General features: G+C 50.6%; 1 protein-coding gene across 2 annotated transcripts; it reads right to left on the bottom strand.

Annotated features, from left to right (window-relative positions):
- Nucleotides 1-69339: 69339 nt before the first annotated feature.
- Fbln2 (fibulin 2) lies at nucleotides 69340-141297 on the bottom strand. Of its 2 annotated transcripts, XM_020176167.2 has the most exons (18): nucleotides 141191-141297; nucleotides 118079-119389; nucleotides 95668-95779; nucleotides 94241-94370; nucleotides 91514-91694; nucleotides 88838-89047; nucleotides 88152-88265; nucleotides 87876-87977; nucleotides 86074-86214; nucleotides 81978-82112; nucleotides 80620-80757; nucleotides 78758-78901; nucleotides 78541-78669; nucleotides 77943-78068; nucleotides 76155-76271; nucleotides 75519-75647; nucleotides 71022-71145; nucleotides 69341-70127 (listed from the first exon to the last, which is right to left on the bottom strand). In XM_020176167.2, exons 2-18 carry the CDS (start codon nucleotides 119373-119375, stop codon nucleotides 69770-69772), a joined length of 3687 nt encoding a protein of 1228 aa, XP_020031756.2. In that variant the 5' UTR covers nucleotides 119376-119389; nucleotides 141191-141297; the 3' UTR covers nucleotides 69341-69769. The 2 variants fall into 2 exon arrangements, with proteins under 2 accessions (XP_073900664.1, XP_020031756.2); XM_074044563.1 differs by lacking the exon at nucleotides 86074-86214 and having other exon boundaries at nucleotides 69340-70127.
- Nucleotides 141298-144179: the final 2882 nt, after the last annotated feature.

The following is a 144179-nucleotide window of genomic DNA, read 5'->3' as shown; positions in this document are numbered from 1 at the left end:
TGAGTGCAGTCTGCCCTGGGATTGAAAATTATCTTTGAAAAACCCTGGGAGAAAATGTTTGCCAGCTACATGTCAGACAAAGGACTGATAACCAGAATATATAGGGAACTTAAAAAACTAAATTCTCCCAAAACTAATGAACCAATAAAGAAATGGGCAAGTGAACTAAATAGAACTTTCTCAAAAGAAGAAATTCAAATGGCCAAAAACACATGAAAAAATGCTCACCATCTCTAGCAATAAAGGAAATGCAAATTAAAACCACACTAAGATTCCACCTCACCCCTGTTAGAATAGCCATCATCAGCAACACCACGAACAACAGGTGTTGGCGAGGATGCAGGGAAAAAGGAACCCTCTTACACTGTTGGTGGGAATGTAAACTAGTACAACCACTCTGGAAAAAAATGTGGAGGCTACTTAAAAAGCTAGACATTGATCTACCATTTGATCCAGCAATACCACTCTTGGGGATATACCCAAAAGACTGAGACACAGGTTACTCCAGAGGCACCTGAACACCCATGTTTATTGCGGCACTATTCACAATAGCCAAGTTATGGAAACAGCCAAGATGTCCCACTACTGACAAATGGATTAAGAAAATGTGGTATTTATACACAGTGGAATTTATTGCAGCCATGAAGAAGAATGAAATGCTATCATTCACTGATAAATGGATGGAATTGGAGAACATCATCCTGCGTGAGGTTAGCTTGGCCCAAAAGACTGAAAATCGTATGTTCTCCCTCATATGCGGACATTAGATCAAGGGCAAACACAAGGGGATTGGACTTTGATCACATGATAAAGCGAGAGCACACAAGGGAGGTGTGAGGATAGGTAAGACACCTAAAAAACTAGCTAGCATTTGTTGCCCTCAATGCAGAGAAACTAAAGCAGATACCTTAAAAGCAACTGAGGCCAATAGGAGAAGGGGACCAGGAACTAGAGAAAAGGTTAGATCAAGAAGAATTAACCTAGAAGGTAACAAACACGCACAGGAAATCAATGTGAGTCAATGCCCTGTATAGCTATCCTTATCTCAACTAGCAAAAACCCTTGTTCCTTCCTATTATTGCTTATACTCTCTCTTCAACAAAATTAGAGATAAGGGCAAAATAGTTTCTGCTGGGTAGCGAGGGCATGGAGGGAGAGGGAGGGGGGGTGGTAAGGGGAAGAGGGGAAGGGGGAAGAAATGACCCAAACATTGTATGCACATATGAATTAAAAAAAAAAGAAAAAAGAAAAATTCTGCCTCTATAACAGAGCATGCAGATTTCCTTATCATTATTCCTTGTAACTACAGCATAACAGCTATTACACAGCATCTTTCCATGTCATTATTCCCTACACAATACAGTGCGGCAGTTGTTTACACTGAATTTACACTGACTGGGCATGATCCTGATCTAGCGATGATCTGAAGTATGCAGAAGAGTGTATGTAGGTTATAAGGAAATGTCATACCATTTAATACAAAGGACTTGAGCATTTGCAGAGTTTGGTATCCAAGGGGGTCTGCAGCACTGTCTCCATGAATATCAAGGACAATGGTGCATTTCAAATGTCCATAATAATAATAAGTTAAAAGGAGTGTGGGCTCCTGCAGTTCAGGCTGATAACTGAGCCTCATGCTGCTGTGTGTGAAAATTCAATGGCACCCAGTAGGTGCTTGCTCAGCACAACTCCCTCATCCCTCTTCATGGTTCCCAGTATGTGCTTTTTAAGTATTACTCCCCAGTCCCACTTCATGCAGTCATCCATCCACACAACCCCTCAGGTAGGCATTCTTGCCTCCTTTGTGCAAGTGAGGAGCTGAGTCTCACACACACATGACGGCCATAGGACCAGAGCCAGGGCTATGTCTCAGTTTAGTCTAGGGGCCAAAGGCATTCTCATGTCCCATGGAAAGCTGACCCTGAGCCTGCTTTCAGGAGGTCAGAGCTGCACAGGAGTAAGGAGGATAGAACACATACCACAGACTGCTCTACATAACTGCCTTACATAGCTTACCAAATCATGTAATTATAACTACTTACACATTGCCATCTAGTATTATGTCACGCACACAGTACTGTACAATGTTACAATATACAGTAGGCCCTCAAGGTTCCTTCATATGAAGATTCAACCAATCTCAGGTTGAAAATATTTTTTTAAAAACTGCATTTATACTAAGCATGTACACATTTTTGTCTGCTCATTTGTCCTTCAACAATACAACAGAACAATTTACAAGATGGGTGTTAGAGAAAAAGAGGCAAAAACCAGAGGTTTGTGTGATGGAGATGTTAGACTGATGGTCAGGAAGACATCTCTGAGTAGGTGACATCTGAGGTAAGACCCGCTATAGTTTGGATCTAGAATGTTCCCCAAAGGCCCTTGTGTTGAAGGCTTGGTGCTATCGGAAAGTGGAGGGCCTAGTAGGAGGAAGTCAGGTCATGGGGTCCCCTTGAAGGGAACAGTGGGATCCTGGTCTCTTCCTCTCTTTTCCTTCCCAGCCATTAAGTGAACAGGCTTCCTCCACTACATGTTCCCACCATTATGTGCTGTCTCACTACAGGCCCAAAAGCAACTGAACTAACTGACTAGAGATGGAAATAAACCTTTCCTCTTTTTAAGTTGATTATCTTAGGCATTTTGTTACAGTAATTGGAAGCTGACTAACACAAGACCTATGAAAACCTAGAGGGTAAGCATCTCTGGGGAAAGATGAACAGGTGCAGAGGCCCTGCAATTGGACAAGCCCAACATGTACAAGGATCCAAGAGAGGCCAGTGTAGCCACAGCTGAGTGTGGCAAGTAGCAGGAGCTGGGGTGATGAGATGATGGAGCCCATGAGAGCAAAGCCAGGATCCTTGTTTTGTGCCTTCCACTCAAAAAACCCTTCCCTACACCGGGCCTCACATTCTACTATGCTGTCTTCATTCCCGTGGCTACGCAAATGGCACTTTCAGTCCTAAGTGGCAGCCTGAGGAGCATATTAGCCAAATCAGATGGAATTCCTCCACCAGGAGGACAAAGAATCTCATGGGCTTTAAAGGAGTCTAGTTCTCTGTCTCTCACACCCCCATTCAATGTTCAAATTCCCCTAACACTTCCTCCAATGGCACCCAGGTCCTGTGTCCCCACCTGCCATGGTGGAGCTCTCCCTGCCTTCAGGGTAACCTGGGGGAATGAACCTTTTTCTCACACTGAACACACCTGCTCCTCATGATTCCCAAACCCCATCTCCTGAGTCCTGGCTTAGTCCTATGGTCCTTACATAGCATTGTTCCTGCCCACTTTGACTCATCCTTGGTGGCTCAAGAGAAGCATCAGATGAAAATGTTAAGTATGCATGTGGATCACGTTAGTAGAGATCTAATGCTCATAAGGAGGAGGTGACATTTGCAATTAGCCTGGCTGTTCAAACTTTCCTCCAAATTCTGTACTTAGCTCAAGGCCCTACCTGAAACACACCAAATAGGTTCAAAGATGGTGATCAGGAATTGGGGTGGGTGCTGAAGACCCCATCCTGCAAACCGTGCCTGAAGTAGTTAGGGCTGCTCAGCATAAAGCAGAGAAGCCTCCAGAATCCCAGTGCCTGTCTCTAATCAGTATCAGGACAGGAGAACAGGCAAGAGACTGCAAAAAATTCATGTAGGAGATGAAAAGTGGAGGTGAGTGCAATATAGATCAGAAACTGCCATCCAATCCAAAGTGCCCACAGAGGAGGGTACAAGAGAAAATCAGTTCCCACATGCTCTGCATCTAGTCCTGCAAACCCCAGGGCCAGTTGAAGAGACAGGGACAGTGGGGGGAAAATGGAAAGTTAGACCCCCAACCATACAGGAAATGCCAGCAGCTAGTGCCCCATGCTGATTACCACCCTCCTGTCTTGCCCAGGCAGGACACGAGAGCTTGACTCTTTGGAGAAGGTGACAAGGAGAGGCTCAGGACCTGCAGGGACAGCAGACAGGGCATCAGAAAGATGGGTATAGGTTTATGCAGCACAAGGAAAGCCAGACTCTTGTCATTGTCCACACTCCCCACCAACACTAGGGCAACCTCCAAGCAGGAACTGAAAGACATTTCTCTGGGAAAACTACAGAGACTCAGAGAAACCCTCCAGACCTCAGAGTGGGGGCAGGCAGAGCCTATGCGCCATTATCTGGAGCTCTCGTTGTGATTAGGACAAAGATATTCCCACCGAGGCTGCATGTGTGAAACCAAGAATGGAGACGACCCAAGCTATTCCCACACCCCTGCCTGGTCGCAGTCTCTGTGCAACTGTAGCAGAGACAAGAAAGTATTCAAAGAAAGTGAGTCAAGGCAGACTGGCGACATCCTCAACTTCCAGTGTACTGTCTACTACATAGCCTACATACCTGTTCTAACAACCAAAACAAAACCAGAAACAATGGCAAGCACTGGTGAGAGCACAGAAAAACTGGGTCTTTTGTGTACTGCTGATGGAAATGTAAAAAGCCCAGCCACTCTGCCAAAGTTTTTCTTTAAAAACCCCAGCAATCTTACTCGTGGACAAATATTTATCCCAAGAAATGAGAACTTATGCCCACACAAAGACCTGTATATATCCATTCATAGCAGCTGCATTTGTAATAGGCAAAACCTGGAAGCAACAAAATAGCCAATGGTTTGACGTGTCCATCCACACCACGGAATGCTAGTGAGCAACAAAAAGACATTAGTAATGCATGCAACAACATGCAGACGTGATGCTGAGTGAAAACAGAAAATCTCTGCAGGTCACATACTATATGATTCCACTAATGCAACCATGTGAAAATGGCAGAATTATCAGTGTGGAGAACAGATCAGTGGTTGCCAGACACTGGGGTTAAGGGAAGGATTGGACTATAAAGGGTTTGGACAAGTAAAAGCACTTGACAAGATGCTAGACTTAAACCCGAACACAGCGATAATTACATAAAATGCACACTGGCCATAAACCTCCAATTATAAGAAAATTTTTATAAAGCTAAAAATAATTCAAAGCTATAACCCTGTGCTGATTGCAAAAGATACATCTAATGTAAAAGAAAATAAATAGAAAGTTAAGGGTGGAATATGTGCAGAAAACCCTTGAAGACCCAAAGTAAATTGGTCCAGTGCTCTTAATGACAAGCAAAGTAGAAATTAAAGCAAGAGTATTACCGGAAATACAAAATGGTCACCGTGTATCCTTAAAAGATTCAATTTACCAGGAACTATATGGCAACTCTAAATGTCAATTCACCTAATACCATGGCCTCAGAATATATGAAACAAAATCTGTTAGAGCTACATGGAGAAAAGACAAATTCATGATCACATTGGTATACTGTAAAATGTCTGTCTCAGAAATTGTCAGAACAAAAGAGCAGTAAGGATGTATAAGATTTGTTAAACAGACTTGACTTCACAAGAACATTTTACCCACAAGTACAAAATGCTTCTTTTTTTTAAGCATACATGGAGTATTGATAAAAAATTGATCACATTCTAGGCTTAGCAAGTTTTAACACATAACAAAGATTTGAAATCAACCAGAGTGCATTCTCTGAGCAAAATATAATTAAGGTAGAAGTCAATAACTTGGAAAGAAAAGGTAATGATCTCTACCTTAACTGTATTAGAAATCCTCACTTTCTGGAAATTAAGATATGTAGTTCTAAATAACCAAAGGATCAAAGAAATCATGATGAAAATTAGAAAATATACTAACTAAAATATAATGAAAATGCTACATATCAAAATCTTTGAATGAAGTTAATGCAATGATTTAAGATGAGTATAAAATCTTTAGTGTTCAAAAAAAAAAAGAAAGGCTAAAAAGAAATCAGTGAACCATATAGTGAACAAAATAAACCCAAAGAAAGTAAGAGGAGAAAAATAATAAGTGTAAGAAATTAATAGCTCAGGGTATAACTCAGTGGTAGCTCATTTGGTTGGTATGTGTGAGGCCCTGCACTTTTTTTTTGGCAGTACTGGAGTTTGAACTCAGGTCCTCACACTTACTAGGCAGATGCTCTATTGCTTGAGCCATTCTGCCAGCCCTTAAGCACTATACTTCAAAGCGGAAAAAAATGGAAGAAAAAAGGGGGAAATCTAATTAATAAAATAGAAAATGTAACAAAAGGGAACAATTATGCCAAAAATTTATTTTTAAGCCAAGTATGGTGGTGCACATGTGTAATCCCAGCTACTCAGGAGGCAGAGGTAGGAGGATCCTGGTTCAGGGCCAGCCGGGGCAAAGTTACTATGAGACCCTACCCTAAAAATAAACTAAAAGCAAAAAGGACTGGAGGCATGGCTCAAGTTGTAGAGCACTTGCCTAGCAAGCACAAGGCACTGAGTTCAACCTCTAGTCCATAAACACAAAAAAGATAACTAAGTTTGATGTAAAAACTTATCACAAACTTTAGGATTAAGAGTTTGGTAATGACACAAAAATAGAAGAACAGACCAATGGACCAGTATAGAAACTGCTATAGTAACAATTACAGCCATACAAAATCTTTCGAGTGATGACAAATGAGCCTGTGCTGAGTACTGAGAAAGAGAGGCTGTCTTCACAATAGGAGAAAAGGACGCTCTTCTTCACATTACACACAAAGCAAAACAAACTGGAGAATCGGAGATCTAATGATGGGCAAGGTAAACAGCTCCCAGAAGATACAATGAGACAGTGTCTTTGTGAGTTCCACTCCTGCAGTGTGAGGGTCAAGATCTCCATGGACTACTCCCCCAGAGAAAGTGGTCCAAAGTTTTTTAAAAGACACCCATTTAAAATATTTGGAAGTAACCCTAGGTAAAACAAGTATTTAGACAAGAAAACCTCCCCAGGACAGACCACAAGGTAACAGTGACTTGTTTGCTCCCCTCAAGTGATGACAGGGATAACAACTTCTGATCAACCAGACCATACTTTGACCAGGACTAATTAATAATTGTCCATACCTCTCTTCCCCTTCCCCCAGTTCTTTGTCTATTGAAAACCTAAGCTCATATCTGTACCCCATGGCTGGAGATGAAGTGAAGTGCTATTCTCCCATGGCCATATAATAAACCTCCTTTGGCTGCCCTTCACCATTTCTCTTTATTTGGCAGATAGGGTGAGTGACTAGACCTGACATATGGAATCCCAGGAGTCTGGGCCTGTGATCTAAAATTCTGATTTCATGAGGACATACAGCCTGAGAATAAACATTTACTTAAGACAGTGTAGTAAAATGTGGTAAGAACAACAGAAGTCTATAGTGTTTAAATCAAGACCTACTCCATCTCTCCCCAGTCCCAACTTAGAAAGACAGAAACTTTGCTGCATACTGGGACAGTCCAGTCGGGAACACAGGTTTCCTGTCCTCAAGCTTCAGTCAGGGGCAAATCAACATTTCTCATCCTTCCCCCAACTATCTGTCACTGACTCTAAGATCCAGACAAGTTCCTCCAGGTGATAGGGCTCCCTTACTCCATCCAGCCACCACTCATGGCATGGAGGCTCCACTTTGGGCACAAATCTGCAGAAAATACTGAGGCCTGGGTTCCCCTTACCTCAGCTGATGGAGCAAGGATTGCACACCAAGAGAGAGAAGAGAGAACCCCTGCTTTCCCCATACACTGAGGACTCAATTCCTGAATGCTGTCATTCAGAAGTAGTTCACCGTGTCCTACCCCCAGCACCAGAAACAAGTCCTAGAACAGAGAGCTCTTAATCTCTCCCTGAAGAAATAACTTCAATTTCAATCAAGTCTAAAGAAGTTAAAGGCAAGAGCACTTTTTTTTGTTTTGCAAGTACTGGGGTTTAAACTCAGGATCTCACACTTGCTAGGCAGGCACTCCACCACTTAAACCACTCCACCAGCCCTTTTTTGTGCTGGGTACTTTTGAAACAGGGTCTCACAAGCTATTTGTCCAGACTGGCTTCAAACTACAATCCTCCAGATCTCTGCCTCCTGAGTAGCATGAGCCACCAGCGCCCAGCCCAAGAGCACTCTTACAAACATTGCAGGTTGTGGTGAAAGTTAACCAGGAGGAAACTGATGGGATCTTTGAAAATACAGGCTAAACTACAACCAACCTATTTTGTGCAGAAAATCAAGGAAAGAGATAGCTAGAGAGAGTCCCTCATGTGGGTCACAGCAAATCCCAAACACAGACCACAGGAATACTGTGTTCAAAGGAGCCTAGTTTTGATTGGATTCCTTTGTAAGGAAATGTATGCCCTAGGGGACTGTTGAAACAACAGGGCAATAAGCTAGCAATTAATGAAGCTTAACAGCTATATGTGGTTAGAGAAAGATACAATCAAAGACACCCCTGCACAACCCAGAGGAGCAACATCAGAAGGTTCCTGCTGAAGGCCTAGGAGAAACAGACTTCATCAAGATACCAGAGGTGGGTGACAAAACATGCAAACAAGTAAATAGTAATAGCAAGCTCCAAAAGGGAGAGCCAGATCTAGAGTTGGTATAATACAGTATTCATGGTATCTAGTTTCAAAAAAAGAAAAAAAAAACTATTGAGACAGACAGAAGAACAGGAAAGTAAGGCCCACACTTGGAAGGTGGAGAGTAAGCAACAGAAACCAGACACTGATCCAGTGTTGGCTTTAGCATACAATGAGTTCAAAACAGAAACTATAAATGTGTTCAAAGAACTAACGAAATAATCATTTAAAAAGTGAAGATACACTATACACAATGGAATTTTATGCAGCCATGAAGAACGAAATGTTATTTTTTTTTTTAATTTTTTTTTTTTGTTTGTTTGTTTTTTTTTTTCATTTTTCTTTTATTATTCATATGTGCATACAAGGCTTGGTTTATTTCTCCCCCCTGCCCCCACCCCCTCCCTTACCACCCACTCCACCCCTTCCCGCTCCCCCCTCAATACCCAGCAGAAACTATTTTGCCCTTATCTCTAATTTTGTTGTAGAGAGAGTATAAGCAATAATAGGAAGGAACAAGGGGTTTTGCTGGTTGAGATAAGGATAGCTATACAGGGCATTGACTCACATTGATTTCCTGTGCATGGGTGTTACCTTCTAGGTTAATTCTTTTTAATCTAACCTTTTCTCTAGTTCCTGGTCCCCTTTTCCTATTGGCCTCAGTTGCTTTAACATTCGCTGGTAAATGGATAGAATTGGAGAACATCATTCTGAGTGAGGTTAGCCTGGCCCAAAAGACCAAAAATCGTATGTTCTCCCTCATATGTGGACATTAGATCAAGGGCAAACACAATAATGGGATTGGACTTTGAGCACATGATAAAAGCAAGAGCACATGATAAAAGCAAGAGCACACAAGGGAGGGGTGAGGATAGGTAAGACACCTAAAAAATTAGCTAGCATTTGTTGCCCTTAACGCAGACAAACTAAAGCAGATACCTTAAAAGCAACTGAGGCCAATAGGAGAAGGGGACCAGGAACTAGAGAAAAGGTTAGATCAAGAAGAATTAACCTAGAAAGTAACAAACACGCACAGGAAATCAATGTGAGTCAATGCCCTGTATAGCTATCCTTATCTCAACCAGCAAAAACCCTTGTTCCTTCCTATTATTGCTTATACTCTCTCTTCAACAAAATTAGAAATAAGGGCAAAATAGTTTCTGCTAGGTATTGATGGGGTGAGGGGGAGAGTGAGGGGGCGGAGTGGGTGGTAAGGGAGGGGGTGGGGGCAGGCGGGAGAAATGACCTAAGCCTTGTATGCACATATGAATAATAAAAGAAAAAAATAAATAAATAAAAAGTGAAGATACATTATGACAATGCTGTATCAAATAGAGATTATCAATAAACTGACAGAAATCAGAAAAAAAGGAATCCAATGGAAATTGAGAGCTGAAAAGTACAATAATTGAAAATCAAAAATTAAATTAAAAAATCCAAAAAAAGAATTAAAGGGGCTCCCTGATATAGTTGAACTGGCTGAACAAATAGTGAACTTGAAGAGAGATTATGCAACCTGAAAAAAGACGGGAAAAGGAGGAAAAATGAACAGCTTCAGGGAAATGTGGGCATCACTAAGCACAACAGGGTACACATGATCAAAGCATGAGAAAGAGAACAGAGTGAGAAAGGAGCAAAAGAGACACTACAAGAAACTATCAAAACTTACCAGGCACAGTGGTTCACATCTGCAACCCCAGATAGTTGGAAGGCAAGATCAGGATAATTGCAATTCAAAGTCAAGCTAGGAAAAATTTAGTGAGACTCCCATCTCAACCAATAAGCCAGGCATGGTGGAACAACCTATAATCCCAGCTACATGTGAGGCCTAAGAGGATTGTGGTCTGAAGCCAGCCCTGAGCAAAACTGAAATCCTATCCAAAAAATAACTAAAGTAAAGAAAGGCTGGGGTCATGACTCAAGTGGTAGAGCACCTGCCTAGCAAGCACAAGGCCCTTAATTCAAACCCCAAAGTATCATCAAAAACAAAACAAAACAAAACAAAAACCTTACTGAAGAACATTAATATACATACCCAGAAAGACTGATGAGCTCCAGGTTGAATAAACAGAAAGAGATCCACAAACAGACATATCATAGTAAAAAATGCTGAAACCCAAAGAAAAGGAGAAAATCTTGAAAGACCCAGAGAAACTGCTTCTCTTCAGCTTAAGAAAATCCTAGGGATGGGCATGGTGGTACACATCTGCAATCCCAGTTACTGGTCAGTGAAGTACGGAAGGTCAAGTTCAAGGCCAGCCCAAAGGTAGAGATGTGACCCTGCCTCAAAAACAAAATAGAAAGGAATTCCAACAAGATTAATGAGTCTTCTCATCAGAAACAATGACAGTCAGAAGACATGGGATAACACAGTCAACGTGTTCACAGAAAAAACTATCACCTAAAAAATCCTATACCCAGCAAAACTATCTTTCAAAAATGAGGGTGAATTAGAGATAGTACAAGATAAACAAAAACTGAGATCTCTTGTTGCTGGTAGACTCTCCTTACAAGAAATACTAAAGGAGAATATCAGACTGAAAGCAAATGAACCCAGGCAATTATCTGAATCCATATGAAAAAAAAAGCACTGCTGAAAGTAATTGGGTAATTTCAAAAGGCAATATATGTGCACACTTCTTCTCCTTCCTTCCATTAGCTTATTCTTATATAAAGCATTGTGTAGATGGTGCATTATAAACACATAACACAGAAATGTAGTATACTTGTCACTAGCAGCACAAGGGCTGCATAACAGCAAAGCTATATTAGGTTAAGGAAATGACTCAAGAAGTAACTCAAATCCACAGAAACAAATGAAGAGAACCATAAATGACCAGAAAGAAGGTTAACATAATGAAAGCTATGAACATATACTTGCTCTCTACTTATTTTTTTTTTGCTCTTAACTTCTTTAAAAGACATATAAAGTAATAATTATAACAATGTATATTGTTGGGTTTGCAATATTTACAGATATAATAAGTATAATAATTATATCACAAAAGGGAGACAAGGAATACCTAGAAGTAACATTTTAAATTTCTAACTAGAATTAAGTTGTATAAATCTAAAGTGAATTGTGAAATTTAAGCCATATATGGTAAGCTTTAGAACAGCCACTAAGGAAATAATTCAAAAATATTTTAAGGTGATTAAATGTTGGATTACAAACACACACTTAATGAAAAAGAAAGCAGTAAGTAGGAATAGATGAACAGAAAAGACATGAAACATAAAAAATCAAAGAAAGAAAGCTAAAGTAGTATTTTACTTCCTCCTGCTCCTCAAAGAACCAAAACAGGTATATACCTGTATTCTGAGTTGAATGATCATAGGAGAAAACTGGAAATCAGGAGAAAAACAGAGTCCTGGTAAATATTCAAAGCTCTGGGACAACATCATACTAAGAGAAACAAAATATCTCAGTACCTGCCCCAGAGGCTCACAGCCAGGTGATGAGGAGTCTCCCCTACACAGGGTGAGGGTGAAAGAGAGTATCTCAAAAAATCATCAACATAGATGAAGCTCCTAGCTCCTAGAAAAGTTCATCACTCTCAGAAGCTTGCTTCCCACTTAGGCAAAGTAACTTGAAACCTGCAAAGAAGCTGTACTTTAGAAGAGGACCTCACATCATCTCCCAGAAAACACTGGGTGCTGTGGGCAAGAGCCATCTTGACAAGTGAGCTATTGCTTGAGTTTGAGCTGCTCTAGGGATCAGAAACCTCTGTATGTCCTTATCTCAGAGATTCCGCACACGTTCCACTGCACTGGCTCAGGGGTAGATGCCTCAGGAACAAAACATGACTCAGTAGAGTGACTGACTCAAGCCTACTGAGTGCCCTGCACTATAGGGATAGGTGTGGGGAATGAAAGACAATAACTGGGAAATGTGGAAGCCTATCCTCCAAGTCCAGAGGCATGGCCAGTGGTATGCAGACTCAGACCAGTGCTAGGACTGAAAGCAGTCATATAGTTTCTACCACCCTTCCTCCAGCAGAGTTCATGTGCACCTGTCTTTAGCAGGGTGAGGAAAGATCTCCATGGTTCCACTGCTGCCCTTCCCATGGGGCATGCTGGGGCAGTCAAGCAACGATGCACTCCAGCAGTGACCATATCACCTTGGTGGACTACCAAAAGAGGTCCAGAGAAATTTTACCCCCCAACGGCCTCATTCCACTCTGGCTTGCTTCTGTGGGCACCTTAGCTGGAAGAAGGGAGAGAAAAGTCCAGGCCCTCACCCTACCTATGGGCATGCGCAGCCAAGTGAGGCCCTAAGAGGCATTTTTCTAATCTCCAGCCACAACCCACTTCAGCTTCCTCCCTATCAGGAACTATAACTGAAAAGTTGGGGGCATAACAGCCTAACATTGCCCTGTCCCCAAGTGCACATAGCTGGGGGTCCTGAAGCCCCACTCCTGGGTGGGCTCACTCACAGTAAGAGCAGAGAACACCACAACCCCTCCTGCCATCAAAACTAGGTTGTTCTCCCAAAAGACTGTTACTCCAGAGGCACTTGCACATCCATGTTTATTGCAGCACTATTCACAATAGCCAAGTTATGGAAACAGCCAAGATGCCCCACCACTGACGAATGGATTAAGAAAATGTGGTATCTATACACAATGGAATTTTATGCAGCCATGAAGAAGAACGAAATGTTATCATTCGCTGGTAAATGGATGGAATTGGAGAGCATCATTCTGAGTGAGGTTAGCCTGGCTCAAAAGACCAAAAATCGTATGTTCTCCCTCATATGTGGACATTAGATCAAGGGCAAACACAACAAGGGGATTGGACTATGAGCACATGATAAAAGCGAGAGAACACAAGTAAGGGGTGAGGATAGGTGAGACACCTAAAAAACTAGCTAGCATTTGTTGCCCTTAATGCAGAGAAACTAAAGCAGATACCTTAAAGCAACTGAGGCCAATAGGAAAAGGGGAACAGGTACTAGAGAAAAGGTTAGATCAAAAAGAATTAACCTGGAAGGTAACACCCACGCACAGGAAATCAATGTGAGTCAATGCCCTGTATAGCTATCCTTATCTCAACCAGCAAAACCCCTTGTTCCTTCCTATTATTGCTTATACTCTCTCTACAACAAAATTAGAGATAAGAGCAAAATAGTTTCTGCTGGGTATTGAGGGGGGGAGCGGGAGGGGGTGGAGTGGGTGGTAAGGGAGGGGGTGGGGGCAGGGGGGAGAAATGACCCAAGCCTTGTATGCACATATGAATAATAAAAGAAAAATGAAAAAAATAAAATAAAAAAAAATAAATAAAATAAAAGCAACAAAAATCTTAAAAAAAAAAAAACTAGGTTGTTCCAAGGCTCCTTGGCACCTTATATGATCACACACTGCTGACAAGACTAGCTATGAGTGCCACTGAAGGGTATCTGGTTCTTCCCATCACTTTTCCTCATGAAGCACTTGGCTCACAGCACTGTCTGTTCAGAGAGGTGTTTCAGGTCCCTCACCACTACTGGGGCTACCCATGCAAGAGAATCTTGCAAGTAACAGAGCAAACATCAATACTGCCTATAGAGACTCCAATTACCTGCTGATAGCGGCCACCATTACCATTGTAGGCGTATATAGGAGTCAGCACCCCATATACTGCTATCAGCCTGAACTGCTAGGGTGTCCCCACTCTCACATGACCTGTAAGAAAGTGAGTCTCTCCAACTCTGACGTGACATGTACTGTGCCTATATTCACTAATCACAGCCAAAGAAGCCATAGGGAGCGTGCACTTTAGGACCTACCTGAAAATAAAGGTAACATAGTGAAACAAACCAGTACCCCAAGACGCATCTTCACAAGAAAGCTGCCTACCAAGAAACTCATCCCATAAAAGTGGTAGAGACAGCCAATCCACCAGAAAAACAAATTATCACTGTAGGAACACAAGAAATATTGAAAAAAAAAAAACAAGGTGATAGTTCATCTCCAAAATATCATAATTCATTAATAACAGATTTCAAAGAAACTAATGGATAAAATGCCTGATAAAGAACTAAAATGAAGGAATGGAGGTGTGTGACTCATGTTGCAAAGCACTTGCCTAGTAAGTTCAAGGCCCTGAGTTCAAACTCCATTACTGCCAAAAAATTCAAAAAATTATTTTTAAAAGCTCAATGAGATCAAAGAGAATCCAGATAAACAGTGAAATGAAATTAGGAAGACAATGAAGGGTACGAAGGAGAAATTCTGAAGAGAGATAGACTTTGAAAGAGAGCCAAACAAAAACCATGGAAAAGCCCAGTAAGTCAAGGAAAAAAAACCTTAACAACAGAATAGATCACGTGGAAGAAAAACTACTGGAGCTTAAGAACAGGACTTTTGAAATAAAACATTTAGACAGTAAAAAATAGGAAAGAATAAATTCAACAAACAAAATCTTTGAGATGCTATTACATGATCAAATATCTTCATCACTGGAGTATCAGGAAAGGTGAAGAATTAAAGATTATGAATTAAGAAAATCTATTCAATGAAATAACAGAAAAAAAATCTTCCTTTATCTTGGGAAAGACAAGACATCCACGAACTGGAGGATCATAGAGTCCCAAATAGATATGACCAGAAAAGATTTTTCTGAAGGCTGGTGGAGTGTGAGACCCTGAGTTCAAACCCCAGTGGCACAAAAAAAAAAGCTTTTCAACATGATGTATTATAGTTACACTATCAAAGTACAGGACAAAGAAAGAATTTTAAACTGATGAAACAAAGCATCAAATCACATTTATGCGCAGCCTTTGACTAACAACAGGTATTCATCAGAAACCCTACAGGCCAGGAGAGAACGGAACATCTTCCAAGTCCTGAAAGAAAATAACTGCAAACAAGATTACTATACCCAGAAAAGCTATCCCTTGGAAATAAAGGAGCAATAAACACCTTCCAAGATAGCAAAAATTGAGATAATTCATGACTACTAACCTCACAAAATTTGCTTAAGGGAATCCTGTATTCACAAGTGAAAGAAACAACTACCATCATTAAATCATGTGAAAGTACCAATCCCATTAGAAGAGCACACAGAAGGTAAACAGAAAAGAATCAAATGTTACTGATACAGTTAACCATCAAACCACAAAGAAGAGTAAGAGAGGAAGAAAAGATAAATGAATATTACAAAGACCTAGAAGAAAATAGGCAAAATGCCAGGAATGAGTCTTCACCTTTCAATAATAACTGTGAATATACATTAAATTCTCCAATTAAAAGATACAGAGTAGCTGAATGAATAGGAAAACAAAACCCAATAAATGCTGCCACAGAGACTGAAAGTGAAAGGGTGCAAATGATATTCCAAGCAAATGAAATCCAAAATCTAGCAGGGATAGCTACACTTACATCTAACAAGATAGACTTTAAGACAATAATTGTGAGAAGAGACAAAGAAGGTCACTATATAAAGATGAAATGATCAATTCATCAATAAGCTGTAACAATTATAATTCTATATGCACCTAATGTTGGAGTATCCAATTTTATAAAACAAACACTATCTGAACTATAGGGAGAGATAGGCTCATATGATCATAGGGAGGGATTTCAATACCCATCCTCATCAATGTATCAATGAACAGATCATCTAAAGAAAAACTCAATAAAGAAACATCAGAGTTAAACTCTACTATAGATGGACTTGCAGACATTTACAGAATATTTCATTCAACAGCTGAAGAATGGTTCCACTGCTGAAATTTTACCAAATGTTTACAGAATACGACTATTATATAGAATAGAAAAGGAGGAACCCTTCCAAATACTAATTGGCCAGTACTACCTTGCTACCAAAATCTGACAAGGACACAACAAAAAATAAAAATACATACTTATATCCCTGATGAACCCAGGTACAAAATCCTTAATAAAATATGAGCAAATCAAATTCAACAGCTCATCAAGAAGACCACACATGATGATTAGCTTTGCTCCAGGGATACAAAGGCGGTTCAACATACACAAATCAATAAACATCATACTAACAGAATGAAAGATAAAAGTTATGATCTCAATAGATACAGAAAAGGCATTTGATAAAACTCAACACACTTTCATGATAAAAGCCCTGACTATATTGATATAGTGGGTCATATCTCAATATAATAAAAGCTAGCTATGAAAAGCCATAGCCCTTATCATATTGACCAGGGGGAAAAAAAAACATTTCCTCTAAGATCAGGAACAATCTTCTCTTATTCAATACTCAGTGAGACAAGGGAGGGGTGAGGATAGGTAAGACACCTAAAAAATTAGCTAGCATTTGTTGCCCTTAACGCAGAGAAACTAAAGCAGATACCTTAAAGCAACTGAGGCCAATAGGAAAAGGGGACCAGGAACTAGAGAAAAGGTTAGATCAAAAAGAATTAACCTAGAAGGTAACACCCACGCACAGGAAATCAATGTGAGTCAATGCCCTGTATAGCTATCCTTATCTCAACCAGCAAAACCCCTTGTTCCTTCCTATTATTGCTTATACTCTCTCTACAACAAAATTAGAGATAAGGGCAAAATAGTTTCTGCTGGGTATTGAGGGGGGGAGCGGGAGGGGGTGGAGTGGGTGGTAAGGGAGGGGGTGGGGGCAGGGGGGAGAAATGAACCAAGCCTTGTATGCACATATGAATAATAAAAGAAAAATGAAAAAAAAAATACTCAGTGAGAGCAATTAGACAAGACAAAGAATAAAAGGCATTCAAAAAGGAAAAGAGTAAGTTAAACTACCTCTGTTTGCAGAAGGTATGATTCTATACATACAAAAACCTGAGGACTTCACCAAAAGACTATTAGAACTAATGAACAAATTCCATAAAGTAGGAGGATCCAAAATCAGCATATGAAAATCAGAAGCTTTGATGTATACCAACAATAAATTTTCTGAAAAAAAAATCACAAAAACAATCATATTCACAATAGCCATAAAAAAGATGCCTACAGTTAAAAATTGCATAGCATGATGAAAGAAATTCAAGAAGATGCTAAAAGATGAAAAGAACCCCATGTTTATTGGTTAGAAGAATCAACATTGCTTAAACAGCCATACTAACAAAAGCTATCTACAGATTCAGTGCAATCCCCATCAAAGTACCAATGACATTCCTCAAAGAACTAGAACAATACTAAAATTCATATGAAAGCACAAAAGACCCCAAATAGCCAAAGTGATCCGAGTGAACAGTGCAAAGCCAAAGGTGTCAAACACTTGATTTCAAGACATACTGTAGAGCCTTAGTAACCAAAACAGCATGGTATTGGCATGAAACATACACAAAAACTAATGGAATAAAACAGGGATAGCAGAAATAAACCCATGAATCTACAGCTTTGAAACTGCTAGACTAAAACATAGGGGAAATGCTTTAAGATATTGGTACAGACAATGTTTTTTGGATAGGACCCCCCAAAACACAGAAAACAAAAGCAAAATTTGACAACTAGGATTTGCACAGCAAAAGAAATGATCCAAGTACAGAGAGCCTACAGAATGGAAGGAAATATTTGCTAGTTATTCATTTCAAAGAGGAGCCATACTCAGAATATATAAAGAACTCAAGAAACAATTTAAAAACAAGCCATTCAGTTAAAAGTGGGCCATTGGGCTAAATGGACAATTCTCAAAAGAATAATTATAATGACCAATAAATATATGAAAAGAATGCTCAGTATCATTAGCTATCAGAGAAGTACAAATCAAAACTACAATGAGATATCATCTCACCATAGTTAGAATGACTACTACCAAAAATAAAAATAATAATAAATGCTGATGAGGATGTGCAGACAAAGGAACTCACATACACTATTAGTGGGAATGTGAATTAAATTAGCCTCTATGGAGAACAGTATGGAGGCTCCTCAAAACACTAAAAGTAGAACTACCATATGATCCAGCTATCCCACTCCTAGGTATATAACCAAAGGAATGAAACTGGCATACCAAAGAGATACCTGAGGTATATGTGTATCACGGCATCATTCACAATGGCTAAGATATGGGTTCAGCCTAGGTGCCCATTAACAGATGAATGGATAAAGAAGATGTGGTATGTGTACACAAGGGAGTATCATTCAGCCATAAAAATGAGTGATAACCTATCATTTGCAGTGAAGAGGTTGGAAATGGAGGACATTATGCTAAGTGAAATAAGCCAGACACAGAAATACAAGTATTACACATGTGAAAACTTAAAAAAAAAATGAACCAAAAGTAACTTGTGAACCTGAAGCAATAGTGATCACTAGGGATTGCTCAGGGAGTGTGAGTTGAGGGAATCATAGAGGATGAAGGGTGAATGGATATGCTCAATGCATGCATGTACAGGAATATCACCCATTAATATGTACAATAAATACCTGCTAATAAAAACTAAACTTTTAAAAAAGGAAAAAGAAAAATGATATAGATTCAACTACTTCAATAATACCATTAAATGTGACTAGATTAAACAATCCAATCAAAAAGCAGAGTAGTTGTAATCCTAGCTACTAGGGAGGTAGAGATTGGGAAGATTATGGTTCAAGGCCAGCAAAAAAGTCTGTGAGATCCCATCACAATCAGTAAAAAAGCTGGGCATAGTGGCACACTTGTCATCCCAGGTACATGGGAGGCATAAATAGGAGGATCTCATCCAGGCTGGTCCGGGCATGAGAGTGAGACCCTATCAAAAAAATAAACAAAAAGTGCTGGAATTGTGGCTCAAGTACTAGAGCAACTGCCTAGAAAGTACAAGATCCTGAGTTCAATCCCCAGCACTATAACCCACCCCCCCAAAAAAGCAGAGTATCAGAAAGAGAAAAAAAAATCCAACTATAGGCTGTCTACAACATATAGGATAAAGGAGAATGGTGGAAGGGGTGAATTCAACTATGATACATAGTAAGATTTTTTTGTAAATGTCACAGTGTACCCCCAGTATGGCAATAATTTAAAAGAGAAGAAAAATAAATAAAGTGCCTAGGTTAGTGGACTAGATGAGGGATTCCCAAAGTGTGGGCTTACCCCACCGATGGGATGGCAGCACTGCACTATGCACACTAAGGTGCACAGTGGGAAAAGATGTTTCCTGCCCCCATTTTCTCAGGCCTTGTCATTATTCCTATCGAAACTATCAGCTGGGTGTGTTCTGTTTCAACATTTGCAAGATCACATAGAACAGAGAGAGAGAGAAAGCAAATCTTGAGCTCTGGGCCTTAGAAGCAGCAGGACCCCACTGGAGATTAGAAGCCTTACCTGGTTTGGTTCCTGTGTGCTTATTGTCATAGCCAGCTCTGTTTAAAGGAAGGTGTGGTGTGTTGTTTTCACTTAAATTCACTCAGGTAAAAAAGTTGATTTTAAAAATAATAGTAAGTGCAAAAAGCATGCTGTAGGGCAAGGTGTGCTCACTGCATGCCATGAATTGTCTTTAAATTGGGAAAAGACAGCCTATATAATAGCTGTGGCCACGGGGCATGGCCAGGTTGGTGGGAGAAGGGAGGCAGACTCTCCCCAAACTGATTAAACTTTTGATTTTTGAACCATGTGAGCACAGCTCAGATCCAAAGAAAAATTAAATGAAAAATAAATTTAAAATTAAGACAAGCATGAAATAAATTATAGTAATACTAACTCATAAGGCAAAAGCCTCAAAGGTGGCGCCTGATTGACTGAAACTGAGGCGTCACCAAGCTGGATGGGGCTGCCGTCCCCTTTGTGCTGGCTGTGGCAGTGGGCTGGGATTCCTGGGCACTCAGCCCACTCCCCACCCTCCACTGTCAGCCTGGTTCCCAGCAGGTGCCAGCACAGTTGTCAATGCACAATGTCCTGTCTGTTCCCAGGGACAGACCAGGTCAGGCTTGCCCACAGGAGACACTCCCTTTAGACCCTGGGGTCCCCACTTGCCAGCCAAACCCAGATCCTGGACAGAACTCTGGTCTGAAGATAAGAAAATGCCTAGAGTCAATTCAAGGATCCCCATCCAGAGCAGGTTGCCTCTCTCATGGGAGTGTTTTCTCATGTCCACCCCACAAAATGACAACAAACCCTCAACACAGCTCCCCCTATACCAGGCTTGCCCCACAAGCACTTTGTATATATCCACTGTTTCATCTGTACGGCAGCCCAATGAGGGACTTCCATCCTCCTCCTCCTCCCTTCCATTTCTCAGGTAAGCACAGAGGCAGGTTAAACAACTGGTCCTAAAAAGACATATCTGAAAAGGCAGAGTCGGATTTGAACCAGGCCACAGAACCCAGAATCCAGAGTAACTATTGCTCAGTCAGCTAAAGAGCTACAGCTCTAAGAAGGCTTGGGGTCAACCCCTGCTCTAGTTAGAGGCCTGAAGCACAGAGAGGGATCAGACCTGTCCAAAGTCACACAGTCAGGAAATAGAACCCAACCCTGGGTGATGGAATTCCCTGGAAAAGTCTGCCCTGTCCACAGGGATGTCCTTTGTGGACCTATTTCCTTTAGAGAATGTACATGCATACACACACACGCACACCTCTGGGCCTAGTGGGCCACCTTCACACATTCCCTGTCAACTCCACACCACTCCAGCCACTGCCCCTGCCCACATCGCCAGGCCCCACATTATTCCCATCTCACCCAGAACACGTATGTTTTTCTGTTGGAGACATGCCTCTCCACCTGCCACAATCCACAGGCTGGGTGGGAGCAGGATGAGAAAGATCAAAACTGTTATGGTTTGGATCTGGAATGTTCTCTAGGAGCTCAAGTGATGAAGGCTTGGTCCCCAGGGCAGCCATGCTCAGAGGTCGGGCTATGGGGAAGTGATTGGATCATGAAGGCTCTGACTTCATCCACTATAATCCATTGATGGGTTCATAGTTCGATGGGCTTTTGGGAAGTGGTGGGAACTGTAGGAGGTGAGGCATAGTTGGAGGAAGTGTGTCACAGAGGTCATGGCCTTAAAGGGATATCCTTCCCCCGACCCTCCTGTGACACTACACGGGGAACATCTCTGCCCCAGCACATGCTCCCGGCCATGATGTGCTGCCTCACCACAAGCCCAAGTGATGGGGCCAAGTGACGATGGCTAACACCTCTGAAACCATGAGCCAAAAATAAACCTTTCCTTCTTTAAGTTGACTTCTCATCCATTTTGTCAAAATGACAGGAAGCTAACACAGAAACAGAAAGGAAAGAGGATTAAGATAGGAATGTAGTACTAAGAAGACCCTATCAGGTGAAGGGACAGGCTGAGAACCAGAATCAGTTGGATTTCAGTTGGGTCTCACTCAGACCCTCAGTTTCTCCATCTGCAAATGGTGCTCCTAGCATATCCTTTATAGATCTGCTGCCAGAGCCAAACAAGATTTATATGACATGGCCTAGCTCAGTTCTCAACACTCAGTGCTACTATGCATGGTTGCCTCTGTGTTGACTTCTGGAAAATGGGAATAATAGAACCTCCTTCATGAGATCTGTCAGGAGTGAATGAGTTGATAATTTCAAAAAAGTGTGTGATAGGTGCCATGTGAGCTGTGTGACTAAACGTTCATTTTTACACCTGCCATCCTAGGGAGTTTTTGTAGTGCCTCTGTTTCTTCTCAACAAAGCCATATATATGCCCTATACCAAAGGGTTAAATGAGTAAACAAGGAACACAGAAGAGGCTGTGGTCTCCAAAGCTGCATCTCTCCAAGCTGCTTAGAAGCATGCTGAGGCTGTCACCAGACATAACTTGTTATTGTTATATTTTAAGAACTGTCAGCATCATTCTCACTATTGTCATCACAGCCGTCACCACCTCACACTACCATCAGTGGCTTTTCTGTTCATCTCCCTTGTAACTTGGGGAGTACTTTTGAAGGTAGAGGCTGGGGGCCATCTCAGGATGCTCAACTTACAGCAGTGGGATGAGCAGAAAACCAGTCCAAATGAGTAAATGAATGAATGCTCACGTCTCTGGATCTTCCCTCAAAAGGGACACCACTAAATAGGCCAACCTACTGGGATATTCTGGACACTCTTTCAAAGCCAATCTTGGCCCACAGCTATCTTAGGAATGCCTGGATTTTTAATCAAAAAAGTTGGCTGTTATCAAGTCTCTATTGTTAAACAAACTCCACCTCAAAATTCAGTGGCTTCCACCAACAAGGATTTGTTAGGATTTTCTGTTCTGTAAATTGGCAAACAGAAGCAAGTCACTGGCTGTGCCTTCTTGGATTTAGTCATGATGCTCCATTTAGCTAGAAGGTTCCAGAGGCTAGCTGCTGTCTAGAGAACAAGCCCACAGCCCCAAGGATAGGCCAGTCTCCTTACATGCAGGACACTCAGTTCTCCACCATGCCTCCCAATCACAGTTCTTGTATATGGCAGCCTGAGGACAGCATTCCTACATAAAGGTGAGCACTACAAGGTCCTCAAGGCCCAGGCTTGGTAGTCATGCAACAGTCACTTCAGCCACATTCTATTGGCCAAAGGAAGTCATGGCCAAGGGGACACCTGTAAGAAGAGGGGACAAGTCCCACTGCCAGGAGGAAGAATTTGGGCAGGCCATCTTTGCAAATAAACTACCATATTAATTTATTTATTGTTGATTATCATACATATTCTGAGCCAGGCCCAGTGACAAGTGCTAAGGATACAGAGAAATACAATATATGCCTCTACCCACCCTAAAGGAGTTCCCAGGTTATTTGGTAAGAGAAACATAAAAAGATGGTGACAAGTCATTTTAATGAACACCACATTGGAAAGTTCTTCATTCACTCACTCATTCATTCAACAGCTGTTTCTTGATTGGGGTGGACACTGGTGATATAGTGGTGACCTCCTAGATCTCAGAAAAGGCCTCCTAGAACACGGCATTTGAATGGAGCTCTCTAAGACAGGAAGGAGCAAGCCCAAGGATACCTGGGGGAAGGGACCAAACAGGAGACCTTCAAGGGGAGGGAACCCCAAATGCAAAGACCCAAGGGCAGGTTTATTGAGTGGTTTCAAGCACAATCAAGGTCAGAGGGGAGTGAGGGAGGGGAAGCATGGTAGGAGATGATATTAGAACAGGCCCATTAAACTAATGAAAAAAGGTCCTTCCAGACCAGGAAACAGCATGAGTCAAGGGCTTGAGATGGAAAGTGCAGGGCACACTCCAGGCAGACCAGAAGCCCAACTCAGCGGGACTGGAGCTTCAAGGCACATTCACAGAGTCAACAGTGAGGTGAGTAAAGCTGGCTGGGAAAGGCATTGGGAGATGGCCTGGGTCCTGGCCAATCCTGCAGGGAGATTGGGCTGAGGATGGATCAAGAACAGGCTGAGGTCCGCCTTGAGTTGGGCTGCCCTTCCCACAAGCCTCAGCAGCAAGAGCAGAACTGGAGGCTCCTCCTCACCTGACCAGCACATGTACTCCCTTGCCCATCACTACAGCCATGGCTCTGGCCTAGTTTCACAGCAGTGACCAGCACCCAGACTCCTCTGAGGTCACAGGCCTGGTTCTAAGTCACAGTTCCAGCACAGGCTGGCTGGGTGACTAGGAATTACTCATCGTCCCTCACTGGGCTTCAGTGTCCCCATTCCCAAAGTGAACAAGGTTGGGGGATCAGGGCAGTCCTTTCAGTCCACTTGGACCTTAGTTCATACTGCAGAGGTTTGGGAGGAACAGCTTTGGGCTGAGACTCTTTTACAGATGGAGAGAATGAGGAAGAGGGGGCTGGCCAAGGCAAGTGTTCTAAATATGGTAAATGTGTGGAGAGGGAGCATGTGACATGTGCAGTACTTCAACACTCAGACAGGACCACCTAGTCCCTGCAGTTTGGACAGATGGTGATCTCCTGGCAGAGGTTAATGTGATTCCCATTGTCTGGGAGCTGGACCCACCCATCTGTAATAGGATCCCTGACCCTCTGCCTCTTGGCGTGGCCTGAATAGAGCAGCAAAGGCACCTCTACCACCCAATCCGCATGCTCCCAGCAAGGGAAGGAAGGCAAACTGACTAACCTGAAGCAAGCTCAAGGACAAACACTGCCATGTGCTAAGACCTTTGTCTTACATAATCCACCAGGATCATTTCTGTGTCACTTCTTTCCATTGCTATGACAAAATATCTGAGAAAATCAACTTAGGGGGAAAGGTTTATTTTAACTCACAGCTTCAGAGGTTTCAGTCCATGGTTACTTGGCCCTGTTGCTTTTTGGCCTGTGGTGAGGCAGCACGTCATGACAAGAAATAAGTCACAGACAGAGGAAACTGCTTACCCATGACAGTTGAAAATCACAGGACAGGAAGGGGTGGGGTCTCAACACCTCCTTCAAGGGTATGCCCCAGTAACTTAACTTTCTCCCACTAGGCTCCAACTCCTAACGTCTCACCACTTCACAGCAGCACCATAGGGTGGCAACCAAGCCTTTACACATGGCCTTTGGGGGATATTGTGATCCAAATTGTAACAGTTGCTCTTCCCCTTTTATGAGTGGGGAAACTGAGGCTCAGATCACACAGGCAAAAGGAGAAGTTCTAGGACTACACCAAGAAAAATAGGATTCCAAATGCCTAGGAGAACAAATTGCCTTTTGTAGAAATGCCATGTTTACCTAATAATGAAAAAAAAAACCTAGCTTTTTGGGGAGGGGGGAATGTTTTGAGGACAGCAGCAACTCTGTGATGTGCTGTTGTCCCATTTCTCAGGTAAGGAAACAGTTTCCAAGAGGTTTGCTGACTTGGCAGTTGGCAGTGAAGGGAGGGAATCCCAGAAGTGTCTGATTCTAAAGCTCTGCCCATCCCATCTTTCCATCCCTGCCTTGGCTACTACAGACAAGATGCTAACCAGCCCCTTCAATTAGAAGTCTCTGGCTCTTCTGTATGACCCCAGCCTATACCTTGAAGGGCCCTTCTCCTACTCTTCCCCTACAGGCACAGATAGGGAGCAGAAGCAGCTGAAGGCAGAGGGGAGGTTGGGGAGGAGGTGCAGGATCAGTGTCTGAGTCAGGATTTGCTGTTCCCAGCTCTACGTGCCTGGGTCAGGCTCAAGTCCAACCCAAGCACCCAGCAGCCTTGTTCACTTGCCGTACCCATTGGGAAAGCACAGCGCTGACCCAGTACTGCGCATTTGCCCCAGGACAGCACTGCCTAGGCTGCTTTAAGAACCACATTCCAATCAGCCTTCAATACCAGGCAAAACCTGTGCCTAGGCCAGCACAGTGGGGAGACAGGGAAGGCATAGCCAAGGAGTGACGAGGTTTCAGGAAGGCATCCACAACTACACTAAAAGGAGCCTCTAGGAGGGAAGCCAGGCCTAAGGCCAGGGCAGGGCCAGGACATAGGGCCAAAACCAAAACGAGTGATAAGATGGGGAGACAGCACAAACATATGAGGGTGGCCAGTCTCCAAAGGAGTTCTGTCCTGACCCCTACCAGCTGGCCAATCTCCAAAGAGGTTTTGCCCTAAACTTTACCAGCTGGCTACCTGGGAGCAATCCGGCAGCAGTGTGAGGACTGGGAAACCAGATGCCTGGGTTCAAATCCTACCACTTAGCAGCTGTCTGTCCTTGGGCATCGTCCTCTGCCTCAGTTTCCTTTCCACAAAATGGAGCTTAAATGAGGTAAAATGTGGAACAAGAAAAGGCATGTAAGTCCCCTTAAACACATACTAACTGTTGTTATTTATGATAATCTAAATGTGATGATCAAATGAATGGCTTGAGCAGCCAGGCAATGACTGGTGTGGATGGGATGGGCTTAAGACAAGCTTCTCACAGAAATGGGAACCCAGATCCCCAGACTCAGGCAAGAATTACCATCATAAGCTGAGTAATGAGTTCACCCACTCACCAGCTCCAATAATACACAATCAGGCCATCAATGCCCAGGGGAGGCAGCTCTGTTGACATTTGAATATGAAAGGATGAACAACAAAAGAGCCTTCAGGGATTGGGGGCAAAGAGCCAGGGCCTTGTGCAGGCCAGGCTGGGTGCATGAAATGTGAGCATGCACACACAGGGACATGCATACACAGTTATGAATCCATACAAATACAAAGCAAACATGCTGCTTGCATGCGTGTGCATGCATACACACACAACCTGTGCACATATATACACATGCGTACTGTTTCATTTTGCTTCATACTTGTAAAGCAACAGCCCTAAGACAATACTAATGGCATCTCTTGAACACAGCATCTAGACAGCACTCTACCCATAACCTCAGATACTCCAAAAAACTTTTTAAAGACTTTTTTTTATATCTCAAATTTATTTTTTGAGTCCTACTCTCACAGAAATCTAATACCATCAGTTGGATACATGTACCTTTCAACACCAGACTGCAGGATTTTCATTCAGTTCCTTCTGCCTGTAAATCTCCTGTACTATTGTATTAGTCCATTTTCTGTTACTATAACAAGATACCTGAAGTTGGATACTTTATAAAGAAAAAGATTTATTTAGCCCACACTTTTGGAGGCTGAAAGACACTAAGGGAAAAGACAGCATAGGAGATTTGAGGAAAAGAAAGCAAGACAGTGTGACCAGAGAAGACAGACAAGGTGCTAAGAGAGAGGACAAAGAGTTAGAAGACAAGGGAAGACTGGAGAATGCTAAAGGTACGGGGAAAGTTAATAATGGTGCTGTGAGCCTTGAGACCAGCCACGAGTTTTCTTCAGCAGATTAACATAATTTTTAAAGATCATCCAGGTTTGGAGGGGCCAAGATAGGTTGTGTACTAGCAGACTACATTGGTACTGTAACAAAAAGTGCTCAAATCACAGTGGATTAAAGCTACTAAGTCATTTCTCACTCACGTCACCACCAGATGAAGGGTCACCCAGGACTCAGCTCCACACAGTCATTCAGGGACCCAGGCTCCTTCTATTTTGTGCACCTCCATCTACAACCTGTGACCACCAAGGTTGCCTTGCATCATCCAGCAGTAAACACAGAGAACATGGGAAGGATAAAGCCAGGCCTGGGGGTGTTGATGCATTCCTCTGACCACATTCCTTTGGCCATAACTCAACTGCATGACTCCAGCTAACTGTTCAGAACTGTGGATATGGCTCATGCAGTGCCCAGGGAAAAAGGAAGTAGCATGGATGCCCCCATGTAATAGTAGTCTCTGCACAAGTCTGCCTCTTGGGTACCACATATCTTAAGTACCTTCCATTCTACAAAGAGACAAAACTCACCCTCTCTTCAAGGGTCCCACCCAGCTCCTGCATGGTCTGGCAGTCTACAGACTACAGAGGGATGTGTTTGTTGCCCTTTTGCCCTTTCACACACACACAGAGAGAGCCAAAGGGTGACGGTGGAGCAGGGGCAAGAACCTCAGTAAAACTGCTACTCAGAAAGAGACAATGGCAGTCACCCAGCAGTGAGGATCCATGGCACAGTGCCATCTCATGGAGCAGGAGTGTAAGGAGCGCTCCTATACTGGCAACAAGAACTGTCCCCCAGCTCTGCTCTCCTAGAGAATTTCTTGTCCATTTGTGTCTGTGTCTGTGGTTCTGCCCTCTATGGGGTTCTTCCTTGTTAATTGTCCACAGTCACATGTGGTGGTGTGGGATGCTATACCCTCCTTTGAGGCCGGAGTGCTTCCAGAGCCTACTTCCTCATCATAGACAGTTGGGACCCAAGGGGTATTTTAAGCTTCAAAGACTTTTTAGATCAGGATCATTATTTCATTATCAATACAACTCCCTCCACACTCAGGTTTCTGATCTATTTGCCTCCAGTCAATTCTATGAACAAGGGTTCTTTCCTAATCCTGACTGCTAAGCCCCATTTACTTGTTCCTGCTTCCTTACCTCCCTGCCTCTTCCTCTCAACTTAAACATGATGATCTTGAGGCCATGTCATTGAGTGGAGATGTTATATCCTTCATATAACCTTCATTGCAGGCTGAAGTTCTTCCTCAATTATATTTCTTCTGTTTCTGGTCCAGAATTGATTGACTTTCCAAACCCCAAAAACCCTTTCTTTGTTCCCTTTTGTTTCTGCTTCAAACAAGCTCTTACTCTCCTGAGTTTGTCTCTGTCTTGCTGTACCAAATACAGTCAACAGTGTCCATGGCACACTAATCTATTTACCTTCCTATGGCCTCCCTCAGAGCTATAGCCTCAGTGCCTTTCAAGTCATCTCAGGTAACAGTTTTCCCAAGTATTTTGCCATTTCATGGCACGGACTGCAGAATTTCAAATGTTCCACTGTCAGTTTCCACACTGTCACTGTGCACCAATGCACCTGTTACAGATACTCACGACAGCTCTCACTTTAGATCCTCGACTTCTGTATTAGAAAGAGAAAGTGAACTGCTGTAACAAACAGCCCCACATCCCAGCAGCCCATCACTTCAGAGGTCTATTTCCCACTCTTGTCACAGTTGGAGAAGGGTTGCCCAAGAAGCTCAGCTCCCCACAATTCTGACTTCCTTCCATCTTGTGAATGAGCATCCTCACTGTGTGGCTCCCAGGCCACCCTGGAACTGTCCAGCCAGTGAATAGTAGATCACATTGTGTGCAGGAAGAAGATGTCTTTCCAGGACAGACCTAGCAGCTGCAGTCATCACTGCTGCCCACAGTCTGGTGGCAGGAACTCAGCTGCCCTGAGGGATGTTCCTCTGAGAGCATCCACGAAGAATTTCAGATTTGAGGTCTAACCTCAATCCCAACTCCCCCTGCCTCGAGGCCTCCATGCAGGATGTGAAGGTCCCTGCACAACCAACCTCTTGGGTTCTGACCCATGTTTGTCACACTTCTCCTACCCCTGGTAGAAACAACAAGTCCCTGCCTTGTGCCTGCCCTGTTTTCTACAGAGGCCTCTTCCCAACATTCTTCAGAATGAAATAAGGACAGAAATTATCCCATTTCTTAGAAATCCAAGTGCAGGACAGCATCTGACTCATCTCCACATGCCCAGCCTGGCATGGCAGGAGGCCAAGCTCAGAAAAGGCACTGATGGGTCTGTTCAGAAATGAGTGTCAGCTGGTACTTGAGATCCTTGAAACAGGCAGCTGCCCATTTTTACACTTTTTGTCAGCTTGGAAGATGTATTAGACCCTCCTTGTCCCCTGCCTCATGCTCAGGGCCCCATCTTTGCCCTAGCTATGGTTGTGACAACCAGCTATACACTAGTAGAACTCAGGACCTTCTGTGCTCGCCCCAGTGAGGCCTCACAGGAGACACAGCAGACCCCAAACCATGCAGACAGATGGGCAAACCCAAAAGTGCTGAAAGCAATGTTCTACCCATGTGAAATTAACCCATGAGCAATGGGAACACCTCCTCTCTCCATGGAGACAATCCTGAAGCACCCTACACAATCTTCTGAAGGACCTCAGGAGATCCAAGTCCCTATTACCGACAGCAGTGACTGGTTTAATAATCCCCCAACTTGAACTGATTTCCTCCCTTCCCTTCCTCGCCTGCCCCAATCTGCCCCTCCTGGTCTCTGGAATGTGCCCCAAATAAACCACTAGCTCCTAAACCTTTGCCACAGGTGACTCTTGTAGGATGGAAGGCCTGTAAATTTCCCAGAAAACTGGCCTGCTCCAGGAGGATCCCACACCAGAGTCATGTCACTACCACTGCAAAAACTACTGGTTTCCCAGATGCCTTATTGGTTCCAAATGTCTTATTCATCCTGAAGTTCCCTGCTTTGAGCACTGTGGCACATGTACATCATCACACAGGAGAGAAGGATCAGATCCTCAGCTTGACATTCAAGGCTCCAAACCAAGGCTCACTCACACTTTCCTTCATCCCTCCTTGGCGTACCAACTGATACCCTCATGACAATTTCTGTGGTGGGTTGAGTTGTGCCCTGCCCTAAAATTCACACACTGAAGTCCTAACTCTGAGGACCTCAGTCTATATTCAGAGATAGGGTCTTTGCAGATGGTTAAGTTACATGAGGTCAGTAGAACTGACCTAATGTCATTCAACTGCTATCCACTTAAGAGGAAATTTGGACACACACACACACACACACAGGGATAATCATATGAATACACAGGGAGAAGGCAGTCATCCACAAACCCAAGGAGAGAGGACTTCAAAAAAAGCCAAGTATAGGAACACCTTATCTTAGACTGGCAGCCTTTGAAGCTGTGAGGAGTAATTTTCTGCTTCAGGCCCCAGTCTGCTGTTTTGTTATGGCAGCCTGGATATATGAATACAGCCCCTCCACATCTTTGTCTCCAACCTGAGACATGTACCCTGGCAATGCCTCCCTCAGAAAACTATCTCTCACTTGAACCCCTTTTATCTGGCTGTGGAGAAGTGGTTTCACCACTCTTCCACTGTAAAGAGACAACCATGCTCCCTCACAGGAGAATGCAGGGTAACATAAAAATACCTTGCAGTGCTAACAAAGGTCTAATATTTTCAAAACCAAAAGAATCCATCTCAACATCCCTGCTTAGAGGATATTCTGGCTGACTGATGAAGCTGGAGTCTACTTTCCCTGACCACCCTGACCCCATATATCCCAGCCTTATTTAACTTAATCACCTCTCCAAAGATTCTCAGAGCCATCCTGGGGCAGCCTGCAGGGACCCACGCTCAGCCAGGGTCCCAACTCGGTAGCCTCAGCCCTTTCCTCCACCAATGTGTGGCATAATTGAGATCTTTTTATCCAGCGCTGTCAGCTAAGAGACAAGGCGTTCACTGTGTCAGCTGGCCCATTCTGGGAGAATCCAGAAAAATTACCAAATATGCAAATGGAATGCAAATTAGACACTTCTAAGCAGAAAGTGTTTCCTTGGCATCCTTTAAGGGCCTGCTAGCAAACAGAGAAAAATGCCTGTTAGTGGCACAGCAACGGTTGGCATGGAAACAGGGCTCCCAAGGTGCTCAGAAGACTTCAAACCAGCTCGTGAACCAACTATGTTAAGCATCCTCTCTCCACAATCTTGCTCACACTCCAAGTCTCCACTTCAGCAGGAGAGTGCTCCTGACACTGGAAATAAACTTCAGACCCCAAGTGCTGAGTGGAAACTCAAGACATTTGAGCCCCAAGCCTAAGAGCCACAAGGTCCTAGGTTTGCACTGTGGCTCCCTCAAATGCCTGGGTGGGAGACTTGAAGCAGGTCACCAGGTGCCACTGGGGCTTCTTTCCTCCTCTGTGGAATGGCTACATCTTGGGGACACCATCATGAGTATTTACTGAACTAAAGGTACCACCCACCCACACTGCCCCACTCAGCTCTGGACAGAGGCCACCAAGGCCAGGAACCTAGTCCAAGGCCTCTGTTCCATGGAGCTCAGAATAAGGCTTGGCACATAATAAACGCTCAACAAACATTCTGTCCTCCCAGAGGAAATAAGGAACCGCTTTCAGCTTGATCCATATATCTTGTGCACTATTTTTATTTGTGTTCCAGATGAAATAAAACAAGTTAAAGCAAAGCATGAAATCTGAGGATTCCACCTTAAGGGGAAAAAAATTCACCTTTGCAAAAACAAATAGTTGGAGCTGGTGAGCTACTTGGGTGAAATTGCTCCCCTTCCGAGACAAGTCCAAACTCTTCAGCGTTATGAAAACTCGGAGGATTGCTTTGCCACTGAAAATTTATGACCCCCAAATCATTCCTAAAAGACAGCACACATTCCCCACTGAGGGTTTCCTTCTGGTACATCAGCTCCTCTCTTTCAGCAAGTCGAGGGGGCCCGCAACTGCAAGTCAGACACATTCAGGGAACCCCAACTATCTACTCTATGAGGTCTGGAGAACACCAAAAGATGATTCTGCAGGGCCCCCTTCTACTCCCCTAGAATATCCTAGACACCCTCCACCCACCAGCAACACAGGCTGCTCACCGTCCAGGATCTGAGTCATTGCCCTCACATCCCTCTTCATCCCTGAAGATGAGAGACCAGGATGCACTTACACCAAAAGGAAACTACTAGGCTGAGTGGCTCATCCCTGAGTCTTAAAGATGTGGAAGTCAAGGCTCAAGGGGTACAAGGAAGTCTGTCAGTGCGACACAGGGGTAAAGCTGACTTTACTCCATTCTGCTTAAATCCGAGGTCTTGGCTCATTCGCCTAGTAGGTGTTGAAGAAGTGCTGATGTCCAAGGATGAAGCAGGTGGCCAAAAGAAATTGAAGTCTATAGACCCAGACCCAACCTCCCCTAGCACTGGTCTACCCCGGGCCCAGGAAAGTAATCAGTCAGGAGAATATTTTTATCAACCCCAAAAGCCGGGGGAGGATTAGAATAAGTGTTTCCTTTTACATCACAAGTAACTTCAGGGACAGAGAGGTACCCCTGCTCAAGAGCCTCCATGGCTCCCATTGCCATGGTTTGGTTCCTGTGCTTCAGCAACAGGCTACCTCAGACTGGCTACAGCCTGACCAGGTTCCTCTTTGCCTCCCTTCAGCAGTTCCTCTCAGAGCACACCCCCACTCCCTGCAGTGGTCCCTAATTTGCCTGGCCTTGCTGAGCACTAGCCCCTAAATACCATCACCACCCTGTTGTGAGACTTAAAGAGAGTAGCCCACAGAAATGGGGTCCTGAGAGATCAAGAAACTTTCCATGGTCACACAGCTGGAAACTGCCAGAACAAGTGTTCTACTCTAGCACCCTCTGGCCTCCCAGACCAGCAGTCCCCTAGCCCACTGCCTCCATCTAAGAAGCATGGGGATAAGGCTCTGAAGTCTCCTTCTGTCCACACCAAGCTCAGTCAGCCATGATATAACCCATTACTGACAAAATTCAAAGAAGGCCTATTCTGATCCTTCTCCATGGGCTACACACTTTAATCCATTCTGAGTCTCAGAGAAGCTAAGTCACTTGCCCAAGGTCACACAGCAGTTAAGAAGCAGATTTCACACAGATCAGTTCAGATGAGTTAGGAATCACAACTCACGCAACTGTAGGGCCAGGAAGAGCCTATCAATAAAGGGCAGTGGCTGAGGGGGGTGTAGTGGCCACAGAATGTATCCTCCATCTCAAGGGGAGGCAGTTAACAGTGGAATGAATTTGATTCTTCAAAGATGATAGAGAGGCTGGGAGGAAGGAGAAGAGGAAAGCTGATTCCAATTTTTGAACATTAACACCACCCTGCTTCACATAACACAGGTAACAGAGAAAGCACATTTGCAGGTCTGACCGAGGTACCGAGGCAGTCTACATGGAGCTTGGCTTTGGACTCTCCAATAAGTTTCAGAGGGGAAGTTTGCAGTCCTGTTTACAGTGAAGGAAACTGAGGCCCTGAGATGATGGCAGCAGCCCATGCTCCCACAAGCTGTGGCAGGGTCCAAGCCAGCTGGCACTTCAGCCAAAGGCATGAAAAACTCAGCAAACACACTGCCTGAATCCCAGCCCTGAATGCACAAGCTGTGGGGCAGTTTGGGGGAGAGACCAGAGACCAGGACCAGAGGATTCTCTGCAAGGTTGGGAGGTAGACCTGATGTCTCTGGGCCTGAATTTACCTATCTGCAAAATGAGCAAGCAAAAAAAAATTAAAATGAAGATGACTCCTTTGCTAGTGTCTCTTGAAGACAATAAAGGGGTGGTGGGTTTAAACAAGCAAGAATTCCTAGGAACATAAGAAGAGCAGTTCCTCTGTGCTGAGCAGAGCTGACTGGACAGAAGTTGGAACAGATCCCTGGGGTCACAGCCCTCCACACCTGACACATGCTAAGGAGCCCCATCTTGCATGCTCCTCTCAGGGGTTGGTGCTGGGATCACACATTACAAACAAGAAGACTGAGGTTGGGCAACATGTCTAAGTGGCCAGTGGCCTCTCAGGCTGACCTGGGACAGTCCCAGTGGCTCAGAGGGCTCTCACCGCAGCACAGGCTCACTCTCTGCTCCCTTTGAAGTTCAAAGAATGGGCCTCGCCCCTCCAAAGCAGCAGTAAATCAGGCAGGAGAAAGGAAACTGTCCATCCTGGCTGAGTTATGGCAGCTGTGGCGAGACAGCCCTCACCCTTTGGGACTGCCAGACCCAACCTTACTGGCTCCCTCCTGCCCCTTTCTGGACCGCCAGCTTCTCAATCTGCCCGCCAGTCCAGGATCCCAGAGGACCAGGCTAGAGGCCCCTACAGGACCTTTACCCCATCCTCACCCCCTTCCTCCATTCCCATCTCCTCTAGGACAGGCCAGAGGCCCATCTTCACCATCCCTATCAAGGAGTAGGTTCACTTTTGCTTGCATACTTCCTGTGTGAGAAGCTCACTCCCATGCCCAGCCAGCAGACCTGGGCAAAGCTCTACCTTCCATTTGGAGCTTAGGGTTGGCTTCCATGACTCCCCCATCTCCTCTGGATCCTAGGCCCTCCTCTTTCTCCCACCCCAAGACAGCCCTGCAGAAATGACAGGACAAGTTATCTCCTTGGAGGGGTATGCCTCCTTAGGAGGTACTCCATGCCTTTGTGCTACCTAGGGAGGCAAGGGCCCCAATACAGGAGAACTATGGGCTTGCTGGTATAAATTGAAGGATGCATGTGCACATGATGGATTTACACAAAGATGGAATGAGTGGATCTATGTCAAAAGTACACATATTTGGGGAGATAAGCAGTATGTGGCAGTGCAGTGCCTCAGGGCAAGGCCAGAACTGCCCAAGATCATGGGAGAGGAGTGCAGCTGTGGCTATCACGAATATGATGGGTGTGTGGGGAGTGAGTGTGACTGCATGGTGTGTGTTCAGGGGCTGGGCCAAGAGAGGAAGCAAAGATGTGCCAGAGGGAGGAGGCGTAAGTTGGAAGGTTGGAGCCTCCAAGTGAGTGAAAGTGTATGTAGGAGACAAAGGGACAGCATGTAGGTGTGCAGGTGTGTGAAGAGCTATGAGACAGTGTGAAAGTATGTGGGAAAAAATACATGAGTATGTACAGGACAGCTGTGAGAGTTCAGGAGAATAATAAGAGAATGTGTGTAGGTGTGAGTGTGCACGAGTGTGACAGGGGAGTCTGTGAGAGCGTGAGCATGTATGAGTGTGAGTTCTGAGAGTATATGTATGTGTGTGAATTGTATGAGTGTGTAGAGCCATGAGAGTAGTGTGTGAGTTGTGAAAGATTGTGTATGTATAAGACAGAGAATGGGGTCTGAGAGGGCAGATAGCTGTGTACCCCATCCACAGGACATCAGCATGGGGAAGGGGAGGTCACCAGGCAAGAGTAGTGCTTGAGCACATCCCTTGGATGTGACTTCAGGAGAAGTCTCACAGGGGAGACTTCTAGGCCTCAGTTCTAGGCCTCAGGAGTGCATGCACTCCAGTTGGTACCTCTGGGCCTCAGGGCCAACCAGGACCTTGAGGGCTTAGGGAAGGGCCTTCTCCTGACTCTCCAGGGATCCTGGCACCTGGGTCATGGGGTGGCAAAGACGGGGGGCAGTCATGGCTCAGAACTTTTTGGTGGTGTTTTTCTGTTTTTTGAGACAAGGTCTCACTATGTAGCCCAGGCTGTCCTGGAAGTTGTGATCTTCCTGCCTTAGCCTCTTGGGATTACAGGTGTGTACCATAATGTTTAACACAGCTTGGAGTTCTAGGCCTGACTAATAACTGTGGACCGCCCACTGCCCCTGTACCCTGGGCCAGATGCCCAGACACTGTCCTGATCAGATACTCTATGGCTCCTTTATCAACTGCCCTGGATTCTCTCTCCTCTCCCTAAGTTCAGACACAGCTCTCTGTCTCCATGGCAACCACCACCTCCCAGTTGTACCACAAAGTGGCCCCTTCCTGGTCTCCTGGCTCTGTCCATTTTTTCTTTTTTTGTTTTGTTTTGAGACAGGGTCTCCTACATAGCCCAGGCTGACCTCGAACTCATGATCCTCCTGCCTCCATCTCCCAAGTTCTAGGATTATAGGTGTACACCACCAAACCCAGATCTCTCCTGTTGCCCAGTGACATGCTCACATGGCTGCCACAGGTGTGCATGTACACACACACAGGGTGGGGGCAACCTGAAAGATGAGTAAAGTGTGCAGAAGCATGGAGAGGGATAGGGATTTTCTCTGTAGAGTTCTTGGAAGAGGAGACAAGGCTGCCTGAGCCTTCTCACTTGCTCTCCGAGAACTCTGAGAGGCCAGCATAACCTTCACCATCAACAGAGGTGACAAAGACTTCAGGAAGTGAAGCGACTTCCATGGGTTGCACACACCAGGGACCACCACTTGGCTATAACCCTGTCCAGCAACCCAGGTCTGGCTTCTGCCCTGATGAAGTCCATGACCTGTAGGGAGAAGAGCAGAAACCCAGAGGATGACACTCTTGGCAGCCAAGGATCATGGTAGCTGGAAGCCAACAGCGCCACAGCAGGCCCCACTGAGGCAGCATGCAACTGAGCCCTGCCCATAAACACAGTCAACCCACCACCCACACATTTGACATCACAGAAGACCAGATGTTGGGCATGTCCTTCCTTCCCTTTAGTTCTACCTGTTACCACCACCTGTGGTGACCCCAAGAGGCTTCTGTTCCCTTAGCTCCAGGCAGCTTCTACCACAGAGTACAAGGTAGAGAAGGAGGAGGTTACTCCAAGGCTCCTGGTGTCATGGCCTTCTTGCCTGTGTCTCCTAGATCCTCTGTGCTGCACTTATAGCCCTGGGGCCTGATCTGCATGCTCTTGACACCTGGACTATGACTTTACTCTGAAGCTCTTCCAGGTTGATTGTATCTCTGCTTCCTTCTGGGGAAGGACTCTCCATCACACTCACATACCCAGCTCCCAAGCTGCCCTGTCAACTCATATCCTTATCTCCCAAGGCCTTCCATGATGCTCACATTCTCCCAGGCTGACAGAAGTCCAGGGGACTCTCCCTATGAGCACATCCAAGAGCCCTAGAGTGTGGGAGCAGCCCATGTGACAGAAGCAGCAGGAATAGTTGGTTTCAAGCCCAGATCCCCCTTGCCAGCAGTCATTCATTTCCAGATACTGTGAGGGGCCTTACCATCAGCTGATAGCCACACTACTGGGTACCCAAGCATCCTCCAGCACCTGGAAACACTAAGAAGACTCCTACAAGTCCCACCTGTTCCCTGCAGAGGCCATCTACAGCCCACTACAGACTGTTGGCCTGACCAGCGTGGATATCAGCTCCATGCTGCCTTTCACTCTCTGGAGTTCCCAATGTTGGATTGAGACTGGACCTCCCCTGTTGTGCACCTTGCTTGGTTTCTTTCCCCTCTCCCTTGCTCCCTCCTGAAGGTCCCTTCCCAAGCTCCTCAGTAGACGGCAGGCACCAACCCCTGCCTCAACCAAACCTTACCTCAGACTCCACTTCCTTGAAGCCTATCAGCAAGGTGGCAGCAGCAGGCTGGATAGACAGTAGAGGGCTGGACACTCTGAAGGCAGAGGAGAGGCAGGTACAGAGACACAACCTGCTGGGGAGAACAGCCTGTGAGCCCATCCCGCACTCTACATGGGAGAGTCAAAAGACAGGAACTGTCAATGTGGGGAGAGTCATTATCACCATCTACTCTAAGAAATTTCAGAGCCAGTCAATCCATAAAACTCATGGAAGGCTGTTGAGTGCTAGGACCCGCAGGGAACAAGTCAGATGGTGAAGCACCACCTCTCTCAGTCTCATCCCCTGCCCAGACTACCTACCCATCTTCTTACCCTCCTTTCCTCCTTCTTCCTTCCATCCTCTTCCTTTCCCTCTGTTCTTTCTTTAGATCATTTTCCCTTTCCAGACTTTATTTACAGTAGATTTGGCACTAGCAGAACAATAGAAAGTTCTTGGACAGTGGACAACATGCTCCAGAAGATCCCAGGTGATGCCAGTGTTAAGTCCAACTGCACATCCAAAGAAGTTTCAGGGAGCAGGGGACCTGAGAACCACATTCTGGTGGGAATTTGGATATGGGTAAGGAGCAAGCTATCATTTTGGGCTGATGACATCCAATCTCTCTCCTTACAGCCCTCAGATATGTTCCAGAACCTCTACTGTACATTTCTCAAAGGCCTCTTGATGCAAGGAGCTACCTCCTTGAATGCAGGTCTAGACATCAGCCACCCCTCTCCCTACCCTAGGGCAGCTGCAGAGGAGCATGGATCTGAGCTAGGCTGGCCAGACACTACATCCCAGAACTCATCTTGAGAAAGCCACCCTAAGGACGCTGTCAGGCGGATGCCCACACAGTCCCTACTGGATCTCCAGAGAGCACTTCAGAATGGCCCTTTGTCTTTTTTCTTTTTTTTTTTTTTTGGTGGGGGGAACATGATGCCAGAGTCGATGTTTCTTAAGGTCATTCATATTTCTATTCCTATACTTTCTGTAGGCATGTATCTGGAAACTATAAACAGGATTGTTTTGACTTTTTACACTTTCCACAGATGTATCAAATGTAAGTATTCTTTTTGGACCTTGTTTCACCTGGCTCAATGTTATATTTTTTGAGATTTATCTATGAGACTTGTCCATGTTGATATTAGTAACTCAGTGTGTTTGTTTTTTGGAAGTACTGGTGGTTGAACTCAGGGCCTCATGCTTGCTAGGTAGGAGCTCTACCACTTGAGCCACTCCGCCAGCCCTTTTTGCGCTGGTTATTTTTAAGACAGGGTCTTATTTTATGCCCAGGCCACCATCGTCCTGTCTGGGCTTCCCTAGATAGCTGGGGATGACAGGTGCACACCACTACATCGAACCATTAATTGAGATGGGATCCTGTGAAGTTTTTGCCCAGGCTGGCCTCAAACCATGATCTAGGGTCTCTGCCTCCCAAGTAGCTAGGATTACAGGCTTGAGTCATCACACCCAATCTAAGTTCATTCATTTTAACAGCTGCATGACTTTTCCAAAATGTGAATCCCTTGAAACTACCCAGATAAGCCACAGATTCAACAGCTTAAGTTTTAAACAATTAATGGAGTTTTTTGTTTCATAGCAATAGTAAGCTGATACAAGCACACAAGTATCTTTGGGATTTCACTAGTACAGTTATAAGAAACCAGTCTTAGTCTCTTAAGGCAGCCATGTAAGATGAGCAATTCTGAGACTAGGTGGTGTCACTGTGCAGTGGAGTTTGTGCATCCATCTTGCCCAAACAGCCTGGCCTGCTTTCCGAACTGAACCCTCCTAACCTCAAAGATTCTATGAGTTCCCACTATCTTTGCAACAAATTTCTATCAAGTCAACCAGCTGAGAACCACCCAGATTACCACAGATTTGTAAGTGATACTAAATGGTTGCTATCTAACTTTTTTTAACCAGTTTTTACTAATTTGGGGGATGGTTTGTTACACATTATTGCTGATATGGAAAGCAATCCCAATACAACCACCTGCTAAACATCATCCAGTAAGCTCCTTAGATACACACCCTTTAAGACCAGGAGAAGGGCACTGAATTCCAGACAGTGAGAATGGGACAGGCTGGTTAGAGCATGCTCATGCAAAAAAGAGAACATCAGAGTTCTTTAAATCCCATCTCTGCCCTGGGGCTCAGAATAACTGGCATGTGCCCAGTCTCCTACTAAATTATCACTAGAAGTAAGGCACATCCTTTCCCATCTCTGAGTCTTAGTGTTCTTGTCCATAAAAAGAGGGCACCATCTCCTAACTCATAATAATGCTAAAAGAATTGAGTGAAATGACAGGATATGGCACAGGCGTCATCGTTCGGTTTCTCCACCCCCAAAGGACTGAGTGATATAGAATAAGTCAATTCACTTTCTGGACCTCTTCATCTATACATGGGAGCAATCACCTCTACCTCCAGAGAATTTTTAGAGTAGGTGACAGAGTAGAAGTTGCATCAGAAAGGATGCTTTTGGTGGCAAGTAACAGAAAGCCTGATTTTAACTGAACTTATTAGATCACATAACAGAAGACTCCAAAAATGGATGGTTTCAGGTGTGGTTCTATCAAGGCTCAGCTTGGTTTCTTTATGACTCTTCCTCTTCTACAGGCCATTGATGTTGGCTTTGCCCTCAAGGTGACTTGCCCCCATACAGTGGTTGGCTTAGGCACTCATTATAGATCACTATGACCACAGGAATGGTACTGTGCCTCCTTTCTTGGGCCAAATGGTGCCCATTCTAGAGCTACAGTGGAAAGGGTCATGACCCCTGCTTAGTGGGGAGGGGAAGGCCACAATGAAGATGCTGACAGGTGCCCAGCTCTATGACAGACACATGTCCCTGTCTGAGCCTCAGTTTCCCTTTCAGTAATACCAGCACCTACTTGGATGGTGTCCCTAGATCTCCACCCCAACTCCCAGAGCCCAGGCTGTAGCAGCCCACTGTGAGTCCTAGGTGGGAGGCTGGAGGCCACTGCCTGCCACCAGGGTAGCATGAGCTACATGGCCAAATGGCTATGGGCAAAACAATCAATGGCACCAGGGCATCATTTCTGACTCCTCTCAGCTGAATGACTCCCACAGTGGATGGGGCAGATGAATGGCTTTTCAGCCTGCCACGTCCTTCTGAAGACTGAAATCGTGTCTCTAGTGACAGATTCTCAACCATGCCCCTCAGCCAGTCCAGGATGTAGCAAACTCAACTTCACACATTTTGAAGCCATCTGTCTACTGCCAGTCGACCTCCTGCTCATAGCCTGAAGCCACACCCTGTGGGCTGCAGCAGAAGAAGTGGGAGTCCCAGGCCTGGCATGGGTACCCATCATCCCATCCATCAGTCACCAGTCACATGAGGCTATTTAAATTAAAGTCAGTCCTCAGTGGCACTCAACAGGTGTCTAGGGCTCAGTCTGATGTCCTGATGGTGCGCTAACTTCATCTTTCTCTACTCTGCCCCTACTGGGTCTCAGCCACTATGGCCTCCTTGCTGTGCCCTGAACAAACCATACCTATTTCCTCTAGGCCTTTGCACCTACTGTGCCCACCACCTAGAAACCTCTCCTTTGAGATTTGTGAAGTTCCATCCCTCACCTTCAGTAGTGATGTATTCCCTGGCTACTTTCCATTATAAAAGTCCATTCCCTAGCATTTTGCATCCCCCTGCCCTGGCTTATTTTCCTGGGCACGAACATGAAGTATACTGTGCATATGATAGACTATAAATACTGGGTACTTATCAGCTCCAAGAAGCTCCAGAAGGCAAAAATCCTTGTCAACACTATGTTCCCCAGCCTAAGAGGTGAGTGAAATCTGCAGAATGAGTGAATGCATTATGACCAAGTACAATGAAAGCTGCAAACAGTTCTCTCTGAATCTGCTGCAAATCCAGACAGCAGGAGGTGTGGAAGCAGAGGCAGCAGGTATAGATGAAGCACTAGGAGGTTGAGCAGTGAGGAGAGAAAGAGACAGGAAACAGAGGCAGGAGCTCTGTGTTTTCAGATGTATGTCCTCTAAGCCTGTGAGAAGTCAAGGAACTGATAAGAGCTGGCCAGAGAAGGTGGTAGGGAAACGGACTCAGGCGTAGGGTGGCTCCATCTGCAGTGCCTTTGGAGAGGGATTGTTAATACAGAAAAGGGTCCCTGACATGGGTGAGGCACAGAGAGGCTGTACAGGAGAGAAGTAACTCCAAAGTAGTGCAGTTCACTCAAGGGGAGGTAGAGGGACACTCATATTCCACATAAGCAGGGGAGTCAATAATAACATCTGACCAGCATTTATCAGGTATCCACTTTATGTCAGACACTGGGGAAAACTCTGTGATGTAGTTACATCTGAGTACTATGAAAAACTAAGACTCTTTTCAATACTTCCTCTTGAAGGACAATAAGAATCATGTAAGTTTTAGTGTTTCCTCCTTTATTTACTTGGCTTCTAGGAAGTTCAAAGTCAAATCTGCAGCTCAACTTTTAAAACTATGTAGAATTCTGTGGTCCCAGCAAGTACATTCTTACTTCCTTCCTGGATTTGACTTCTAGTTAGGTTTTATTTTGCCTTACCCTGATTTTTTGTTTGTCATCACACTTGCTTGTAAAGCTACATTGTATAGAAAATCTAAATGACAGTGGCTTAAAACATGATAGTGGTTTTTTTCTCTCTCTTATAACTAAAAGCTAGGAGCTATACAGGCCAGAACTAAGTAGCTTCTCTACACTATCAGGGATGTAAGAGGGTTCCACTCCACCCTACTCTAACTTCTCTTTCAGGTATACCGTTTGTCAGGTTCACAAGACAGCTACAGAGTTCCAGTCATTGTCTATATGTCCCAGACTGAAAGAAAAACAACTGTCAAGAGACAGACAAAATGAATCTCCCAGAAGCCCCTGCAGCAGCTTCTGCTTAGAACTCATTTTTAGCACTGTGTTCCATGGTTTCTCCCTAGCTTCAAGCAAAGCTAAGAAATGCAACTCTTTACCTGGACTTACACGGCTCTGAACAATATCTGAGTCCTATCACAGAGGAGTAGATTGGGTATTGCTTAGGAAAACATCAGTGTCTACCATACTCACGTCCATTGTTCTCTTTCATCCTCTATAAAGAAACAGAGGCTGGGATGCAGCATAGAAGCCTGCAGGTTTCAGGGTCTGTGTCTGTCTGTTCTGCACTTTGTCTTCAGTTTCCACATCACAACCCAACACATAATTGACCCAACCAATATTTATTGACTCCAAAGGAACCGACACCTTTTGTGTGGATAGTGTCATTACCCCCACTTTATAGGGGAGAAAACAGCCTCTTCTCCAGACCTTAATGAGCATCAAACCCAGAGGGATTCGGCTCAAACCTGTTACTTCACAGAAAGAGAGATAAGGCCTAGAGACGGTAAGTGACTTGCCCAAGGTCACACTGCACATTCATGGAAGACTAGGATGTGGGTCATGAAAGATACATTTCAGATGAAACCTGGTCTGGAAAGAACTCCACCCTGAAGATCATCTAAGGCAGGCTCTGAAATGCCATTGTCCACCATGGATTTAGAAGCAGGAGACTAGAGTTGAGTCACAGTTGGCTATAAGACCAGGGAAATGGGGGAAAGTAATTAATATTAACTTCCACCTAAATTCAGGGTGAAACCAGTAAACAATGAACTTGAGGAGGGGAGTCGGGTTGTTTTCCCCTAAAAGTCCACTTCCTTGGGTCAAAGGCATTTCGGCAGGATGGTTTTCCAGTAGACCATGAAGACCTGAACATGCCCCAAATGTGTAATCCCTTAATAAATGCGGGAGAAGCCCCAAGTTGGCTCTCTGACAAGTTGCCACCCGAATCACAATAGTTTCAGTCCCTAGAGAGGAATCAAAGTCCCCGTTATTAAAATGCGTTATTTATGGCTCACAGAAAGTCTTCCAGACCCTGACAGCTCTGGAATGAGCTCAGAAATTAACTCTTTGATATTATCAGGGTCAATCCATCTCCCTGCTTTCTTTACCCCACACCCGTGATTTGGGGTTTTTTTGGTTGTTGTTTTTTTTTTCTTTCCCCTGAAAGGCACGTACGAGGAGGAATTCCATTCAGAACACAAAGCACTGAGGGAGCCATGGCAAGCTGCATTAGTTCCCACACAGTGCTGGCCTCCAATTCACTCGTCCTTTCTGCACGGACAGAAGTGAGCTCGCCTCGCGCTGCAGGTGGCCGTGGGGACGGGGACGGGAGGACCCGGGGTGCTCCTAGGGGGCACCCCGCACAGAGGCCGGCCTGGCGCCCAGGCTGCCTTCCACTCCAGAAAACGGCCTGGACGCCAACCCGATGTAGGCCAAACTCCTCTTTGGTCCGAAATCCTGTTTAATTTTCAAGGAAAACCATTCGAGGCCAGCCCCAAACGGTTTTTAAAAGATGACAAGAGTGGTCACCCCCGGAGCTCGGCGGTGCCCCGAAAGGCTGTGTGACCTCGAGGCTCGGGACCGCGAGGCTGGAGCTGAGCACTGAGCACGGAGACGCCGCGGGTCAGCATGGGGGGAGGCCAGGCCCCACGCTCCACCCCGCCCGCCACAGGCCATGGCCAGGGCCACCGTTCTGCCCAAGCCCTCGAGGCCCTCTCACCGCTTACTTCCGGCAGGAACGGGCACTTCCGCTTAGGGCCGCGGGATCCGGCTGGATTTTCCACAGCTCCGAACACTAGTGCGGGGACGGCTGGGCGCTGCTGGCTCCAGACCCCGACAAGGCCGGGGTGCAAAGTCGCGTCGGGTTCCGATCTCTGCCCCGCGCCCAGCACTGTTTCCCGTCCCCCGGCCTCCTCATAGGGCCTCCGGCCTCCTCATACGGCCTCCGGCCTCAGCTACAACCCAGTGGAAAGCAAGATGGTGCCGCGATGGCACGAGCCGAATCTCAGGCCGGGCGCTAATTGGGCTGTCTTAGTCACGTGACCATCTCTGGCCACCAAATCACTGTGCCTAATCCGGCGTGCTCTTTTCTGATTGGCCAAGCCTGAGTCACATGCCCACCTCTGTATCTGGTAGTGAGAATCCGTTCTGTTTCTCCACACGATCTCTTCCCCCCAAAGTAATAATTTTACCTCTGAATGCAAAGTGGAAGCCTGGTATGATAGAATCCCAGCACTTGAGAGGCTGAGACTAAAGGGTTGTGAGTTCAAAGCCACCCTGGGCTACACAGATTGTCTCAAAATAAATAAATAAAATTAGGACGGAAAGGAGAGAGGGAGGGAAGGCAAGGGCAAGGGCAAATTGAGTGCCAGAGAGGCTGTCTAGGGCCTCCAACGTGCAAGCCATGGAACCCCATCACCAAACTACAAGACAGCAGGTACCAGACAGCCGACGCCCAGGAAAGTTAAGCTGCTTTGGTTGAGGCAAACTACCTTTCTTTCACACAGAAGCAATGTTCCATCCCTGCCCCCTGCCCCCTGCCCTCTACCCCCTCCCCAACCAGCCTGCCATGGATCCCAGGTAAGATCTTGAAACACCCATCCAGCTCTCCAGAGTGGCTGCTCTGGATGGCCTCAGGAGCTAGGAACTGGAATCTGTACCACCAAGGACAGCTTGAAGTGAGGACACCACACCAACTGCCCACAGACCCCAAGGTCATCTCACCCACCCTCTGATGCCTAAATACCTCTTCTGCAAGCAGCCTCTTCACACTCCTCCATGCCTCCCTGGGTGGGCATTAACTCTCCATGCACTGGCCCACTAAGTGTTATTGTTTGCTTAGTCTTCTCTCCAGTTCTACAGCGCACTTTGTGAGGATGGAAACTCACCTACTTTCACCACTCTCCCCAGCGTAGTACAAAAAGGCTTAAATATTAAATGGATGAGTGGATGGGTGGGTGAGAAGGTAGAAGGGGGAATGAATGGACTGGCAGGTAGATAAGTAGATGAATCCATGGATGGGTAGATGAAAGGAGAAATAGAATACATAACTTCCAAGGTAGCCCATCTCTTTCCAAGAAACGATGACAGGGACAACACACTTGCTCAGACAGGGCTAATAGCTTCCTTCAGTGTCAGACACATAGACATAGAGAGTCCCAGCCCACAGCCTTGCCTGCCTACCCCCAGCTCTGACCATTTTGGAGCAGCCCTGCAGACACTGGGGGAAGCAGTGACCAGACTCCTTGAAGCTGTCTTTCCAAGTTGAATGGCCCAAACCCTCCCACTGTTCCTCATTAAGTAAAGTCGCTCCTGTGTGACAGCCCCTCTGAACACACCCAGGCCTGTTCTTTTCTTAAGGACCCCAGCTGCAGGATATAAGGAGTTCTAAAGAGTTCAGGGGCAGAAGCAGCAATCACCTTCTTCCTTATGGGTGCTATGCCTTAGGTAATGTGATGGGGGGCACATTTGCTTCTCTGTACCACACAGGGACAAGCCCCTGACTGCCCTGAACAGTGCTAAGCCACAACTTCCTGTCCTGGCCATGTGCAGCTTGCTTTTGGACCTCAGTGCTGTAATTGACATTTATTCCTAATCAAACTCACATGATTCTTTGCCACCATGACAAGGCCATTCTGAGTCCCACAGTTTCAGGCTGTCCCCACCTCAGCTCAGCTGTCTCCCTTCTTCCCCCATTCTTTGAGCAGCCACAGGCCAAACATAGTGGCCTTTCCATTGAAAAGACCATGGCAGAGGGGAAATTCACCTTTGCTGGAAAGGGAAGGCAGCACAGTGACATCGCTGAGCATCTGAGTCTGACCCTGGGCCTTACCCCTCCCCCAAGTTGTTTCTCTTCCATATTCTGCTTCTCCCCTTGTCCTGGGTTTTGGGCTATGGCACCCCTCCTATCAGAAAGAAGCTTCCCAAAAACAAGCCCTGTTTCCCCCTAAGAACCACTGATAATGGACAGGACAGGAGTGTGTCTTGTGCTTTACCAATGGGGAAACTGAGACCTATGAAGATGGGCTTGGTCTGAGGTCCCCCAGTGCATCAAGGGTTCCCAGCTACCAACATGTCCTCAGTACCTCCTAGGCACTGCTAAGAGTGATTAGACAAGGGTATCAGATTTCCAGGCTTGATTCAGCCCTGTAACACATAAGCCAGGTGACCTCCAATGACTTCTCAGACAGGGCTCAGTTTGCCCAGCTAAAAGCTGGGGATAGTAGAGGACTCACCCCACCGTGAGTACAAAAGGTGGTGCCCAGACTTGGAAATGGGCAACAACTCTGCATGTGGGAGACATAGTCCTGGTCACGTGACACACTTCCTTCTTCACAACACACGTGTGCCTGTTAGGAAGTGCTGTTCCCATTGTGCAGCTGAGGAAACTAAGGCTGAGAGAGGGGAGCCAGGTCTGCCGCACTCCCTGCCCCCAAACTGTCACTATGTGTCCTGTCCAAGTTTGTGGTCTTTCCCATTCTTTCAGGCACTGGCCTGGGCTCTACAAGTCACAGGAGATGACACAGAGTAAGTCTCTGCTTTGTCTTTGTGGAGATCAGGGTTGACCTTCAGCCACACTACCCACTGTGATCTTTCCTTGGTGTCCAGTTGCCAAAGTGACAGTATCAGCATGATGGCAAAAGCAGGGCAATGAGGAAAGGGGCACATGGGGGCATGGAAGCTGGGGTGGCTGAGAGACCACTCGGCCATACAATTCGACATAATGAGAAAAACACAGATGCATAAAGATGCTGAGGCTCCAGGAGGCTGCAGGAGCTGCTGGGGTGGCAGGCAGGGAAGTGAAGAGAGCATCTTGGATGGAGCTGCTGGGGAGAAAAGGCAGTCTGACCCCTCAGGCCTAGTGGGGAAGGTGATTCCAAGCTGGGGAAGCAGCAGGTTCAAAGGCCCAGAGGCAGAAATGTGCTTGACCCAGTTCAGGAGCTTCACGTGGCTGGCATGGCAGCTCCCAGAAAGAACTGGAAGCAGCAGAGAGCAGGAGGAGATGAGACCCAGGTTAAGGATCTCCAAAAGGGAGCCTGCCTCCCCACACACTCGTGGTTCTTCCAAACGGTTCTTTGTTCAAGAGGAAACAACAAGGCGAAGGCCCTGAGTTCAGCCCCAGAACTGGGGTGGGGGGGAAGAGGGAACAAATGTAGCACAGATCACTTTTGATCCCAGAACATCTTGCCAAAAAAACCCCCCAAAAAACCTACACCGCGGTTGCTGAGGATATGAAGTGGAATCCGGAACCACCCAGTAAAACTGCACAGCCTTCAAATATGCAAGGTGGCTTCAAGGCCCTTAGTCTAAGGAAATTGTTGGATGGAGAACATGTGTGCACTGCAGAAGATGCCTGAGTGGCCACAAAGTGGAGGCTGATCAAAGGTCTCCAATGGAGGTGCTCTCAGAGCTACTGAGTCCCATGGGAAGCCCTGAGAAAGGAGTCAACTTGCTCAAGGTCACACAGAACAACCACCACAAGTCAAGCCCAACAGGTCTCTCCTCCCAGACCTGATGGGCTGGGGTAAGGAGCTTGTCAAGGAGATGGAAGGAGAGAGCCTGCATCTTCCAGGCAGAGATTCCTCACGTCTGGCAATCACGTCATCGGCCGGGACACCGCCACCCCCGGAGTCACTGTCCCCGTCCTTCATGACCTCATCTCTTGGCTGGGTCCCAGCGCAATGCCTGGTGCCTGGAATCAATACCTCTTGGCAGCAATGCCCAAGTCCCCTTGTCTTCCTGCTCCACCCCCAAGCAGCCTTGCCCAGAGCATCTACCCACCAACCTACCCACCAACTACTGCATCCTGCCAGACAGGAGAGTTGCTGTAGCTGGTTACTGCAGGCTGAAGCAAGTGCAGGAATCCTTAGGGTCAGAGGCCTTTCTTCCTCTGCAGCTCTGTCCCCGGTGCTGAGTCCCTGTAGGTGCTCCCCACACTGCCCGCCATCTCAAGGCAGCTCCTGTGGCCTCAGCTACTTCCTGCATCCCACGGAAAGGGGAATCCAACTTACAGAGTGGCTGTAAGGTCCAACCAGCAAACAGTGCCTGGCAAAATGCAAGTACTTAGTCAGTGCTAAGTTCCTCCTTCCTTTGGTCTGGATGCTCACTAAAGCAAGTTTGGGGCCATTATCAATGAGCAGCAGCCATGTGGAGGGGGTGCTGGTGGTTATTGACTCCACTTTACAGATGGAAAAGTAGCGGGTCAGGGAAGGCAAATGCAACAGTCTCTGAACTCAGCACTTCATGACTTCAAAATGCAGCTCGAGGTTGCATCTCAGAGGATGGGCTGGAAAGCTCTCATAAAGAACACAGCACCCACACTGTGCACCTGTTCACAGGTGCAAAGGCCACGGCTCCAAAAAGTCAAGGAGGGTTGAAGATCAGAGGAGTCAAAGGCAGAGCTGGGTTTTACGCTGCAAGCCAGTGGTGGCTGGCAGTCTTTGAGGCCTGAGACCTGGACAGTCCCACCCACCACCAGCATGGAGCACTAGCAAGCATCTGCCATGTCCCCACCCACCCTGTCCTTGTTGGGCCACCATGGCTTCTCCAGGGCTTGGAAGCATGTCCCTGCTGTTGGCCTGAGTGTCTTGGGGGCAGGGTGTCCTGGGAGGGACTAAAAGAGGTACCTGCACCCACTGCACTGTGAAGTCAAGGCAAGTAGCAAGTAGCAGGAGAGAAATGAAAAAAGCCGCTCCACCTGAGAAGACTGGGAGCTGTGAGGGCAAAGGGGAGAGGGAGGGCATGCACCCATCAAAGAGGGGTGCTAGTGTATGTTTTTGTTTTTAAAAGCAACAAATTCAGTGGCCCAAACAATGTATACACATGTGAGTAAATGTAAAACTGATAAAAGAAAAAAATGTTTAAAGAATTACAAACATAAAAAAAGCAACAACTTCAGATTTTGATGTAAAATCCCAGCTGGAATCACTGATAACCCTCAGCCTTAGATGAAATCCAGCAATGGAGTGAAGGAGGGTACCCAGAGAAGGCCTTGGCACAGCAGTGGAGTGGGGCCATCTTCTGGATTGCCAGGACTCAGTTGCTCACTCCTGAGCCATCCAGAGCAGCCTGTTATCAAGAAGAGATTGGGTGATGGAGTCCTGGCATGTTGCAGAGGGCAAAGCCACCATGTGACCCTGAGAGGCCTGGCCATGGTGGGAGGCAAAGAAAGCTGCCTGGCCCCCCAAATGTGTACATCCTAATCTCTGTGACGGGGAATGTCACTTCATAGAGCAGAAGAAACTGCAGATGTGGTTAGATTAAAGATGCTGAAATGGAAGCTCAGTCTGAGTGCTTCAGGCAGGCCAGCAGGATGGCAGGAATCCCTTGAAGGCAAAAGAGGACATAGGAGTGCTAAGGTGGAGAGGCTGTTCCACTGGCTGTGCAGATGAGGAGGCGCCAGAGCCCAGCCAAAGATGCAGGTTTCTGAAAGCCTCCAAAGTCCAGGAAGCAGTTCTCAGACAGAACACAGCACAGCTGTCACCTTACTTTGGGCCCCATAAAACACCTTCCCAGGAATTCCTTGACCATCAACCATCACATTACCAAGTGAGTCACTGACCACCAACCTGGCAAAAACTGCAGCCTCTGTGGTCGCTTCCTGTCTGGTTTTGCTCCCCTGTGCTGATCGCAGCTACTTATGTACCTACTCATTTTGTTAACTGACTGCACCTCCCAGAGGGCAGGGACTTTCTCTGCCACGTGCCCAGGGCCTACTGTCATGCCTTACACAAAGTACTTGTGCAATACACACTTGAGCCATAACTGGGGGGAGAAGGGGTGGGCTTTGGCTGGGACCCTGATACTTATCCCCTTTCCACTCACCAGCACTGGTGCTTGCTCTGAGCACTACCCACGTCCCCAGCCTCTGTGCCTGTGGAGTCTGCACAAATAACAGCTGTAAAAAGAGCAAGATTCCTGGGCGCCCCTCCTGCGCCCCTGGCCCGGGGCTGCAGTGCACGCAGGCACGTGTGTGGACAAGTGGATTCCAGGAGTGGAGGAAGCAACCAGCGACCCAGTGCTGCTACCCACCGAGGGGCACCTCCAGCCCTGTTCTGGGAGAGCCCCAAAGCTGCTGCCTGCACTGGTCCCTGCTCCTCAGCACACACATAAACCCATGCACACAGGCACACGCACATTCCATTTGAAGATTCTAGAAAACTTGTTTATTTTAATGTAACCTTATTCTGTTCTTGAAAATCTGGGACACAATTTATACCTGTCCATACCTCAGACTCATCAGGAGTTAAAGCAGAAAGGCCCTGTGAGACTGTTGTATGGCGGAGTTGCTGGTAGACCCCAATACTGCCCATCCCTTTCTCCTTTCCTCAACTGCTAGGCTCCCACAGTGAGGTTGTCACTACCACCTTCTCTCACACTTAGTGGTGGTCGTGTGCTTAAGCCCCAGCCACTGGGATGTGAGTGAGAGTCTTTCAACAGCTTCCAGGACATCTGACACCCACACTTTGCTCCTTTTTCATCCCCCTCCTTGCCTACCTACCACCTAGAATCCAGATGTGATGGCTGAAACTCTGCAGTCATATTGGACTACAAAGGCCACACTCCTCCTTGGTTTGGTAGACTCGGGAGCTAGGAGGCTGGTCCTGTATCAGACCTGTGCCACCTACCTCAAGGTTTAAATATGAAACAGATAGAAATTGCTCTCCTGGCTAAGCTCTTTGGGGTTTTCATTTAACAGTCCAGTCTTCCTATTCCACAGAGCAAGTGAGGCCTGAGTAACACAGTGACCTGAGTGAAACTACAGAAGTCAGAGCAGAGCCACGGCAGAACTGAGACATGTGCTTTGTCCTCCTCATCCCCCAAGGTCACCCTAGCCAGCCCCCTGCCTTGTTCCTACCCATGGTGACCCCATAGTTAGGACTTCTACGAGAGCCTGGACAAGACCCTTCTCTTCTCTGGGCCCTGTGTTCTCTTCCCTGGCCCAGTTATCTGCTTCCCCCAAGACCCAGCCTTCTTAGCTCCTGATTCACCTTAAACCTCAGGATCATGGACCTCAGAAGTCCCCTCTCCCTGGCAAATGGCCACCCTAGTACTGCTTGAACACCTCAGGTGACAGGGAGAACAAGGACAGTACAACCAGTGCCACCACACTCAGATGGGGAACCTGGGCCACCCACAGAGCTGACTGCTCCCCAGCCCCAGTGTTGTGTGCCAGCTCTGCCCTGTGCTCTTCCCTGTGGCAGATCCCAGGTTGCAGGTTGCAGGTCACAGGCTGGGACTTATTGAGGCAGCTACTTTCCAAGCTCGCTGGCATGCACTGCCCTGCACTCTGAATTCTGCACGGAGAAGAAGCACTGACTCCCTGGGGCTGGATGGGGTGGTGCCCTCCAGAAGCTGTCCCAGTCCCGCAGGGCAAAGGGAGGGAGCCATGGCACCCGAGCCCTGGCTGGACACCCCACAGAGTGCCCAAGCCTTTCATCTGTCAGCTGCTTTGATTTCATTAACAAGGCTGTAAGGTAATCCAACTGTCCACCCCAGTTTTCAGACAAGGAAACTGAGGGGTGGAAAGCTGGCCAGTGAGGCTCAGCTAAGGAGCTCAGTCACCCAAGTGTGCCCTCCTTTGAGGCCTCCCTGCGTGGCCCTCAGGCCAGGGGCCACCCCGCCCCACGGCAGGGACTGAGCAGTCACCCCGCCCACCACGCTGGCCCCCCGCTCCCGCCCCCACCCCGCCCGGTGTCCCAGTCAGGACAAGACTCCAACTTGCAGGAGAAATTAGGAATAAGATGAAGGAACGCTGTCCTGGCCCCCCGCGCATGCCTTAAGTATTTAAATTCTTTTTCATAATTATCTCAAATAGTAATTATTGCAGAAGCAGATGCGCTTATCGCAGACAAGAAACCACCTGCCTTCCCATTTTTGTCAAAAGTGGAAACACTGACATTATTTCTGCAATTCACTTCAATAGCTGTTTTCACTGTAAATACCACCTTAACCACAAGAAAAATAGCCCAGGAGACGCTGGAGGTGTCCGAGGTTTCAGAGGAATTATTCCAAGAGGGCTGCGGGAGTCTCACCAGGAGGTGCAGAGAGAAAGGAACTTGAAAAGTCGCTTCCACTCCAAGCCCAAAGGAAAGTGCACAGCTAGGGGGCTCTCTCTGGTGGAAGGGGGCTCCCCAAACCTCTTCTTCTGGCCTCCATTTCTCATCCCAGCCATATAATCACCTTCACCCGCCCCCCAAGGCTGCCCACCCAGAAACCCCTCATTCACCCTGAAAACATGAAAAGCAAGGGGCCCCTCCCAGAATCCAGGGCGAGAGAGGCCCCAGGTCCTATGGGAAGTTCTTGGGATGCAAACACCAGAAGAGAGCAGGGTTCCAGGAACAGAGTTGCCCAAGATCTGTCCTCTTTCCCCCACAGCCTGGCACTGGGGAGGCTGAGAGGCCACGACAACCTGAGAAAGTGCCCACCCTAGAATGGAAGACCCTGTGATACGGCAGTTAGGTAAGCCATGGGTAGGAAGCAAGTGTCCCTGATCCCTGTGTCTGCTACAGGGGAGCTCTGGCCAAGCTGCCATGCTCTCTGAGCCTCAGGGTCCCCATCTGTCAAACGGACTGTCTTGAAGGAGCCTGGTGACCTCTTGTTCCTAATGAGTGCCTGGGCAAATCCCTCCTCTGAGCAAGCTCCTACATTCTCACCTAAACGGGGTCTCTCTTGACCCTTAGTCCCCGCGTCACGAATGCTGTTGTCACTGTTAGTAACTGCTACCAAGCATTTGCTAAGCGCAGTATCTGCCATGCACTGTGCTACCGGTCTATTATCATCCTCACCTTGCAGACGGGGAAACTGAGGCTCAGAGAAGATGAGTTGCCCCAAGCCACACAGCTAATCAGCTGATGCACACTTTAGGGAACATTTACAGGCAAGCACCAACAGATGAAACTGATTGTTCCCATCTCACAGATGGGGCCATCAAAGTCCAAAAAGAGCTTACGTGAATCAGTGGAGCTGGGATTTTGCAGCTGCTGTTGCTGCTGGTTAGGAGGGAGGAGAGAAGCAAGGCTGGGTACAGAGAAGTGGAGTGGGAGGGGTCCTGTCTCCAGCCTGAGAGCCCCCACAGGCTCACATTCAGCCTGTCCTGGTCCCAGCTGCGTTCTCTGCTGCCCCAGTGTGGTCACTTGAGTGAGGGCAGAGGGATAGGGGTCTCCACACAGAGCACAGATGCCCAGGCATCTCTCTCACCTTTTAGGCAAGCCAGCCTTTGCCCTCATGGTGCCCTTTCCCCTGGCTTTTGACATCGCTCATGGCACTTCCTATCCAGACTAGGCCCCTCACTGTTGCCTTCTGTCCCCAACTCTACTCTATTGTCATCTTCGTATCTGCCACACCTAACATCACCCTGGGAATTTGCTTGACTGTCTGTCTGCAGACAGAATCTGGCCCTCATGGGAGAGACACAGGCTGGGCTCCCTCTGTCCTGCATATCTCTATGTGGCTGTGACCTTGGGCAAGTCCCTTAGCTGCCTCAGCCTGTCTTCCTTTTAGGTGTGATATGGGATGACTAAAGATAGTCACGAGCCTCCGTGTCACAGCTCTGAATTTGGGCCAGGCACAAGCACCTGTGTTCAGGGGTGGGCAGCCTCAGCTGGAGGAGGACTGTGTGGTTCAGGGAGACAGCTGGGCTGGAGGGTTGCCCTCCACCCAGCCAGCCCCTTTCCAGGATGGCCTAACTCTCTTCTGACAGGAAGGGGGTGGCCTGGCAAAGACTTCACCTTCTCCACTCAACCTGACAACTGCTCCTTGTCCTTTTCTTCCCAGAAAACTTTGGTCCAAGTATCTCCTGGGTGTTGCCAGCATCTGTAAAAGACACACTGTTGCAGCTCTAGCTTCCTGCTTCTCTCCCTCTCCATAGTCAAGCCTCTGAGTGGCCAAGCTCTGACTCCATGGTGATTCCAATACACCATGATGGTGCTCGGCTTCCCAGCGCTGACCCCTGGGTCCTCCCAAAGCCCTGTGTGGCTGGTAATCAAGTAACCCCATCTCACAGGGGAGGCTAAGGCTAAACACAGAGAAGTCAAGGGATTTGCCTGGGGTCACACGGCTGAGAAAGGCCAGAGCTGGAATCTGATCCCTCACCATTGGGCTTCAGGGTACATGCTCCAGGCTGTACTGAAACCCAGAGGGCGCGGGCCCTGGGTTCGGGCGCGGAGATTGGAAATCAGCAAGATTACAGGCACCTAAGGGCGTGCAGTCTCCTATCGGAAAGTTCCGGTGACCGCGGCCTCTGCCCTCTGGGGTGACTGGGTGTCAGGCTCAGCTCTCCTGGCAGAGGGGGGGTCTACCATCTCCGGGCAGCTGCGTTCCCCAGAAGTGCGCTGCGCGCCCTGCGAAGAGCACCGGGGCTGGCTTGGACCCCCGGTCCTTGCGGGTCGCCGCCGAGGGGCAGTCTCGCGGGCACGGGCAGGGTGACGGTGGTCCGGGGACCCCGGGACAGGGCTGGAGCGGCTCCGCTCCGGGCGACCTCGTGGTCCGCGGCCCCGCAGCGCCCCCTGGCGGCGGTCCGCGTGCTGCCGCAGCGGCCGTGGCCTTGGCGCGGGCGGGCCCTTCCTGCGCCGCGGGCGGGCGGGCGGGCGGGCAGGGCGCGCCCCGGGAAGGGGAAGAGGCGCCCAAGGCCCGGCCTGCAGCGGCTCAGGGACGGCCGCGGGCGGGCGGAAGGCGGCAGCCAGCGGGAGGGGCCGGCGCCCGGCGGGCTGAGCCTCGCCACCTGCAGCCGGAGAGGACGGGCTCCTCCCGAGCGACCTGGCGTGCCTGCCCCGGTGGCCCCGGGCCAGGGCAGCGGCTCTGACCCCTCTGAGAGCGCAGCAGAGGGGAAGAGAGCCGACCGCACCCCAGCCCCAGGTCATGGACTCCGGGCTGCACGCCGCTCGGTCCCTGGGAGGCGGGCAGGGCGCGGCGTCCCCGCGCCCCGCAGTGCTCCCTTCCTGCGTCGCCTGTCCCTGAGAGGGAACCTGAGGCAGGATGCCTTCCTCTGTGGCCTCGCTGAGCCGGCGATGCCCACCGGCCGAGCCCACACCCTGCGCAGCAGCGATCTGATCGTGGCAGGCTGGGCGCGATGGAAACGCCAGGGCCATGGAAAAGGGAGGAGGACCTGACCCTAGGCCCCGTGTGTTGGGGACATTCCCTGAGTCTGGTGCCAGAGTGGTCCTGATTCCCCTCACCCTCTGCCCCTACCTGGCTACATTGTCCTTTCCTCCTGGGCCTCACAAGTTGGTGACACAAACTGTAAGCTGGGTGGGGCAGGGAAGAGTTCAGCCAGAACGGCCCCCAAGGCTTGGTCACCAGCCCCTCCACTGCACAGACCTCAGACAGCCAGGAGAGGAGGCAGGCCTCCTCCTAACAAAAGGCTGGATGCAACCTCCGCTGGGGCTGGTGGCATTTCCATGGCAACCCTCTTCCAGGACAAAGCCAAGTCTCCATTCCCCGTGTCACATCACATTAGCCAGTATGAGAGGGAAGCCCAGGCCTAAGGCTCAGATGGGGAAACTGAGGCCCAGAGAGAAGCAGAAAGTCTGCTACCCTGCCCCAGACACAGGTTTACCCATGGTAAGTTCATCACACCAGGGTGTGTAGTTCCTAGGGACCCCAAACAACCACTGCACACCTAACATACAAAATAGTATCAGCAAGTGAACATGCTACGAGGAAAAGTATAAAAGGGTAAGACAGGGAATGTAGGATGCTGGAGAGGGGAGAGCTGTAGATATGGTGGTCAGGGAAGACCTCCCTACAGAAGTGACATTTGAGAAAAAGACCTGGTGAAGGGCGAGTGGGAAGGGGCCTTAGGAACCTCCCCACCACCTCCCAGGCAACATGGTCAGGACAGAGGAAACAGTGAAAAGGCCCTGAGGAAGGAATGGACAGGTGAGACCTCCTCACCTGCTGCTGGAGGAGAGGCCTGGCCTTCCTGCCCACCCAGGCCAAGCCAGCAGATTTTCCCTAAGGAACAGGCAGTCACTGTGTGTGTGTGTGTGTGTGTGTGTGTGTTCCTGTCTGTCCCAGGAAGGAAAGAGAGAATGAAGGAAGGAGATGAGCGAGAGAGGTGAGCTCTGAGGGTCTTCTGCAGAATTTGCTCTGGGCATGACTGGAGTCCGTGGGGGGCTGAATGTTGTCTATCGTGATGTGGTGATGGCACTGAGGAGGGAGAGATGGGGAGGAGGCAACATGGCAGTGATGCCTGCCAGTGACAACGGAGGCTGGAACCAGACTGGCAAGAGGGACAGCGGGGATGGGTCAGGAGCACCCTGATGGTCGGTGCACAGCGCTGACCCATGGTTGAATGGGAAGCTAGAAAGGATACGGAGGGAAGGGGTTGCATTCTGGAATGTCCTAAGGGTTCATTCTGCAGGAGTCACCAATGGTTTGGATCTTGAGGTGCCAAGGCAGGGGAAGAGGTCAAGTTCTAGAATGTTCTAGGATCCAGCTGGCAGGAGATGGGGGAAGAGGAGGGAGCCATGCTTCTGCAGGTTTCTATCTGGCAATAGGATGGCCGATGATACCATCTCTCTTGTGTGCTGGGCCACCTTGGGCTCTCTCTCTCCTATGCACTCTTCCCATGGCCACCCAGCCCGTCCCTCCCTTCAGCTCTGGCTCCAGTGTAGACATTTTGACAAACTGATCACCCCTAAAAGCTGGAAGAGACCTGGCCTTCCACTCAGGCAATTCGTGAACAGTGTGGAAAGTACATTCACAGTCATTTATCCACTCAGCAAACACTGATTAATGCCAGGTGCTAGGGGTTCCTGGACTCAGCTGACTACAAGCACAACCCTATACCTGCCTCTCCCAAGACCTCCGCCCCCTGAACCCCAGCTGGCTCTGAGGATTCCTTCTAAGGGGGCTTCCCCTTCAGTCCCCCATGTCTGAAGCCCTGAGTGGGATGGTGTGCAAGGGACTTCCAGCCAAGGCCATGAAGAGTGGGGTAACTCCTCCAAAGAAAAAGAGCGGCTGGCACATCAGTTCTAACACGCAGGTGGGCACTTAACCTAGACCCTGTGGACGCACAGCAGCTGGGGCCAGGGGTAGCTGCGATTGTGCCTGTTCATGGGGAGGAAGCTGAGGTCTCCCAGCCAGCCAGAGGCCTCTGGCCTGGGCCCAGCAGTTGCTCACTTTCCCTTCACAGGGATGGTGGACTCCCCCCACCCTGCTGAGTGCCCAGCAGTGACAAGAAGACTTTGGACCCAACCTGCAGTGAGGCTGGTGCCTCAGAACACCTGCTCCTCCTGCCTCCCCACCCTGGCCACCCCCTGCCCGGGCCAGCTGCTGGTCAGCTGGCTGTGCTAGCCCCCTGCAGGGATGGCCCAGCCCAAGGGCGTTGGCCTGGTGGCCAGGTCTCAGGGTGGGAGCATCAAGCATAAATCCCGCCCCAGCTGACAGTGTCCTGGAGCCAGCACAGATGTCCTTTCCTGTCCCCACCCTTCCTGCTGTGTCTCACAGGGTCAGAGTGCTGGGATGGGGAAGACAGCACCGTAACCTTGGCCCGAGCCGGGCCAGAGCGGTCTTGAGCTTCCGACCTGATAAATGGACAGAGAAAAGGACAAGGCCCGGCCCTGACTGACCTCAGCAGGACACAGCAAGACTCTGAGGCTGAGCCCTGTGTGGAAGCAACAGCAGCCCCACCAGGGAACCTGAAGCAGAGCTACCGGAGTCCCCAACTCTAACTGCTCCACTTTTGCCACCCAGCCCATCCCTCCCTTCGGCGCTGGCCCCAGCCTGGACATTTTGACAAACTGATCACCCCTTAATAGCTGGAAAAACCCAGCCTTCCACTCCTGCACAGGTGGGAGGAGTGCACCTGATAAACAGCGATTAGTGCCTACTGTAGGCTCGACCTGGTGTGAGGTGCTGGGGACTCACAGATGATGTTTACCTGCACATGTCCTGAGAAGGGTTACCCTGCAGGGATGTGTGAAGGCAGCGGAGGCATAGAGTAGAGAAATTCCCACTCTGAGGAGGGGGCACGAGGGAGGGAGGAGAGATTAGAGTTGGGCATTATGGGATGAGTAGGAGTTTACTAAGTACTCCAAGAAAAAGATCCAGAGTGGACAGAGGGCTTGGCAGGAGCTAGAAAAGGCTCCTGCCAGGGTGGCTGGAGGACAGGGAGTGATGAGGCTGCCAGCGGTGGGGGGGGAGTGGACAGGAGCAGAATGCTGGCCTGCGGAACTTGGACTTGATGAATATGGGCAACAGGAAGCCGTGGTGGAATTTACAGAAGGGGGAAGCCAAAACTGAGGTCTCCTGTGCTGGCCCAGTTCCAGACACCTCGCTCCAGTTGCCTGACACAGCAGAGGACAGTGTGGCTCAGAAAGACCAGCCCTACCCCAAGCCTCTCCTCAGCTGTGGCTGGTTTCCCACGTGGCCCTGGGAAAAATATACAACTTCTCTGGGCCTCAATTTCCACATTTGTAAACTGGGGATGATCGTGAAAGGGATGAATCTGGTGAGGCAAGAAGGCCACACATGCAGCCACCTGTCCCCAACTACCCTGGGAGTAGCTGGGCAAGCCACCCTGAGGGCCAGAATGGTCAGGCTAAACAGAGCTGCAGGTCAGGTGTCTGCTAGAACCCCCACCCAGAAGCCATCCATGAGGTTCCCTCACATTCACATCCACTTGCCCACAGAGGCCATCACAGCCACAGTCCTATCTCCTGCAGACCTTGACGTAGGACAGCCCTGGTCCTGGGATGCTTGGACAGCCCCGGTTTATAGCCACAGCCTATTTGTCAGCAGGCCCCGCTCTCATTTGCATCCATATCCACACAGTTATACGGCCAGCTGTCTCCTACTGTGCACCCGCCACTGTCGCTGTTTGTCTCCAGATGGTTGTTGTTTGCTGTGTGTGTGCACAGGCCCGTGTGCATGTGTGCTCCGGGGGCACACGTGTGTGCATGCATAGATACCCGTGTGTGTGTGTGCACACGTGTGGCAGAGTCGCCGCTGGTATTTGGGCATGTCTGTGGACACCCAGCGCCAATGGAACATAACTAGCAAATACCAAAGGACCTGAGCTAGGTCCTAGTGGGCTTTGCACACACAATAATCTGAGCAGCAGCAATCTCTGCCCACCGTGATTTCAAAGCATGGAAGAGTGAATACGAGATTCTGAGAACTTGGAAGTGAAATGTGGCTCACTTGCTGCCTGTGCTCAGAAAGGAAGTGCTCGACTCCGCTAAAGTGCAGTAACAAACACCTTGATGCATACTCCTTTATGGACACCCTGGTTTCTGTGGAGCCCAGCCCTACCCGCAGCTTCTGTGGTCTGTGCCTGCCCAGCTGTGAGCAATCCCACACAGCCACCAGGTGTCACTGTGCTTAAGCCATGGCTGGGAGAGGCCCCCTAGGGAGACCTTGGGTTGTCATGCTCAACAAGGTTGAAGCTCTGGGAAAGCATCCAGAGTCCTGGGTACCACTCAGCTGCCTGGGGTCCTCCTGCTCTACCTGTGCAGAAATCACGAATAGGCAGAGAAACTCTTCCAGCTCTGGCAGTCCCTGTCCTTGAATGCCCAGGTCTAGGGGCTGCACGGCAGACCCAGAGGCTCCCAGCTCCAGGCCTGAGGCTAGGGGCCTTCTGCTCCAGGCTTTGGCCACAGAGACCATGGCTCTGGCACTCGGCTTGGACACTCACTGCTCTGGCTTGGACCAGCCACACAGCAGGTGGTAGCTGCTTAAGTCCTGCACTTCCAGCAGCCGGGAGCAGCAGCTCCTGACCCAGTAAGGTGTCAGGACCCTCAGCAGCTAGCTGGAAGCTAGTGTTACAGCTCTCCGGCCCGGGGTGCTAGGACCTCAGCCCTTGCTAGCAGCCAGCTAGGGTGTCTGAGACCCTGAGCCCGTAAGGCTCCCTGCAGCCTTCCAGCGACCCAGTTTCTCTTCCCTGGCTCTTTCCTGCCTTCAACCCTCTCTCACCTACTCCCCCATCCCTGCCCCAGGCCCTTGGGAATTCTTCAGCCGCCCTCTCCTCACTACTGCTACTGTCGCTGTCAGCACTGCTGTGTTTCTGCTACCCCTTCCCCTTCTACTGCTCGCCACCCACCATCTTCTGTTCCAGTTCCCAGCTCAGCCCGCACTACTAACGATGGAGATCAAAAATAGACAAGAAGACCAGTGGAGAGAAGCCTTTATCCTGCTTATATGGCCTGAAAGGGGGCGTGGCAAGGTGTTTACCCCAATCACAGCAACCCAACATGCAAATGAAGACTCGGTTTGCACCAATCGCAGCACAGTCCTTCATGCTGGGCCACAGGAGAACAGCGCCCCCACTGGCCTGGGTGGGAATGGCTGCAGGTCATCCAGACTTCAGGAGGTTTGCGATGGCAAAAACCTGGGCACTAGCTGTTTGAAACACTGTGACAGGGACAGTGTCTTCTGGAGCTGGAGCTGCGCTGTGGTCACAGTGTGGCTTCCTCAAGGCCTCCGTGGAGTGTTCAAAGCAGCGGGGCTGCTATGAGGACAGGATGACCAGCTGCTGGGCTGACAGTCCTCTGCTCAGGGCAGCGGGGCACCAGGGAAGTCTAAAGGTGTCAGTTAGTGAGTCAAGTCACCCTGACCCCCCAGCATCTCAGCTTATTTACAGGAAAAATAAACAGGAAAAGGGGTGCTGACAATACAGGCTGGACATTAACTATTTAACAGTGCTGTGCTCTGAGAGCTGGGTCATTCTATCTGTCTCACTGTGGCCTGCTTCCTGTGACTTATCTTTACAAAAAGCACCCCCACTCTGCACCTGAGACTGCTGCTGCTCCACCAAAACCTCGCGCCTCAACGCCTCACCCTGTCTCCCACCCTGCCTCCTCATCTGTAGAACTCACTGCACCATCAAGGCCCATGAGGCAACACCTCCTCCAGAAAGCCTTCTCTGATACCAGTAAGCCCAGGCCTTACTCACAGCATCACCGAGGCTGCACCAGGTTTCCACATCTGTGAGCTTCTGAGCCAAAGCAAGGAGTTGTTTTGTTTTTAGAGTCTTTAGTTTTTATGTTGTTAGGTGCACAGAACATACAGAGGGTTCCCACATACCTCTGTTCCACACATGTGCAGCCCCCCACTCTAGAAACACCCACTGGAGGGGTGCATTCATTGCCATGGATGAACCTACCCTGACATCTGGAGTTCCCTTCAGGATTCACTCTTGACATTGTATATTCTTGGGTTTGGAAAAACATACAAGACACATGTCCACCATTGCAGTATCACACGGATAGTGTCACTCTCCCCTTTATGTACTGCTTGTTCCTCCCTCCCCTCAAGCCTCTGGCAACACTGATCTTTTCACTGGCCCCCAGTTTTGTTTTTTCAGACCATTGTGGAGGAGGAACCTTACAAGGATAGCCTTTGTAGATTGACTTCTTGCACTTAGCCACATGCGTTTAAAGTTCCCTGTGATCTTAATATCACACCACAAACTCTAAAGGTGATTCAGGAAAGAGTAGGAAATACTCTGGAGTTAGTAGGTATAGGTAAGAACTTTCTCAACGAAACCCCAGCAGCACAGCAACTAAGAGATAGCATAGATAAATGGGACCTCATAAAACTAAAAAGCTTCTGTTCATCAAAAGAAATGGTCTCTAAACTGAAGAGAACACCCACAGAGTGGGAGAAAATATTTGCCAGCTACACATCAGGCAAAGGACTGATAACCAGAATATATAGGGAACTTAAAAAACTAGATTCTCCCAAAACTAATGAACCAATAAAGAAATGGGCAAGTGAACTAAATAGAACTTTCTCAAAAGAAGAAATTCAAATGGCCAAAAAACACATGAAAAAATGCTCACCATCTCTAGCAATAAAGGAAATGCAAATTAAAACCACACTAAGATTCCACCTCACCCCTGTTAGAATAGCCATCATTAAAAACACCACCAACAACAGGTGTTGGCGAGGATGCAGGGAAAAAGGAACCCTCTTACACTGTTGGTGGGAATGTAAACTAGTACAACCACCCTGGAAAAAAATTTGGAGGCTACTTAAAAAGCTAAACATTGATCTACTATTTGATCCAGCAATACCACTCTTGGGGATACCCAAAAGACTGTGACACAGGTTACTCCAGACTCACCTGCACACCCATGTTTATTGCGGCACTTTTCACAATAGCCAAGTTATGGAAACAGCCAAGATGCCCCAGCACTGACGAATGGATTAAGAAAATGTGGTATCTATACACAATGGAATTTTATGCAGCCATGAAGAAGAACAAAATGTTATCATTCGCTGGTAAATGGATGGAATTGGAGAACATCATTCTGAGTAAGGTTAGCCTGGCCCAAAAGACCAAAAATCGTATGTTCTCCCTCATATGCGGACATTAGATCAAGGGCAAACACAACAAGGGGATTGGACTTTGAGCACATGATAAAAGCGAGAGCACACAAGGAAGGGGTGAGGATAGGTAAGACACCTAAAAAATTAGCTAGCATTTGTTGCCCTTAACGCAGAGAAACTAAAGCAGATACCTTAAAAGCAATTGAGGCCAATAGGAGAAGGGGACCAGGAACTAGCGAAAAGGTGAGATCAAAAAGAATTAACCTAGAAGGTAACACCCATGCACAGGAAATCAATGTGAGTCAACTCCCTGTATAGCTATCCTTATCTCAACCAGCAAAACCCCTTGTTCCTTCCTATTATGGCTTATAGTCTCTCTACAACAAAATTAGAAATAAGGGCAAAATAGTTTCTGCTGGGTATTGAGGGGGTGGGGGGAGAGGGAGGGGGTGGAGTGGGTGGTAAGGGAGGGGGTGGGGACAGGGGGGAGAAATGACCCAAGCCTTGTATGCATATGAATAATATGAATAATAAAATAAAATAAAGTTCCCTGTGTCTTCTTACAGCTGATAGCTCATTCACACTGTCTGGACTCCTCCATTTTCCTCTCCACTCACCTCTGAGAGACTTCTCGATTGCTTCCAAGTTTTGGCTTCTTTGAGTGAAGCTGCCATAAACATTTTTGTGGACATTAGACTCCAGCTCATTTAGGTAAATCCCAAGGAGGGTGACTACCAGATCAAATGGTAGGAATGGGTTTGAGTTTTGTAAAAATTACCACACTGTCTTCCGCAGTGGCTGCACCATTTTGCTTCCCCCAGCAATGAATGAGGCTTCCTGTCGCTCCACAGCCTTGCCAGCAGTTGGTGTTGTCAGTGTTACAGATTTTGGCCATTCTAATAAGTGCATAGTCATTTGTGGGTGATGTGTTCCAAGACTGCCAGAGGGTACCTGAAAGCACAGAGTACTGGAGCCTATATACTATGTCTTTCCTGTAAGTGCACACCTATGAGAAAGTTTCACTTACAAGTCAGAGACAGCAAGAAAGTAACAACATTGCAGTTAATAAAATAGAAAAGTATAATAAAAGTTATGTGACTGTGATATCTCTGTCTCTCTCTCCTTTCTTTCTCTCTTTCTCTCTCTCTCATTGTGCTTTCACCTTTCCACGTAAAGGAAGCCTCGATGACTCCTCTTTGGCATACTGAATTGCCAGCAGAACTACTCGTGTGCTGTGGGCCTTTATGAAGGAGAATAGGCCAGCACTGTGATATCGTGACAGCAGCTGTATGACCAAGATGGCTGCTAAGTGACTGACGAGCGGGTAGCAGTTGACAGCATGGATGCCCTGGACACAGGGGTGATTCGCGTCCTAGGGCAGGACCAAGCAGGACAGCATGCAATTTCATCACTCTAGTCAGAATAGTTAGAATAGTTCGAAATCTAAAACTTAGAAATTATTCATTTCTGGAATTCTCCATCTAATTTTTTTCATCTTTTTTTTGTTTTTGAGCCAGGGTCTGGCTGTGTAGCCTAGCTTGGCCTGGCCTTGAACCCAAGATCCTTCTGCCTCAGCCTCCCAAATGCTGGAATTGCAGGTCTGAACCACCACACTCAACTTCCATTTAATATTTTTGGACCACAGTTGACCACAGGTAACTGAAACCGCAGAGAGTGAAACCTCAGCTAAGAGGACCTACTGTGGTATGTCGTGTTGTTTGAAGTGGCAGTTTCCTAATGACACACTTGGTGAACACCTTTTCATGTGTTTGCCTTCTGGTGAGGTGTCTCTTAGGCTTTTTTTGTCCATATTTTAATTGGGGCGTTCATTTCCTTATTGTTGGGCTTTGCATCCTTCCTATATTTTGGACTACAAGTCCTTTACCAGTGAGGTCTCTTGCAAATGTGCTCTTCCAGCCTGTGGCTTTTCTTCTCATTCTCCTGAGCCATGACCTTTTGCAGTCCTTCCCAGAGTCCAATCTCTGTGATCTTAGGCACGTCCCACACTCTCTGAGCCTAAACCCCACTAAAACTGGGACAATTCCCTTCCGGTAGGTTGTGTTGGGGTGAAATGAGATCTTAGCAGTCCCAAGCCCCCATCACAGAGCCTGACACACAGCAAGCACTGCAGGCAGCCCTTGGGGGGCCCATAAAGTGACTTCTCTGGCCCATACACATCACCCCACCCCATCCCCAGTTCCACCATGAAAGTCCCCGGACCTCAGTGGTAGTCCCATCATGGTGGAGCAGGCTGGCCAGGCCAGCCAGTAAATCTGGTTTCCAGGAAGAGTCTTGCGGATCCCATTAGTTGATCCCAGGGACAAAACCCTTCAAGGAAGGGTTGGCCACTCCTCCAAAGACAAGAAGCCAGGTCCCCTGGAAGACAGTGCCTCTCTTGGCATCCAATGCCTGCTTCAGCTGTCCCCACAGACCTCTGCCCTCTGCTCCCATTACGCCCTTCCCTAGCCACATAGGGCCACGGTGTGAGGCCTCACAGCTTTCTGTGACATCTGAATCACCTTTCTCCAGCTCTCCTGTCCAAATCCACCCTCTCCCAGTCAGTAGCAGAGCTGCCAGGCTGAGCTTCAGCCACAAGGGGGCGCCACTGTCCCGCAGATGAGCCACAACTTGGGCTACTGGAAGGAGCCCCTCCACCGCTACCCAGGGAAACCATGCCACAAAATCAGGGTATGTGGACCAGATGCAACTCCAAGGGCCCATCCCATCCTCTGGGCCTCCTGGAGCAGCTGACGTACCTGCAATGGGGCATTCACAGCCTCCAGTGGGCTGCCTGGCTTACCTCAGGACAGCTCTACCTGAGGGGGTGAAGAGTTTTGCAATGGTCCCAGACCATTTGCAGAAGCCACCTGGTGTTAAAGGGCCACATGGGCCACCAAATCAAAAACTTTAAAGATTTAAAGGTTTACTCAGGAAACCATGAGAAAGAGTAAGCTGGGGGTTTCCAGAAATTCTGACTGTTTATGTGTGAGAAATTCTAAAATATCTCTAAATGGCATACCTACCAAGCCGTGGGCCAGCTGGGCCCTTAGCCCACAGGATGGGCTCTGGTTTATGGCACAGCACAGCAACAGATGCCCAATGTGCATCCAACTTGTCACAGGCCAACAGCAAGCCAGCTCTGGGAACGCCTCAGCCTGGCACTTTTGGGGAAGTAAGCCAGGAGTGGGGGTGTGCCACCTTTCTGGAGGGCAGCCTGATGTAGGGAGTCAGGACAAGGTGTGCCCCTGGACCTGTGCACCGTGCAGTCCCATTCCCTGCTTGTGGGGAGGGCACCTGGGGACAGCCTGAGGGGCGTCATCAGGTATAGCGTAGGGATGCTCTTCACAGGACTCTTCACCGATGGTATCACAAATGTCAAACTATTCAGATACCCAACAACATTGATCCCACAATTCTGTCCAAGCAACCAAAAATGTGTGCCCGATGGGCTGTGGTAGGGAAGGCGGAAACCTTACGTTACCTCAGCCAAGTGGTCAGGGTATTTGATGGCGTGAAACCACCCCCCCCCCCCGCCGTGGTGCAATGGGAAGGGCACCTTCCTTCTGTGGCCCTCCTCCCCAGAAACAAAGCCCAATAGCGGGCTTCCTGTGATGCCCCCAACGGAGAAAATGTCACGGCCCAGAGGAGCCACAACCAATTGTAACACGGTCCCTGGGGTTGGGTCTGTGATGCCACGCTGCGCATACTCGATCTTCATCTTCATTTCCTGTCATACAACTCCTAAAATCCTTGGATCCTCCACACAATCAGTATCATTTCACATGCTCCCCAGGGAGCTCGCGGACAGGGTGGTCAAAGGCCCGACTGCAGTGTTGCGACTTTCAGCCCCACCGATGGCCAATGGTGTAATGACCACACCTGTGTAACGGAGCTGCAGAAAAGCGGCTTGTGGTTAGCTGAGCAGGTGGGGCCTTCCTTGTACTGGAGTCAGTGCTCTGGGGTTCCAGAGTGCATCGGTGAAGTCCTAAGGGGCTACATGAGGCTGGGAGGGTAGAGACGCAATGGCTGATGGGATGCAGCTTTGCAATGGAAACTGGAGTGCTTGGAGCTCTCCCTGACTTGGATGTACTTGGGGCTGGAGCCATGTCTGACTGAGGAGTGCCTCCACCTGTGACTGTGGCGGCTAGGTCTGCCCTTGAGGCAAGATTCACCGCAGACCGCCATTACCAGCTCACTTACATTTTGAAGGTGCACAGTCAATGTCTAGGACTATTCCTGGCTGCTAGGCACAAAACTGCTCCAAAGCATCCCTGGAGTCCTAAGACAGACTGGGGTTTAGGGCAAAAGCCTGTTAATGTCACCCAGGGGTGACCGCTGGGACTTGGGATCAGAAAATTTCCATTTGAGTGAAATTACTGGACTCACCCTAATTACTGAAGGCCATAAAATAATCCTGGAGCCTGAAACACACATAAGGTTTTGAGCAGTGCCAGAGAAACACCAACAGAGGGCACCGCCCAGAAGTGCTTCCACCCGGGAGCCAGATCCTAAGGTCACTAGGGTGGTGCTCTAAAGAGCTGCTTGGCTGGTGGCTGGCAGTTCCAAGGTGTGTAGCCAGCATGCTACTTGGTGGCCACCCCCCGGCTGAAGGACTGCTTGCCCCTGCGTTTGCATGGGTAGTGACGTGTGGGTGGTGGCAATGGCCTGGCTGACTACAGGCAGAAATGCAAAGGAAACCTGGCCTGTTGAAAGGCCACCCATATGGAGCACACGCAGCCCAGTGGAGAGCACTCTGAGAATTCCAGGAGTGCATTAAAGGACACGTCCGTGCCCATGAGAAGAGCCCCTGCCAGAACAGAGAAGACCACTGCCCGCTGCTTCCCGCCAGGCGGTGATTACCCTCAACAAAAGCTTCGAGCTCTGGTGTCCCTGAAGGCCAGCGAAAGAGAAGGAAGAGAGAGACAGGGCCAGTGGCAAGGGAATCCTGTCTTCTGCCATACACCCTTGGGGGCAAGGAGCAGCAAGGGGAGAAAATGCCACCACAGGAGGGTACAGTGCTGGGGTCGCAGGCTTTGCTTGGCCCATGCTTGTTCTTAAGAGTTTTAATAAATCATCTTGCCTTTTTATTTTTTGGAGGTACTGCAATTTGAACTCAGGGCCTCACGCTTGCTAGGCAGGCATTCTACCACTTGAGCCATTTCATCAGTCCTTTTTGCTTTGGTTATTTTTGAGATAGGGTCACAAGTTTATGCCCAGGCTGGACTGGACTGTGATCATGGATTTGTGCTTTAAGCGTAGATGGGATGACAGGTGTGTGCCACCACACCCAGCTTTTGTCGGTCAAGATGGGGTCTCATGAACTTTTTTCCCAGGCTGGCTTTGAACCACAATCCTCCTGAGCTGGGATTATAAACTTGAGCCACCATGTTGGCTTAATCACCATATCTTAAAATAGGGATATGTTACTTCAAAATATAGTTTGGGAACTTGTCTTGAAGAACATCCAGCCATGAAGGTCCACATGACTACAGTCTCTAACAGGCCACTTCTCTCCACTTTTGCCCATCACAGTACAAAACATATTTTATACCACAAAGCAGAGCTGGCAGGCCCACATGTACTTGTACACACACAGACACAGGCACCATTTGGTGTAATCATGCTGTCTTTACCACACATGAAGCACTCAGCTATCACCTACCCTGTTCCAGTCAATTCTCACACACTGGCTTCCACCCACCTCATTTAACTTGAGATCCCTGAGTCACAGACTGATTGCAGAAAGAAATCCCCTGTGTGCAGGATGCCAAGGGCAGATGTGAGGTCACAGGGTCCCCAGACTCACCCTGGACCTTAGGTACCTCCTCTCTGCTCTGGGCCTCAGTTCTCCAGATTCTCACAGTGTCTTCCCTTGATCCAGTCTAAAAGAACCAGAGAGCAACACTGAACCCTAAAACTGCTTGCTTCCTTCTGGGTCCTGCCCATGTCCACCCGACTTGCCATCTTTAGGCTTCAGCTTCAGGGACGAGGCCTGGAGTTATAGATGAAATTCAAAGTGACAAACCAGCAGCTGAAGTCCACATCTGGGGGAGGAGGCAGGAGAAAGAGGACACAAAAAGGAGAAAAGGAGCTGGGAACAAGTGGCTCACACTTATAATCCTAGCTACATGGGAGGCTGAGGTCAGCAGGATCGTGGCTTGAGGTCAGCCCAGGCAAATAGTTTGCAAGACCCCCATCTCTAAAAATAACTAGAATAAAATGGATTGGAGGTATGGCTCAAGGGGTGGAGTCCCGACTTTGCAAGTACAAAGCCCTGAGTTAAAATCCAAATGCAACATAAATAAATAAATGGGAGGGGAAACAGACACAGAGGGTAAAAATAGAAGAAACGATCTCGAGTTAGCGTCAAGTGACACTGCGATTCTTTCATCCCTAAGGTGACCCCCTGGCTTGAGGGCTAGTTATTTGAATGAGATGTCAAGGAAGGACTTGATCAACAAACTGGTCCATGGCCAGGCCGGGGGACCCTGTGACATTCAGGTATTATTGCCAAAGGCCAACACTTTACAAAAGGAAGGGGACCAAGAGGCATTTTCTTTCTTTTTTTTTTTTTTTAAACTTTATAATCCTTCTGTGCTATTTGATCTGCTTTGCTCTTAACAATGTACATTGCTACTCTTATAATTAAACAAAAAACTTTAAAAATGATTTTTTTTAATTGAAGAACGAATCACAGTGGAACGGGGATGGAATGTCAGCTTCAGGGAGGGGTCATCCAGTCGAATCCAGAAGTCCCAACGTGGTCGCTGTTTCTGGTCTTCAGGGCATCACCATCCGGCCTCTGGCCGTTCACCGCCAGGGCAGCGCAGTGCCCACGTGGGAACAGCTTCCCACTAAACCCTCCCTCCTGGGGGGCAAAGAGGGCTCGAACCCAACAGCAACCGAGTTGGCACAATTTAAGTTAGAGCTGTACAAACGCCACACCCCGTGGGCACCGGGCACCCCGGGGAGGGGGCCGCTGGCCGGGCAGGGCGCCTCACGGGGCGAAGGCGGTGAAGAAGATGTACATCTTGGCCAGGAAGGTGGTGACGGAGCCCTGGCGCCACAGCTTCATCTCCACGTCCAGGGCGAAGTCCCGGGGCTCCAGCACGGGCCGCTGCAGGGACACCACGCCCGTGTAGGCGTTCAGGTGGCGCGTGCCGAAGTAGCCCTCCTCGTTGCCCTTGGTGATCGTCAGGGAGATGGTGTCCCCGGCAAAGGCGGGCGCGGGGCCGATGCGGAAGATGTGCGCGGGCACCAGGAGGCCCGTCTGGAAGTTGAGCTGGTAGTGCGTGATGCGTGCGGGCGAGGTCTGGCACTCCGCGATGTCCTGGCACGTGGTGCGCTCGCACTTCCTGTGGGAGACGGGGACAGGTGCAGGGTCTGTGGGCGGCTCCCTGCTCCTCCCGTCCCCGATGCTACACAGACCCCAGGGCCAGCAGACCTAGGCTCAAATGCCAGCTCTCCCAGGCCTCAGTTTCCCCATCTGTGAGATGGGTTAAGAGCCACCTCAGGGTTTAATTGGGAGGATGGGCGCTCAGCACAGTACCTAGTTGGGTTTGTTAGCACCTCTTAAAACATTCATATTCATTTCTTCCTTCTTCCCTCCTTCCCACACACCCTAGGTCCTGCCTGCTGGCAGCCACCCCTTGCTGGATCTCCTCTCAGGGTCCCTGTCAAAGTGGGGGGCTGTGCGACCAGTGGCAGAAGTGACTCCAAGATTAACCTAGGTTGAGGGACTATCACTTGTACTCCTGTGACCTGCACTGGGGCTGTCACATCACCAGTGGTACCGTGGAGAGGCCCACATGGCGTGGAGCTGAGGTCTCCCACCCTGAGTATTGTGACTGGGTGGCTGCATGATGGGGCAGGAGCTTGATGTAGCCTCGGGAGACACTGAGTGGCACTGCTCCCAGGCTGCCGGCCTCAGCAACTGTGTGACAGTAAGCATTTGCTGTATAAGGGGCTAAGTGTTAGAAGAACTTACTACACAGCAGTAAAGAGATACTAATATGTTATCTGTGTGTGTGTGTGTGTGTGAGAGAGAGAGAGAGAGAGAGAGAGAGAGAGATTGATTTTCAGAGTCTTCTCTGCATCGTCTGTACTGTCTGCAAGGTGCTTCTATTTGCTGTTGGTCAGTGAAAGCCAGCAGTCAAGGGCTATGCAGAGCAGGAGGTGTTCAAGGCAGGGGCCACCTGTCACTTGGCCTGGGCAGCAAGGGAGTAGTGCGGGGTCACAGGGTCACTCACGTTTCGGAGACCCGGACATAGTTTGGAGGACACTCGAAGCGCAGGCAGCGGAAGCTGCCCTGGATGTTGTGGCAGGTCTCAGCCTCGGAGCAGTTGTGAGTGCCCAGAGCACACTCGTCCAGGTCTGGGGGGAAGAGAGGAGGGATGCTCAGAAAGGTCCCAGCCTGAACCACTGCAGCCATGCTGGAGGCCTGGGCCTCAGGGCTGTTGCTCCTAACTCTGACAACACAGCTCACATGTCACCCTGTGCCATATGTGCTCCATCTCACCAGCTCTGCAACCAGTAACCTTACTGTGGTCCTGCTTACCCACTGCCCTCCATCCCATCCTCTTTTTTTTTTTTTTTTAACCATCCTCAACTGCTCATCACACTGAAAACACACCAAGGCTCTTCTGTATGGCTGTTCTTTTTCCACAATCTGCTCCCCACCCCCCAGGAGGATAGGGGTGCTGTATCTGTTATCACCTCACCCAGCAGAATGGACATCTGCACAGAGCAGGGGCTCAGCATGCACCACTGAATGGAAGTACAGGACCATAACTTAGAAATACAGACTTGAGGGTGCATGGCTGCCAGTGCACTCCCCAGCCGTGCTCATGTCTCCTGCGCTCTCGCAGAAGCAGACACGCATGTATAAATGCCAGCAGGCACACGGGCCAAGCACACACTTAGGCTCAAGCATACGGTCAGGTGTACACACAAGGGCCCGTTCAGGAGTCTGAAACACACACACATACGTGGACAGACATATGGATAGAGCTCTCCAGAAAGAGCTTGGAGAAGTGTGTACGTGTATGTGCAATCCACAAACAGCCCACAGGGTGACAATCAGACCAAAGGGCTCTAGAGAGCCCTGGTGCACGGCAGCTGCTCAGCCAGCAAGGGCAGCGTCAGGAAGACCTAGGCCATCCCCAGCTGGTGGCAGCCTGGGCTTCCCTTGGTCTCAGATCATCTCCTCCAGGACAGCCTCCCTGACTACTCTCGGCTGACGCCATGCAGGATTTCTCCTCGCTTAGTCCTCTCACCAGCCCTGAGAGGCTGCTGGCCTCTCACTTAGGAGGAAACAAAGACTCAGAGACAGGCAGTATTGTTCAAGGTCACACAGCAGTCAGCAGGGCAGCTGGGGTTGGAAGCCAGATCTGCTTTGATGTCAAAATCTGACTGCTAACAATAATAATAATAATAATAATAATAATCACTCTCTGCATGCAGAGCTGACCTCCTGACTGACTGGTGATGCCCGAGGCACTCTGCACTCACACGCCCAGGAGGCAGGGGCTGGTGCCCCCTCAGTCTACAGATGCACTCCAGTCCCCACACAGCTGTAGCAGGGCCAAAGCAACCCTTGCCCCCGCCCTCCAGCCTCTTGTGCGGGTTCAGCTCCCTTGCGCTCACCTCTCCAGGCCTCACTTTCAACTCTGTAGCATGGATCATGATCCCAGTTCCCCAAGGCATCTCAAATGCAAATGGGGAAATGGGCCCAGGGCAGGGTAGATGCCCAGGTTAAACATGGTCACTGTACTGCTGACGAATTGAATCCACAGGAACGGGAGACCTCCTCTGTTCGTCAGCCTGTGCGCTGGGTGAGTGGGATAGCAAGAGGCAGGCGCCTTCATCTTGCTTCTGCCCAGGCCAGCATGCATGGCGATGCCCACAAGTGGTGGGAAGAGCCAGGCGCAGTCAGCGGCTGCAGTCTGACTCACCAGATTCACAGGAAGTTGTCACAGGACTTCTCTGCCACCCTGGAGCTTCATCCACTGGTGCTGCCAGATGCCTGTGACCACAGGCCCTTGACCCTGTGACTCTTCTGCAGAGCTCAGGCTAGGGACAGCAGAACATGGCCTTGTGCCCAGGTGTCACTGCAGCCTCGTCGGACTTGCATCAGCCACACCAGCATGTGCAGAGGTGGGGCAGGGGAGTGCTGCAGAATGTAGCTCCCAGATGGGAGGCCTTGGTGGGCTTCTACAGGACCTGAGGACACTTGGGTGTCCAGCAGCTCAGTGGTGACAAGAGCAGTGCTAAGGTTAAGAATGCCATTCTGAGCTAAACAAGTGTCTGAGAAGAAACAGGCAAAACTCAGGACTATCTTCAGCCATTCCTCCATACCTGCGAGGGACTGGTTCCAGGACCACTGAAGGACAAAACTCCAAGGATGCTTAGCCCCTTGTGGAGAATGGGGTGGTATTTGCACATCTGTGTACTTCAAATCATCTCTAGATGAGTTACAAGACCTAATACAAGGTCAACGCTAAGGAAACTGTTACTCCACTATATTGTCCAGGGAATAGTGACAAGAAAAAAGTCTGTCTGTGTTCAGTACAGTTACAATTCTTGTATTCTGGAATATTTTCAATCCGCACATGGTTGAACCCACAGATATAGAACCTAAGGATAAAAGGGCTGTGTGTGTGTGTGTGTGTGTGTGTGTGTGTGTGTGTGTGTGTGTGTGTGTCAGAAGGAAAGAAAACAAACAGCACATGCAAATATTAGCAGTAGCTGCCTGTGTGGTCACATGGTCAGATCCTCAGTACTAGGTATCGTCTAGGTGTCAAGTAAGGCAGATGTGGCCCCACCTCAACGGAACGCATATTCTCGACCAGATGGCACGGTTTACATGTCTCTCTACTTTTCTGTCCTTTTTGATTCTTGAAGACGGCACGGGCTACGGGAGATCTCACAGCATATTCTTGCCCCATGGTCAGCCTCCCATCCTCCCATTTGATCTGAGAACTCAGTGTCTGGCCTAAGTCAGAACAGGACCACAGTGTGTAATGGGGATAACTGCTTAGCTCCAAAAGTCAGCAGCCCCTGACACGGGTACCTGGAGTGACCTGGGAAGCAGACAAGACCAGAGTAACCAGTGCTGGGGGCCAGGGACAACCAAGGCCAGCACAGAGCAAGCATAAACTGAGCCTTAGAGAGACCTCCCTGTGGCCAGCACAGGTACACACGCAGGCCCAAGTGTCCAGGTCTCTCTCAGACTCCAGTGCTTGGTATGGGCCAGGAAAGGAGGGGCGAGGGAAAGACAGTCTTGAAGGTGGACAAGTTTACGATCTGCACAGCCAATGCTGATGCTGTGTGAGATGGAGCTATGTCAGAAGGGGCCACACTGTGCCATTGGGCCCAACAGCCTTGGTGTCACCTGTGTGATCACGTTCTAGAAATAGTCATGTTTTCTGTCCAGCTGAGCTCATGGAAGGTGAACTCCTTACCTTGTAAGAGTCCATAAATAAAGAGCAGAGGACTTTGCACCACAGAGCCCTGGGCCAGCTCCAGTGAGCCAGCATGACTCCAATTTGCTCACTGATATGGCCAAGCTCACGGTCTTCTGACTTACTTTACTCCTTTCTTTTTTCTTCTTTCTTTCTTTCCCTCCCCTCCCCTCCTGTCCTCTCTCTCTTTCATATATATATGTATATATATATATATGTATATATATATATATATATATATATATATATATTCATCTACAGTAAGGAATCCTTTTGCATTGAGTACACACCTAAGGACTGGACCTAACAACAGTCACATGCACACTGCCCTCGGCCCTGCCCCATCCTGCATTCGTAAGTGTGTGTAGAGACCCACTAACCTGATCTCAGGGTCCATTTACAGGCCACAAGTGGGAGCCTGCAGCACACTGACTTGACTCCACACCCTTGTGCGTGCTAACTCCAACCCCTGGTCCTCCAAGACCTGCTATTTTTGGATCTGGAAGATGTTCAAGGCTAGGCCGATGCCCTGGCCACATCCCAAAGGCTCCAGTGTCTTGAAGGATATGACCCCTGAAGCTGGAAGGTGTCTGCACTAATACCAACAGGCTGAGGGCATCCCAAGCGGGGAAGCTGGGGTCCTCCTGAGTCCTGCTCTCCACCAGACCCAGAATTTGGTGAACAATGGCACTGAACTTAGAATTACTCTCTAGCTTAGAAGGAATATTCATTGTCACAGAACCTGGGACCATCATAAGGCACACAGTCACCTCTACTGCAAATCTGACTGGTGACTGTGCAGCCAGGACTTGCACATCCCCAGTGACGGAAGCCCCTTCCCAAACAGTCCTTTCCTCCCCTGCACCACTGTCACTGGAGATAGTCATTCTGTGCTAGGGTGGCAGAACCTCCCAGGGACCTGCTTCTCTCCTCCCAGGGTCCTACCCCGCCGCTGGTGCACACACCTTCCTGTCCTAGCCTGCTCTGGATAGTACTGCAGACTTGGGGCAGTGACCAGGACCCCTGAAACTGCTCTTCTCCAGTACCCTCACTGGATAGTCCCCCTGCCTCCTTATGCCTCCCCATGGTATCCCTGCCTGCTCCCAGCACAGAGTCCTCAACTGAGTCCACACTGGGCTAAGAAGCAGAAAGACTATCACTGTCCTCTTCCTAAGCAAGAACTTGGTTGCTGTGGCCCCCGGTGGCACAGCCATTCTGTGCTTATGCCCTCAGTGTCGACGTTTACATGCAGTGTGCTGTGCTTGCTTGCACAGTGTTGCTCACCCTTGCAGGACCTGCCGTTGGCCATCATGGTGTAGCCTTGTTCTGGGCAGGCACACTGGTAGCTCCCCGGCACGTTGACACAGCGGAAGGTGCAGAGGATGCTGGCACCCTGAGCGCACTCATCTATGTCTGCCAGAGAAAGGGTCAGCTGGGTGAGCCTTGCCCACTCATAGGCCCTGCCACCAATGGCCTATTCCTGTCACAGCCATGGAGCCCAGGGGCTCATTTTACAAGGGAGGACAAGAGAGCTCTGAAAACAGAAGCACTGCCAAGGCCACACAGCATATCGGGACTCACACATGAGCACTCACTTCTCAGGCTTCGGGCCACTGATAATCACTGCTACCTGCTGGGGCCAAGGGGCACCAGTCACAGACCCAGGCCTTCTTACTTGGCGCTCTTAGACACTTGTCCCTCCACCCACTGAGGAGGTCAGGACCAGCGTCTCGCCTTACAGAAGAGATCCTGATGCAAAGTGGAGAGGGAATCACCCCAAGGTCACAGAGCAGGAAACTGCAGGGCTGGGAACTGAACTCAGATCTGATGCTAAAGCCTATGTGTCTCCACCCGTCCACCCCTTGGTGCTCTAGGGAGTCTGGCACGTGGAGGAGGCTCCTACCAGGGGATAGCACCCACCTTTGCAGGTGTGCCCGTCCTCCGCCAGTTGGTAGCCCTGGCGGCAGTAGCACTGGTAGGAGCCATAGATGTTGGCGCATTCCTGGCTGCAGCGCCGGGCCTCACACTCGTTCACATCTGTGGGGACACCGGCTACTGGTCATGGTTGGTCCTCCTAGCCCAGAGATAAGGGCTGGGCCCCAGTTCACTGGAGCCCTGTCTCCAGAGATCATTCGTTCCAGTGTCCTTTGCAGCCAACAGAGAATTAGTGGCTCTCGCCCAGGCAAGAGCAGGGGTTGGCAAGGGGCAGGTGACAGAGGCAGGGCAGGGAGGGGTGCTAACAGAGGTGGCCACAGGCACTCAGAATCCCCAAGGGGAGCTTGACACTGCCATACTGGAGCATACAACACAAGGGACAGATGTATCTTGCAGGTATGTCACCTTGGTGCTAATGTAGGCCTTCTCCAAGGCTGGGGCCTTACCTGCTTGCCCTGGTACCTGGGGTTGGCATGCCTGGGGGTAGTGAGGAGGGGTGCAAGAGTTGGTATGTGTGAGGGATGGGAGGGACAAGCAGGTGGATGTGAGAGGGTGTGAGGAATGAGGTGTGAGGGTGAGAGAGTTGTATACAGGTGATGGATGATGAAGCATGTGTGAGGCTGTGATGAACAAACAGGTGTGTGTGCGTGACTGAATATGAGGAACTAGTGTGCAGTGCATCCTGGGAGAAATGACTGCTAGATTCAGTGGAACAGCCATTTACTGGGTTGAGCTGCCTGCAGGCTTTCTTAGGTGGTCCTCTGAGGTCACCATATAACCCATGTTAAAATCCTCAGGACCTGGCAACTTCCACGGTGTTCGCTCACAAAGATGATGCAATGTACACACGAATGCACAGCTCATCTGCTCTGCTCAGCTTTGCATCTAACATATAGCCAGCCTGAGCTCTAACAGGTGACTGACTGACTACGTGACATGCCTGGAAGGCAGAGACCCCTCTCCACAGCAATCCTCACCCAGCATGGCATAAGGAGGTGACACAGGTGTGTATGGCACCGATAAACAGATGAAGAAGTGAGTGAATTAGAGAGAGGGTCTCTTATCTACATATTCTGCCATTGCCAGGCCTGGTCATGTGCCCCTGCCCTTGGATGGGCCATGACCCACAGGAAGGCCAGCTCCTCTGCCAGGCCAGGTGACTGGGAAGGAGTACCCAGCCCCAAAGGAGTTTCAGCACAGTCATCCCAAGCGGTGGGAAGTGAGGAAGCACACCTTCCAGATGGAGAGCCAGGCAGGGGGACCATGGACCCCATATCCCTTGGTTTAGGCCCTCGCCCCTCACTGAGCAGCCTCATGGCCTCCCTTACTCCAATCCCCACCAGACCTGGCCCAACCATTCCAGGGGCCCAACTGGGAGCAGTGTGATGCACCCCTTAGGCACAGGTATGCCATGTAGAATGTGGGTGCAGCCTGTGTGCGTGCTGGGATTAACCCAGTGTGTTCTTCAAAAGCTTATGATCATCAGCAATGTTAAAAAGCCAGCTGACTTCACATGAATATTGAGATTTCCAGCTTCTAAAAAGCCAGGAAAATCAGGCTTCCCTGGACCCAAGTACTGGGTGCCGTGTGGCCACTGCCCCTTCATGTCCTGTGTCCTCAGGGTTGCCCATGCCCAGTCTCAGGCAGGAGCATCACCTGCCTCCTTTTCCTGCTTGCACCCAGCTCCCTGCAACTGTGGCAGAAAGCCATGTCTCCCAGCCTCTGCACAAGGGGAGGCAGGCACATGGAGGCAGAGGCCAAGGCCGGCGGTACCTTCACAATGCTTGCCATCGGCGGCCAGCAGGAAGCCAGCAGCGCAGGAGCAGCGGTAGGAGCCCAGCGTGTTCTCACACGTGTGCTGGCACAGGCGGCCTGGCGAGGCCCAGCACTCGTTCACGTCTGTCGGGGAAGGCGGGACAGTAGGCACAGGGAGGTGGCCACAAAGCTGGCTCCCTCCCCCCAACCCTAGGTACCACCAGTGCAGAGGTGGGGTTGGGTGGGAGAGACCCAGACAGGGGAAGGGGGAGATAAAGAGACCGGATGGCAGCAGGCATGAGAGTACTGGAGGAAGGCAAGAGGTAGGGACAGGGGACAGAGAGGCAGACAGCCACAGCAAGAGGCAAGAAGGTGACAGGGACAGAGGCTGAGAGAGGCAGAGAACAGAGACAGTGGGACAAGACAGCAGGGAGAGTCCGAGTGCAAGGTTGGAGCCAGGAGGAAGAAGGACATATTGTAGGCTGACCTCCAGGAGAGACCCAGGCAGGGGGCACTGCTCCACTGGGAAATGGGGCAGCCAGAGGCAGAAAGGTGGAGGGACACAGAGGGGCAGGCCCCACGCTCAAAGGGAATCCCAGCCCCCAGCACCACCTACCAATGCAGGACCGGCCAAAGGCATCCCTCTGGAAGCCAGCCTTGCAGTCACAGCGGTAGGAGCCAGGGAGGTTGTGACACACCTGGCCCTCTCCGCAGCGGTGAACACCTGTCTCACACTCATTCACATCTGCGGGACGGGAAAGCAAGGCACCCTGAGGCCTGGGCTCTCCCTCTACCATGGCCTCAGCTGGTGGCACAAAGAGAGATGGCCTTACCTACACACTCAGAGCCATCGTCATTAGCATGGTATCCGCGTCTGCAGGCCAGCGGGTTCCTCTGGCACGTGTAGGAGCCCACTGTGTTGATGCAGCTGAAGCCGGGACGGCATGGCTCGGAGAGTGACGTGCACTCATTGATGTCTGCAAAGGTGGACACAGGTGACAGGGAGCCCAGCATCACCCCTCTCTGAGTTCAGGACCAGATGAGGAATGGCCAGTTCTGGGCTCCAGGGCAGCTCAGGACAGGACTTGGGGTAGAGTGGTCTACCCCAGTACTCTAGTATCCAAGGGGTCCACTCCAGAACCCAAACACCTATCGAGCTGATTCCACCTAGTGCTCACACCTGCCCTGAGGGAGCAGCTAGAGGCGGAAGGAAAACCAAGGCTGAGGTCCAGTATAATGACAGTCAGTTACGCCTTGCTCTTGCTTCTCTAAAAGCTACCCATCCTACATAGAGCACAGGGGCCTGGCAGCAGTCCACTCCTTGCCCAGATCCCTCTGTCATACTTGGTTCAATCCCACTGGCCTCCTTGCCATTCCACAATGCCCAGGTGCAGTGCCGCCAAGGGGCCTTTGCATATGCTACCCTCCTTCCCTGGCACATGCTGTCCCTGAAGTTTTTATGGCTGCTTTGCCTACTTACTCAGGTCTCTGCCTCAATGTCACTTCCTCAGGTAGGCCCTCCTGGACTGGTCCAGGTGGACAGGCTCTCCTTTAACACTTATTTCCTACTTGTTTAGTCATTTATTAAAGCACCTGTGAATTGCTGCACTTGTATAAATCTGGTTGCTTACTTGGCCTCTCCATGTTAAAGCTTCTTGTCATTTGCTATAGCTCCCGCATCGAGAACCTGGCACGTGGCAGGTGCTGAAGTGAATCACCGTGGAGCTATTTGAAATTGGGAAGCCCCCTTCCATTTCACCCTGGTCTTGGCCAGAAGACCCTGCAGTTGCCCTTTCTCCTGTGGCATGGTGAAGGCAGTGACTCAGGGAAGACACTGGTTCCCCAAACAGCCAAGAGAACCCCAAAATCTTGAGAAATCCTTCACACAGCCAAAGCCCCTGCACTCAGTTTCCTCTCTGTAACCCTATCATCTCAAGGAAGGGCACTCAAGCACTGTGGCCTCACACATTCCTTGCCTGGTCCTAAAGTGCCAGCCTGTCTCTTTGCACCATTCATTCCCAAGATTGAGTATGGCCCTGATTATCCCTCCTCCACCTGGAGCCCAGCCAGGGGCCACCAGTGCCCTGCCTGGGGGACTGGATCAGCAGCTCTGGGAACATGAGACCTCCTGGCTTTTGGGCTAAGCCAGTGGCTTTCTAGAAGAGGCTGAGGAGGAGGGGTGGGGAGAGCATGGGATCTCAGACTCTCAGGGACAAGGAGACCTGGCACCTGTCAAACAGCAGGCCTTGACCCATGAGCATAGCAAGGAATCCTAGGTCTCACTATCGCTCTTTGAAAATGAAAGTTTCTGTGGGCTTCACACACAGCCATGCATTGTTCTGAGAGATCTGTATTCTGGGTATTCCTGAGGGGGTGTGTACCAAGCCACGATATCAAATACAGTACTTCCTGCCAACTAGACTAAAACACGTGTGCTGTGCATTCTTCAGTCCAATTCAGATGGACAAACTGAAGCCAGGGAAGAAATACCTCAGGCAAGAGGACACAGATCAGGGCAAGCAGAGCAGCTACCATTCTGCGAGTGCCTCTTGAGATGGGACACTTGTCATAACCATGTACAGGCAGAGACATGAGATAGAAAAAGGAAGGAGCAGCAAGCCAGGCCTTCCTGGGCTCAAAAGCCTTTAGAATACCCCCTACCTCCACCCCCAACCAAGGCCCCGTGGCTGCTCACCCACACAGTTGCCCTCTGGGTCCTGCAGGAAGCCCTCCATGCAGCGCTGCCGGGCCTGGCAGTAGAAGGAGCCTTTCGTGTTCTGGCACAAGAAGCCCACCTGGCAGTTGTGTGTCCCCATGGCACACTCATCCACATCTGCAACACAGAGGCCAGGTGTCATGGTGGGTGGGCAGGAGGCCCACCTGCCTACTCTCCCTACCCCAATCACTGTGACCTCCTCAGTCACACAGGCATTCTGTTATCTGGGAAGCTGGCAGAGCCATATTGCCAGCATGGCTCATGTCTCACGGGAATAATGACAGAGCCACATCCACTGAGCATCTCTGTGGTTCTGAGCCCTCTGAAGTACATCTTTACCTACCTTCTAGCCATCTAGGAAGTAAATGCTTTGGCAATCCCTAACTTATGAAGGGGGAAACTGAGGCATAGGCAAGCTTCCACAGCTGGGGAGCATTGGGCTGGGATCAGAACCCAGGCAGTCTGGCTCCTAAGCCACTTGCTGACTCACACTTGCTGGGTTAGACAGAAATGGGAATAAGAGATTGTATCCCTAAGATAAGGTCACATCAGCACATTTTGGAAGGTGGCATTGTAAGTGCAAAGGCTCTAACCTCTTGACTTTTTTCTGGTTCTTGAATATGTCATGATTCCTTCCTCCCCCTACCCATGGACCTCTGCACAAACACCCTTCCCAGTAGCTCCTCATTATTCATATCTCAACTACAATATTGCCTCTGCCAGGGCCTCCTTGGACACCTCCCCACACACATACACATCTAAAGAAGCACTCAGCACACAGTCACTCTTCCATTTCTCTGCTTGTGTATTCCCAGAGTCCACTACAAGATCAAGAAAGACACCCTACTACTCTGTACCTCTGGCACCCAGAACCCTGCCTGCCAGGCAGACGAAGGAAGCTTGGGAAGTATTTGTTGAATAATTGAAAAAATCTCCCCTCTTCTTAGAAGGCTAGAACTTTAGAGTGAAAGGGACAGAAGTGATCCTTTCATGGGGCTCGACCTCAGAGTGTGAACAGGAAACTGAGGCACAGGTAGCAAAGTAAGAGGCACTCGGACATAAGCTGATGGTAGGAAAGCCAGGGGCAGACCCTGGTCCCTCACTCCTCTCCCACCCCCAGCCTCAGACTCCCCTACTTCTGCCCCAGGTACCACCATCCCCGGGGCAGGAAACCCAGAGCATGCTCCTCCAAGGGGGAACGCCCTGTTCAGGCCAAGGGCAGGGTCAGGACTGGAGCTAGGGAGGGGTGGGTTGGAAAGAGATACAGCCAGGGTGGGAAGGGGCCAGTGCTGGGCATGGCCAGAGGCACAGCAGACACACTTCCAGCTCCTTCTCACCTGTGCATTCGCCCTCCTTGAGCACATAGCCTGGCTCGCAGGTGAGTGCCTTATAGCAGCGGAAGGAGCCCACTGTGTTCAGGCAGTGCTCACCCCGGCTGCATGTGTGCATGTCCGTCACACACTCGTTGATGTCTGTGGGGAGAGCGAGGTGGCTGTCAGAGCCTGCAGGATGCTCTGGGTATAGAGGCCTAACACAACCAGGTACCTAGGCCACCAGGGAGCAGGGGGCACTAGGCCCTGCCCTCAGGTACTCACCATCCAGAGAGAAGCACTGGGCTGACGTCCCCTTATCCATGCAACCCTTCATTCAACAGAGATTAAGCCCCTGCTACATGCCAAGAACGGTTCTTGGCAAGAAAGAGAGGGGAGTGAACAAGACACACAGAAATGCCTGCCCTCAGAGCAGACACTCAGACACACAGACGGTGAAGATGCTGGTGAGGGCCGTGGAGGAGCCAGAGCAGGACGGAGGAACAGGGTGCCAAGGTGCAGCAGGGCGAGCAGGTTTAAGCAGAGGGGAGGATTCTCAGAAGGGTCATCTGAGCGAGAATTTGAAGAGATGACAGCAGGAGCCACTCTGATAGTCCAGGCAGAGGGGACAGCTATGGGAGTGCCCAGGCAAGTTCAGGGGCCAGCCAGGAGGCAGGTGTGGCTGTAGGGAAGAGAAGGGAGAAGAACATAAGCAGATGAGGTCAGGCTTGGAGGGAAGATGGGAGCCACAGAGGGTTCCCAATTGAGAAGGGAGACTGGCTTATTTTTGGCAGGATGCCCTGACTGGGGCTATAGAATAGACTAAGGGTGAAAATGATAACCAGGCAGGAAATGGTGGTGGCTGGGACCACCATATACAGAGATCAGATTCTGGAAATACTGTGAAGGCAGAAGTAATGAGATTTACTGATGGAAGAGATGAAGGTGAGAGAGAAAGAGCCAAGAGCCCTACAAAACCATAGGCTGAGAAGCAGGACATGTGCAGGTGTCCAGGATGGGGTGGTGGGGAGGACTGCCTTGGGAAGGAGGTCCAGGAGCCCTTGTGGCCAGTGAGTTTAAGGGTCAGGAAGCAGCGGAGACCCTCTGAGTTCAAAGAAGGGTCCCAGGTAGAAACATTAATTTGGAAGTAGTCAGATGGCTGAGGTCACCTGGGGGAGAGGGCACACAGACAAGAGGCCGAGGATCCACCCTTGGGATAGTAGCTAGTGAGGGAGAAGCCAGTAAAGGAGAGAGAAGCATGGGGAGAATGGAGAAACAGAGGTCAGCAACCAAAACTCATTTCCAGCCAGGACTAAGGCTCCTGGAGGAACACCCTGTCCCTGCCTCGTTGAGTGCACCATCCATCCACTTATCCACCAACTGCACACGCTGACTAGCAACTGCTCTGTGCTGGGCTCCTGTGGCCACACAGTGGCTTCAAGGAGTGGCCAGTCCCGCAGTGGAGAGGCTGGGGTGAACAGATGTACTGTCTATGGGGCTCAGACCAGAGAAATGCTGCCCTGGTCTTGGAATGCCAGGGGCCTCTCAGGGGTGGTGACATTCGAACTGAATTCTAAGAGAATGACTAAGGGACCAGGAGAGGTAGGGGCGGGGGTAAGAATTGCTCCCAAACTCACAGGTGAACTCAGAGGTACCCAGGCCAGGCAGAGTAGGTTTGGGTGGTGATGGGGAGGATAAGGGAGGTGTGGCCAGGCCTGACAAAGTCACAGATCTTCTTACTTACAGACCCTATTGGTACAGGCAGATGCCTGCCCAGGACCCCAGACACAGCAGGGTCCCAGGAGCCTCCCACAGCCTGCAGGAATCACAGTAACGAATGACAGCAGCCACCACTAACCAAAGCTGACCAGGGGTCAGGTGATTTATAGAAACAGCAAAGTCCATTGTCCTACAAGGCAGGGATGGCCAGCCCCATTTCAGATGTGAAAATGGGTCTCCCAGAGGGAGTGTCCCGGACTAAAGTCAAGCATCCAGTGTGTGGCAGCAGTCAGAATGGAAGCCAGAGTGCTGGCCTGAGCTGTGCCCCTCCTCCACCATTTACTCTCTGTTTCAGGGCACCCAGAGCTGGGGCTTCTCCCCTCTTATCTTGGTGCAGCTCCCCTCACCTGGAGCACTTTCTCCAGGGCCCAAGGCAGTCCTCAAAGTGTCAGGCACAATAGACAAATGGAAAAGCACAGGGGAATCCTGGCAGAGGTCATACCCAATGCTGACTCACTCTGCTTACGTACCTCTAGGGACAGGAGCTCATCACCTCTGCAGCCACCTCACAGCAATGTGTTTGTAGAGTCACCGCATAGATCAAAACACTAGCACGGGTCTTCCCATGGACCCATTCAGCCTCCTTTTGAGGTGCAGGCTATTATCTCATTCACTTGAGGTTCAGAAAGGATGACTGATTTGGTGCTGGGCTCATGAGTAGCAAGTGGCAGAGTCAGGATTTGAACCTAGGTAACATGGCTGCCTCTTCATCTTAATATGCTTCTCCCCTCTCTCCTCCTGGATGATACACATGTGTGGCGCAAACAGGGAAGTACAGAGCCCCTGCAGGTATCCACACTGTCCCTGATGGGAAGAGTGAGCAACCAGCACTGACAGGTGATGAAACCCACACACAACTGAGAGGGGCAGGAGGAGGAAGAGCAGGAGCTGCTCGGCTTGTGCAGAAGGAAGGGGGAGGAAACCCTGAGGATGGGCACTCATGGACTGTACCATGGCTTTTTATTCCCAGAACTCATTTTCCAGTTGCCCATGCCTAGCACAAGGTCTTGTCTCTAGGCTACCAGGGAGCCTTCACCCTGGGGTATGGCAGAGGAGAAGGCATCTGGCAGGACCCACCTTCCCGAAAGACACACACAGACCCGCCCCGCCAAGGAAGAGGGCCCCCTGCAGCAAGCAGATCAGGAGGGCCATGTTGTGCCCACAGATGAGGCCTGGGGCAAACATGTCGGCAGTGCCACTCAGCCCAGCACTGCGGTCCAGCTGTCCAGCAGTGAAGGGGGAGGCAGGGGACATGTCCAGACTGGACATGGTCCCCAAGCACAGAGAAGACAGGCTCTAGTCACATGCCCTGAACGCATTCTGCATTGTTCCTACCTCCACACTGTTATTTGAGCTCTGTTCTTCCACCCTGAGTGTCCTTCCCATCTCCAAGTCCTGTCAATCCTAGGAGACGGTGAAATCCCAATTTCTCCAGAAAACACACCCAGGTACCAGAAGCCGGCATGATGAATCCCTCTGCCTGTGTCTCTGCCGCAGCATTTACCAGTCTGCCCAAGGCCTGCCACTCTGGGTCTATCCCTGAATATATGTCCTCTGTGAAAACATCAGGTGGGTCCCAGACAGGGAAGAGCACTGGGGTCCCCTCCTCTCTGCCCACAGAGCATCTGGAAACCCAAAACCCTGGCTCACATGAGCACAGAAAGGAGGGAGGAGCCGCTACCCGCTCTGACTCCAGCCATGCACCGGTCAGGCACTGGATCCAGGGCCTTACCTGGTCCTCTGGACTTCACAGAGGCTTAGGAGAGAACCCTGATGCCCAGGGCCCCATAGCAAACAAACACCAAGGTGTGTACACAGCCAGGACTTCTGAGCCTAGTGTCTGTCTACTGCCTCTCGAGAGGTTCCAGATGCATCTAAGGACCTACGTGGCTGGGGTAGCAGGCTCACCATGGGCCAGGTCTGCGCTCTACAGTACACACCCTGCAATCTCCTAGCAGCTGAGGAAACAGAAGCTGGGAGAAGACAGGCCAGTTGCCCACTGCATAGAGCCACGGGGCGTCTAGCTTCTAGCCCAGGCCTCCCTTCCTCCAGATCCCTGCACGCTGTCCTGCTGCTCACATCTGACCTCCTCATGACTGACCAGCCAGGGAGCACATCCTATTAGTTTTCTGACTCGCAAGTATGTCCCTGGGGCAAGCAGCCTCCCAGAGGACAAGCAGGACAAGACACCAAGACACAAGGGTGTTACATGGAGCATGGGGGCGCTGTGAAGAGCTCACATGCAAAGGACAGGCCCTTTAGCATGTGGCGCCATGTGGCGGGCTTGGCGTGGAGCAGAACAGAGAGCCGTGACTTGGGCGGCAGGTGGGGGGCTCTCGCTTACCCACGCACTTCCTGTGTGCGTTGAGAATAAAGCCCTCTGCACAGAGCACTGTGTGGTTGACACAGTAGAAGGATCCCAGGGTGTTCACACAGAACTGTCGCCGGCTACAATCATGAGTGCCCATCAGGCACTCGTCTTGGTCTAGTGGCAGTCACAGAAGGAAAAACAGAAGGGAAGTTAGAGAGGCGTGACCTGCTAGGTGCATTTAGTGACAGAAGGGAAGGGACCTACTTGCTCAGGTCCTCTCATTCTGTGCAATCTGGGTCTTGACTCCAAGTCTGAGTTTGTAGAACCCAAAGATGTCAGAGCTGGGCCCACTGCTCCAGTGAGGACAGATGGAGGGGAGACTCAGAGAAGGCAGGCATCCAGCCCATGGTCCCGCAGGGAGCAGAACTAGGCACTGCCTCCCACCCACAACCTATACACGCCCCACATCCACAGCAGCCAAGGGAGCCACACAACAGAAGGAGATGCAAACTGAAGTGCCGAGGGGCCAGGCCCCACATAAACAGCAGGGGGCGCAGGTGAGGCGCTCCACAGGCACTGTGAGGCTGTGGCTGCCCAAAGGACACCAGGGCTGTGAGCAGATTTTATGAAGTTTCAACCCAAAATCTGGAAATGTTCTAAAAGTTCTTGAGCTTGTCATGGTTGGTTATTCATTTTATTCTAAATACACAGAACAGAGCAGGAGTCCTCCACAGGGCAGGCTGTATGCACTCTCAGAATGGCTGTGTGCAACCTCTGGCCCAGACCCCATAGCTTTCCTGCAGGGCCTCCTGAGGAGGGAGGGTGGACTGAAGAGAGGGTAACACAGCCCAGGCCCCATGGCCACAAGAGGTATGGTATTCTGGGCCGTTGGTCCCAGGTCCCTCACAGAGACTGTGTCCAAAGGGGTCGGTACCCAGGAGCAATGCCTTGCTCATGTTCCCCTGGTCCTGAGGGGCAGTAGGCAGAGCCCCAGGAAACACAGCATCACCTGGACCTGACCTGCACCCTCCATCGGACAGAAAGTCCTGCCAGTCACCCCTATGCTGTGTGCCTTGTGCAGGTCTGCAGCCCTCTTTGGGCTCATAGGGCGGTCTTTGCCCACATCAGATCCCAGTCCCATTAGAAGGGCCAGATGTAGGATTTGAGCTTCTGGGAGCAGTATGGGTATTTTTCTGGACAGACGTGATTGTTGTTCCCAGACACCGCTTCCCATGGGAGGCAAGTGCGAGGGATGAAGCCACTTGTGTGCTGCCTTAACATAATCAGACATCACTCCCCTCCTTCTCTTTCTACATCCAGGACTGGATCACAGGTGGACACAGTGGTCACAAAGCAACCCTGGCCATGCAGACAGGGGCAACCCTTAGAGAGAGGACAAGTTTGAGTACAGTCCATGGAGCAGGACAGGGTCCAAGTTAAAAATACAAATTCTCAGGTTCAGCCCAGACCTACTAGTCAGGATCTCTGGGCGTCTGTGGAATTCTCAAGAATCGCTACATTACCAGGTTTCCAGGTGAGCTGGATGCATGCTCACGTTTGAGAAGCCCTGTTCTAGAACACAGCAGAACAACCAGAAAGAAGGAGCCCCTGGGCCCCTGTATCTTTGCAGCTGCATGGTGAGTCCATCAGAGTGTCAAACACATGGCTTGATGCCACCAGAGGGAGTCATGGAAGCTGCTCTACTGGGGTCTTTGTCACAGGAGCCAAATCTCACAAACACGTCAGGTTTGAGGTCTTAGCTACACCCACTCTGGAGCCCCCACCGCAGGCCACCCAGGCTTATGCAGGTAGGAGGGCAACCCTAAAGTACTCACCTTCACAGGACACGCCATCTGCCATAATGGCATAGCCCGGAAAGCAGGAGCACATGGCCGAGCCTCCAATGTCGCTGCACACCTGCCTGCAGGGTCCGTTGTCTAGAGGAAACCACACAAAATCAGAGAGCAAACGGTGGCCATGGCCTATGGCTCAACCCCAGCTTTGAGTTATGAGTCGGGGGCAATGCCAGAGGCCCAGGGAAGCAGAAGTACTGGGAGGCCCTGAGTCCTGCAGTCTCAGGGCCCTGCAGGGGACACCACCCCTCTGCTCACCTTTGCAGGTGTTGGGTTGTGGCACAGGCAGCGGGATGGTGTTGGGGGATGCTTGGGCAGGCTCAGGTTTTAGTGCAGGCTCCCGTGCGGCGCCCGGCTGCGGGGGGTTACCATCTGTCATGGGCAGAGTAGACAGTAAGGGGAGGCCTTGGGCACTCACAGATACCATCCCTTCTTATGCCTGGGCACCACACCAGGTACTGATTGATGGTCTCACTGCTCACACCCCGTTTCACAGGTGAGGAAACTGAGGCTCAGGGTGCACATGTACTTTAGGTAAGAACCATCTCACAGCTACACTGGACAGAGAGGGGTGGAGGGAAAGAAGGAAAAGGAGAAGAAAGGAGGAGGAGGGGGAGGTGTGTAGACCAAAAATGACTCCACCCTTGACAGCTGGCAGTAAGAAAGTTCTTCTGCACCAGCCCAGCACTGGGAACACAGCTGGGGTCTGGTGACAGCCCCTGCAGCCTGAGTCTGCAGATGTAGTCAAATCTAGGGCAGAGTCTGTGGTCAGCCCTGCAGGGGGAGCTGCAGAACAGAAGCCTTTGGAATTCCCATGGCTGGCAGCCTCTGGCTCCTGCTGGTACCAATGCTTAGGATGGCAGGAGGTGGCAGGGGTGGTTCTCATCCCAGGAAGGCCAACCCTCCATGGGTAGGATCAGCCCCTGCCCTGTTCCACAGCTCACCTGGGCGACAGGTGCGGCCATCGTCCTGCAGTGAGAAGCCAGGAAAGCAGGCACAGTGGTAGGAGCCCACAGTGTTGATGCACAGGTGCTGGCACAGCTCCCCAGGGAGCAGCAGGCACTCATCCTGATCGTCACCTGGCAGGCTGTTGGGCAGCTCAGTCTCCGTGCCTAGAGACAGAGCCTCCCGGCTTGCCATCTCTGCCTCTGAAACTGGGGTGGGAGATCAGCATTCAGGATGGAGCCAGGTTGGCCAAAACAGGTGGTAGAGCAGTCAGTGAGGAAATAGATGGATGGATGGATGGATGAGTAAATGGGTGAGTGGGTAGATGGATAGGTGAGTGGGTGGATAGGTGAGTGGATGGATGGGTGGGTGGGTAGATGGATGGGTAGATGGATGGGTGGAGTGGATGGATGGGTGGGTAGATGGATGGGTGGACAGATGGATGGAGTGGATGGACGGGTGGAATGGATGGATGGGTGGATAGATGGATGGGTACAGTGGATGGATGGGTGGATAGGTGGAGAGGATGGGTTGGTGGGTGGGTAGATGGGTGGAGTGGATGGATGGGTGGATAGGTGAGTAGATGGATGGGTGGGTGGGTGGATGGATGGGTGGGTGGGTGGATGGATGGGTGGGTGGGTGGGTGGATGGATGGGCAGGTGAGTAGGCAAATAAATGGAAGAATGGATGGGTGGACAGATGGATGGAGTAGATGGACAGGTGAGTGGATGGATGGGTGGATAGATGGATAGAGTAGATGGATGGGTGGAATGGATGGATGGGTAGGTAGATGGATGGGTGGAGTGGATGGATGGGTGGATAGATGGTGGGTGGATAAGTGGAGAGGATGGATGGGTGGGTAGATGGGTGGGTGGATGGATGAGCAGGTGGGTAGGCAAACAGATGGAAGAATGGATGGGTGGATAGAAGGATTGAGTGGATGGATGGGTAGAGTGGAGGGATGGGTAGGCCGATGGATGGGTGGATAGGTAAGAGTGGATGGATGGGTGGGTAGATGGGTGGGTGGATGGACAGATGAGTAAATGGATGGATAAATGGGTAGATGGAAGAATGAATGAACAGACTTCCAATAATAAGAGTCAACCCATGAGCTGGTTCCAAATCTTCATTGCCTGAGTCCCCTGCAAGAGGACAGGACCAAACCCACAATAAAGCTCTTGCTAAAGTACTTAATTCAGAGTCCTGACCTCAGTGATATCAGGGAGGATGCCTTACAATAGAAAGGGCATTGTCCTGGGTTCCATCAGATCAGAATCTGAACTCTGACTCAGGCCTTCCTCACCTATATCATCTGGGGCAGCACAAAGTCTCTGTAGCTCCAGGTCTGGAACCAACTTGCCTCCTGGGGCTACAGAGGCAGGAGGTAAGCAAGAGAAAAGGCTTTTGGGGGCTGTGCTGCTATGGGAGGGTCCTTTTGTAGTGGCTGTAGGAAGCTCTGTTCAGGCCTCAGCCTTCCCTAGCAGCCATAGGCAGTTGAGTCCCTGAGAGGAGGGCTGAATGAAGTCAGGCCTGAGGAATGTGTTTCATATGGCGTATGTTTACATTAAGCCCCATCCCAATGAGCCCTGGCTTGGCACTGGCTGTTCTGCTCTGGAGACCTGGCACTACAGGTGAGTAGCAGCAGATGTGAACCCAGGACTCCCTGAGCACACCAGGACTAGAATTCAAGCTCAGCTCACCCTTGTGAGCATATTCCTCACAACCATTTCTCTCTACAGAAGGAAAACTGAGGCTGTGTGAAGCAAAGTGATTTACCAAAGGGCATTTGAACAGGACTTGAAGCCAGGTTAGCCCGCACCCAGTGCCTGCATCTCTAAGGCCTAGGTTACCCAGAAGTTCCCAACAGGAGGAGGGAATACAGTATCCCTAGCTCTGGACCCTGTCATGTTGTCTACTTGCTCCCCTCCAGCCCACCCACCTTCTGACCCCTGAAGCTGGATTTCCTCCTGACTCCACCTTGAATCAGCCTCTTTTGGGCAATAACTTGGTGTTCACATCAGTGCTCAACCAGCCCCTTGGATGAATGGGTGGGTAGGTGAATGGGTAAATGGATGAATGTGTAAATGGGTGGGTGGATGCATGGACAGATCAGGGGGAAAGATAAGGAAGTGGAAAGATGAATGGGTGGAGAGATAGGCAAAAGCATAGGTTAAATGGATGGAAAGATGGAGGGATGGGTGGGTGGAGGAATGGATGGATGGAGGGAGGAAGGAAGGAAGGTAAAGATGGATGGAAGAAGGGAGGGGACAAAAGGAGGGAGGGATAAATGGGGTAAGTAGGTGGAGGGAGGGAGACGTAGAATGGATTGGTGAGTGGGTGGGAAGAAGATGGAAGGATGTGGTGGACAAGTTGTTGGGAGATGGTGAGTGGACAGTGGAAGGGTACCATGTGGTAGCTGGTAGGTGTGTGGGAGTAGATTGTGTATAGAGATCTGAATTCAGTCACCATCTCAGAATTAACATGGCAGAGTGCATAGTCAGTGGCCACAGAACTCTGTGCAGACAAAGTTTGTACCACAAACCACTGATCAAGATGGACGCAGGGTCTTCACAGAGTCCCGAAGGCACATGGCCTTGGCTAGGAGCCCCAACCATTCCCCTCAACTCACCCAGCTGTCCCTGATGCCCAGCCAGCCTGGGAGGGGGAGCACCCACCTCTCCGTGGGGCAGCCTCAGGCTCTGGAGGCCGGCGGGCCTCAGGCACAATGAGGGGATCTTCGCCCTCACAGCAAGAGAGCATGACATGGTTGCAGGGGTAACCTAGATTGGGGTTGGACTCGCACAACTGGCCCTCAGCCCGCACGCGGAGTCCCAGGCCACAGCAGTCACAGCATTGCTGGAAAGAGGGAGACAAAGCCATCACTGCTGGGACTGGCCCTTAAAGCCCGCCTGTCTTCCCATGGCCTATGTGCCCGGAACTCACCCAAGGTCCCCAGGGCATGGCCTGGGGCCACACTCAGGAGATGGGCTAGTGGATGGAGGTGATTTCTTTTGGGGGGTGGTACTGGGGCTTAAACTCAGGGCCTCCCACTTGCTACACAGGCGCTCTACCACCTGAGCAACACCCTCAGCCCTTTTTGCTTTAGTTATTTTTCAGGGAGAGTCTCATATTTTTGTCCTTGCTGGTCTGGACTTTGCTCCTCCTACCTATCCCTTCTGAGTAATTGGGATCAACTTGTTGGCTGAAATGTTAGTTGAGATGTTGGTTGAGATGGGGGAGTCTTGCTAACTTTTTCCCAGGCTGGCCTTGAATCTCAATCCTCCCTATCTCTACCTCCTGAGTAGCTGGGAGCCACTGTGCCCAGCAATGGGGGTGATTTAATGTTATATGGTCTCCTCTGCCTACCTATGTACTCTCCCAGGGCAAAGGGGGGTCCACCTCCATGTCTAAGGTCTAGCAAGGACAGGGCTAATGTTAATTTTCATAGAGAAATGGCCTTTCATGGAAGAAGACTATGAATTCACCCTCAGCCAAGCCCCTCCGCCTCACGTTTACCAGAAGACCACAATTCAGGCCAGCTGAAAGTCAGCATTTCCCAGGAGCCCTTCCAAGGAAGCTCTTAACTGGCACTGACTCTACTTGGACGTGCATCATTTCTGCTCTTCTTTCTGCACATTCGTGTGTGTGGAGCCTTTGCAGGATATGGGGTATGAAGTGATCTGAAGACAAACCTCTAACCTAAGGATGGCTAAACAGAACACTCAAAGGCTGGGCCCTGAGGGTGCTTATAGCTTTACCCCATCTCAGCCTGCATACCTCCAAAAAGAAGTTTGCTTTAACTTTTTAAACTATGGTGGTAGATTAGCTGAAATAATACTGCAATTGCCCATGTTTCCTCAGGTCCACTGTCTTTCAGCTCCTCTTACTAAGAAAGCAAGTACATTTCCTAACCACTTAGTTGTGCCCATGACTTGCTTTGGGCACTAGGATGAGACAGAAGTGACTGTGCTGGTTTGGGACCTAAGTCTCAAATGGCCTTGCATGCCTTGGATCTGGAATGTCCCCCTATGGCCCATATGTTAAAAGCTTGGTCCCCTGTGACACTATCTGGTGAACCTTTAAGAGGAGGGACCTGGTGGTGGTCTCAGGTCACTGAGGCCATGCCCTCAAAGGGGAATATGGGACACAGATTTCTCTCTCTCCCTCTCTTTTGTTTCCTGGCTACCAAGACGTAAGCAGCTTGCTCCACCATGCATTCCCTGCCATGAAGTGCTGCCTCACCACAGACCCAAAGGCCTCAAGCGACCATGGACTGAAACCTCTGAAACTGTGAGGCAAACAGTATGCTTGCCTCACAACCCTTCTATGCTGATTATCTCAGGTGTATTGTCACAGTAACAAAAGCTAACTAACACACATGCTTTTATTCCCTTTCTTAGAACCCCCTGAACAAGCCTGCTGTGCATGAGAGACTAGCTAGCTCAGCTGCAGCCAGCTTCGGTCATCTGGACCCAGTGAAGCCACTAGCCATAGAACATGGTCCTGGCCAGCAGAGGCAATGAGCTGACCAGACTCAGGTACTGGGCCAGTCATAAGCCACGCAATTCTGGGTGTTGTTAGCAGCAATTGCAGTTGCTGTCCCAGCTTGCACCTCTGATGCTGAGCAGCCCACACAGAAGACCTGGGAGTCTGACCACATGCTCACTGGTGCCATCTCTGGCCCTCACACTCACCCTGCAGGATGGAGAAGCTGAGGCTGAGACAAGAGAACTGGTCTGGGGTTAAATGTAATCCAGAAATGGGATTCTAAATTTGCCTGTCAACAAGGTCCTCTCCCTAACACCAGGCTCTTCTCCCCTTCCTCCTGCTCCTACATGGAACTTGCATGGGCATTTGGACCCACAAGGCAGCAAACTGACACTGGCAAAGCATCAGGTCAGCAGGAGCCTGTGGCCCTATCCAGGTGACCATGGAGCTATTTGCTCCTCCAGTGTAGGAGAGATAGGTCAGTGTTCTGGAGATTTCTGCTGCTTTCAGCCAAACTGAGGTGAGCATGAGCTCACACACACTGACCTCCTTCATAAATCTCTTTAGCATCCCCAACTTCTAGTGCACCATACACCAACACAAGCACCCTGACCCATTTCCCTGAACAGAAAGTGCCAGAAGGGCAGGGACCATCACCGGTTGTTCACTGCTGTGTTCCTAATGCCTGGCACTGGAACAGTGCCCAGCACACACTGCGGTTCAATAAGCACTTTATAGACTAACTAGCCAATAATAACTGCTGATGCTTTTTATGCAGAGGATGAGCTTCTCCATGTGTCACCCGCCAGGGGAGAGAGGCCCCACGGGGAGCTAACCCTCAGCCCTCGAGGACCTTCAGGCCCAGGCCAGTCCCCTCTCACATCCCACCCACCAATGCCACCGATGGGGCTTGCCTTGTACAGGGAGACGCCGCAGGTGTCACTGTCTTCAGTCCCACAGGCTTCACCCTCCTTGGCCCCCATGACGCCAGCCATGCAGCTCTTCTCCTTCAGGTAGGAGACACAGCAGTGCCTCTGGGCCGTCCTGCAACAGAGAGCCTAGCATGCATCAGTGTCTAGGGCCCACCTGGTCCCCCGGGGGCCCTCTCCAGGAGGATGATGGTCCCCACCTCACAGAGGTAGGCTCAGAGAAGGGAAGCCCCACCTAAGGTCCACGGCAAGTAGGGCCAGCACCGTGGCACAGCAGGCTCAAGCCCCACCCCCCCTCCACACACACACACCACATGGTTTGCTTCTTGCCTAACCAAGAAGTTCAGGCCCGGGTCTCACTGCTATGTGTTCCTGACCTCTGAGGGAAGGGCTGGGCATTTAAAGGTTCAATGCCAGGCCTGAAAGGATAGGGAGACCCAATCCCAGAAACAGGGGGTGGGTCTGCCAGGATAGAAGGACCTCCAGGTCCTTGGTCACAGCCTGCCCCTTACTGCAGGGCTGCCTGTGGGACAGGGATAGCTAATGAGCCAGGATAGCCAGGCAGGTGTCACAGGCAGGCAGGACTCAGCACCACATGGGGAGGGGTATGTCCTGGGGACAGCTGTACATCAGTGGAAGCAGCTGTCCATGCAGGGGTGAGTCCCCATTGCAAGAGGGACACATGTGTGCACTAGGGCCATTAAGCCCAGAACCCCAGAACTCTGAATGGCACACGACCCCACTTGTGGGGTGGTAAGAACGAAAAGGAAAGGGAAGTTACAAGGTGAGAGTTTAAATTTCTCTGAAGAAGGCAACGTGGGCTAGACATCAGAACACATGGGGTCTAGTCCTGGCCACACTGCCAATAAGCTGTGCAGCTTTGGGAAAATCACACTGCCTCTCTGAACTGCTTCTTCTTTGGAAAGAGGAGTAGACTGGAAAAGATGTTGTCTCTGGAGGAAAGGTGGACAAAAGGCCGACCAAGGTCTCTTCTGGCCTGGCAGAGAGAACCATGAGAATAAATGACTCTTGACTGAGAGCAGTCAGGGCCACTGAGTCAGGAAGGAAGGTGGGATGAGGAGCAAACAGGTGGGGTGGAGTGCTGCTCAGCAGTGGCCACAGTGTGTGGGGAGGCCTCAGCCATCCCAAGGTGATAACAGGCCTTCACAACTTGCTCCAAGTTGTGCCCAGCAGATTATGCTCTCTACGCCAGCTACAATTCACGTGATTACTCTATTCTCGGGACCAGCCAGTGCGCCTCGTGTTTGCACAAAGCCTGGCCAGGTGGCTCATGACAGCCACCTTCAGTCACCCCTGTGCCTGTGCACCTGGTGCTGCTGGAGCCTGAACTCTGGGGAGAGCAGGATCTGGGGAAGATGGGGGCAGCTGTGCCTGCCCAAGGGCTCCCTCACCTGCAGATGTCACCCTCAGCCCCACTCTCAGGAATCTCCAGGCATTCGTCATTGTCAATGGCCCACTGCTGTCCAGCTGCACAGCATGTCTCGATCAGGTCCTTGGTGGAGCCTACGGGTGGCAATGTGAGGTTAGAATTAAGACTGTTGGTGAGAAGCATGGCTCCCAGGTATCTGGGGCCACCAGGTATGCTGCCAGGGGCTGTTCAGATGCCTGGTACCAAACAGATAAATTCCTACTCTGATGCTGTGCACATGCTGCTAACCGCTCACAGCTGCAGCCAGCTTCAGGGAATTGCCTAGGAGGCTCGGAATCTCAGTCCTCCCTAGGGCGTGGTCAGGGAGGAGAGCAGCCAATGACTGACAAGGGCACAACTGCGGGCCACTCACATGCCACAGTCCCCTGCAGCTGACCATAGCCTTGTCTGGCTCCGTCCCACTCCCTGGACAGTTTCTCCCCAGAGGTCTCCCCAAGTGAATCAACACATGTGCAAGATATCCTGATCCAGGCTTTGCATCCAAAGAACCTGATCTAAGCCACCAGGACAGGACAGGAGGCAAGAAAACAGCAGCAGCAACAGACGTGTACAACTCACTACACAAGTGAATGGAGGAACATTTAACAGTAAACACTGTAGTTGGGGAGGACAGAGGAATCATGTGCAGAGAACTGCATAACACAAATTTCTGGGCTGTGGCTCAGTGGTAGAGCACTTGCCTGGTATGTGAGGCCTGGGTTCATATCCCGCACCACACGCACGGAGCCCTCAAATTGAGGGATTTGACTACTCGCTATTCATGCTTTCCGTATAACAGATGGTGATAGACTACGGATGGATTAAGAGACAGTTCTGAAATTTCTAAAATGTACAAGGGACTGCCATCTGCAGAACACACTAAACTCCTGGAAATTACCAAAAAAACCTAAGCCCAATGTTAAACAGCTATAAAACTGGAAAAGTTGTGAGTGATAAATGCCACACAATGGCGAGGACCAAGGGAAGTAGAAGTGGTGACATGGCTTTGGTTATATGTTCACCTCGGCCCAAGTTCTGCCCCTGGTGTCACTGGTAGCAAAGCTCCTTGCCCAGCTCTGTACCACCACCAGCACAAGGAGCCTAAGTCAGGTAAGCTGTGGATGGGGCTGGTATCCATCCCAGCGGACATGGGTAAGTAAAATTTGCAGGCATCCCACATAGAGGACTCTGCAAGCTGTCAGAAACAGGAAACTAGATGTACAAACAGCAGGTGAAGTTGGACCACAGCAATGTGGAGCTGGACACACAGACACACAACAACATGCAGGGAAAAAAGGAAGAAACCAGGTGACATCCATTGTACAAACTAGGGACACTGCACACAGGGCTGGGGGTGAGGCTCAGCATTTCCTTAACATGCAGAAGGTGGCCCTGGTTTCAATCCTGGCACTGCAAAAAAAAAAAAAAAAAAGAACAACAAAAAAACCAAAAACAAATTCTGGGAGAGAAGAGAAAAGAGAACAGAGAGAGAAAAAAAAGCAGACTAGACTTGTCACCTATGGGGTGGCAATGGTGGATGGGAATGGAGAGGGATGAAAGGGAATAAATACATAAATAAAACAAGAGAAAGCTTTGCAGAGAGGATAAGAGCCTCACCAGGAAATGAAGACTATAATTCCCCAAGTCTTTGCTGCCAAGGTCTGAACAGAAACAGGGTTCCTAAGTCAATCCTGCATAGAACGCCTGAGACATACATCCTGAGGGGCAGCAGGGGGAGGAAGAACCTCAGAGCCTCAAGGTCCACATCTCAGCACCACCAGCTGATGCTCATTTCTCCTCCTAAAGATTCAATATCCTCCTCAACATGGGGACTGAATGTCTGCACAGGTGTGAAGCCAAGGACCTCTAAGCATCCCGAGTAACTCCTATAACCTGGCAGGACTGAGGAACACACCCCAAGGGGTGCACGAAGCCTGTACCATTCTAGTGAGAGCAAGAGCCTGCTAAGGATCATCTGCTTAGAGATTTCCTACATTCCAAATTCTCTTTTGGACAAAAGAGGAAATAAGTTTCAAAAACCTGTCCCTGCTTTGCTCTGAGGCCCCAGGAGTAAAGAGTTCTTGATAAACAGAAACAAGCAGCAAACTTTACACTCAATGAGGAAACATCAGACACAGCCCTCAATGAAGCCTGAAAAAATACCCACTGACAATGCTACTGTCCACACTACTGTTTAGCACTGCCCTAGAGACATGAGCCAAAGCCATAAAACAAGAAAAATGGGCCAAAGGAAATAACAGGAAGAAGAAACAGCAGCTGTTACTTGCAGACATTATGGCTTCATCTTTCTAAATGAAATAAAATCTGACAAAGTATTAAAGTTAACACTCAACAACTGTTATTCTAATACGATGACTAAAAGCAAAAGTAAGTGTACTCAAATGATGACTCGCCAATATACTAGCAATGATAAGAAGGGAAATTAGTAGGAAAGAAATCCCATTTGAAAGAGAAATAAATCAACAGTATGCACACTTAATCCACATGAAGAAAAAATTAATTCTCTGAGTATACATACTTTATTCAAAATACACGCCATGTGTCTGGGTAAGAGACTGAGGTGAACTTTCCTCCACTTAATGTGCAACTTCCATGCAATCATGATCAAAGTCCCATCATAATTTGTAACAGGATTTGGAGATGATTCTAAAATTCATGTAAAGAAAGAAATGCTGAAGGATATCTGAGAAACTTTCTAGAAAAGAAGAACAAAGGAAACTACTAGTATCCCTAGCAGTGTGGCCAGGGTACTAGCAAAACACACTTTAAAGTTCTGAGCCTGGAACTGAAGGGACAGGGAGACCAATGGGCCAGAATGGTGTTCGGAAGCAGGCCTGTGTATGTGGAAATGACCCTGAGATAAAGGGGCAGTCAGCGTTAAGATTTGGATCTTAAATGTCCCCCAAAGACCCCATTTGTTAAAGGTTTGGTTGCCAAACTGTGGCACTCTGTGGGGTCAGGGAAATTCTGAAACTGTGAGCCAAAATATATATCAAACATCTTATCACATCCTTGGAAAGCTAGCCAATACAGAAAGGATTCAATATATGGTGTTGGGACCTGCCTTACAAAATATGTAAAAATAAATTCTAAATCTACAAACGGGGTGTTAGAAGAAAACCTAAGAAATAATTTTAGGGTAAAGACAGGCTTCTTTGGAAGCAAAGCTCCATAAACAAAAGGTAAACCTTTAGGCTACTGACTACATGAAGCGTGCAATGTGTACAGCAGAAGACAGCACAGGACACCAATCAGCCCCAGCAACACTCCCATCACTCACTCAGCTCGAATCACAGCACCTATGGCTAGGCGTGACCCTCTGTGTTTGAGACTTTGCTTCCCCAAGGGTCAGTTTCCTCCTCTGCAGTGGCAGGATGCCATCTATCCCAGCCTTGGCATGTGCCTGGCACACAGTGAGTGTTTGCTGAGTGAGTCAGTAAGCCCCAGAAGCTAAGAACCACTGTGTCAGTAGCTGGATCAATGGAGACCATCAAGTGTGCACAGACACCACAGGCCAGGACTCAAGGCCCTAGCTGTCAAGCAGAACCCTGTCTCTCCTGGCCAGAGCCACGTGGTCAGGACCTGAATTTCTGTGGCCACCTGGTAGCCAGTGTTCAATGCTAAATCCCTTCTCCTTACACACAAGGTGGGGTATCTCCCCTTACTCGAATACCTCTGAGTTGTTTTGTTGTTGCTGTTTCTGGTGGGACTGAAGTTTGAACACAGCACTTCATGCTTGCAAAGCAGGTGCTTTACGTTTGAGCTATCCCTCTAGTCCTGGTGATACAGAATTCAGTCCACCCAGGCAGCTTGTCCTGTCTCTGTATAGCTCAGACAGCAGGTGACAAATAACCTGAGAGAACAATTTAGAGGAGGATTGGTTTTGCCTCAGGAGCTCAGGAGTTTCAGTCCGGCTCTATTGCTTTGGGTCAGGGTGAGGCAGACTATGGTGGTAGTGGGCAGGTGACAGAGAGAAGCAGTGGATAGGAAGCAGAGGGACACAGACAGGAAGGGGTCAGGGATAAGATACCCTTCAAAGGCACAACCCTCGTGACCTACTTCCTCCAACCAGGCCCTGCCTCCTAACTATCCCCACCTCCCAGTAGCTATCACATTACAAATCCATCAACGGATTAATCCATGGAAGGGAGAGCACTCATGAGCCCTCACTTCCCAAAAACCCATCAACTCGTAACCCAGCCTTAAACACAGGAGCCTCTGGGGGCCATTTCATATCCAAAACATAACACATGACCTTTCTTTTACAGGCCTGAACCCCTCCTCCCTAGGGCTCTTCCAACATTGCCTGACAGAGATTAGGAGATTGCAACAGATCCCAGGGTCTTGACCAGGCAACAACATGTGATGGGTCACAAACAAGAGAAGAGTGAGCCGAATGTACTGAGTGCTAGCAATGAGCCAGGCATGGGCCCAAGCACTCAAATGCCTTGTGACCCAGAGCGAGAGTGTTGTCCTCACTGAGGAAGTCCCACACCTCAATTTCCCCCCCTCCCTTTCCCTCCTCAGGCCTTGGCTCCGCCATGTCCGTGGTACAGGCAACTTAATGTGGCCAATCCTGCTGGTCCTCCCTGTGACTGTAATCACCAGCAACCCGAGAGGCAGCTCTGCTTTCACGTGGATGGAATAGCATTCTCTTCCTGCCCCACCTTGATCAGAGGCCAGACTTCAGCAGTGCATGGCAGGCTTCCCACCATTCTCTCCTGATCTTTCCCACCCTGGCTTCCCTCTTTCTCAAACAAAGGAATCAGGTGCTATGACCCTTATGCTGTGCTGTGAGGCCACCCACTTGTAGGAGGGGGAGTTGGAACCAGGCCAAGCATAGAGTTGCCAGGTACTGTCCAAGATGTGGGCTGTGTAAAGCCTAGAAAGATGAAGACCCCTGGTCCTCTTGTCTGGAGAACCCCTAGCCACAATCCTCCAGGATGGTCCTGAAGCCAACCCCTCCATGCCTCCTTCCCTGCCCCCCAGAAGCCAGCCTCTGTCTCTCTCTAGTGACCTACGTCATTGAGCTGCAGCCCTGCAGAACTCCTGCTCTGAGACCTCTCTCACCATGCCCTTGCTCTGCCTGATCTCCTCCACTTTCTAGGCTTCCGATGCCACCTCACCTTGGCCTTTCCTACACATAGGTCCCTAGCCCTGGTCACATGCACACACAACCACACGACTGGCTAGGGAACTGCTATAGGATGTCTCACAGCTTCCCTTAGTGGGAATCTGTTCAGCTCCCGATGTACTCTATCTGCCTCCTCCCCAAGTCTTCCTGGGTCAGCAAAAGACACATCATCCTTGGGACCCTCCTGGGCCACATTTGCCAGCCTGTCACCCCAGGACTGCCTCCAAAGCACACTGTAGGCCAGCCACCTTCACCTCACTCCACCATCCCACTCTGCCCTCCAGTCACCTTCAGCATGGTGATAGGATAACTGTTCACACCTGTAACAGCTGAGTCATCTCCTGTGCCTACAGGTCTCCACTGTCTTACCCAGCCTACTCACTGTGTCCCTGCCACCCTTCCCACTTCCTCCTTTCTCTGACCTCTCTCCCTGAACTCCTCAGGCTCATTCCTGTCCAAGGCCTTTGTATTTACTCTGCTGTCTGTCTGGAATCCTCCAGCCCTACCCCATGCCCTGCCCCAACCCCACATTCAACCAGGCTGGCTCTCTCTTTTCAGGAATCTCATCTTGTTGAGGAGGGTCTCCATGACCTCAGTGCTTAAAAACTAACTTATACGCCAACCACTAGTCTTCCCCATAATGCCTTGGCCGTGAATAGCCCTGAGTCATCTTGGGGCTCCACGGACAGACCCCACTAGGAAGTCACTATAGAACAAAGTACCACTTGCTGGTGTGACAATCAAGATCTTCACAGCACAGCCCAGACGCATGAGCCAGCTCCCGCCCCCCTGCATGGCCACACACACCTTGCCTCACTCGTGTGTTTGCACTTGCTGCTCCACACTGGGAATGCCCTGCTCCTCCCGTTGGACTGGGAAGGGCCCAGCCACCAGCCTTATGAGGCAATGCAAATACAACTCCTCACCCTCCATACCCCCTGCCTCTGCCACACCCACCTCCCTCTCAGGCAAGATAAGCACCCCCTCCTCTGGTTTTGTTCACACATGCACCTGAGATCCCTGTCAGGTGGCCTGCTTGCTTCAACTCCAGACTGGAGGGTCTCCTGGCCAAGAATAGATCTGAGTCATCTCAGGGTCCACAGTGGCCCCACAGGGCATAGGAGGACCTGGTACTTCATAAAACCTGAGGTTGCCAGCAGCACAGCAACTAAGAGATAGCATAGATAAATGGGACCTCATAAAACTAAAAAGCTCCTGTTCATCAAAAGAAATGGTCTCTAAACTGAAGAGAACACCCACAGAGTGGGAGAAAATATTTGCCAACTATACATCAGACAAAGGACTGATAACCAGAATATATAGGGAACCTAAAAAACTAAATTCTCCCAAAACTAATGAACCAATAAAGAAATGGGCACGTGAACTAAACAGAACTTTCTCAAAAGAAGAAATTCAAATGGCCAAAAAACACATGAAAAAATGCTCACCATCTCTAGCAATAAAGGAAATGCAAATTAAAACCACGCTAAGATTCTACCTCACCCCTGTTAGAATAGCCATCATTAAAAACACCACCAACAACAGGTGTTGGCGAGGATGCGCGGAAAAAGGAACCCTCTTACACTGTTGGTGGGAATGTAAACTAGTACAACCACTCTGGAAAAAAATTTGGAGGCTACTTAAAAAGCTAGACATCGATCTACCACTTGATCCAGCAATACCACTCTTGGGGATATACCCAAAAGACTGTGACACAGGTTACTCCAGACTCACCTGCACACCCATGTTTATTGCGGCACTATTCACAATAGCCAAGTTATGGAAATAGCCAAGATGCCCCACCACTGACAAATGGATCAAGAAAATGTGGTATCTATACACAATGGAATTTTATGCAGCCATGAAGAAGAACGAAATGTTATCATTCGCTGGTAAATGGATGGAATTGGAGAACATCATTCTGAGTGAGGTTAGCCTGGCCCAAAAGACCAAAAATCATATGTTCTCCCTCATATGTGGACATTAGATCAAGGGCAAAGACAACAAGTGGATTGGACTATGAGCACATGATAAAAGCGAGAGCACACAAGGGAGGGGTGAGGATAAGTAAGACACCTAAAAAATTAGCTAGCATTTGTTGCCCTTAACGCAGAGAAACTAAAGCAGATACCTTAAATGCAACTGAGGCCAATAGGAAAAGGGGAACAGGTACTAGAGAAAAGATTAGATCAAAAAGAATTAACCTAGAAGGTAACACCCATGCACTGGAAATCAATGTGAGTCAATACCCTGTATAGCTATCCTTATCTCAACCAGCAAAAACCCTTGTCCCTTCCTGTTATTGCTTATACTCTCTCTACAACAAAATTAGAAATAAGGACAAAATAGTTTCTGCTGGGTATTGGGGGGGGAGAGGGAGGGGGTGGAGTGGGTGGTAAGGGAGGGGGTGGGGGCAGGGGGGAGAAATGAACCAAGCCTTGAATGTACATATGAATAATAAAAGAAAAAAAAAAACCTGAGGTTGGATGGAGTGTTCCAGGCTTGTGGCACATGTCATTTCATTTGAAGCTCACATTAACCATACAAAGTTCACTGATCTCAGACTGTTCCCCATATGCGTAAAAAGAGGGTCTGAGAGTTTAAAGACCCAGTCTCGGGAAAACAGGAAAGAACGCAAACCCTCACCCGCAAACCAGACCCCTCACACCACCTGTATGTGACAGTTTCTGCTGTATGTCTTTACGAAGAGCACAGACGTGTGTCACTAGCACCCAGTGAGCACAGGCATTCAGTTGGGCCCCCGCTCACTGACCTGGGACTTGGGTAAATTGCCTGACCTGAGTCTCTTATTCTCTCACCTGTAAAATCAGCAAAAAACTTTACCCCACCCACATATCACAAAGCGGGGACCTGAAATGATTCAGTACATGGCAAATAAGAGGTGCTCTTTGTCCCCTGACACATATGGAGTGTTTGGTGACTTCTGTCTGAATGAATTAATTCATTACCACCAGGGTCCTGCCAGTAGGGAGTTTGAATGGCTCCTGACTCAGGTGGGGACCCCGCCTCTCACATCCCTGGGTGCTAGAGGGAAAACAGAAGCACTTTGGAAAAGCCACCTGCTCAGGTAGATGTGCAAGCCCCCATGGCAGTGACTTCATCCTCAGCATGTGCATCAGGGGCCACACACTGAAAACCCATGCACCCACCCACGGGCAGGAGACGGGGTGCACACACCACAGCACAATGACACAGGCTGAGTTACAGCTGCAGCCACATAGGTGACAGGCTGAGGAAAGAAGCAAGTCACAGGACAGCACAGCTTCTCCCATCAAAGTTCAAAAACAGGGCACAGAGAGGCAAGACTGCTTACGGGGCAAGGGAAGTTGGAAGGGTCCCATGGCAGAGTGGTGACATGATTTCTACCCCGCTGCCTGCTTTTGTGCTGCTTCCCCTCTGCACTGGGGATCAAACCCAGGGCCCTGAGCAGGCTATACACATGCCCAACCACTGAGCTACATCTCTAGCCCCACTAATGCTTCTTGAACTGTTCACAGGCCCTGCATGCTCCTCTACTCCAAAGACAACAAAAACAGTACTGGAAAAGGTAATATGCTCACAAAATTCTAAAATGAATACTAAAGCCTAAGATTTTAGAAATAGAGCCCAGCACAGCCAGGCACAGGGGCTCATGTCTGTAAAAATCCTAGCTAATCAGGAGGCAGAGACTGGAAGGATCATAGTTTCAGGCCAGTTTGTGACACTCCATCTCAACCAACAGCTGGGTTATTATAGCAAGTGCCTGTCATCCCAGCTACTGTAGGAAGCATAAATAGGAGGATCAAGGTTCAGGCCAGCCCAGGTAAAAAGCAACACCTTATCTCTACAATAACTAGAACAAAAAGGGCTTGGAGGCATGGCTCAAGCAGTACAGCACCTGCCTAGCAAGCACAAAGCCCTAGTTCAAACCCCAGTACCACCAAAAACAAAAAAAGAAAATGAGGACTCAGCTCAGTGCTATGAGCCAGACACAAAGACTGTATGTACCATGTGATTCCACTTATTTGAGGCCCCTGGAGCTTCAAATTCATAGGGACAAAGTCTCGTGGCAGTTGCTGGAGCAGGGGGAGAGGTGGGGAGTGAAGCATTTAAGGGGGACAGTTCAGTTTGGGAAGATGAAGACGTTCTGGAGCCTATGGTGGTGAGGAAGCATAGCACTGTAAATATGTGCTCTGGCCCCTGAGCTGCACGCTCAATGACTGCTTTTGTGTTGTGTAAAGTTGGAAAATGCATTACAGTGTAATTCTGAAAACCTTGAGCTGGTACTTCCCGTTCCCAGAATCCGATCCGCTGACAGATGCCCTGAAACACAAGCAGGAGGGTCCCAGATGCTTGATGTGCTGTGACATCAAGGATTCCAGAAACAGCCCGAATGCCAGTGACTAAAGAATCAACATCACACCCATCCACTCTCATGCAGGGTTAGCATCAGAGGCGCAGGCATGTTATGACATCACGCCTGAGCGTACTGAAGAAAGGTCTTGGCAGAGGCCAATAGGAGAAGGGGACCAGGAACTAGAGAAAAGGTTAGTTTGAGAAGAATTAATTTAGAATATAACACACATGCACAGGAAATCAATGCAAGTCAACTCCCTGTATAGCTATCCTAATCTCAACTAGCAAAAACCCTTGTTCCTTCTATTATTGCTTATACTCTCTCTACAACAAAATTAGAGATAAGGGCAAAACAGTTTCTGCCGGGTAGCGAGGGGGTAGGGGGGAGAGGGAGGGGACAGGGTAAGTAAGGAAGAAGGCGGGGGGAAGGGGGGAGAAATGACCCAAACATTGTATGCACATATGAATAAAAGAGAAAAAAAAGAAATTAAAAAAATATATATCCCCCCCAAAAAAAGAAAAGTCTTGGTCAATGCTCAATGGCGTATGCAATAACCCACCATTCGTCTTTTTAAAGGAACATGTAGACATGCCTAGAGCATTTCTGGAAGGAGAAGGAGGCAGTGCAACAGTCATGGTCTTGGGGAGGGGCCCATCCTAGGGAGGGACACTGATCCATCCCTGTTTGCCCCTTTTGTATTCTGGTTTTGTTTTTTATCATAGGCAGGTACTATCCAATCAAAAAACTTCTGTTTTAAACAGATACTGAGATCCCAGGGATTCGAACTCCTTTGATCACAGGACAATGGGTGACCAGATCAACCTAGCCCAGAGGTCATGACCCTATAAATAGTCCCCCTCTTGCCAACATTGAAGCCCTAAAGAATTCTGGCTTTGGAAGCGTTGCAGAGAAATTTCTCCACCTGGCAGGAGGGTGCTGAATGTTGTCACTCCCCACCAAGCCTCTATTTGATCAGATGTTTGCAGAGCCTCGGCAAACAGCCCAGAGAGCTGTGTGCTGGAGTTCCCAGCATCCTTGGTGTTCTCTGAAGGGTCGTGCGGGGGTCAGATGGGCCTTCCTCAACCACCCAGGTGTCTGAGTCTTTCCATGAAACATATAAAGTAGACACACAGGCAGGAGTCTTGAGTGCAGCTGCCCCAGGATCACAGAACTGAGCAGGGAATGGCAGGACAGCAAGCGCCCCAGGATCACAGAACTGAGCAGGGAATGGCAGGACAGCAAGCGCCCCAGGATCACAGAACTGAGCAGGGAATGGCAGGACAGCAAGCGCCCCAGGATCACAGAACTGAGCAGGGAATGGCAGGACAGCAAGCGCCTCAGGATCACAGAACTGAGCAGGGAATGGCAGGACAGCAAGCGCCTCAGGATCACAGAACTGAGCAGGGAATGGCAGGACAGCAAGCGCCTCAGGATCACAGAACTGAGCAGGGAATGGCAGGACAGCAAGCGCCCCAGGCCCAGGACTCTGCTCTTCCCCGCCCCTCACACCGTCTTACAGCTTGGGAAGGCGTTGTCTGTCTGCCCCCATCCCCAGCAAGCTCACCCGAGCCTGGCCCGGAAGTGACCCAGAAGTGACCCAGAAGGCCAGCTGAGCTCAGACCTGGCAGTCACCTGCTGGATGGCAGCCTGTACCCAAGGCATCTTCCCCTGGCTCTTAGAAGAGGAGCCATGTCCATTCACACATGGGCAGACAGAGGCCTGACTTGGCTCAGCCCACACACCCCAGCCAGGGGCAGCCATGGGGTTCTGGAGCTGGGCCTTCAGAAAGCTGATGAGCAAAATCCAAGAAAGGAAGCAAGGAGGGAAGGCAGGAGGAGGGAAGGGAAGCTTTAGCTCCTGCCATGCACCAGTTCTTCCTGGGAAGCAGGCCCACTCCAGCAGCCCTCCCCAAGCCCACTCTCAAGAATGGCTCTTACCTCCTTGCACCCTCCACAAGGCTGAGAGGTGGGCGTCACTGCCTCCCCTGCAGTGCCAAGGGCCACCTGGAACCAAGTCTGATGGTTCAGCGCTAGCAGCCCAAGAGGCCTGGCCCCGATGAAGGAGTTGTTTCCTGGGCCCTGGTCGGGGCTAAGATTCCTGTTCCTGCCAGAGCCAGGATCTCTGTGGTAACAGCCACCATCCAGCTGTAAGAACCAAGGCCCAGAAAAACAGAGGCCACAGAGACTTATTCTCTGGATGACCCTCGCCCCCAGGCCAAGCACAGGAGCACTCAAGTTGCAGGTCCCCTGAGCCCAGGAATGGTGACAGGTGGTGACCGAGCACAGACAAAAGCAGAGGGGATAAACTTAAACTCAAGGAGCTTCTACCCCCCCACCCCACCCATGTCCCTTTCCGGCCATGTGCTCTGGATGATGAACTCTGGCTGCTGCTTCCAGCATCCCACACCCACCTGACGCTTTCATGTTTGCCAGAGGGGTCCAAAATTGTTTAACTCCTGGTCCCAGAGGGCAAACGTAATGGTTCTGAACTCCAAAAAGAAAAGCACCAGCAGAAAAGGAAAGATGTTCATGGAAAGGTTCTGCAAGCTTGTCAGATGCAGGTCATCTCAACTCCACTCTGGGCGTTACACAGGCTTTCTGGGACATGGTTTTAAAACTGGGGTTGTAGGATGGGGTGTGGCTCCATGGCAGAGCCATGTGACCAATGTGCAGGAGACCCAGTGTTCCCTCCCCAGCACTGCAAAAAAAAAAAAATCAAAGTGGGGCTCCTTCCGAGGTTGGGGAGTGATAGAGGAAGAACTTACACTTGTTAGTGCTTACTGTTGACCCCAACGGGATCTTTTGAATGTATCACCCCATTTGATTCTCCAAACAACCTGCAAGTTAGGGCGAATTGTCTTCTTTATAAAGGCAAGCCAAGTGAGCGCACCAAGATGGGAACATGGTGCTGCTGTCCCCAAGACTTATAGTGCTCTCTGTCTGGAACTGACTTGAAAATATTTCCAAAGATTCTGTATCACAAAGTGAGTGTGCAAGTGGACCTGGTTAGGTAACACATGTAGGGCTTTTTAATTTTAATTTTTATCTATTTATTTTTTTGGCAGTACTGGGGTTTGAACTCAGGATTTTGTTCTTGCTTGGCAGGCACTCCACCACTCAAGCCATCCCTCCAGACCTTTTTGCTGCGGTTATTTTTGAGCTAGGGTCTCACTTTTTGCCTGGGCTGGCCTGGATAGCAATCCTACTTATGCTTCCCACAGTAGCTGGGATGACAGGTGTACACCACCACAGTCAGCTTTTTCTATTGAGATGAGATCTCACATACTTTTTTCCTGGGCTGGCCTCAAACCATGATCCTCCCAATCTCCACCTCCCGAGTAGCGAGGATTACAGGCGTGAGCCACTGCTGTCTGGCACATGTAAGACTTTAATGAGGATCCAGAGGAAGATGCTAAGTTCAACTTGAATATTGTCATCCTATTCATGACAACTGCAAAAATGGCCACTACTCTTTGCAGCCCCTCGCCACCTCTTGAGTCCAGACTGGCCTTATGATGACACTGCCTTGGGCAACAGGATACAGCAGTTGTGAAATCCATAGAGGCTCTGTGGCTGCTGCTCCTTCTCTCCTGGGACCCCGCCAAGTTGCCACATGAACACCCCAGAGGCTGAGAGACCAAGGAAGCAGAGACAACCATCACAGCAGATGCCACCTAGGTCAGCCGGCCCACTGACCACACAGATGCAAACAAGCCCACCTAGTGTCAGTCACTCCTGGCCCAGCTCAGCAGAGCCCATCACAAGACCATCTCCCCACAGCGTTACGGGCTAAAGAAATGATTGCAAAAGCCAACCAGGAATAATGGGCAAAGAACACAGCTTAAAATCAGTACAATCTACAGCAGTATCAAAAACATCACATGGGTAGGGACAGATCTAATTGAAGCTATGTAAGATCTCTTTGCTAAAAATTACCAAGCACTGCCAAAGAAATGAAAGGTTAAACAGAAAAAAATTAATTAGATTCTCATACCACATACAGAAACCCACTCTGGATGAACAAAGGCTCTGAATGTGATGGGCAAAATAATAAAACACCCAGAATACCACGCAGGAAATGTGACTTCAAAGCAGACAATGGTTTTTTGGGGGGAGGGATTTGCAGACCCAGCCCTTTTTGCTTTAGTTGTTTTTTGAATAGGGTTTTGCCTTTATGCCCAGCCTGGACCACAATCCTATTTACACCTCCCACATAGCTGGGATGACAGATGCGCCTCCACACCCAGCTTTTACTGGCTGAAATGGGGTCTTGTGAACTCCCCTCAATCTCCCAAGCTGGCCTTGAACTGCCATACTCCCAATCTCAGCCTCCCAAGTAGCTAGGATTGCAGGCGTGAGCCACTGTGCCTGGTGACAAAGGTTTCTTACACAGGACACAAAAAAATCAGGATCAGTAAGTGGGAGTTCTGTAGAATTAGGATTTCATATTCCTCGGATGGCAGCACTGGCCATGGGTTTGTGAGAAGCCATCTGGAGTGTGGAAAAGCAAGTCACAGAATGAGAAGCCCCACCTCCAACAAACGACTAATGACCAGGACATAGGAAAGACTTCCTACAACTCAAGAAGACAGAGGAACCTACTCTTGACATGGGCAAAGCACAGTCAATAGTAGCAAACTTTCTCAGCACCATCATTTATGAAGGAGTACGAACCAACACAAGAAAGAGACATCGCTGCACCCCCACCAGGTGGCTAAGGTGAAACAGAATGGCACCGTCCAGTACTGGCACAGACCAGGAGAGCTGGAACCCTTACCCACTGAGTGTGGGCACATACCTGGCCATGCACCTTGGGAGCCGATGGCTACGTCAGCTAAAGCGAAGCACACCCTCAGTGTAGCGAATCCAATCCTAGGTGTGAGCTCCCAAAAGAGGAACCCGTCATCCTCACCACCAGGAACCAAGAACAACCAGCCAGCACGCTGGAGTAGATCAGTGAGCCACGGCTCAGTCCTGTAATGAGGCAGTGAAGAACACTTTTAACTACTATGTGCAACTTTACTGCAATTGACAGCTTTTTTGTTGTCTGTACAGGGATTTGAGTTCAAGGCCTTGCCCGACAGGCAGGCACGCTACCACTTGAGCCACAGCCCAGTCTTTTTTAGTTTAGTTATTTTTTTGGAATAGGGTCTTGCTTTTTTGCCTAGAGGCCAGCCTCAGATCATGATTCTCCTGCCTGTGCCTCCTCACCTAGCTGGGGTCTGTGCACCACCACATCCAGCTTATTGGTTGAAACAGAGTCTTACTAACTTTTTGTCAGGGCTGGACTTAGACTTTGATCCTTCCAATATTTGCCTCCTGAGTAGCTGGGATTACAGAAGTATCCTACCATGCCCCACCCAGTTAATGGCTTTAATAGCAATTTAACTGCTATGTGAAAGAACAAGAATGAGTCTCAAATACATCTTGTACCAAAACCAAACACAAGTAAGACCATGCATTATAGTTCCCATTCCACAGAATAAGTTCAACAATAGGCAAGATTCATCGATAAGTCAGAAGAGTGGTTTGAATGAGGGCAGAAGGGATAAGAACTAACGTGGAAGACCTGGCACAGGAAATCGCCAGTTCAGACCTTTTAGGTGGGTTCAGTGATGCACAGAAACACGCACTCACTGATCTGCCACGTGAGGACTTGTGCACTTCACAGCCGCACAGCAGACTCTAACAGGAAGTTCTAAGAGGAGCGTCGTTCTAAGGTGCTAAAGTAAGACACTGGAGATGCTTCAGTACAAATGCTTAGAGAGGGGACACAGAGCACGTAGCAGCCAAAGGGAAACCACACACTATGCAGGCATCCCTGGCTATGTACTGCTTTTACACAGTGAGTGACCAGTACACTTTGCAGACGGTGGAGCAATATGCAGGCCGTCTGAGTGCCAGCTGGTTAGGGACCGGCAAGCATGTGACACGCAGGGTCATGGGATGTGGGAATGACACAGGAGAATGTGTTTATTCTTTAGAGCTGCAAGTACAACATGCCATGCACACACATGTGCATACTACATATAGGTATACACACTTGGCCTCCACATTTATGCATTCAACCAACTCAGAATAAAAAAGTATTTGGAAGAAAAATTATGTCTGTGTTGGACCTGTACAGACCTTTTCTTGTCATCACTCCCGAAACAATACAGTCTCACAACTCTTTACACAGCACTGTCACCACATTAAATCATCTAGAGACAACTGAATGAGTACAGGACGGTGTACATGGCTTCTGTGCAAACACTATGCTACTTAGATAAAGGGCTTAAGCATCCTTGCATGTTGGTACACAAGGGGGTCCCAGAGCTAACTCCCTACAGGTACCAAGCAATGACTGTGGGTGTATACGCATGTGTTTACATATGTGTGTACTTCTGTGTGTACATATACATGTATATCTCAAACAAGAAAATACTACAGCTGAATATCTTCACTGAGCCCCTGTCCCCCCAACAGCCCCTCTGGGGATTGTGCCAGCTGCCTGCCACTGTGGTGGGGTTCCAGGAATCTCGTGGGTGTGTCATGTTAGCAGAGCCATGGTTCTGGAAGGGGGCTCCATGGTGGGCTCCAACCACTAGGAGGAGGGGCCAGAGGCCCAGCGCTTGCCTTCCAGCTGCACCTTAGGAAGCTGTGGGAGGTGACAGCTGCACGGTCCAATGGCCCAATGGCCATGGCAGGCCTCACCTCCTGTGGCTCCCAGACAGTAGGCGGTGTGTGCTCTTGTCATCAGCATCCTAACAGGCTGTGACTGTCCAGGTGTTTACAACCAATGAGAGAAACTCAACACCAAACCAGGAAAGAAGCTGGCGCCGCCCAGCGGCCCCGATTCAAGAGAAGTGCAGAGACTCCAACAAGCTTAGCTGTCTCCAAGCACTGGATGCTTCTGAGTACAAGTAGGGACTGCACTGACCCTCCTCAGAAAGAGCCATGAAGTCCTTGTTTCATCACTGAAGAGTCTCATAGTGGGCCATGCACGAAGGGCAGCTTTGCACATGGACAGAGGTGGGTTTGGAGCAGGGCCACACTACTGCCCAGGCACCTTTCCACCCCATGGGGCAGGCTCCCTCTGTCATGAAGAGTAAGTGAGGTAGGAGAAGCACCTGCCGCAGGTAAGAGGCTAGACAGACAAGAGCAAGACCACACTGACCACCCCGTGCCCCTCCTTATTCCAAGTGGTCTGCTGTATGGATCTGCAGCAGAGATGTCCTTGGTCTGAGTCAGCTCCTGACTCCACTGGCACCAGAAGGGGCAAAAGCAGCACACTGCTGGTTCGGAGCCTAATGCAAGGATGTTGTGATTACTCACCTTCTACCTGGGGCAGGCCAGACTAAACTCACTGAGGATGAGGAACAACATGGGGCAGGGACAAGGGACCACATGGGGTAGAGATGAGAGTCCATGAGGAACAGAGAGATGAGGAAGAAACGAGGGACCACACGGGGCACAGTTTTCCCCTCCATAAAATGGGGTGACCACATGGCCTCTCCCAGAATTGCCACCAGGTAGCACTCCATGTTTTTAACAGGTGTCCCAAACAGTGGGCCTGAACCCAGCACCAACCAGGGCTGGCCATCAGTGATGACAGCCAGGAGAGCCAGCCTGGAGGCAAACACATAGTGTCTGCCCTACTTGAACAGCAGCCTCTTCCCAGCTTCTCAGATGACTGGCCTGTGTCATATGGGCCTAGCATGGCTGTATACACCAATTTTTCAAAAAGCCAGAAGCTGAGTTTTATGGAAAGTCTTCTCACGTCTAAATATATGCAACAAATTCTTTTTTTTATTCCCCATGGTACTGGGTTTGAACTCGGGGCCTGTGCCTGCTAAGCAGACAATCTATCTTTTTGAGCATGCCCCCAGTCCTTTTTTGCTTTCATTATTTTTTAGATAGGTTCTTGCTTTTTGCCAGGCTGGCCTTAGACCCTGATCCTCCTACCTAGGCCTCTCAAGCAGCTGAGATTACAGGCGTGAGCCGTCACGTCCAACCTGCAACAAATCCTAACACTCACAAGCATGCCCTGCAGACGCAGACAGACAAGAGCAAGACAGAGGCAGGCCACCGCCGACCATGCCTCCTGCAGCCCGGCTCCTGAGACTGAGGGAAATCCCCATTATCCCTTACACAGCCCATGTGCTCAGAACCTCATGAGGTAACCGGGCTCAGGAGTGGTGCCACAGGCCCCAGGTGACAGTCCTCCAACCCTGTACTCCTAACCCCATTCAGCTGTCCCGGGTCCATGAGGGGATTGGACCCAGGGCCCTGCAGGTTCCCAAATCCCTGGATGCCCAAGCCCCTTGCCCCTTACAGAAAGTGGCATGGTTTTCCGGATCTTGTGCACTTCCTCCTGTAGACTTTTAAGCATCTCCAGGTCACTTGCCATCACATCCCAGTGTAAATGCTTAGGGAATGCTGACCAAAAGGAAGTCTGCACTGTTCAGTACTGGCGCCATCTTTCTCCTGAATATTTTCTGTATGAATCACGAATTTGGAGGGCCCGTCACGTCCTCCCAGCTTCCTGACACAACACTGCATCAGGTCTGGGGACTGCAGAGCCGGTGGGAAGCCCCAGAGTCTTGGCCGATCCACGTTGTTTCCGGCAGGCCCCCTGAAGCCGTGGCACTTCAGATGCTCCATGTCTAAGCCCTGTGGCTGGAGGTGGGAGGGGAAGGAACAGTTGATCCATCTCTAAGTCCCCCTCGAAGGGCTCTGCTGCTGGATGGGGCCACCTGCCCCACTTGCCCCAGGAGCCTGGAGGTCCTGTGGGGTATGAGTCTATCATGCTGGCCACAGGCCTGGGGCTTCCCTGGGACCTTGTGTTGTCCTCATGGACTCCTCAGACATCACACAGGTTTAAAACGCCACAGGCTAAGACTGGAGAGGAAAATCTGCCAGGACTCCAAGGAATGGGCCAAACCCAGGCAGTCACTCTCTGCTGCTCCGTGGAGCTACAGCCTGGTGGTTCTGGCCCCCACAGATTTACAACTTCAGAAGGACCAGGCTAGCTCCTGGGGTTGCAAGGGTTGAGGGCACCTGTGTTCCCTCTGCACCCTTCAGATCATGCTGCCCCTACCTCAGACCTTCAGTGGCCTCCCACTGCCCTCAGGACAAAGGCCGAAATCTCCATCCTGAGAATTTTCCTGTCACTCTGGGTCTAGCTCCTATCACCAGCCACAGGGTCTCTGCCCAACGCAATTCAATTCCCCATAGGTGCAGGAACTTTGCACACGCATTACCCCTGCCTGGAGAACCCTCTTCTCACAGCTCCCCAGCTGCCACTGCACTGCAGCTCAGGCACCATTTCCTTCAGGAAGCCTTCCTTGATCCCCAGGAGGAGTTTGAGCCCTCATCACCCACAGCTCAGAATTTCACACCTGTGTGACAGGTTCCTATTCTCTCCCACCCTGGGCTTCCTAATGGGGAACTCGGGGCTGGGTTTTGCTCAGCATTGTGCTCGCAGTACCTGCCCTGGCCCAAGCACACACCGGACACTCAGGAGGGACCATAGGGACAAAGCAGTGCAGAGAAACCTGATGCCACCACTTTCTGCGTGCATCCACGGCCAGCGGACTTCCCACTCCTGGGTGGGTGAGGCTACGGTAGGGCAAAAGGGCTTAACTGGCACCAGCTCTTCTGACAGTGGTGGCACAAGTCTCAGGTGCTACATGCTGTCTGTAGGATGAAACAGTACCTGAATTTTAAGGAGTCTCTGTTCTCGCAAGCTTCACAGCATTCACAGACCCCATCTCTGCACAACCTGGTTCCGTGAGGCCCTGAGGAAGGCACCTGGTCTGCCACCCTTTCCTGGGGTTCACAAGCAGGGAACTGTCTTCCACTGCTCTCAAGAGCCTCTGAACTCACACACAGTACTGCAGCAGGAAGGGGCCCGGCTCCCTGTACAGTGAGAAAAGCCACCTCTGAAAGCCCCCCACTGACAACGGCATCAGATCCCTTCTCCCCAGCCCAGCAAGCTGGGCATGTGGCTTCCATTAGGCCACATCTGGACACGCTCAGAGGCAGGGGTGGCTCAACTGAGACAGCCTGGATCCCTGGCACAGCTCCGGCTCCCAGGCAGGACCTCCACGGCAGTCCAGCCTGGGTCAATGGCTGGAAACTACCTCCTCCAGGCCCCCAGGTTGCCTTGGCAACAGGGCTGTGGGTCACTTCCGGCCCATTGCAGGCTCCACAGGCTGATCCAGGCAATGCCACCGCCCAGCTTCTCCCCATCCAGGGCCCCTCCATTCCCCAGGATCCCCGCCGCCTCCACCCCTGCCCTCACCCACAATGGCAGCCAGAGGCTCTAAGATCCAAACCCCACTTCCCTGTACACGCTCAGCAGCAAGATGAGTCTCCACCTGTAAACCCCCCCTCCTTGTCATGCTGCACACCCAAGATTGTGACCAGGGACAAACCTGTGTGTGTGTCCCCGCCCAATGCATTCCACCCCACTGGGCCTCCAAATGCGGAGGCTGAGCCTGCCTTGCTCACTGGCACAACCCCCAGCAGAGAGAGGACACTCAGGGTGCCTGCTGCAGAAGTGAGCAGACAGGGTGACGAGCAGATGGAAGATATTGATTGCGAACATTTGTAATTACTCAGCAAGTACTCCGCTCCAGGCCGAGCACTTGACTTGAATTACCTCAATTAATCTTCAAAACAGTCCCACGAAGCAGGGACTTCTCTGCTGCCTACAGATGGGTGACTGAGGCACCAAAGGGGCAAGCCACTTGCCCAAGTCACATATCATGGAATCAGAGCATGTAAACTGGTAGGTGATGGTGGACACTGGGCAGGGAGCAGGATGGAAGACAGAGGTGGGTGATGGATGTGGATCTGGCCAGGTCTGAGCTCCTGGGTCCCACCTAAGTCCACACTTCCCTAACTTGCCTTATCTCCACTCCATGCACAGCCAGAGCCTCAGCTGCTGATTCTGATCTCTGGGCCTTTGCACGTGCTGAGCGCCTACCAGGATGGCACTCAGACAGCTGGATGAAGGGCATGCAGTCGAGCCCAGCTGCCAGCAGTCCTCACCAAAACCACACCCCAAATCCATCTGAGAAAGCCCAGGACAGAGGCAAACACGAATGGGGCAAAGCAGTTCTACAGAGCTCCACACCGAGGCCTCTGGCAGCAAGAGAAGCAAGGGGCCAGGGAAGTCTATTTTGGAACCCCAGAGCCTGCAGCCCCAACTCCCTCCCAGGCCAGGCTGCCGCCCCCTCTGTGCCCCCACCATACACATGCATTTCATTAGATCCTGATCTCCTGCACCCCCCACCCCGTACCCTGCCTCCACCTCCTGCAGGCCCAGGACTAAGTGGGAAGCAGGGGCCCACTGCCCACCGCACCCTCCTGTCCCAATAGCCACACGTCTCAGACCCTGCTCAGCTCGGGGCAGGAGCTGGAGCCCATCTCCCCAACTTGGTGGAAGCACTGAGTCACAGGAACAGGGGCTTTCACCTCACTGGGGCTCCACCAGGAGGCTGTGTGTCCTGCCCACTGGAAGCAGGGGGCCGGAGAGGGTTCTGCAGACCTGGAGCAGCCACAAGTGCCACACAGAGTCCAGGCCCAGTGAGTGAGGGACCCAGTGTGGGAGCACTGACACATGGGAATCCAGCCCGCACAGGCCAGGAAACTTGCCAAGGCCACACAGCTTTGGGCAGCAGGATAGGAAGAGTCCCCTCATGCCCCCTCTTCCAGGAGGCCTTCCCAGATACCACCCAGGCATCTCTCCCTCACAGCCCCCGGCCTAGAGACCAACATCAAAGTGGGCCAGCCCTGGCTTGTCAGGGCCACTGAGCTCTGCTCACAGATGACACCCAATAGTGATAGGAGATAGAACAAGACACAGACTCCCAGCTGTGGGGAGAGAGTTCTAGAAACCACACAACACCTCAGAGCATCCTTGGAGGGGAAGGGAGAGAAAGCAGAGCACAGGGAAGGGACAGATAAGGCACGATTCAAAAATTGAGAGATGGCTTCCTGGAGGATGCTGAGCTGGCTGGAACAGTGTGAGCACATGCTTGAACAGAGGGGAGATGGTACAAGTGCTCAGGGGAGGGAAGGGAAGTTGGGCAAAAGGGTATGAGTAAGAGAAGAGATGATCAGAAGGCTAGATGACAGAAAAATGATACACAAGTATCCAAGAAATAATGCACCATAGTTATTGCTAAGAGAAGTTAAAACAGAATAAAAAGAAAGGTGGATGATCAGGGAAGGCATCCCTGGTGAAGTGACCTGAGCAGGACTGAATGGAGCAAGACACATGGACACCTGGAATAGGGTGCAGCAAGTGCAAAGGTCCTGGGGTGAAAAGCTGCCTGGCCAGGAGGCTAGTGGGACTGAACAGACTGCAGGAGAAGGGGATGGAAGAAACTGTCTAGGAGGCCACCAAGGCAGCTGTGCAGCGAAGGCCTTCTACTCTGAGTGAGGCGTGAGAGGAGACAAGGGCTGATGTTATGTAACAGGATCTCAGGCTGGGAGGAGAGGCAGAGTGGGTACCAGGCTCTCAAAAACAGCCCACAAGAGAAAGCATCCCCTCTGTCCAGGAACACCCCAGAGCCCAGGAACACAGCTGGGCCCACAGTGTCTGTGGGAGGGGGTGCATGTGCAGCTGCTCCAGATCTGCAAATGTCACATTTCCTGCTGAGATACCCATGGACCCCTCCTGATAAGGTACTCCTTCCAGACCCTCGACCAGAGCCTGCCAAGGGCCTCAGCACCTCCTAGAACAGGGACTTCACCTCCTACCCACGCCATCCTTTCTCAGGGCCCCCAGCCTGTCTGGCGGCCTGGTCTCTGCAGCTGTACAGAGGCCCAGGGTGGTGGCTGGTTCCTTCCCAGGCTCAGTGGCTCTGGAGGAAGCAGAAAGACTTACCTTCAGGGCTGCCTCTGGGAACAGAGTGCACAGAGTTAGGGTCCATGTGCTCCTCTGCCCGGGACCGGGGCAGCATCTGTGGCTGCTCGGGCGCCTCCTTGGGCACCTCCACGGTGGGGGCAACTGGGACTTCATCACGTGGTGGTGTGGACACGGTGGGGGAGGTACTGAGCTTGAAAGGGACCTCAAGAGAGCTCAGTGTGGCTTGTGACGTGATGACACCAGCCAAGCTGGACCCTGGCAGGGATGCAGCACCCTCCTTCACAGCACTGCGAGGTGTGGCCTGGGCATCTGGGATAAGGTTTTCCTCGGGCCCTGCCTTGGCTTCTACCCCTTTCTCCTGGTCAGGAAAGCTGGGTCTGACGGGGGCAGGGGCTGTGGTGGGCAGCCCATCTGGCACCCTGGGGCCACCTGCTGCCGGCTGCTCAGTGACTACCACCTCCTCTGCTTCATCTTCCCCTTCCTCATCCTCTTCCTCATCAATGTCCTCTGTTACTCTTCTGGCTTTGGCCTGCACAGGGGCTGGAGGACCCAGGGCGGCAGCTGCCGTGGGCCTGGGGAGGCCAGCTGGCCACAGGGTTGCCCGCAGTGAGGACAGTGGCTGATTCCCACCTCCCAGAGCAGCTGGGGGGCCCCCTACACCCGCCTGGACCTCGCCAGCCAGGGCCACCGCTGCTTCTGCCTCAGCCACCTCTTGGTCATAGCTGTAAGGGTCTTCATAGTGTCGCTCAGGGTCACCCTCCTCGGTGTCTGAGAAGTTCCCAGGGCAACCAGGGAGCTGGTAGCAGATGAGTTCACCACCAGCGTCAGGGCAGTGGCAGGCCCGGCAGGGTGAAAGGTGCACGGTGTGGCCGGCAGCATACTTGCGGCCAGTGTGGACACAGCCCAGCTGACCACACTGTGGGCAGCTGTCGGCCGCCACCACGGCTTCGATGCAGTTGGGTGGCAGCTCTGGGCAGAGCATGAATTGGCAGCTGATCTTGCCACCAGTCGGTGGGCAGGAGCACTCGGTGCTACCGAAGTCTACAAAGTAGGACTGGCCAGCGGGCACACGGCCATCCACGAAGCCACCCTGCACACAGTCGTAGTACTGGTAGCCCTCACAGGCGCAGCCCTGCTGCACGCACGTGGCACAGCAGGCGCCAGGCTCCAGCGCCTCCTCGATGCAGTTCTCCAGCGGTGGGCACTCCACACCTGTGCAGTCCTGCCATGGCACCGCCATGCCCGAGCTCGGGTTCAGGGCAAGGGCCAAGGCCAGGGCTAACCAGGCTCCTGCAGGTTCCCAGAGCAGCGCCATGGTCCTGTGAGACCCTGGGGGATGGAGAGGGAGCCTGTCAGCACCAGAGTCACAGCGGACAGGACAGGGGTGCACCCACCTACCTTGTGCATACGCAGGACACAGCCACAGCCACCTCCAGTTCCAGCGCACATTCATCAGGTTTGCCAGACTCACACAGTCTGCCACACACAGGAAAGATCCACAGACAGGTGAGCACATGTCACTCAAGTGCCACAGATGTTAAAGGAGAGTCACCAACATGGCCCCACATCTGTTCACACAGGGTCACTTGAGTCTCTTGGCTAGTGTCCTGACCCAGGCCCTCTGAGAGGGTCCCTTGTGCCTAGACTCACACACCCAGGCAGGCACACGCTACTGCATCCTTGCTAGTCACACTTACACACCCTACAACTCAGGAAGTGTGGTTTCACCCTGTTCCGTGGGGCTCCATGCACAGTCACGTAGTCTCACCCAGCCACACCCATGTGCAGGACACATCCATAGATGGTCTTGCACACACAGCCTCCAAAAGTTGGCTGGTTTTCCAGCATGGATGCTGGCTGGGGATGTGACCAGAGGTGAGCGCTGGGCTTTGGAACAGCCATTCAACCCCTCCCGTCCATGTACCACAGCACTCGTGCTCAGATTCCAGGGCTCTAGATCGTCCCCATGAGATGCCTGGGGCTGCGAGATGAGCCCTAGGTGGACTCCTGTCCACCTCCTCAAAACATCAGCAATGTGTCCTATAGGCCTCCATGTGCCTGATCCCCCACACAAGCCCGAGTCCCAGAATGGCTCTCCTCTCTCTGCCCCTCCCCAGCTCTGGCCTGCCTATCTGCCCTGGAGTATACCTAGCCTGGACACTGCCCCTCTGCCTCCCCATATAGTTCCTCCCTTTCTTTGGCATGCCAGTGTGATCTGAAGGCAGCTGGCCCTGACATGCCACACCTACAACCTGTCCCTGCATCCCATCTCCTGCAAGGAACGGTCCTTCCTGATTGGGCTGGCCACTTGGGGCCCTGTGGGAAACACCCCGAGTGGCCCTCTCCCATACTGAATACTCCCAAGGGCTCTTCCCTACCCCCACCCTCCTTGATGTCCTTACAAGTCACTCAAATGCCACCCTCTCACCAGTCCTCACTCTCACCACTCCTGTGAGTCACAGTGACTCAGTCTCCACAAGGCCAGACCCCACCCCTGGACAGGACACTCCCCCGAAGTCATAGGCAAGGGCTCTGCCTCCATTCAGTCCCCTGCCCAGGGCCCAGCCCCAAGGTGGTACTAATGCTTTCACAAAGCAAAAAGTGCCTGCTTTTTTTTTTAAGACATGAAATGGCATCTCTAGTCTTTTAAGCATTGGTTATTTCAAACTTTTGTTAAAAGACAGTAAATTTTTTAAAGTTTCAGGAAAGAGAAGAGTGGAGAGCAGAGTCACCGTGGTTTCTAGAGGAAGTGCCACAGCTGTCCACCTCCCAGCTAAGCTCAGTCAGGGGTAAGTGAACAGGCATGGCCTATTACTACGGCCAGGGCCCTGACAGCCGCAAAGGAGTGACAGCCAGTTGGTCACCAGCAGCAGCAGTAGTCTGGGGCCCTATCACAGCTGGTCAACCCATAGTGACATGGGCCCTCCTCTATGCAGGCACCTCTAGGCGCTGGAGGTTTATCAGCTAATAAGACAGGCCACCGGCTGTCCTCCCAGAGCTGATAATCCAGGGGAGGGGACGCACATAATAAACGCAAGTGCAAATCTGTGCCAGGCACTGATGAGTGCCCAGTGTAGCAACAAATGAAGGAAGGAAACTGGAAGGAGTTGGCAGGGAGAGCCTATATCCACTGGGTGGTCAGGAAAGTTTCACTGAGTAGGTGGTATCTGAACTGTGATCAACAGTCTCACTGGAGGCAAAGCATTTCAGGTAGTGGGAACAGAAGGGCCAAAGTGCCTGAGGAAGGACTAGCAGAAGGCAAGTGAGGAACAGTGAGAACCAACATGGCTGGAGCCCAGGAGTAAAGACAGAGGTAGTAATGGCACACCAAGCAGCTTCTGCTGCAGTGACAGACACTGTGCCATGCCTGGAATCCCAGAGGCCTGGAGGTAACCCAATCTACTCTCTGTTGAAACAGAGAAGACAGGCAGAAGGCAGGCAACTGGCAGGGCAGTAAGCAACGAGAGACTGGAGGGAACAAAGAAGGAGAATCTAGTGAAGGTCGCGTTAATAGGGTTCACTGATAGACTGGATGGAGCTCAACAGAAAGAGCAGCCAAGGGTCCTGGCCCGAGAAACCTGCGAATCGTACCATAGGAGGCCGCTAGAAACAGGCCAGGCTACAGCCTGGAAACGTGAGGGACCCTCTTTAGCCCTGAGGACTGATACACCGCTGACCCATTTCAAGAAGCCACCGCAGGAGAGTAAAGAGCACCACAAAGCTGCTGAGAGGAATGGCAGCCGTGAAAATGGGGGTTCCCATCCTAAATGACAAAGCCACCAACATCTAGATGGTGATGGGGAGGGAGGGTAAATGCTTGCCCCACTCGGGCTGGCGAGAGCCCTCCACCAGCCTCCCTTCATCTCAGGAAGGAAGGCGTCCCAATTGCAGCCTGTAGGGTTCCCCTAGAGCTTCCTCAGGGAGCCCAGACTGCCAAGTCTGTCCCCTTGCTTTGCTCACCTGCAGAACACTCAGGGTGACCTGACCCTCTGACCCCATCCTGATCTCTGGATCCCTATCACCCCGACCCCAGGCTCAGGAACAAGAATGAACTTTAGCTTGGAGCCTGACTCCATTCTCTGCTTTTGCTGTACAACCCCAGGCAAAGCCCTGGCCCTCTCTGAACCACAGTTCTAGTTCACAGATGAGAGATTCTGCAGTGCCTCAGGTTACAGTCAGGCCCACAGGCACTGTCTAGCCCTCAGAGGCACTTTGGTTCACATGATGGGGTTTGAGTTTTCAACTGATTACCAGCACTCACAAACTGGAAACAGTCAAGTGAAAATCCAGGTTTCTAACTCAGGTTTAAAACAACTAAGCTCCAGCCACCCTGAGATGACATTAAATGCGACTGGGCTCCCTGTCCCTGCGTGGTGTAGCCTAGAGGCCCCTGGTACCATCTGAAGGTTGTCCGCCTACCAGGAGGGGGAAGGACCAGCTGGATGAGTGCAGAGGAGGCAGCCCAACTGAGGATGGGATCAGCCCCACTGTCCTTCATCTCTATGGCTGCTCCAGCTGGAGTGTGCGTGAGGATGGGAGGGAGGCAGACCTCACCTCCTCCTGTTAGGAGGAGGGGAAGAACACCCTGTCCCAGAGGTAAGCAAAAAGCATGAAGGCACAGTCTCCATTTTGCTGGGCCCTGTGCTCCTCTTGGGGGCTCCAACTGCTAATTTCCCATGTTCCCCACCCCTGCCAAATATGCTCCTGAATGTGTGGCTCCTACCAACTGATCCCATCAGCCTGAAATTGCGAGCCAACCAGAAGGGGGTTGAAAGGGTCCTGACCTCCCTTCAGATGGCCAGGCAGCCCCAGCAGCCAGTCTACCAGCAAATAAAGGCACTAACAGGCCACTCTGTGCCAGTTGGTACCATGCTGTGCTACCAAGCAGGTCACAGTGCACTGAGCCCAGTCTCCTAAGGAGGCAGCACTTATGGGGTCGGCACAGGCTCTCAGGAACCCGGAGAAAGGCACACAATAGAATGCCAGTGTGCTGTAAGGATGGTACTACCAGCCCCGGGATGGCCTGCAGTAGCATCTCTGAAGGACACACACATGCAGCTGGCACAAGTTCCGTGACCCTGTGGTGCTGCTCAGGGCTCTGCTAAGAAAGACGCACAGGCCCACATAGCCCATGGAGGTCACTGGCCCATGTGCAGGCAGGTGGAGCCTACCGTGCTCATTGTCCTTCCCCGATGTGCTGCTGGCTCTTCCACACTGCTGTGTGCCTGAGAGGCTGAGCGCTGATACGTGCCCAAGTGTCCTCCAACTGCCTATGGACTCAACCAATGGGAGCCACTGACAGACTGGAGGGTAGGAGAGAGACTGGTGTGCCCATTTCCTGCCTCTTTTCCCCTCTCTCTCCCTCCCTCCCAGGCAGGGCTGTAGCATAGCTATCCCCCCTCATTATGGTCACAGCCCTTGCTGGGGTCTCATAGCTGCATCTTCCATCCTCCAGAACAAGGGTGATCATGGCTGCACATATGGACTCCCTTTTTTTCCCCCATAGCCTGACAGACAGACAGATGACACTGGGAGTCAGTGAACTGGTGTACCTTTGAAACAGAGCTCTAAAAGGGAAAGTTAGGAAACAGAACCAGATGGGCACCCACGATAAAAAAAAAAAAATCATTTTGTGCAACTCAGGCCTACAAGGGGAGACACAGTAGACAGAACTGGAGCCCTGCCCGTGGGGAGAAGGGAAGGGAGTGGAGCAAAGAAGGAGGAAATAAATAAAGCAGCAAATCCCAGTGGGACCTACAGAGACCAGGCTAACAGTGTGCCATTCCTGAGAAGTATAATTAGGTCCAACTTCTAGCTCCTGATTTAAGCTAAAGAAACAGACAGGATTTCCAGTCCCTGCTAGGTGCCTCTAGAGGCAAGACCCCACCTGCAGCAGGGAGGGTCCAGAGGCAAGTGTACAGCCAGAATCTTGTGCTCACTTGCCTTGGGACCCTGTGTGACAGTGAGCCAAGAAGCCGGGAAAGACCCCTGGAGTGACCGAGGACCTCAGAGAGTGCACTGAACATGAGACTCAGTCAGGAACAGAAGCTCGTCTGGGAGGTGTGACTACTAGCAGTCTTTAAGAGGTGGCCACTTGACATGTCGTTGTGTCTGTGTTACATTCTAGTGTGTATCAGTGTGAAAAGGTCATTGCAACAAGGTCACTGTCAGCAGCCATGACATAGATGGGCGGGCCAGCTGTGGACTTTCTCATTGTCCTCTCTTTTGGCTGGCCATGCTTCGTGATGAACGGCACAAGGGCAGTGGGCACTTAAGGGACAAGAGGGAAGTCAAGCCACTGAGTGGCTTCCAACACACAGCACCTGAGATGCACCAGCCCTGTGAGAGCTCTTGACACCAGCATGGAGGAAGAGCAGCAGCTCAAGACCGGACCAGAGATGGGGAGCAGGGAGGTCCTGGTCTGGGCTGTTGCTGTTGTGGTCTTGTTAACCAGATCCCTGCTGGGGTGGGGACAGCAGGGCACTCTACAGTGGACAGTGGGCTTGTACCAGGTTACCTTCTCATGGTGGTATGGCCACACCCAGCAAGGTTCTACTCCCCAGGTGTCCAGAGGGACAGGTGGCTGAGTTCAGTGGGAGCCACCTAGAGACATGGTCTCTCTCAATAGCCTCTTTGCCACCGACCACATGGAGCAGACAGCAGGGCAGGGTCTCTAGCACTCCAGAGTCAGAAGGACCTCAGGACATTGATCAGTCCTCAGCTGCCCACCGTGCCTGGACATAGCTCCTTCCACTGTCCTCCCTGCCCCTCAAATCCCTGCAGGCAATGCCACCTCTTCTGGTATGTCAACCTCAGTTGGTCCGCAGTAGGTTCCAGATGAAAACTCTCTGGGCTGACAAGGACACTAGAAGATCAAGTTGACCCTGGGGTGATATCGCCAGTGCTGCCATTATGGAAAGTGGGGCACTACTGTGGTGGAAGCATGTCACAGCCATCCTCCTTGTCCTCAGGAAAAGTTCCTAGACCCCAAGTGGATGTGTGAAACTGCAGACAGGGCCAAACCCTACAGATCCTAGGTTTGTTCTTACAGTGGGTCTTAGGAACTCCTTTTTTTTTAAACTTGATTTCTACCTGTTCACTTAAAGGAAGCATTTCATGGTTTCTCTTTGGCATATGTGAATTGCCAGTAAACTACTCTTGAGTTTTGGAGCCATTACTAAGCAAAATAAGGGTCACTTAAACACAAGCACCACAATACCGCCTGAGTCTATCTGATAACTGAGATGCTTACTAAGGAACTAACACAAGGGTAGCATATACAGTGTGAATACACCGGACAGAGGCTCAATGCAGCGGGGCGTGGTGGTGCAAGTCTGTAATTCCAACACTTGAGAGGCGGCAGCAGGAGGACTGAGAGTGCAAGTCCAACCTGGCTGTATCATAAGTTCCAGGCCAGCATGGGCTGCATGGAGACTGTCTCCAAAGGACGAAAAGGGGTAGGAATGACTCACATCCCAGGCATGAGTCTTCATCGTGCTACTCTGAACGGTGCACAGCTTAAAACCGGTAACTGTTTATTCCTGGAAGCTTCCATTGATATTTTTAGAGCATGGTCAACTACAGGTAATTAAGCCATGGGAAGCAAAGACACGGATAAGGAGGACTAGTGTGCATGACATCCAAGTCCCACAGTGAGAAAAGCCCTTGCTTCTCCAGTTCTCTGATAACTTCTGATTCTGACAAGAACAGGCTTACCAGATCTAGCAAATACAAATGTAGGACATACAGTTCCCCTGGGATGCCATACAACCAATAAATATCTAGTATAAGCAAGTCTATGCAATACCCAGGATGTATGCATTTATTGTGTACCTGGAATTCTGATTTAACTGGGCAGCCTACATTTGATCAGGCAGACCTGGACAAGAAGAAAAGTGTCAGACTGGGGCTAGTTCAGGCCTTTAAAACTTCTCAAATACTTGGAGTGGAATCTCTTCTAAATAGACGACTCTATCACAACCCTGGGACTTGCAAACAGCTGGGAGACAGCACAGAATAAACACATGAGGCCCTCTGGATACACCAGGCACAAACACGAGCAATTGGTTCCACCTGGCTCCTGGGCTCTACCCCTATTGCTGTCCCCAAGTCCCACCAAAGGGAGCACACACCAGCAGCTGATCCCATCTGCACAGGGGCCACACCTGTGGGAACCATTCCACACTGAGGCCACCAGACCTGTGGGCAGGGCTCCTGGGTCTAACTAGGGCCACACTTGCCACTCTCCAAAACCCTGGGTCTCTCTTGTCTACACCTGAAGGAGAGAGGCCCAGAGGAAGCGGGAGTTCATCTGCTCCATCCAGGCCAAGGGTCACCTGAACATCCTGCAGTAAGGCCTGCTTCTTCTATACCTGATGGACACAGAATGCTCACCCTCTCCCAAGGGCCACCACATATAGCCACATTTTTAATGGTTCTAGGTGACATCAGTCCTGTGAGACTACAACCCTACCCCCACAGCTGAGTGAGACCCACATGGTGGAGAAACAAGGGAGTGACACACCAGCCTCTGAGCCTGGGATGGCGCTGCTGGAGCACACGGTTCATTGAAGGAGAGCTCTCAGGAGATGGGAAAGAGAAGGCCAAGGAGGGGACAAGCTGACCAAAGCAGGGGTCTCAGCTGGAGCTCAGCACCAACCTGCCCTACACAGAGCCCTGCAGGGTGAGGGCCACCCTGGGCTCCTCTCATTCACAGGAACATTAGTCAGTCATTGACCAAAGACCAGGGAGAGTTACTGCAAAGACATGTCAGGGAAAGGGGACACCTACCAGCTGGAGAAGGCACAGGTGTGAGCCATTAGCTGTCAACACCTGGGCAGCTGGTGCACAAGTGCACCTCAGGCAAGAAGGAACTGGGACTGGACAGGACCCAGCAGTGAGCACTATGTCTACACACACAAAGACACACAGACACATGCCCAGACAGCAGCAGACTCCACGGCAGCCAGTCATGAAAGGACGAATGCCGAGCAACTCCACGTCCACAAGATTTGTAGAGGGATCAAATTCACTGAGGCAGAAAGTAATATGGTGGGTGTGGTGGGGTGGATATGGAGAGAGGATGTGTTTAGTGAGTACACAGTTTCTGTTTAGGGTGATCAAAGGGTTCTGGAAATGGTAGCAGGTCTGCACAACAGTGTAAATACCCTTTACTGAGCTGTACACTTAAAATGGTACATTTCACAGATGTTCTACCAAAATGAAAAGTAGTAACAACACATGTGTACTCTAGAGCAAAAAGTGAATCACCATGTTGCAGAGAGAGGAAAGGAAAGAGCTGCAATGAAGACCTACAGGCGATGAAGGCTGCTCCGGAGATCTTGCCTTCATAGTAAGCTTCCTGGCAGCCAAAGCCAAAAGGGAAATTAGAGGGTGACCCGGGGCTCCTTGTCTGGTAAGAGGAAGTCATCTAGTTCACTGGGGAAAATAAGCTTGTTCTTGGCACTGGGGAAAATAAGCTTGTTCTTGTTGTTGGGTTCACATATAGTATCACTTCCTGAACTGCACTCTGAAGAAGAGGAAACTGAGGCCTAGACATGGAAAAATACCTGCCAGGTCATATAACCAGGAAACATGGCACAGGTATGCGGACCCATGTCCAAACGGCCAACAGAGTACAGCCAGCGTTCACAGCTGTCCCGCAAGCATTGCTTCCCGTCAGTCCAGCCTCAGGAGTGGGGATGCCGCGGCGCAGGCCAAAGTACTGCCCTCATGGGCCACCCTTCTGGTGGTACGACGAGACAGGAACAAATTAACAAAACAGTCTGGGATTGTGACAGAGGGACTGGACATGCCCTCATCAAAAGAGGACAGCACAGGCCTAGGAGGTAGCATTTCAGCTGACCCACCCAGCATGGTGGCCATGCAAAGGTCAGGCAATGACCCTGAGGCAGGATCCAGCTGGACACATGCATGGTGGCTGGCATGCAGGGAAGATGGCGGTAGGGGGTGGTAGACAGCAAGGGGACAACAAGTGGAGCAGGGGACACAAATATCAAAGAAGGGGAGAGCAGAGAACAGGGGAATCAGTGAGCCGTGTAGGTCAAAGATAGGAAAGTCCCACTGGGTGAAAGAGAGCACACTTGGAATTCTAGAAGAAACATGACACCTCTTTGAAGAAGTCTGTGGAAGCCAGGTACCAGTGGTTCACACCTGTAATCCTACCTACTCAGGAAACAAAGATCAGGAAGATTCCAGTTCAAAGCCAGTCCAGGCAAACAGTTTGAGAGACCCTATCTTGAAAAAACCCATCACAAAAACAGGGCTTGTGGAGTGACTCAAGCGCCTGCCTAGCAAGCGTGAGACCCTGAGTTCAAACCCCAGGGCTTCAAAAAAAAAAAGTCTGTGGAAGATTCCAGTTGTAGAAATACAGGACCTGATAAAACTCAATGACATCACTTAGAGAATGCGAACAGAACAGGAGGCAGAACTAGACACCAAGTCCCCCAGGGAGCGGGGAGGGGCAGACACGGTGGCTTCCAGAGACAGGCAGAGTCCTCTTGCTTCATGAAGGTGGTGGTGACCCAAGGGTTTGCAACACCACCCTACAATGACTTTGAAGCACATTATATATGTGTGCATTTTCACAATAAAAGAGACTTTAAGCCAGGCATAGTGGTTCACACTTATAATCCTAGCCACTCAGGAGGCTGACATTGGGTGGACCATGGTTCCAGGCCAGTTTGGGCAAAAAAGTTCTTGAGACTCCATCTGAACCAGTGATTGGGCGTGATGATGTGTGCCTGTCATCCCAGCTGCAGTAGAAAGTGTAAAACTAGAGAATAACAGTCCAGGAAGGCCTGGGTAAAAAAGATCCTGTATCAAAAATAACCAGAGCAGAAAGGGCCAGAGGTGTGGCTCAAGCAGTAGAGCACCTGCCTAGCAAGCACAAGGCTCTAAGTTCAAATTCCAGTACCACCAACAAAAAAAAAGAGAGAGAGACTTTAAAGAAAAGAAAAAGAACCAATTGCAGTAGTTCAGAAAAGGGCAACAAAGCATTTTTTGCTGGCAGAAAAATGGAAGGAGGGAAGGGATGTGAAAGCCACAAGTTATCAAAAGCCAAGTGACTATGTTTAGCTTCTGTCTTTAAAATCCTATTTCCTGTGGCCAAAAGTCACAATAGTGGATGATGTAATTTGCAAAAAGACAACAACCCTGGCTGCGAAGGGGTCTGGAGGGACCTGTGGTTCTTTGGGTCACCCAACTTGGGCAGGAGGTCAGCCAGACATGGCAGGCCAAGCTGAAGGCACAGTACAGGGGTGCCAGGGGGTGGCTTGGGGATCCCCACGGAGAAGAGGAGGGAGACAACTGAGTCTACAGCAAGCTGGATTCAATGTGGTGGCATGTGTCTGCAGTAACAACAGTCCCAGCTACTTAGGGAGCTGAGGCAGGAGGACTGTTTGAGCCCAGGAGTCCCAGGCCAGCCTGGGTGACATAGGGAGACCCTGTCTCAAAAACAAAAACATGGTGACCTAGCCTGGCCCCACGTGGGACTTAAGAGTGCCGGGGGCCCCATGCTCCTCACAGGTTTGGCCAGCAGGACCTTTTCTCCTTCCCTCAACGGGGTGAGCGTGCGAGAATGCTGGAAAAATAATACTTCGAGTGGAGCAGCCAGGTTTTTGATCTCTCCCTTTCTCCTCCTCCCTAACACAGAAAGGAAGAATAAAATGCTCTTCACATATTGGGTAAGCATTGACCCTACATCCATAAACGCTGATCTTATTGCCAGCACAGGCAGGTGAAAAATTAGAGAGCTGTAATGTCCATGACTTCTCATCAGCTCTGAGAAAAGAAAAATGCTGCTTTTGGCGCAAGAGGGACCTGACCCTTGCCTGCCCCTCAGTCACTACTCCACAGTGGCAGCGCTCCCCGGGCAGAGCAGTGGGAAACGGCTTACCAGGCTAAGGCTGAGCTCAGCGCTCCCTACCTGGTGCTCCAACATGCTCACTTGGCCTGACCGTGGCATGCCCTTGACCTCTGCCCCCTGTGAGATGCCAGGCTTGCACTGGGTCCTGCAGGAAGAGGAGGATTGAAGGTGATCACCTCTTAAACCTGCTCAAAATCCTGAATGATTCCCCATCAGCTCTGGCCCTGGGAGAATCTGAGCAAAGCTCAGATAGATGACCACCCCACCTTTCAAACACTCCCTCCAAAGGGGAGGTCAGGCAGTTTCTGACCACTCAGGACAAATTCACCCACTTTCCAAGGACAGCCCCTGTTGTTCTTAGGATCCCTATGTGGGGTCCATGCTCTCCCCTGTCCCCTCTAGTCACTCCACCCACAGTTTTCATTCTCCTTGCACTGGTGCCTGCTCAGGGACAGACACCAGGCCAGTGACAGCCCATGAGACTAAATTCAGAGGAGACAGTGGGCAAATAGCCTCTTCTGCTGACTGCATTAGACACAGAATGATATAACACTAAAGGTCCCTGAGGCCATTCTGTCCTCAGGTGTACACTGCTGAAGCTGGAGGCAGTTCAAAACCAAAGGAAAAGAAAAAGGCAAGAGATGGAAGAAACTTAAACAGGAGCACAGTTACAACTGCTGGACACCTGGGTTCAGCTGTACCTGAAACTGACTGAAAAGCTGAACTTTGCAATGGCATCAACCTATTTTATTTAAGCTAAATTGGACCAAGCATCTTAACAGACTTACAGGAATACACCTAAAATTCCCTGGTGTTCACTCATGGCCCCCTGGCTCTTCAGTTCAAGTATAAAGTGAAAACTCCCAAGGGTAGCATTCAAAGCCCTTCCCCATTTCCCCACCTCTCTTCCCTAACCATCTCTCTCTGTTGCCCTCCATGCACCCAATTCCTGCAAAACTCTGAGATTCTCTCGGATTCCCAACACCTCATCTTTGCCCATGCCATTACCCCAACCTGGGACGCCCTTTCTCTGGAACACTGCACCCCCAAGTCCCACCTATGCTTAAAGCCAAACCCCAAAGATGGGAAAATGCATGAATGATGGATAAGTTGGTGGATGGTAGACAGTGGGTGGGTGGGCTGAGTGCAAAGTTGAATGGGTGGGTGAGTGGATAGCTGAGTGGGTGACGGACAGTGGATGGATGACTAAGTGGGTGGGTATTAGGTGGAGGGTAGGTGGGTGAAAAGGAGAGCTGCTGAATGGGTATTTGATGGGAAGACTGATGAAGAGATGGATGAGTGAGCAGGTGGATGGTAGGCAGATCTTGGGTGGATGGGTTGGTGGTAAGTGGACGGCAGATAGACAGGAAGGTGGATTGATGGCTGGATGAGCAAAGGGCAGTAAGTCAGCAGATGAACGGATAAGTGGTCGGCAGGAGGAGAGTAAGGAGAGAGAAGGCGGGTGGGAAGGTAGATGGGAAGGTGTGGGAGGAGACGGAGGGTAGTTGGGAAGGTGGGGTGCTTGCATCAGCATAGACAAGGATGAGAGGTGACAGATGAGTGGATGGCAAGGCATGCATGGGGACAGAAAGACAAGCATGCCAGTGGACGGGAGTGGAGCTGGGAAACTCCTAACACTCAACTGTATTCTTCAATTGAAGAATCCACTGGAAAAGCCAGCAGAGGTGCAGGGCTCCCATGGGCCAGCACCTCAGACAGCTCCCTGCCCTGACACAAGGAGCCTCATGGGAAGACCAGGCCCTAGAGTCAGACTGGCCATGTTCAGTCTGGGCTCGGGTGAGGTAGGGAGCCATAGGTGAGGGAGTGTGGCTCTCTGAGCCTTGTCCTCACAGGGGACCAAGAAGGCCATGTAAGCTCACCCACAGAGGTTGGCACAAACGTGGCACAGAAGGAGTCCACAATCATTCCGATCCTCTTAAAAAATTGTTAAAGACATTGCTTCAGGCCTAGAGAAAGGAAGCCTCCCTGTCATGCAACCGGGAAAATCCCAATAGCGAAAGCAAACACAGTTAGCACAAAAGAAGAATCTAGCTGCAGGTTCCCTCCTGAATTCTGGAACCAGGAGAAACATAGAAGACAGTGTGCTAGCTGCTCTCCTCAGCAGGTCCCACCTCTACTCCATCAGTTGGAGCCCCATTCTCCACCCCCAGCTGCCGGGTAACTGTCCCCAATGCCCCATGACCTCCTCCTCCCTGACTGTGCCCAGTTCACCTCTGCCCAGCCCACACTGCCTCCTGGGTCCTTCAATGACCTGCTCCTGCTCCTGGCTCCTGCTCCTGCATCCACCTCCATCAGAGCCCATCCTCTCCACTCCAAATAACACCATATTTCCTGTCCAACCCTAGGAAGACAGCCCTGAAACGTCACCACCTTGGGACTTCTGCAGTGCCCTGGACAGGCACACTCCACCATCTCCACCACTGGCCCATGTCACAGAGGGCCGGCCCTCCCTCTAACCAAACCAGACTGGATGCTGGGACTGGGAAGTTCCTTTCTGTAACTTAGGAGCCAGGGTGGGTGGGGGCAAGGGACAGGAAAAAGAGACCAAAAGAAACAAGGACAGCTATCCATCAGGGAGAGGAAGAGAGACAAGACAGAGATGGGAGCATACAGAGAAGCAGACCCACAGATGGACAGACAAAGATGGAAACAGGCAAGCAGGGCCAGCCCACAGCAAACGGCTCCCTCAGCCACATCTGGCAGGAGGCGCCAGCCAGGGAAGCGGGCAGCCGGCTTCTCTGTGACTCCCTCGGGCCTTTGCCGTGCCGGCGCCCTAATTTATTTGCACGGGCTTGAAACTCAGGAATTTCTCAGGGCTGCCAGAGAGGCGACAGGCGTGTGGAAACCAGCAGGCTCTGGCCCCAGCTATGGTAGAGCCATCAGGCCCACGAGCCTAAGAGGCCCCCAAGGAGGCCAGTATTGCCAAAGCAAAGGGGAGACAAGTGAGCAGGACCAAGCTGGGTGCTCCCAGAGATCAGGGCTCAAGACCAAAGCCAGCTCTAGCTGAACAATCTGGGGCATGTGACAAAGCAGCTTTTATCTGCAAAATACACCCAGCCACAGCAGCTTCTCAGCAACACGGGGATGACTCAGGACATGACATAAAGACCCTTACACTGTGCCTAACAGCAGGGCACTCAATAAATGTTCAGAATAGAGAAAAAGTTAGTAGCTCTGGCCATTTTAAGCTTCCCGCAGCTCCTCATCCTGTCTATTCCTTTGCAAAGGCTGTTCTCTCTGCCAGGCACACCCTTCTTCCCCATAGCCAGCTCCTACTCATCCATCCCTAAAGACCCAGCTCAAACGCTCCTCCTCCGTGAGACCTTTCCTTAGCGTTCACCACTACTTCTCTGTGAACCTTTCTACACTCTGTTCCTTCAGGGTTCACAGTCAAGAAGGATGACACAAGAGGTTTGACCAAAGTCCCAGAGAGCAACAGACGCCCTGTGTGCTTGGGTAAGTGTGGGAGGTCCACAGCCCCTGCCCTTCTCCCTAGCTCCCTCTTTAACGTGAACTCCCGGCCTGGGAACAGCGGGTGTTACTGTGCAAGAGTGTCCTCGCGTTCCCTTGGAATGAGCTCTGCGAGACAGGGAGGGAACATCACTGTGCTGGCTGTGCCTGTGGGGCAGGCCAGGGATACTCAGGGATCTCCACCCAATTTCCTCTGGGAACCCCCTCCCTCTCTCATCCACTGGGATGACCCACAAGGGGTCTCACACCCCCAGCCACAGTGACTGGTCAGGGACAGTCACACCACCAGGGACATGGCCCCTGCTGAAGCTCCTGAGCTCCTGGTGTGAACCTGGAGCTGCTGGGGCCCTCCGAGAAGCACGTGATGGATGTGATGGAGCCTGCATAAGAACACTGCACTGTGGACAGAAGCAGAGCATGGGCTGTAGATACAATCCTGACACCATCTTTTAGAGACTCTGGGTATAACCACACCTGAAGCTAGACACTAGGCTTTTTTAGTTCCATGAAATTCTAGCTTTCTATCCCCTGTAACCAATAAAATCCTGACATTTGTGACAATACAAAATAATCACCTTCTTCTACTTGCTGCTGACCTGACCCTATGTTTCTGTGCCTTGGGGTCACAGTGGGGCAATGGGGCAGCAGTTCAGCAAACCATTCTGTTATAGATTAAATGTGTGTCCCTCAAATTCACATGTGGAAACCCTAAAAGGGGATGGTACCAAGAGTTGGGGACATAATTTGGGTCAGATGAGGTCAGGAGGACAGCACCTGTAATGGCATTGGTAGACAACCAGAAGTCTTGCTGTCTACCAGGCAAGCAAGCAGCAGAAAGGCGGCTGTCTGCAGGCTAGGAAAAGCTACACCTGGAAGCCACCCTGCGGCTTTGGTGGGGGACTTCCAGCCCCCAGAGCTATGAGAAACAAGCTTGTGCTGTTCTAGCCCCCAAGCCAACTAAGACATGGTCTTTTCCTCTGGGCAGCATGAGGTCAGACAACAGCTCCGAAGAACATTCAGGAAAGGGCCAGCTGGCCATCACTGTGAGCGTGCTTCCATCAATGGCCTCCTAGCACCTGGAACCACACTTTATACTTTATAAGGCCCTTCTCCACCTTGACATGCCTCCTTGGTAGACTGGGCCCAGCTCACCTTGTCAGGCCATATCTCCCTCTTCCCCTCATCCTGGAGGCCCGGACTTCATCCCCAACCCAACCCTAACACATAAGCCAGACCAAGTCACCTTCCCCTCCAAGCTCTGCCCAGGCAGCACAAGGGCACAGAGCTGGGGACGTGGAGGGCCTGCATGGGGACAGGGGCTAGCCACTATCTGACAACCAGTGGTATGGTGATAGAGTGTCCTTTCACACAGCCCCACCCCAGCACAAAATGTGCCAAGGATGTCACATAGACACAGGTGTCTGAAGACCCGTCAGGGGGCCTTTCCAAGCCGGGCCAGAGATGACCACGGAGGGTGATGTCTGACTTTAGGGACTGGCCTCATGGGGCGGGAATCCCTTGATGAGGAATGACCCTCAGTTCTTTTTAAGCCCAGGATACCAGAGAATAGCTCTGTGGCCCTGGTGTGTCTGCAACATCTCACGGACACTTGCCACCTCTTTTTATCCAAGAGCGGCAGGACTCTGTTGCTGAGCTGGGGCAGGGAACGGAAGGCAGGCAGAAGTCAGGCACTACTTTGTTTGTAGTGCTATGCCTTTTTTGTAGGAGGTTGTGGATTTCAGCAAGTGACCCTGATTCCTATGGACAGCCATGTCAAAGATTTCTGTTTAAAGTAAATATGAGTGAAAGGAGGGAGGGGTTGTGACGTGTAAGGCAGAGGAGGAGAAGGAGGAGGGGGCGGAAGCCCGACCTTCACTCGGTCCTCACAGGAAGCCAACACCCCTGGCTCTTTCCACAAGAAAGGGCAAAGGTCCCTCAGCCTGCCCCTGCCACCTTGTAACCAGAGAGCAGCCACCAGAGCACTGGACAGTGGGGGTCAGACAAGCCGGTAAAACAAATTCATTTCCAAAGATAAGCAGGGGCACATAAGATTAGCACCAGGACAGCCTACCTCCATGCCTGGGACAAGGGGCTCCTGAGCAACTGCAGTGACAAGTGAGGTCTCCAGTGTGTGTGCACACATGCGGGGGGTGTGCCTGTGTATGTGAGTGCTGTGTGTGTGAATGTGTACTGGGGGAGGTAAAAGTATATGCCTGTGAACAGGTGTACGTGTGTTCCTGTGTGTGTGTGTGTGTCTGTGTGCTTGCAAGAGTAGCCATGGGTGTGTGTGTGCCTATGGGTGTGAGTGTGTGCCTATCTGGACAGAGAGGGCTGAGGAATGTTCGGCAAGGTTGTGCCTGCAAGGAGTTAGTATGTGTCAAGACCACCTTCCCCCACCCTGACCCTTGTTCCCTCCCTCCTGCACCCCACCCTGTGCTCCCCTTTCCCTTTCCCTACTGCCCTAGGGGTTACTGTTCAGGATATAAGTCAGAGATGCACAGGAGCAGGGGAAGCCTGGTCAGTGGCTCCAGGAGTCGCCTACGGCAACATTTTGGATGGGTTTCCATTTTGAGAAGATAGTAAAAAGAACAGAACTTTCTGTATCACCTGAAAGCTCACTAGGAACCAAACACTGGGATGGGCATTCAGGACTGGAGGGCAGTCCCAGGTGGAGGACAGAAGGACTCTCAGAAGACCTCCCAGGCCAAGTGAGCCCAACCACAGGGCCGGGACTAGGCTGATACAGACAATGGTACCTCAATGGTCAGAGTGAAAAGTGATCAGAGAGAGGGGACACACTCCAAGTCCCACTAACACGGCCACTCGGCAATACCCTACATCCCTAGGGGCACTACCACCAGACCCATTCTCTGGATGAAGAAGCCGAGGTTGGGAGAGAAAACCCTGTGGTCCGGGGACCCAATACCCTTCTCCCTGCATCCCACCAGCCACACCTCAGAGCCTCTTCCCACATTCAGACCATTCCCAGGCACTAGGGCCAGCAGAGAGCCCCAAGGGCTGTCCCAGTCTCTCAGATGAGCAAGTGGATAGGTGAACATGAATAGAGGGACGTGAGCTGGGGCAGGCCCCCCGTGAGTACAGCACATGGTGCTGGATGCCCACCGGCCCTATCCGTTTGGCTGAGGCTCCCACCATCCCCCTGGCCCCAGCCCAGCACCGTGGGTGGCACCGCTTCCTCACCAGCACCAAGACCTGGGTGGGGCCACTCTGGCTGAGGACAATACAGCCACTCTCATAAAAACCAGGCTCCTCGCCCTCAAGGAAGGAAATAACCTCCCCCAGACCTGTACTTTCTCACAACAATCACAGCACATAAGAAAAGAGGCTTTTCTGTAACATTTCCAAATTACAGTAACTGTGAGGACAATGGTGTAAAATGACGCACAGCATGACCCTTAGCAGAGGACACGCCTGAAGGAGGGGAACGGTGGCACAGACGAGCCTGGGCACTCCACAATTGAGGACCCAAAGGCAGGTGGAACTGGCCCAATCCCAGCTCTTCCTCCTGGGCTGGCTTCAAACCGCCATTCTCCTGATCTCTGCCTCCTGAGTAACTAGGATTGCAGGCGTGAGCACCCTGGCTAATATGCCCTCTGTCTTAATTCCCCCCACAAAGCCCACAGCTGGTTCCCCACATCCACTGACACCCTATCAAAAGCCAGCCCCATCCCCAGTCCCTGTCCTAGGCCAGCCTCATCTGCCCCTGTCATGCACACGTCCCTCACAACACATCTCAGTAGGCCTTGATTTGTTGCCGGCCTGTGTCTGCCATCAGGATGGAGCTCCATGGTGGCAGAGGATGCTATCTTGGTCACTGCATTGTCCCCAGCACTCGGAAGGTGCTCAATAAATACCTGCTGAATAAAGGAACACGTGTGCTCACTTTCTCTCTCTGAGAGATAGGGATTACGAAACTCACTTTACAGGGAGAAAACTGGGGCCTGCAGGTGGGTAAGTCACTGGCCCCAAGGGAGCACAATGTGTGGGTAGCAGAACTGGGATGTAAATCTCTAGAAGGTCAAAGAAGGGACCTCCTTGCACCCAGCTGCTCCCCATGTGGCAGTGGGGACTGCACTGGCTCTCCAGGCCTGGACCTGGCGCTGCGCTCGGGGTACAACCTCCCAGCAGACGTGAAATGCCAGGATGCCCACCCCAGGAAGGGGCCACAGTGAAATGACCAGAAGCAAACACACCCACAGGAAAGAGGTGAAAGAAACGAGGGCAGGAGGAAGGATGGGATGTGTTTTGTCTTGTTTGTCTGCTTGTTTTTGTCTATTGGTCAAACTTTGCAAAAACTGACTTTGGTACCATACATTTTTAAATCACCATGGAAACTTTCATAGGCCATGCTAAGAAGAAGTCAATCTGACCACAAGTTCATGACCGCCTTAAGCATTTCCATTTAAAACTCTCAAGTGAGCATCCACCCACCAACTGCTTTTTTAGATTCACGTAATGTTCTTGTCTTTTTGTTGGTTTGGTTTGATTTTTTTTCTGCAGTGCTGGGGATGGAACCCGGGACTTGGTGCATGGTAAGTACCAGTTCCACCACTAAGCTACACCCCCAACCCCTCAAGTAATGTGTTAACATGCAGCCCAGTGACATGGCTCAAAGCCCCCAAAATACAATAAGACACACAGTTGGAATCTCTCTTCCCCTGGCACCCTCCCCAGATGAGCACCAGCTAGGGTGCTTCCTGTCAGGTTTGTGGGTAGGCATACAAGCATGGGTTCATATTCGGATTTCACAGCAGAGGTAGTGTGCTTTATACAGCAGCCCAGTTCCAGCTCCTGCCCATGCACATCACCCTCCTCCCCAGCAGGAAAGAAAACAGAATAGCCGTGGGCTGCTGGCCACCCCCAAGTCACACATGTCACAGACATACCTGGTCTTCATTCATTCAGGCAACAAACTTCCAGGAAGCCACATGTCACAGGGGACTTAGCTTACATAAACTGAGCCACATCAGACTAAAGGGAGGAAGCCATGGAAATTGGGGCTCAGAATGACCCAGCAGGTGCCACGCCCTATGCCACCCAGCAAGCAGTCACCTGAGAGAACAAGAGCCAGGGTGGGAGCCAGGTGTCCCTCTGCCTGATATGGCTCCTGAGTCCCCCTCTGTGGCATCTCATTTGCCAAGGCCAGCGAGGCCTTCAAACAAACAATGTTCATACCCCACAGCCTCGACATGCATGGCAGATTCCACAGCTGGTCTCCAAGAGGACATACCTCAGCGGCTCCAGGGCCACATGGGACTCACCCAGACTCTGCCATCTCCACCTGGTGGTCGCAGATTGACCACCCGAAGGTGACTGCTCCCCTCAAGAAGGAATCCTGTGCTGTTTTTTGTGGCTGGTTAAAAGCAGCCTTAAAGGCCACACAGAGTTGGCCGAGGGCAATCTTCCCCTTAGGCCCTGAATTTAGCTCCATCTGACCCCAAAGGAACACAGTTTCACTCATCTTAGTCATGCCACAAGCATTTATTGAGCTCCTACTGTGTGTTGATTGTAAACCAGGCTCAGGGAATCCCCTTCCTACCCCCTCCACCCCGCCCCAAGGTCAATGGTACCAAGGTCAAAGGTCTCTCATGGCAGAGACCTCTGCTCTAGAGTCAGAAAAGCTGGAGTTGAAGTCCCCATTTCCACACCCTACTGCCCTGATACCCTTGCTGAGTCTCCCTTCCCCACCTGCCACCCAAGTCATGGGATCCCTCAGGGAGGCACAAAGATGGCCTTACAGGGTAGCTGCAAGGATCTAGGGGAAAAGCAAAGCGCGAGGCCTGATTCACACCTGCCATGCTTTCTTGCTGTGGGAACCAGGCCTCCTTCCCCAGAGCCCAGTGGAAAGCGTTTGCTCCCAGTACAAAGTCACCCTGTGGTCCAGAACCCCGGACATCATGCATGGCTAAGGTGACTGAGTCTCTGAATGACAGGAGGCTCACCCAAGCCTCCCCAGACTTGAGGTGGACTAGGAAGCCAAGAAGTCTACTTTCTGCAATAGCCACAGCCAACACTGGCCTCCGCAGGCCAGGTAGGAGCTGAGAATGAAAAAAGGGCTGGGTGGGGATTGTAACCAAATCACACTCCTGGTCCATCCCTAAGGGCAGCAAGCAGGCAGCACTAACTGATGGGCACCACAAGGGCATATGGACACCCAAACTTCCAAGGCTTGTGATTTTTCCAGAGAAGACGGAAATCCAGACTTTTCCTGCCAATTTGTAAATGCTGGCAGCTAATTAAATTTTTTAAAATAATAATAATATGGTGAGAGCCAAACAAAACATACAGGGCCAGCCGCAGCCGGGGCAGGCAGGTCTGTGTCTCCACAATCAGATGCTTGGACTTCATCTCCCACCCTCCAGCTCTCCCCACATCACACAGTTGTGCCCAGGGCAAAAGCTCACATCCTGCCCTTCTTCCTGGGGTGGGGGTCTTCACCCCCACGGGGCACATGGGGAAGGTAAGGCCCACGCCCTGAGAATTCAGTCACAAGCATGCATCAGTTTCAGCTTCCACTCCATACAGAGCCCAGGAAGCACTTCCACAGCCACCCAAGTCATGGGATCCCTCAGGGAAGCCTAGGATCCCACCCTTCTGCAGGGGGCTCTGGCTGAGCAACAGCACCCAAACCTCAAGCTTTTTCCATCTGGTCAGGGCGACACCTGCTGGCTCAGTCCAGCTTGGACTGGCCCAAGTGGCCCACAAAACTGAGACAGGAGAGGTCTTAGGAGATCAACGAATAGAGGGAAGAAGCCCCCAACTGGGGGAATGGAGCAGGGGCAGAGAGATGACACCACGCCCAGGCCAAGCCAGCCCCTGCAGTCTGAGCCCCTCCCTCCAGGGCTCCCCAGCCTCCCAGACCCATAGCAAGGGAGCCTGGCCAAGAGCAATGGCCACAACCTCCCTCCCCCAAGGCTGGGGCTCCTGCCCCACGCAGGACAACCAGAGAACCACTGGTGCTGGGCACCATGAAGTGGCCAGTGAATGAAACTGTGTGAGGTTCAGCCTATGTGGTACCCTGAGTTGGGGCCGTGTGTGTCCCAGGTATGGGAGAGACACAGGCCTGGGTGGGAGACACATGTGTGATGCATGTGACAGGCACCCACTTCGGGCCGGCTTGTGTGCATTTGTGAGAAGCATGCGTGTTTAATAGAGACAAACTGATAGCCGGATGGGGGGTTGTGCGTGTCTGAGGGATGCCTGTGTGCAAGGCACGTATGAAGCACTTGTGTGTGTGAAAGAGAGGACTAGTGGAGATGGGTGTGAGGAGTCCCTGCTGTGTGAGATTCAGGATTGGGGGATAGAGGGGTGGGGAGCCTGGACTGCCATACTCCTCTGCAGAGCATGCAAGAACTGCTGGCGAGTGTAAGGGGGGGTGGTGCCAGATGGAGAGGCCCAGATCTTCCCTACCCTGGGGGATGGTGACTAATGGAACCCTCTAGGGAGGGGGGACCCTCTGAGACAAGGTACCCTATGGGACAAGGCTGGGGGGTGGGGTGGAGATCCTGCCCGCTAGCCCCCAACCCACACCGGCCTCAGTGTCCGCATCTGTGCAGAGTCCCGCTGGCCGCCCGCGACTGGGACCCGGACGCCGTGAGGCTGTGCAGCGCGGGGCCCGTGGGTCTGCTGGGCCGTCAGAGCGTCCTCGCACCGGGGCCGGTGCGGAGGGGCGGCCTGAGGGGCGCGGCGCAGCGGGGACACAGGGCCGGGGGCGCGAGGGCTGCACTCACCGCGGTGCGCTCCTCTGCGCGTCCGTCGGTCAGTCGGTCCAGCCCGCCGTCGCGCGTCCAGAACCAGAGCTCCCGGCTGCGCGCGGCGCTGGACGGCGCGGGCGGGGCGGAGCGGGGCGGGGCGTGGGGGCGGGGCGCGTCCGGCGCGGTTCCCTCCCCCGCCCCCTCCCCTGCCTCCGCCTCGGGGCGGGGTCTCGGCTCCAGCCGGGGAGGGGCGGCCCTGCACCGCAGCTCCTGGCAGAGATGCGCCAAGCCAGTCCCCGAGTCCGCCCCTCGTGCGTTCGCAGCTCAGCCCTAACATCCCCCGACCCCCCTTCTGCACCCCCTAGGCCCTGGCTTAACTTTGCGTTCCAGGAGTCGTACTACTGCCAAGAGGGAACTAGGGGGCTTTGGTCCGGACGCCTCAGCCAGCCTGAGCCTCAGTATCCCCACCGGGATGAGACACCCAGCACCCTTGGTATATTGTGATGGCCTGAGGGGCCTGGGTACAAAACTGTCAAGAGGCAGGACTGTCAGAGGCAGGTCCAACCTGGACCCGGCCTCCCAACCTCCTTGCCTCCTACCCTAAGAGCTCCCAGACCCCACCTTGCCCACCTGCCCCACTGCAGGTCCCTGGGTAGACAGGTCCCTGCCCACAGCTCTGGGATAGTCTAGGTCTGTCCTTTCTCTCACCCCAACTCTGCTGCCTGTACCAGTCACTATGTGGCCTCAACCAAGGCCCTTGACCTCTCTGAGCCCCGCCTCCTCATCTCTTCAGTGGTTAACCCCTCTGCTAATGGGGAGACTGGAGAATCCTGTGCGACTGCGGTACGGGGCTGGCAGGTAGTGGATACTCTGCAAGTTGAAAGCCCAGATCATTAATTACTGGGATGCTGATGACCTGCTCCCAATGGAGGCAAGATGGGGTCTAGTCCCAGTGTCTAGTCCCCCCTACTCCCCACAGTCAGCTGACTCAGATCCTGTGCCTGGCAACAGGCCCTATGGGAAGCAGGCAGTTAGCAAGTGACTACCTTTCAGGTCTTTCTTCCTGGCCAAGGGCCACCCCCAAAACCCACAGAAGCAAACCCAGGCAGTGCCACACCAGAATGAACATTCAGGCACTAGAGCAGCCCAGGTGCAAGGGGCCCAGCCCAGAGCTCACTGGGCCCTGTAGGCCTGGTGTCTGCACAGGAACCCCAAGCTCAGTTCCATCCCCAGCACCAACTTAGGGTCCCAGAGGTCAGCCAACAGGCTGGAGGATCCTTTCCCACCACCTCAGTTCCTGTGGCTGGCTTACTCTACCTCTCCACCTAAGTGTATCTCTCTCTCTCTCTCTCTCTCTCTCTCTCTCTCTTTCTTTGTGTGTGTATCTTACTACTCCTTCAGCTCATCTCTTGTATCTGTGTCTCCATCTTTGTTTTAATGTCAGTCCATCTATCTGTCTGTCTCACTCCATTTGTCTCTTTTGGTCTTTTCATCTCCACCTGTGTTTCTTGGCATCAATCATGGCCCTCATTGCCTAGGATTCAAGGCTCAGAACCACCTCCTGTTCCTGTCCAAGAGTCCGTGGCCAATGGCTACTACCCCACATCTTAGCAGCAGCTTTGGGCCAAGAGTGCTCTCCATCCCCACCCTAGAGACTTCCTGCAGCCCAGGACAGGAATGAGGAGGTGAAACCAGGAAGGACTCAGTAGCTCACAGAGGAGCAGGAGAGGATGAGGGGACCAAAGCCTCAACTGAGAACGTAGGCCTAGCCTGCCTCAGCTTTAAATCTGGGCAGGCCTTTGTCCTCTGGGCTCTTTCTCCATTGGTACTTGTTTCCTTCAGGTCCTTTGCACATACTATTTATTGCTACCTGGCAGTAACCCTTGTTGTCCATGGCAGGCTCATGCTTGCATTGAGATATAGCTGAAATGTCTCCACTCCAAAGAAGCCCTCTCTGAAATGCCACAGAAGTAGCAACTGCCCCTCTACGCTGTTAACTGTGCTGTTTCTCTTCACTGACTGGCTTATTAAAATTCCTTTATAAATGACTATCAATGAGATTATCTGGTGGTTAAAACCTCTGCCACATCCAGCTTTGTGACCTTGGCAAGCTATTTTACCTCTCTGGGAAATAATTTTCTCAACTTTAAAATGCCTCAGGTATTGTTGGGAAGAGTGAATGGACTGAAATCAAAAAGGGCTTGGAATGGGGCTTCACCCAAAGGAACCGCTCAGGAAACAGCTGATGAGTGAGTAACAGATCGAATTCTTCTTCCTATCATGGGGGGGGCGGGTGTAAGATGGCACCAAGCATGGAGCCAGTACTCTGTGGGTGACCCTGGGCAGGTCTGCCCAGGACTGCAGCCTGAGGAGCCCAAATCTCAGCTTTCCACCAGATAAGGCAGGCAGAGGAACTTCCTGGGCCTGTTATTTGAGCTGGAGATGTGGCTAAGGCAGCCGGCCCCCGAGCCCTGCCAGGGCTGTTATCATAGACAGAGCGTGTATCACCCACCAGGAATTTGTGGCCTGGAGCCTGGCTGACACACAGTAGAGGAAGTTGCTGTCTGATAAGGTCAAGACAGTGTCACAGTGGGTAGTGGAGTTATTTGCATTAATAGGATCTCACCAGCTCCCTGGGCGCCAGGGCCAGCAGACAGAGGGCTCATCTGCGACACTTGGCTGGCCCAGAGGGGACGAGATAGCTTACTAGCCTTCCTTGGCTACAGTACCTCTCCAAGCCTCAGTCCCAGCATCTGAAAAATGACAGTACTAATAGCCAGCAATGCACACAACTCTATCCAAGGGCTTAGGAACCAAATGGCCTTGCCTTAAACCCACATCCTCCCCGAATGACTTGGGCCTGTGGTGGTCCCCCTGTGGCTGCAGTACTGTCACGCACAAAACAGTGGCTGCTTCATGGGATTGTTTGGGAGTTAAAGATGCTTAGAGCAGCGTCTGGCCTTTGATAAGTTCTGCAGTAAATGCTTGCTGCTACTCTTCTTGTTAGTTATACACAACCTAAACC

The sequence above is a fragment of the Castor canadensis genome, chromosome 10, assembly GCF_047511655.1.
Source record: "Castor canadensis chromosome 10, mCasCan1.hap1v2, whole genome shotgun sequence".
Taxonomy (NCBI): Eukaryota; Metazoa; Chordata; class Mammalia; order Rodentia; family Castoridae; genus Castor; species Castor canadensis.
Note: the sequence above shows the minus strand (reverse complement) of the source record. Positions and strands in the feature narration are given on the sequence as shown.

Bases quoted from the DNA above. Each gene is read 5' to 3' on its own strand.
- Fbln2 (XM_020176167.2), bottom strand. From the start codon at position 119,375: ATGGCGCTGCTCTGGGAACCTGCAGGAGCCTGGTTAGCCCTGGCCTTG. The intron at 95,780-118,078 runs GTAAGTCTTTCT...TGCCACCCGTAG, and splicing joins TCCCAGAGGCAGCCCTGAAG to GCTCCACCAAGGACCTGATC. The intron at 82,113-86,073 runs GTAAGCGAGAGC...CTCTCCCCACAG, and splicing joins CGCACACAGGAAGTGCGTGG to ACATCAACGAGTGTGTGACG.